Below are 144179 nucleotides of genomic sequence, written 5' to 3'. Positions count from 1 at the left end.
ATATCACATGGAGCAGAGACATGGTTTCCCCACCAAGGTCTGTCCAAATTGCAGATTCACAGCTACATTAATGATTGTTATTTTAATCCACTAGGTTTTGATGTACTTTGCTATATAACTAAGGGTGCTTTCCTTCTGAAATTTTATGAGTCTATACTTAAAAAAATGGCTAGTATCCTAGACTTAAGATGAGAACCAATCTTTGTTAGTTGTTCATAGATTACGGCCTGATTATTCCAACAGTTTCCTCATTGTAATAAATGCCTTCTGCAGAGCTTCCCAGATTGAACAAATAACTCAGTATTGGATAAGACAACATTTCTTTCCTCTTAATTTGGATTCAGTCTGGAGTGCTATATGCACTTTTCGGAATTTAGTTAAATAAACACAACCTATCTTGGCTTCATCATGTTTTTATTAAGTATGCTGACTCTTCTCTGAACTAAGTTACATTCATGCTTTATACTTTGTCTAATGCTTAGAAATATCTAGACAAAATTCTTTGTCAGTAGCTCCTAAGGCATAGAGAAGACACTAATACTCACTTCAACTGGAGAGAAATGCTTGAGTGGAGAGGCAATGGGCATGTGTTTTTTTTTGTTTTTTGTTTTTGAGATGGAGTACCGCTCTGTCACCCAGGCTGGAGTGCAGTGGTGCGATCTCGGCTCACTGCAAGCTCCGCCTCCCAGGTTCATGCCATTCTCCTGCCTCAGCCTCCCGAGTAGCTGGGACTACAGGCACCTGCCACCACGCCCGGCTACTTTTTTGTATTTTTAGTAGAGACAGCGTTTCACCGTGTTAGCCAGGATAGTCTTGATCTCCTGACCTCGTGATCCACCCGCCTCAGCCTCCCAAAGTGCTGGGATTACAGGCATGAGCCACCGCGCCCGGCCATGGGCATGTTTAAAACAAAAGAATGGTTATTCTTCTTCTCTTTTACTACCTCTTTTCCGGAAACAAATTCTGACAGTCCTTTTGCTCTACCCCCATTTCTGGATAACAAGAGGAAGAAGAGTAATCAAAAGAAGGTGAGAAGCAGCAGAGGTGAGGGGTGGAATGGGAGGGCATCCCAGAGAGCATATCTACATTTTTATAGCACTGGGAACTTTTTTTTTCAAAAGGGATACTTCCTGTGAAGTAGATAGTATGAAAGTATACTTCCTATGAAGAATCCCTATTTATGGGCCTTCAAGAATTAGTGATTTACAGGACATCATGCACTTTGTGGCAGCAAACAACCTGGAATCTAAATAATCTTAGGGATTAATTTTATTCTAATATCCCTGCAAAGGATGTTGGAGGTCAACTACCACCAGGGCCCTGAAAGAAATCACCAAGGATGTAGAGGCTGATGTTCCTAAGTCAACACCCACACCTGCCCCCCTGGAAGTGGCTCATCTCCTCCTCCAAAGTTTTCTGTTTCTTCTTTCCTCCAGACCAAACTTCAATCTCCTGCTCTAATTCTCCCCAGGTTTAGGAATGGGGTTGAAAGAGGAGCTCATGGGCTCACCTGAGTCTTTCATGGAGGTGGGAACGGGCAAGCAGAGAGTGATAGTCAGGAATTATATTGTTGTCTTCTTTATGTTCTTTTTGTTTGTTTGTTTAGTTATTTAGTGGAAGAGTGAGGATGATCATTTTAGGGTACAGAACTCCCCTTTGCTCTTACACTCCCCACATGACGCCAGAGAACAAAACGAAGCTAACTGGCATATAGCCATGCCCTAGTCTGCACTTCCTTTCATTTTATTCACATCAAAAAAAAAAAAAGAGTGAATTTATATGTCCTTGGGAAAACAAAGAACATTTTTTTTTCTCACAGTGTCAGAGCTGGAAGGCAACTTGGAGATGTGGAGGCCGGCAGTCTCAGTCTCAGGCTCTATTATATAGCACCCTGGGGCTCTGTGGAGGGAAAGCCGAGGGAATGCCAACCAGGAAACTTCTCTGCCCACTTCAACCAGCATGGCATTGCTTCTGCCTCTTTTATATACCATAGCTTTATGTAAGATTTTATTAATGAAAGGCTACCATTAAAAAAAAAGTATAAAGAGCCACCCTTCTGCTCCAATCACCTTATATTGCAGAGGACAAAACAAAGATCCAGTAAAATGAATGGATTTCCCAGGAACTTGAGTGTGCAGCAGAAGCAGAATCTAAGCCTTTTAACCCCCTTTCCAGTGTCCTTTGTTTCTCACCAAGTTTCCCAGTCCTTTACCCACTCAGACTTCTGCAGCTGGGATATGGGAATGGATTGACTTTGAATTTCACCCTCTTGAGTTAGCTGTCTTCAAGGCCTTACCATTGTCACTGCTCCTGCTCTGCACTCAGCTCATCATGAGCTGGAAGCGTGTGTCTCCATACTGATAATGCTCTGTGCATCCCCTCATGAGCCACACTAAGCCACAGTCATTGGCATGGACTCAGCTTGCAGGGCTGCAGGAGGTTGACTCACTCACTGTGCTGAGAACATCCTCCTGCCAGCTCATCAGTGCCCCCAACTCCAGACCATATACCTCTTAAGACATGAACAAGTTTATTACCTTCCAAATGTGAATGGGTAGAATATTCTGCTAAGGCCATGCTTGTGCTTTCATTTCAGAGTGGGATTTCGTTGCCTTCCTGGCCCTAAATTGCTCTGAAATGATAAATGTTCTTGTCTGTATTAATAATCCTGGCACTTTTTATTTGGTCTTCTAGTTTTTGTTTTGTGGTTCTGCCTTTGCAACAGAATGGAAGATTTCTTGAAAGCTGGGATTAGTTTCTGAGAACCATATTTTTCAAACCTCAAAGTGGGACTTATAAATAAGAATATGCATAGAAAGCTTGGACAGAATATTAGAATCAAAGACTGTCCTGAGAGAGACAGCATTTGTAGCAATTGGTAAATACACATAGCAGAATGCTATGTTTTTAATAGGATCCTGGGGAAAAACATTAGACTCAGGCTTTGGAGACCTCATGAAAGCATATAAATGACCTAGAGACATCCTATGATGGTCAAGAATAAAAATGAAATAAATGATGCACTCATTGATGATAAGCAGAATGAAAGATAGCTATGCATTTGGAGATAATGGAATGACGGTATCCTTTTCAATGCAACCCAGAAAACATTGTTGAGCATTGTCTATAAGTAAGGTTAGGGCTAGGCACCCTGTGGGATGCTGGTTCAAAAAGAACATCCAGAATTCCTTGCTAATGCTGCAACATAGTACGGGACAGAAGTGGAGTAGGACCAGATGGAAAGTCAGAGTGAATAAGTTGTTTGTGGTCTGGTAAAGGGCTTTGAAATGAAGTTGAGTTTTTGGATGACCACTTTAAATCACTCCAGGACTTTGTCAAAGTTCTGGGATTAAGAAAACTGCATTAGCTGCAGTGTTAAGGGTGATTTGGAGAAAGTTATTGCTAGAGGTGAGCAGGAATGAAAAGACTTAGGTTTTAACTTGGGCCTTGTGTTAGCCAAATGGCCCCAAACTGCTGGTGAGAAAATTTGTCTAAGTTTTTGTCATTTAACAGCAATAAAAATATTGATCTCAGTTGTTAATGGAAAAGACCATAATGTAAAAAGCTATGATGACTTGAAACTGTTCCATTACTTTTCATTTCATTTAGTTATGCTTTATGAGACATGTCAAAAAAGGAAGCAACATTGCTTTCTAGAGAAATATTTATTTCCTGAACTGATGTCACCAAATGAAGTCATATGGGAGGGCTTTTCCTCCAAAAGGAGGACTAATGGTGACATAATGTGGTCCAAAGCATGAGCAGGCAATTTCTTGAGAGTGAAGAGATGACAGACAGCCTAGAGAGAGAGAGAGAGCCTAGAGAGAGAGAGAGAGAGAGAGAGCCCAGAAAGAAAAGGCAAGGCAGAACTGCTTAGCCCCACAATGTTCTGAATTAATCTGATAATTTTCTTGTTCATAGAAACACTCCAGATTCTCAGAAATGTAAGTTTCCATCAAAAGGTGTTTAACATCCTTGGTCTTTGTGAAGTATGTGGTCTTTTCAGTTTTTCAAATCAAGGCAAATAGGCAACCCAGGAAGGATTACTGTTGACCTCGGTGACTGCAGTGTCTAACTTACTCTCACCTGCTTCCTGTCCTTTGCAGAATAAAGTGTTAAGCCAATGAATCAAACAAGTAAGCAATCAATGTGCAATAGAAGGGATTAATCCTCTCATTTAGAGCTACTTTTTCAATGCATACTCCTGCTCCTGTTAGCTTATCGGTCTTAGCCTCACAAGTGGCCAGAGAGTTGATTGCAAGAACTGCTTAATGAGCCATGAATTAAGGGACATGATAAACTCAGTTCTTGATATCTGAAGTTCATAAATACATTTTTTAAAATAGAAAAGATATTAGATAGTTACAAGAATAAAATCCCTTTAGAATAGCTGTGATTTCCTGGGGAATAGAATGTAGGGACCTAGTGGGGCTAGAGATGGAATAACTGGTGATTTGGCCTTTCTGATATCTTTAAGGCAGGGAAGTCAAAGTTTGGCATAATTTCTACAAGACCCCTAAAACTCTCCCAGTTTCTATTAGATCCCTTACCACATTGTATTGCAGATGTCTACATACAAAGCTTCCACTATCAATTCTGCAGGGTGCAGCTTTCTACTCTCCTAAATCTCGGAAGCAATAACAGCCTTTTATTTTTATTTGTATTCTTACTTTCTTCAAAGCAGATGCCTATAAGATGTTGAGTAGGTGGGTGGGTAGGTAGGTAGATAGATGGAGAGAAATCATCACACTCACTATGGTTAATCAACTCAAGCCTGGAAATGGAAGGAAATTAACACTGCCTCATGGAAATTAACACATTAATTTAAAACTGTTAATTTCCATGAGGCATTTCAGGTAAACTAAGGAATGTATGTTGGTAATTAAATGAGCAATCTACTGAAAAAGCACTCACCAGTTTTCAGAGAAATTTATTTTCAAGAAAGGCAAGTCACAAGTGAAGATATTTGCACCCTTTCTCTTTTAATTATAGCAATACAATAGAATGACGTTCCAGAAAAGGCCAATGAGGATTAACATCCTGATATTTTGCAAGTCTTCCCTTTGACAAGTCAATTATTCCAATCCTTGGGAGTGATTTTTAAATACTGTCTTCTAGAACAGGGGTTTTTAACTTTCTTTTTCTTACGTTACACACATCTCTGTCTCTCTACTCCTCTCCCTCTGTTTTTCCTTCTCCTCCTTGCCACCTCACACCGCTTTCCTGTCTCCTCACATCTGCACTCCCTTTAAGCAATTATTCTGTCTGTGTTTATTGCCTTGGGGGAGGAATGTGAAATGGTAAAAAGTTGGAATACCCTGAGAGCTATTTCTTTGCTTTAGTTCTAAAATCCTCAGTTCTGTGGGGGAAAAGAGGCAGTTCTGTGTTCATCCAAAATATATGAAGAACAAACTTGAAGGATAACATTCCCTCGATGCTAGAAAAAGCTTCTCCAGGATGGGGAAGATGTAGAGAAAGAACAGATATGATGAAAGCAGACAGGTGGGTGGACTCCAGAGACAAAGGCCTGATATCCTGCTGCCTCAAGAGTCCTAGAGAGGTGGCAAGACCTCTGAGAGATTTAACATAGTAGAAAGCTGCACCCTGCAGAAGGAGCAGCAGAACCAGAGACAAGAACTGTGGTCCAAGACAGGAGAAGGCTGTGGATCAGCTAAAAGATTACCATATCCCAGGATGATCTGGCAGCAGAAAAATGGTCCCCATTACACATATGAGGCCCAGAATCTGTGAAGAGATCCACCACCCTTTTCCACAGGCAGTTCAGGAATGACATGAATAGGCTAATGACTGAGGACCAGGCTGAACCAGGGAGTCTCAGTAAAATCCTGTGGGAACAAATGATGTGAGAACCAGAAGTGTTCCTGCAACACAATGCCTGGTTCCCTATAAGCTCTTCAGAACTGATCCACAGCCCTGCAGAAAAGAGGAAGAAATCTTAAATTGAGCTTAGTTTCCCTTTCTAGGATAGAATCATAGACTCAAAATACTAATTAAGTAGAGATATAAAAATTGTAAACAATTTGTATATGCTGCACATCTAAGTGTAGATTGAGATACATTCTTGTTATTTATTGATATCTGTCTTCCACCTATTCATCTATCCATCCTTCACCATTTTTTAGGAAGAACCTAAGCCCGCTTATGAGTATATATGATCAATCAAAGAACCTTGGTGCTACTATAATAGACACATAAATTGGACAAGGCATTGCAGTTCAGGTGCCAAGAGGGACCAGACAGCCAACATAAATAAATGAAGCCTGTCCAAGAAAGCGCGATCCTTTGTTTAAACTGTATCTATTTTTACTGACTATAGTGTGTGTTCTATGGTATTAAACATCCTATTTAAAATTTGTGCATGTGTGTGTGTGTGTGAAATGTTAAATTATTGCATTTTTATTTTTGTAATTGAGTTCTTAGATTAGGAACAAGAATCCTGGCAATGTTAGATCTTGTATTGCACTTTGTGGCATGCCATATATAGAATTCAGCCTTATATTTTTAAACCAGGAAGGATGTTTTGTTTTATTCATTATAGTAACAGCCAGTCACAAATATAGGTTTTTCCAAACAGACTTTTCACAATTTTTTTATATTGAAGGAACTGTTCGTCTGCTCTGGACTAATACCAATAATAGTAATTGTAAATAACAACTTAGACAATTTTTGGTCATTTTCAAAAAGTCTGAAATCAGAAAACCATTTCTGAAATGTAGTCTTCCAATCCCTAAATTGGGGATGTTAGTTTAGGCCACCACTTTCATGGTGGGGAGAGTCAATTTTAGTATATGAAAGTGGCTCATATTCTTTCTTGACAAATGAGCTTCCCAAAATCATAATTTTGTCAGGAGGAAGCAAATTAAATAATATATTTGTGTACCTTTTTACCTATTAATGAATGCCTCTGTAGAAAAAAAAATTAAAATATTTAGTTTGATCCAACTTCTCCCATAAGTTATTTCTATAATTTCCCTTTGAATAACATGAACATATCAGCTTTTTTTCCCAACAAATCAAAAAGCTTTTGGCACCATATAATAATGAACATATGAACATATGTTCTATAGCAGATTAGGTATCAACCATATCGTTCATTAAGAAAGTATTGCACTATCTGTGGTTCAGACACAGAAGCATGGAGTTAATTACAATATTCATGATGAGGGAAAAATCTAACTTTCTAGCAAAAAGTGGTTTCTACAAAAGATGTAGCGAGCAGATTTAAGTTCCAAGTCCTTTTAAAACAATGCCACACTGGATTTAAGTTTCACTATGAAGACATGTTAACATCAAGTTCCAACAGTATTCACAAGAGTACCATTTGAAGTCATACTTAGTACTTTTGATTAGTCTAAATTAAATTTTTCAAGACTATTCTCAATACATAATTTCCTGAAGTTGTGTCTCTCCTAGGCCTCTTATGTCTCTTCCAAATGTTATTTAGTAATGGTAAAATATTCATTAACACTGTATTAGTCCATTCTCATGCTGCTATGAAGAAATGCCCAAGACTGGGTAATTTATAAAGAAAAGAGGTTTAATTGACTCACACTTCTGCATGGCTGAGGAAGCCTCAGGAAACTTACAATCATGGTAGACAGCACCTCTTCACAGGGCAGCAGGAGAGAGAGTGAGTGCCTAGTGAAGTGGGGAAAAGCCACTTACGAAATCATATCTCATAAGAACTTACTGTCATGAGAACAGCATGGGGGAACTGCCCCCATGATGTAATCACCTCCCACAAGGTTCCTCCTCAAACACGTGGGGATTACAATTTGGATTACAATTCAAGATGAGATTTGGGTGGGGACACAGAGCCAGACCATATCAAAGACCATAAAAATAGGATGGCATTATTTAAATCTGCTCCCACCCACTGCAATATAAGACACCACAAATGATTTCACTTTTTTACAAAATTCATTCTATAGGCTTTCACCTATGTCTTCAAAATAATGAGCAACATTATACCTGATTAGACTTCCATTCATAAATGGCCATTCCTGATTAGTACCCATCATCTCTGCTGCAACACTGACACACTGTTATGGTCTGAAAGTTTGTATCCCCCTGAATTCTTATGCTGACATTCTAGCCCTCAATATGATGCTTTTAGGAGGTGAAATCTTTGGGAGGTAATAAGGGTTAGATGAGGTCATGAATGTGGGGCCTTCATGATAAAACTAATGACCTTATAAAGAGAAGGAGACACAAGACCTCTCTCTGCTCTCTCTTGAGGGCACCTTGAGAAGATGGCAGTCTGTAACCTGGAAGAGGCCCCTCCCCAGAACCTGACCATGCTGGCACTCCACTCTCATCTCAGACTTCTAGCCTCCAGAATTGTAAGAAATAAATTTCTGGTTTTTTAAGCCACCTGGTCCATCGGTATTTTGTTATATATAGCAGCCTGAACTGAATAATACAAACACTTTTACAACATTGTCATCTGTAAACACTTTTGATTCTAGGAAAATTTTTCTTAATATATGCAAGCATTTTACAATAGCCTGTCATTTAGTCGTAAATTAGCCTTGTTTACACATTATGCCTTTTGTAGTTGACCAAGTTTTTATCCTACATAATCCCCATATTCATATTGCTGTCTTTAGGTTGCATTCTGTTGTCTCAAGCACACATTTTTTGCACATTAATTATATAAACATTTTTTACTTTTTAAAAATAGTGTGAAGTTTTCTTTTGTTTGGTCTTTAACCTAAACAAGGCTTATATTACCAAAAAACAATTAATACAAGGATTTATAGGGAAGTTGAATTTGGGAGGGGCCAATATTCTCATCTCATCTCCTCTCATCTCACCTCATCTCATCTCAATGGCATTTTAGGCTAGTGAGCAACTCTGCAAGAAGGTTAAGACTTCAGTCTTCTTACGGTTTACTGTCTACTTCTATTTATTTCAGGGTGTGCATACAACAAATGAATCATGCTATTGATGCTGCTGTATCTTTTTCTCCAAAGATGCTCTCTTGCTACTAACAGAACACTAAGCTTTATACCGGAAGTGATGTTTGAAGCATGTCAGTTAATGAATTAAAACACCAAAACAGGCCAAGTATTGTCAGCTAGTTTGGGGTTTTAAGATAAACCAGATGTGAAGGTGCTAATATTAACTTGCCAGTCTTTTAATAGCAACTAATTCAAACAAATTGCTTTTCACACATTGTGGGCAACTAAATCTGTGCCACCAGCTTGCAGCTTGCAAGTGACTAGAGATCTTTGCTTTATGAGAGGAGCACTTTTCTTGTAGCTTTATTTTCCAGCTATTTAATTCACTACCATACTCTTCTAGCCATTCCCAGCCATATTGGGCTGCCAGAAATGTTGCTTCTGGCAAACTTCACAGCAGTCCTTTTTTCCTCCCTGCATGCAATAAGCACAAGCTCAGCTCACTGAGTGAGATGCTGTGCCAAGCTCCAGGGACTCAGGATGTGAGGAATACTCACACTTCACTGATGACACCCTGGTTACATTCAGGGGCCACATGATGGGCCCTGGCCCACCGAAGTGCTTGGTGGTGCAAAGATGGATGTGCCATCTTCATGGCCTCAGTCACACAGGAGGTAAGAGGGCATTGCAGCTTATCAGGCCCTACCTGAGCATGAGGCTGAGGCCACATTGCCACTGCTCATGCTCCTTCCTCAAAATGTGCTCACCCTGTTCCTTGTTTGATTTTTTCGTGTCTTCCCATCACTCTTACGCTACAAGCCAAGCTTCTAGCAGGGCATGTGAGCCCCACTCCTCAACCAGCCTGGCTGTTGATTCTCCTCTAATGTCTCTTCTCTTCTCATTTGTCACCCTGGGAGCCAGTTGAGTGTACCCTTCCCTGACTTTTATTTTTTCTTTCTTTTTTTTTTTGAGACAGGGTCTCGCTCTGTCACCTAGGCTGGAGTGCAGTGCCTCACTGCAGACTGCAGCCTTGAATTCCTGGACTCAAAGAATCCTCCCACCTCATCCTCCTGAGTAGCTGGGGCCACAGGCATGCACCACCACACCCAGCTAATTTTTTTGTAGAAACAGGGTTTCACCATGTTGCCCAGTCTGGTCTAGAGCTCCTGAGCTCAAGCAATCCACCCACCTTGGCCTCCCAAAGAGCTGGGATTACAGGTGTGAGCCACCACCTCAGGGCTTGGTTTTTCATTGTTCTGTCATACGCTGTGAACTCCTGGAGGCTGAGATTGCTAGTTTTTGTCCTTGCATCACTAGCACAGCAATCCCAGATAAATTGGACATCTTAAATATAGGCAAATGACAAATGCTAATAGCTTCCAAAAGTTTTCAACCAGTCTTTTAATAAAGATTTAGTGAGTGTTTATTAAATGCAAAGCTCTCTTTTGTGCATGACACAAAGATAAATGAGATGCATAGTTTACATTCCAGGAACTTCAAGTCTAGTAGCAACATGCAAGCACGCAGACCTCCAAACGAAAACCAGTGACGTGGGGGCTGTCTGGACTCTGCACAGTTGACCTACATAGTAGTACAAATTTAAGTTTGTTGCAAAAATAGGGTTATTTGTATAGAAAAGCCGAGTTTTCATCTTCTCTTGAAAAAGTAAAGAAATTTGGCATCACTGCTTTGCATTGTCACATGGCAATCCTGGGCTAAAGCTGAGAAGTAGCCTCCCCTTATATGGGGCAGTTGGACAGACAGCTGATAGTACTCTGAGCACTCATTACTAGTCAGCGTCTTACTCCAGCCATTTTACCCCTTGGCTATCTTGCTGGCCCTTCCAAACCAAGCCTTTATGAAAATATATGCTGGTCATAAGAGTGAGAAATAAATAATCATAAGTGAAAGGTTCTGATTTAAAGGCTTAAAGTTACATATTATACAGTGAAACTTGTCTTGGCAAGGGTAAAGAGTAATTAAGGAAATAATTTTTTGCATGTAACTAATTTTTGCTGTGGTTTCATGGAAAGCAGCTTAAATTTAAGCTTCAGGAATTCTTACAAGATGTCACCACAAATTACTAGCAAACCAAAAAGACTTCAATTACAATTATAGTCTAAGTCTCTCTCTGGCTGAAATCTTAGAAAAACATTTATTCAAAGTGTCTTATTAAAAATCTTTAAATAAAAGCAAGGAAATTAACCTACTTTTCTTTTTCCTTTCTTCCTTCCTTCCTTCCTTGCTTCTTTTTTTTAATTCTTGAGATGAAAAGAGAAAGAAATTTCTTATTGTAGTAGATGCTGTTGGTACCCTGCTCAGGTTCCCTTCACTGAGTGGGCCCAACCATCCCCCAACAGCCTTGAGTGTCACTGCTAAGGGTCCACAGCTTCCCCTTCTTCAGAGAGCTGCTCTCCCAGAGAAGCCACTTCCCTGAAGGCAGCCAACCACCCATGACTTATTGACAGGGCTTATGTAATACCGGTCCCCTCGTCTCCAAGTAAGACTAACCTTGTGGTATAATTCATGCTCCAGAATTCCTCGCAGGTCACAGGCTGAAGGTAGCCCCAGCTACCTTCCTTATTTTCCACCCCTACCCTACCCCACTTCCCTCCGTTTCTTTTTCCTGAGAGCACTTCCTCAACAAATTGCCTTCACAAAAATCCCTGTCTCAGGCTCTGCCTCGAGGGAAGCTGACCTAAGACATCTATCACCTGAGTAGATCCACCTGGCTCCCACTCTAAGGACTCCGTAAGTTTAAATACTTCGCTGCCAAGTTGAGGGAAGCAGGAAAATTTAACACCTCTGTGCCTGGGCCCTGTTCAAGGACACCTCCTGGCTTGTGCCCCTGCCATCAGAAATTTATTCTGCTGTAGACTTACCAGATACACCCCTCAGATCAAGATAGAACTGCCCTATTCAGATCAAGAAAATACATATTGCTACTGTACTCCCACCAAATATACATTTTCCCATAGGTTTCTAGAAGAAATAATCTAAAAAGTTTGATTCTCACTTTTGAATCAAATAAGGAAAACAGACAGAATAAGACAAAGAGGGAAGGATTCTCATGAAAATAGGCCAAAGTAATCAGAAGCTTTTGTGATCATTAATTAAATAAATTTCCACTTCATCCAGAACATCAGCAATCCCATGCATAGCCTATGATTAAGAGTCTAGTTAAAAATTTTTTGTTGACATGTATTTCTCCTGATGACTAAAAGTCATACTGAGTGGTGAGAAACTTTCTTTGGTTGGGACTCTTAAGCAGTGGCTTGCAATGGTGTTGCAATATACTAGAATGTTTTCAGTTATCAGAAATGGGGGCAGGTTGCCATAAGTTTTCAAAGATTCCATGTTTAGACAATATTCATTTTAGTTGCTTTCATTTGAAAACCTAAATTTTTAAAAATAACCCATGTAAAAATTCAGAGCACTGCAAAATAAAATAACAATAATAAGAAGTAATGACACCTTCCAAGTTGGGAATTTCCATCTTGAGAACTAGATCGTTAAAAGATCACCACCAAAAAGTAAAATAAAAGGTTTTATAGTTGTAAGACAACAATCAACAATAGGTAAGTTAAGCAGGGAAGAATGCAACAATGTTTTAAGAGCACATAGTTTGTCATTTCCTAGAGCATGCTATTTACTGAATGGGTCCTCTCCTAAATTAAGAGTCCTTGGAACTTTAGTGTACTCTCAGAAATATGAGTTTTGATCAGGCACCATGGGAATTCTATACAACCTCCTTGGAGGGTGTCTACTGTCACTTGGCTGAGGGAGTGTAGATTGGGGGACATATAGGACAGTAGGGAAAGAAACTGTAGTAGATTTTACATAAATTCTCTCATTTGCACCTAACAGAGATCTAATTAGTGGTGGCCATTAAGACTAATCTATGGATTCAAAAACTGAAGTTGAGAGGTTAAGTAACTTATTGCTTCCATCATTTCATGGGCAAAGTCTTGACAACAAAGTGGTAGGGTAGACTAACAGTGGAACCTTAGCCTGACCGTATTCTCTACCTCTACCCATTGGAGTAAAGAGAATGCCTATCCAAAGGGATTCATTTGGAAGCATGTCAGTAGAAAAACCAGAGATACTTTTAATTTAGGTCGAGAAACTTTCTTTAGAAATAGGAGGCAATGTACTATAGCAATAAGAACATAGCTATGGGGGTCAGGTAAATTGATTTAAGATTTCAGGTCTCCAAAGATTTAGCTGTGGAGCATTACCAGAGGTGCCTTAATATATCTGAGCCTCAGTCCTTAAGTGATAACAGTAGTACCTACTTCATAGGATGATTGTTGGGATTAAGATAATGCATATAAATCTAGGCCAGGCGTGGTAGCCTATATCCTATGCCTATAATCCCAGCACTTTGGGAGGCCAAGGTAGGTGGATCATCTGAGGTCAGGAGTTCAAGAGCAGCTTGGCCAACATGGCAAAACCCCATCTCTACTAAAAATACCAAGATTAGCCAGGTGTGGTGGCGTGGGCCTGTAGTCCCAGATACTTGGGGGCTGAGGCAGAAGAATCACTGGAATCAGGGAGGTAGAAGTTGCACTGAGTCAAGATTGCACCACTGTACTCCAGCCTGGGTGACAGAGTAAGACTCTGTCTCAAAAAACAAATTAATTAAATAAATAAATAAATCTAGAGCAGTGTATAGAAAATAGTAAACATTCATTGATGGTAGGGAAAACTGTTAATATGACCTATCTGGCATTTTCCTTCCTTCAGGTCTCTTGTGTAATGTTGGTTTATCACTAATATAATCTCTTTGTCTGTCTCCACTTATTTTATTATTTATTCATTTTATCGATAAATAAAATTGTATATATTTATGGTGTACAACATGTTTTGAAATGTGTATACATTGTGGAATTGCTAAATCAAGATAACTAGCATATGTACTGCCTAACATACTTATAAGGCACTTGTGGTGAGAACACTTAAAATATACTCTTTTAACAGTTTTCAAATGTGCAATATATTGTTATTAACTATAGCCACCATGTTGTACAATAGATCTCTTGAACTTACTTCTCCAGTCTAATTGAAATTTTGTATTTTTTGACCAATATCTCTTCAGCCCTTCCCTGTCCACTCTGGTAACCACTATTCTACTTAGATTCCTATTTTCTAGTAAAGTAATAGTTTCTCATTCTTAAATTTGTTTTATTTATTGTTACCAAGTATCAGATAGAGGGTAGCCAGATGTTCCTCAAGTCAAAACAGATATCACAAACAGTAGAGACCTCTTTTACAGTTTGCCTCCACAACAACCACCTCTAAAAACATATATTTGGGACTTTCTATTTCGTAGGGTTAGGTACGCCAAGTTTACCTGGACCTGAGACATCTGGTCACTCAACAATTCTGCCTGGGGTGATAGTCTCTCACTGGGCACAACTCACTAAATTGAAAGGACAATGGCTACTGTTGCCCCTCGGAGGCCTGATGATGGCAGGAACAGGGAAAGGGTCTGGATGATAGAACTCAAATAGTAGGGCTTCCTTTTGCTTGAGAAAGATCATTTTCTCCTCTTATTCTTCCTGCACATACAGCCCCAGATACAGCACAGTAAAATTCTTAAGGAAGTGAATTCTCTGCAATGGTAAACTTTATGTGTCAACTTGATGAGGTCATGGGATGTCCAGATATTTGGTCAAACATTATTTTGGGTGTGTGTGTGAGGGTGTTTTTTTGATGAGATTAATCTTTGAATTGATAGACTGAGTAAAGAGGATTGCCTTCCCTGAAGTGGGTGGGCCTCAGCCACTCAGCTGAAGGCCTACTAGAATAAGAAGGCTGACCTTCCTGTGAGTAGAGGGGAATTCCACTTCCTTGACTGCTATGAACTACTATGAACTTGGTCTTTTCCGGCCTTTGGGCTGGAAACCCGGACTGAAACATTATCTCTCTTGGGTCTCCAGATTGCCACCTGAAGATCTTGAGACTTCACATCCTTCATAATTGCATATTCCTCATCTCTCTTACGACCTCTCTCTCTCTACACATGTACATGTGCACATGTGTGCACATGCATGCACACACACACGCATGCATGTGCATGCATACACACACATTGTTCTGTTTCTCTGGAGAACTTTAACATACTCTCTCAGAACTTAACCTGTTTTTAAATCTGTTCATTTTTAGTAAGAATATCTGAGAAATAAAATCTCCATTCTTAAGAACTAGCATTGTTTTTTTAAAAGAGAATAAAGCATACAAGGAGGAAATACCTTCTTGCCAGTCTGTGATGTGTGTGTATGCACATGCGCGCGTGTGTGTGTGAAGGATTTGGTTTCTAAGGAATAAAGAAAGATAATAATGAGGAGTATCAACAGCAGATCTGTAAGTTATTTTATGGTATTTTATGATATTTCACATATTATTCAGATGCTGCTTTAATTTTTCAAGATCCTAGCTGGAAGAAGTATGAAAATGTGATTCCTGTTGAATGCCATCCAAGAGAAATAGACTCTGGCAGTATAGGGGCAGCAACTTTATGAAGAATTCCTTTGGTTATATGAAGAAAACAATAGAATTGCCATATTGTCAAGCAATTCTACTCTTAGTATATACTCAAGAGAAATGAAATCATATATTCACTAAAAATGTGCACACACTCATAGCAGCATTACCCAGAATAGCCAAAAAGTAGAAACAACTCAAGTGTCCATCAGCTGGTTAATGGATAAATAAAAATGTGGTATATCTATACAATGGAATATAACTTACTCTCAGAAAAGGAATGAAGTACTAACACAGGTTGCAACATGAATGATCCTTGAGAACATTATGCTAAGTGAAAGCAACCAGTCACAAAAGCACACATATTTATACAGCATTTCCATGATACTATTTATACAGCATTTTCGTAATAGGCAAATCATGGAGACAGGAAGTAAATTAGTGGTTGCTAGAGGTTGGAGGGGAGAATAGGAAATGGATTATTCAAGCATAGATTTCTTTTGAGAGTGATGAAAATATTCTGGAATTAGATAGTGATATCTGCAGTTATGTGAATATACTGAAAACTGTTGAACTGTACATTTTAAAATAGTGATTTTTATGGTATGTGAATCTCATTTAAAAAATCAAGAGCAGTGTAAATTATCCATTCTTTCCATGATAGAGCAGGACAAATGATGAATGTATATGTTGGCCAGTGGCATAAGTGCAATTTGAAGCTTCATAGCATGGTAATTTGTGGCTTACAGAATGCTCACATTCTTCAGTACCTTAAAATTGTTGATCCTAATGTGCTCCTCTTCTCTTTTCTTCTCATCCCCACTTTTATCCTCTACCATACATACAAGTCATTTCTAGTGTAAATTTTAGCTGTACATTTCCATGTTGCAGACATTACAATTTTCAACATGTTCAATGACTAGGCCCAGAAGAGGATGTCATCCAAGGCAATGTTTTCCAAAGTGGATCAAAATTACTGAGGAAGGGAGTCTTTTAAAAAATCAGCTTCCAGGACTATGCATAGAAGCAAGGAATTTACCTTGATCACGAGCATCGCAGGAGATGGATGCATAGGCACATCCACGTTTGGGAATCTGCTTCTAGAAATTGAGCAAGACTTAATGCGGGTTCTTTGCCTGTTCACTCAGTGATGACAATTATGGTTAAATAAACTTTCCTAGGCCTCTGAACTTATCATTGACTCTGTCTCCTTTGTAACTCTGCTCTCCTCTTCCCAGATGACTGGCCATCTGGATGCTGTAGTGTCAGGGGAAGTACACAAAGCAGCCTTCCCCATTCCGTGTGAGAAGACTGACATTCTCTGCACTTAAAGGCAAAGATGCTTGCATCAAATTTACCGAATAAGGCACAGACTCACTTCAGGACCCTGTGTCCCATTGTTCCTTCTATATTTGGAAGACTAAACTAAGAGAGTTCTGATAATGGACCAAGGGATACACCATCTATGACGTTATTATTAACACAAATGGGTTAAATAAGAGGAAAAATAATTTATCATCTGTGTCCCTCGCAGGCAAACAGGAAATCCTTCTGATAGTTATCTGGCCAGCATGACTCAGCATGGCTGTGACTCATCTTCCATTCCCTGGTGTATTTCTAATGTGTACCCATAGTGTGAGTCCATGGAGGCTGCCAGGTTTTTGTAATCCCTCTTCTACCCCTACCCTCAACCTCCCAGGCAGCCTGAGATCTGACAAAGAGAAGTTAAAAAACGCAAATATTCCAAATCAGTGACTGGAAAAAGTGATATCACAAGCGAAACAAGAATCCAGTCCATAGGCCAAGACTGCTATCTCTCTCTCTTTTTTTTTTTTTTTTTTGAGATAGAGTCTCGCTCTGTTGCCCAGGCTGGAATGCAGTGGCGCGATATTGGCTGACTGCAAGCTCCGCCTCCCGGGTTCACGCCATTCTCCTGAGTAGAGTAGCTGGGACTACAGGCGACCGCCACCACACCCAGCTAATTTTTTTGTATTTTTTTTAGTAGAGACGGGGTTTCACCGTGTTGGCCTGGATGGTCTCGAGCTCCTGACCTAGCTACCTGCCTGCCTCAGCCTCCCAAAGTGCTGGGATTACAGGGGTGAGCCACCACGCCCGGCCCAAGTCTGCTATCTCTATTCCAACAAGGTAAGAACCAATCTCCAAAACAGGCCTCTAAATGAAACTGATTTTTTCTTCTTAAGCAACCTACATCAAGACCAAAACCTAATTAATGACTTCTTAAATTCTATTTTTTTAATATATAAATCCCCCCAAACATTTAAAAATACCTTACTTTCTAGAGCCACTATCTAGGAGCCACTTCTGCTCTGGCTGTCCAGTTTCACCTGAGTTTCTCTTCCTGGCTGTGTTTTTCTGTTCTTAGGCTGGTGATGAATACCAACAGTAACCCTGAGAAGTTCACCTTTGTCCCTTCCACTCAGCCCACTGTGTGCCATACTGGGAACTGAAGAACTAGCCTCAGGGTAAAGAAAGCTAGTGATTGCAATCAAAATGAAGCAGAACATCACATAAGATTTGATTCCATGGGATTATCCCAGAACCCCACGTTCCTAGACCTGATACCATCTTCAAGCAGAAGGTGGAATTGACTTTCCCTATATTCCAACTTTTCAGCTGTAATTCCTCCTTTTGGCATGTGCCCCATTTAAGATGCCTTTGATGTTCAAGTTAACTTGGTTTTATATTTAGTAAGCATTGTACAAGTATAGCAAGCAGGAGTGTACTTTGATCATGACTGCCCATTTCTCACTGTCACTCCATTTCTGTAGATCAGTGATTTTCAAAGCATAGTTCTCAGACCTGTGACAACATCAGCACCTTGGAATATGTAGAAATGCAGATTCTTAGGCCCCACCTCACAAAACTCTGGGATGGAGTCTAGCAATCTGTGTTTTAATAAGTTTTTCAGGTCATTCTAATACATGCTAAAGCTTGAGAGCCCCTGCTCTGGTATCCATGAGATAGCAGTTTATGCCTTCTATTGTGAAGCTCAAAGCCAACCAGATAGTACAGAACCTCTAGGAGAAAGGCAGAGGATCTGAAGCTGATGTTGGGGCAAAACACAGAAGCCACCTTTAGGCTAAACAACTGTAGCAATATTGGCAGCATAAGCAGCAGAGGGCAGAAGGGGCTATGACCATTGAGTCTCCTTTTGCTGGGTTTCCCACTAACCTCTTTTGTCTCCTCTGTGTCCCTGGATTTTCTTTCAGTTGATCAGCACTTGGGAGTATACACATTCCTATTTGAACATTACTCCTTCCACAGACAGTGAGTGGCTCTCTTTCTCATCTTCCAAAATATGAACGTGTACACAGAGTTCGTAATTTTATTACATGGGAGCCAAATAAACAGAGCACAGTTCACGGAAAGAACAAAGAGTTTAGCTTGAGTCCTAGACACTTTTAAATGATCAAAATATATTTATTTATTCTATGAGTTCAGTATGATGGTAGACCTTGTTAACAATTGGCTAACGTGTTCATGAGGGTATTTTGGTTTATTTTATTTTCATGTGTTGGTGTTCAGCAATAGTCTACTATCACATCTCCTAGGTTTCACTTTCCTCCTTCCTTCCAATCCACTTGCTATACAGAAGCCAAAAGGTTTTTTTTTTTTTTAAAGAAAATTCCTTCCCACCACTTCCTTCCTTAGAAATATCCAATGACTTCAAATTGCACTTGAGATAAAAGTTAAATGAATTTCTAAAACTTACAAGAGTCTTCATAATCTGGTCCTTATGCGGGTTCCTACTTCCTCAGCTACCACGTTCCCCTTTCATATTCACTAGGCTTTGGTCACCATGGCCTTGATGCTCCTCAACAACTCAGTCTTCTTACCGTAGGGCTTTTGCATTTGCTGTTCTCTTTGCCTGGAGGGATCCTTCCACTATTTTCACATGCCTGGCCCCACTTTGGTCATTCATGTCTCAAGTCAAATATTCTCTTCTCTAGGAAACATGAGCACCTACTCTTTATTAGCCAATCCCTGTATGATTGCTATCATGCTCCCTTTTATAGTTAAATAAAGCTCCTTTTTACAGTTATAACCAGCTAAATAAAATTATCTATCTATCTATCTATCTATCTATCTATCTATCTAATAATTCACCTTTCGGTCTGTTGTTTGTTTAGTACTTTTTTTGTCTGTCTCCCCTCACTTGGAATCTAAGCTCCATGAAAGCAGAGACCTTTTCTGTCTTTCTCACACCTGTACTCCCAGGTATAATAGGATAATAAATATTTTCTGAATAAATATGTGAACAAATGCACATGTGTTACAGAATAGTTTGAAGAATAGTCTTATATAAAGTTATTTTTTAAAATAAATCAATTATTTATAAGACTCTAGGAAGATAAACGTGAATTATTATACAGTATCATGTTGTAAAATCTGAATTACTTAGGGGAAAGTAAGCATAAAGTCTAGAAATATTTTCAATATGGAATATTGGAGCTCAGTGGAGTATTCAAAAAGTATTTATTTACTTATTTATTTTTGTACATGAATAAGTTCTTTAGTGGCGATTTCTAAGATTTTGGTGCACCCATCATCCAAGCATTGTACACTGTACCCATGTGTAGTCTTTTATTCCTCACCCCTTCCCACCCTTTCCTCTGAGTCCCCAAAGTTCACTGTATTATTCCTATGCCTTTGCATCCTAATAGCTTAGCTCCCACTTATGAGTGAGAACATACAATGTTTGGTTTTTCATTCCTGAGTTACTTCACTTAGAATAATGGTCTCCAGTTCCATCCACGTTGCCGTGATCGCAATTATTTCATTCCTTTTTATAGCTGATTAGTATCCTTCAGTGTGTGTGTGTGTGTGTGTGTGTGTGTGTGTGTGTGTGTACCACATTTTCTTTATCTATTGTTGATTGATGGACATTTGGGCTAGTTCTGTATTTTTGCAATTGCGAATTGTGCTGATATAAACATGTGTGTGCAAGTACCTTTTTTGTATAATGATTTCTTTTCCTCTGGGTAGATACCCAGGAGTGGGACTTCTGGATCAAGTGGTAGATCTACTTTTGGTTCCTTAAGGAATCTCCACTGTTTCCATAGTGGTTGTACTAGTTTATAGACCCACCAACAGTGTAAAATTATTCCCTTTTCACTTATGTGATCATATCCTTTCCTCAGGGCAAGAATGCTCTCTAACCATGAAACAGATTAATGTCTTTTATTTTAATAAAATTATCAGCCTTTTCCTTTTGCCCACAGGGAAGTCTTTGGGGCCTGGAATATAGCATGACAATTTGCATTCAGACCACTGTCTCCAAAAATGTCATCACAGAAAGCTATCTTGCAAACCACAGTCATATTTTCTAATGAGTAAGTGCAACTCGACAAGCAGGTGGATTTGTCTGCCTCATAAGGTGGATATATCTTTAAAGGAAAGGAGGAAAACAAAGGGAATTTCCAACTGCAATTTTCGTTTGAAAAATCTGTGCCAGAGTTAAGTGGTTCAAAAGAAAAGAAAATAATTAGAGAGGTAGAAGAATTGTGTAAATCACCTAGCCCAAACTTCTGCCCCCTGTGAAAACCCCACCCTCTGTAGCTTCTATAACAGCTTTTTCTTGATCATTTCCAATCTATTACCTCATAAGACAGCCCATTCCACATTTGAAAATTTTGAATTACTAGGTCACTCTTTCCTATAGTGGGTTTAAATTGGCCTCTTTAAAGCTTCCCCTTTACCTCTGCCCTGTTAGAGCAACCCAAAATGAGTTTGCTCCCTTTCCCACACAACATTCCTTCAAACATGGAATCACATCATTTCTTCCTTTTTCTCTTTTGAGACCAAGCTTTCTCAATGCCTTTATTTGTTTCTTCTTTGATTTGTTTCCAAGCTTGTAATCATTCTGATTCCTTTTCTCTGTACATGCTTCAACTTACCAGTATTTCTCTTAAAACCTGAACTCCAGGCTGGGTACGGTGGCTCACGCCTGTAATCCCAGCACTTTGGGAGGCCGAGGCAGGTGGATCACCTGAGGTCAGGAGTTTGAGACAAGCCTGACCAATAGGGTGAAACCCTGTCTCTACTAAACATACAAAAATTAGCCGGGCATGGTGGCATGTGCCTGTAGTCCCACCTACTCGGGAGGCTGAGACAGGGGAATTGCTTGAACCCAGGAGACGGAGGTTGCAGTGAGCCGAGATTGTGCCACTGCACTCCAGCCTGGGCAAGAGAGCGAGACTCCATTTCAAAAACAAAAACCCTAAACCCCAGAGGTAAACACAACAGTAAACAGGTAGCTCAGCTGTTCATGGTATGCAACATCTAACATTCCCTTTATTTTAGTACTGTTCCCAGTCTAAGACTAAGTTAGTGTTTTGACAAGCTTTATCACAGCTGATTCACATTTGGAACGTATGTACTAAGAACATCTCTCACTTTAGGAATGTCTCAAATCCTCTGCCAGATATTATCTGAAGTTATATGATGACAGAGGGACACTTAGTACTGTTCAGTTTAGGATTTCCCAGGTTTTTAAGGTTTTCAGTATAGTTAGCAATAAAGGCAAGAATTCATTCTGTCTAGGTGGACTTTCCAGGTGAATTAAAGGATTTACTTTCATTTGTAAGCCTTATTCTAAGTCTCTGACTTTCTTCGATAGTTCTTTATCAACAACTCTTTTACAAAGGTTCTAGCTCTCAGAGAGAGGTGTCCAGAAACAAATGGCCCCAAACGGAGAGCAGCTTCTCAAGCTTCTTATTTCTTTTCAGATACAGTCTCAGATGCTAACTAATGAGTCTCCATGGTTTGGATGCTAATTATTTGGCTTTTCTTTTTTTTTTAAATTTCCTTCTAACAACATCCATGTTTTAAAGCACAATAAAACATCACACTACAAACCTCAGAACTGTAGTTCCAGATGGCTAAATGTTTTTTCTGCCAAGACCTTGGGAATTCCCTCCTTCTCTTGTTGCGACAAGCACTGACTTTCTGACCTCTGAGGCATCAACTAAGGTTTATGTTTATTAATATTCATCCAAAAAGCATTAGATGATCTAATCAATCTAGGTCCTTCCTGCCTTACTTTGAATTTGCCATTGGCAAGAAGAGTTGGAAATAATGTGAAACTAAAGCTGAAACATTCCTGACTTAGGTATGTGCTGTGAATATCACACTGTATGATCTAAGGCATTTATAGCCCTGATCGCTTCTGCATGTCTTTAGCAAGGTACTGTTCATCTACAGAGACAGCAATCAATACATGTGTCTAGTGAATGAAGTGACTTGTATTACAGGCCTCCCCCTTGACCTTCCATACATGCCTAGATGCATAGGATGCCCAACATCTATCACTGACTACATGGACCAGTTCTCTACTTTTCCCACCAAATTCCTGAAGGGGCCTGGCATAGAGTCATCAAGATAAGGTCAGATCCCCTGTTCTCTCGGAAGTTGGCCATCCCTGCCTCTGAGCCTCAATTGCCCCTTCTTGGCATTATAATCCCTTTGGTCATTGCGCTTTCCATTGTCTATAGACATTGCTGCAGGATCCCACTCAAACTTATGTTCTATAGCATTATCTACCAGTCCCTCCAAAACATCCCCATCTATGTTATGCTCCTTACTCTCAGAACTTCAAAATATGTGTAGAAAACTAAGGTAAGAAATATAATTATGTTCAGATAGGAATAATGTGGTAGTTTGTTAACATAGAGGTTGAAAGTGCCAGGTTTTAGAGCCAAGCTGCCTAGGTTTGAAGCCCAGCTCTACCACCTACTAGCTAATCCACAGGCAAGCTATTTAACTTTTCTGTGCTTCAGTTTTCTCATCTGTAAAATAAAGCTAATAATATCTACTTTATAGTGTTATTATTAGTATTAAATTTATGTAAAATTCCTTAAAAAGTATGCGGCATATAATACCTACTCAGTAAGCACTAGGTATTATTTCCTCCAGTCAGTACTACCAATTAAACATTTTAAAGGCTTCATTTAGATGAGTAATGGTAAGGACTTCAGGAATCGCTGCTTTGGAAGTAATTTAGAATCCAGAAAAAATATTCTGATGCTTTTTCAAGCCACATTACTTAGGTATTTAGCTATCACTTAGGAATAAAGGCAACTAAGAAAGCCAAAAATACCATAATTTCCATGCATAGAAGCAAGGACACTGAAGCAGTGGTGTTGAAAGTGCTGTACATATCCTGATGGTGTGAGAAGACTTTCTGAGGGATATACACACATAGATGTCTGTAAGGGACTGAATTTTCAGATATTCAGCTTCCACAAAGTGTCTGAGATGTGTGAGATGAAGCATAGGTTTTTCTCCCCCACTCGTACACAATAACTTTTCTTCCATAGAAAAGCATAGGTTTTTCTCCCCACTCCTACACAATAACTTTTCTTCCACTTTACAAAAGAAAGTAGCCTTCCTCACCTATCCTAAAGTTACTTTGGATCATTGCTCCAGAGTGTAAAAACCCAATGGGTGACAAACAAAGGGACATTTTAAAATATTGATGTTAATGTTGAGAAAGTAAATAATGCTAATAAGTGGATATTTGTTGCAAATCAGGTGGTTTCCAGCTCTTTGATTAAGAAAAAATTCAAGGAGGATCTAATCAATTTTTCAGTTGACAGATCATTCAATAAGATTTCCATTACTCAATTCCCAGTGTGCTTGCTGACATTTAACAAAGAAGCGGGGAGATTAAGTGACATTTTTATAATATTCCATTTCCACTCCAATCTACTTAGTCATGTGAATAAAATTCTCAGTGCTTTATATGTATGAAAATAAAAAGTAAGAATAATATTGATGCTGAAACTTGCTTCATTCTAGTAATGAGATATTCATTGATAGATACCTGAAATAATTTGAAGAAAAACAGTCCTATTAATTTTTTTAAGTTTGAAATTTTATCCAATTACAGGCATACCTCATTTTATTGCACTTCACTCTGCTGCCCTTCCCAGGTAATGTGCTTTTTTTACCAATTGAAGGTTTGTGGCAACTCTGTGTCAAACATGTCCGTCAGCACCATTTTCCCAACAGCGTGTACTCACTGTATGTGTCTGTGTCACATTTTGGTAATTCTCATAATATCAAGGTTTCTCATTATTATTATATCTGTTATGGTGATCTGTCATCAGTGATCTTTAATATTACTATTGTAATTGTTTGGGGGCACCACAAACGTTGTGTGTGTTCTGACTGCTCCACTGACCTGTTATTCCCCTGTCTTTCGTTCTTCTTGGGCCTCCCTATTCCCTGAAACACAAAATATTGAAATTAGGCCAATTAATAACCCTACAATGGCCTTTACATGTTCAAGTGAAAGGAAGTCTCATGTGTCTCACATTAACTCAAAAGCTAGTTATGATTAAGCTTAGTGAGAAAGGCATGTTGACAGCCAAGATAAGCTGAAGGCTAGGCCAAACAGCCAAGTTGCAAATGCAAAGAAATAGTTCTTAAAGGAAATTAGAGTGCTACTTCAGTGAACACATGATTGATAAGAAAGCGAAAGAGCCTTATTGCAGATATGGATAAAGTTTTAGTGGTCTGGATAGATCAAACCAGCCACAACATTCCCTTAAGCCAAAGCCTAATCCAGAGCAAGGTCCTAAGTGTCTTCAATTCTGTGAAGTCTGAGAGAGGTGAGGAAGCAGCAGAAGAAAACTCTGAAGCTAGCAGAGGTTGGTTCATGAGGTTTAAGGAAACAAGCCGTCACTGTCACATAAAATGCAAAGTAAAGCAGTAAACACTGATGTAGAAGCTGCAGCAAGTTATATCAAAGATCTAGCTAAGATCATTGATAAAGGTGGCTTCATCAACAAATAGATTTTCACTGGAGATGGAACAGCCTTCTATTGCAAAATGGTGCCATCTAGTACTTTCATAGCTAGAAAGTAGTCAATGCCTGGCTTCAAAGCTTCAAAGGACATGCTGATTCTCTTGTTAGGGGCTAATGCAGCTGATGACTTTAAGTTGAAGCCAGTGTTCATTTTCCATTCTGAATATTCTAAGGCCCTTAAGAATTCTGTGAAATTCACTCTGCCTATGCTCTAGAAATAAAACAAAGCCTCAATGATAGCACATTTGTTTATAACATGGTTTAACAAATATTTTAAGCCCACTCTTGAGGTGTACTGCTCAGAAATAAAAATTATTTCAAAATATTACTGCTCATTAACAAAGCACCTGACCACTCAAGAGCTCTAATGGACATGTACAAGGAGATTAATGTTGTTTTCATGACTGCTAACACAAACCCATTCTTCAGCCCATAGATCAAGTATTTCAACTTTCAAATGTTATTATTCAAGAAATTCATTTTGTAAGGCTATGGCTGCCATAAATACATTCATCTGATGGATTTGGGCAAAGTAAATTGAAAACTATCCAAAAAGATTCACCATTTTAGCTGTCATTGAGAACATTCATAATTTACGGGTGGAGTTCAAAATATCAACATCAACAGGAATTTGGAAGAAGTTGATTTCAACATTCACAGATGACTTTGAGGGTTTCAAGAATTCACTGGAGGACCTAACTGAAGATGTGGTAGAAATAACAAGAGAAGATAATTAGAAGTAGTTTGTGAAGATGTGACTGAATTGCTGCCATCTCATGATAAAACTAGAGCAGATTAAGAGTTGCTTCTTATAGATGAGCAAAAAACGTGATTTCTTGAGATGGAATCTACTCCTGGTGAAGATGCTATGAATGTTGTTGAAATGACAACAAAGTGTTTAGAATATTTTATAAACTTAGTTGATAAAGCATTAGAACAATTTGAGAGGATTGACTCCAATTCTGAAAGAAGTTATACTGTCAGTAAAATGCTATCAGACAGCATAACATGCTACAGAGAAATATTTCATGAAATGAAGACTCAATTGATTTGGCAAACTTCATGTTACCTTATTTTCAGAAATTGCCACAGCTGCTCTGACCTCCAGCGACCACCACCCTGATCAATCAGCAGCCTTTAGCACTGAGGCCACACTATCCACCAGCAAAGATATTAGATTAAGACTCACTGAGGCTCAGATGATCAGTAGCATTTGTAAGTAATAAAATATTTGTAAATTAAGGTATGTACATTGTTTTTTAGATAGAATGCTATTGCATACTTAATGGACTACAGTATGGTTTAAATATAACTTTGTTTTTAAGATGGGGTCTTGCTATTTTGCTCAAGCTGGTCTCAAACTCCTAAGCTGGGACTACAAGCATGCACCACCACGCCCAGCTCTAAACATAACTTTTATATACACTGGGAAGCTGAAAAATTTGTGTGACTATCTTTACTGCAATATTTGTTTTATTGTTTTCTGGAACCAAATGCACAACATCTCCAAGGTATTCCTGTATATTACCTCCCACATATTATATATTCGTGTTTGATCCATTTTGTACTAATAACTTGGACAGTAGTGCAACCTGGGAAAATTTTTAACTAATGAAATTTCAATTTATCTAGTACATATGTTTGCTACAAAGAAAAATTATAAGGTAATCAATGAAAAAATTTCAGGGCTAAAATAGATTACACTAAGGGAACTTAATAATGTGACAGGCATGATATAGTTTTAGATCATTTTACAAAAGTTTTGGGGATGATGTGAGCAAAATGTCTGGAAATCGCTATATTTAAGTATACTGTCTTTTTGTATATTAGTACCCAATGTAGGACTAGCGTATGCTATGCAGAGGTACAAAAAATGGGCAGGATTTCTGGTTGCCAAACTTCCTAGAAGAAACTCCATAATATTATTGTTATGTGTGCGTACTCCTCAAAGCATGCTAAGTGGCAAACCTCTTCTCTATATCTTTTGTCTCTGCTGTGCTTTCTAGGGCTGACTTCATTTCCTTAATATTAGCTTCAGGTATAATTCACCACTGGAAAACTAGAAGAAAGACCTAGTTTTTCAAAGACCTAGGGTCAAGTCTCCATCTCTTAAACCCTTGGGTTTTCCACGACTCTTCAGTCAAATCTCAGTTCTGCCATTCACTGGCTCTATGTCCTTAGATGGATTACTTAACTTCTCTAAACCTAGCAGTTTCATGGGTAAAGATGATGTTATAATGCTTAGCTCATAGGATCATTTTGAGTATCAAATGAAATAATATATTCATTGTGTTTAACACTGCATGGAATATAATAAACATTATTCTTAACATTTGTGTCCTAATTTTACCATTTCTAAATCCCAAAGAATTTCATAACTGCTTCATTTTCTCATTTTTATTCATGGCTCTAATTAATTAATAGGGAGTTTATTATTTACATGCTACCTTCTACCTTCCTAATGAAGAGAAATGGCATGGATGGATAGAATGAAAACATACATATACTTGTTTATCAGATTCGAGTTATTTGATTCAAGACCAGAAGTCATAGGACTCATTGTATGGGCTGAATCTATACACTCATGGTAAAGACAACTAAAATTTTTTGGATGGTTTGATTTTCCCCATTAGAAATAATCATCCTGATGGTGTGCTGCACCCATTAACTTGTCATTTAGCATTAGCTATATCTCCTAATGCTATCCCTCCCCCATCCCCCCACCCCACAACAGTCCCCGGTGTGTGATGTTCCCCTTCCTGTGTCCATGTGTTCTCATTGTTCAATTCCCACCTATGAGTGAGAACATGCAGTGTTTGGTTTTTTGTCCTTGTGATAGTTTGCTCAGAATGATGGTTTCCAGCTTCATCCATGTCCCTACAAAGGACATGAACTCATCATTTTTTATGGCTGCATAGTATTCCATGGTGTATATGTGCCACATTTTCTTAATCCAGTCTATAGTGGTTGGACATTTGGGTTGGTTCCAAGTCTTTGCTATTGTGAATAGTGCTGCAATAAGCATAGGTGTGCATGTGTCTTTATAGCAGCATGATTTATAATCCTTTGGATATATACCCAGTAATGGGATGGCTGGGTCAAATGGTATTTCTAGTTCTAGATCCCTGAGGAATCACCACAACGACTTCCACAATGGTTGAACTAGTTTACAGTCCCACCAACAGTGTAAAAGTGTTCCTATTTCTCCACATCCTCTCCAGCACCTGTTGTTTCCTAACTTTTTAATGATCGCCATTCTAACTGGTGTGAGATGGTATCTCATTGTGGTTTTGATTTGTATTTCTCTGATGGCCAGTGATGATGAGCATTTTTTCATGTGTCTTTTGGCTGCATAAAAGTCTTCTTTTGAGAAGTGTCTGTTCATATCCTTCGCCTACTTTTTGATGGGGTTGTTTGTTTTTTTCTTGTAAATTTGTTTGAGTTCATTGTAGATTCTGGATATTAGCCCTTTGTCAGATGAGTAGGTTGGAAAAATTTTCTCCCATTCTGTAGGTTGCCTGTTCACTCTGATGGTGGTTTCTTTTGCTGTGCAGAAGCTCTTTAGTTTAATTAGATTCCATTTGTTAATTTTGGCTTTTGTTGCCATTGTTTTTGGTGTTTTAGACATGAAGTCCTTGCCCATGCCTATGTCCTGAATGGTATTGCCTAGGGTTTCTTCTAGGGTTTTTATGGTTTTAGGTCTAACATGTAAGTCTTTAATCCATCTTGAATTAATGTTTGTATAGGTGTAAGGAAGGGATCCAGTTTCAGCTTTCTACGTGTATACATATGTAACAAACCTGCACATTGTGTACACGTATCCTAAAACTTAAAGTATAATAATAATAAAAAAAAGAAATATCCTGAGAACATAGAAGTGTCTAATTGATAATTCAGAAAGACTGGCTCTTTATGGTGTGTCTTATTTAACCATACTTGCATAAACCTGGCTATGGTGTCTTTGCTGAAGTAGTGTGTTAAACAGTTGATATTATTAGGCTAACATTGGTAGGAAAGAATTTGAATATAATTTTTCAGAGCATATTTGTGTGGGTGTAAGCTCTGGAGATACTCTTAGGGAAATCTTCACTAAGCACTGGGGTGTGGTAGGAATAGATTTATTATCCTGAAAATGGTTTTGTTTGGTTTTTAGAAACCATAATATAACTCATATTAACAGTGAATCCTAGGTCATACCAATCATCAATCCAGTTTAGAGAAAAGGTCGAAAGGAATATCTTGCAGGCAAAAATTAATCTCTAATGTTAATCTCAAAAAGGATATAGTCAAATCACTTCTCACTGGAAATTACACATTTATTATTCTTCCCCCATTCAGCTAGTCGGTCCAACTGGAAACATATAAGCCATGCTTAGCTCCATCCAACTGGTCATTAAGACTTACTAATTCATCCTCCTTAAAGTATCTACTTAAAGTACCTACTTAAAGAGACCCCCATTTCCTCTCCCAATTGCACTGCTTAAATTTAGGACCTCACTTTCTCTTTTTTGGACTTTCCTGCCAGAGAAAACCATCTAAAATGCAAATTTACTCTTCAAAAATCTCCTTACTGCATGCAAGATAAAGTCTAAGTTCTTTAGCATGACATATAACGTCTTCCAAGATTGGGCCCTTGTCTGTCTTCCTTTTCTCTTCCTTGTCTGTCTCCTCTTTCATGTGTATACTCTAGCCAGATTGAACTGCTTACATTTTCCCCAGACTCAAATATGCTCTCTTCTACAGCCCTTCCCAACCTCCCCAAGTAGAGAAAGCCACTCCCATGTCTGTCTCATCATTGCACCTAGTTCGTATACTGTTACATTACATGCAGTTATTGGTTTCTTTTTTATTGTCTGCTCACTTAGATTCTGTGCGGAGAACATAGACTATGTTATATAATCTCTGACTTTACCCCCAGTGTTGAACATAATATACACAGAAGACACTCAACAGATAGCTGAAGATGTAATGAATAAACAAATGCATCTTTTCTATACACATGTTGGACCCCAACATATGAAAGTGTTTTTCCTTAGTTTCTAATAAAATTCCTTTGGGAAATCCCAGTATGATTCAGTTGTGCCATGGAAAAGGCCAAAATTGATTTTGGTTGTGACAGCACTCGGATCACAATCTTATGAGAGAAGTGTACCTTTCAGTACAGGATAAGGCAGTAGATGTAAGAATCAACATAACAAAATCTCAAAGGGAAGAGGAAACTTGAACTGTAGAGTCAGCTTTGCCTAACTGGTTCCCCCAAACTCTATGGAGGTTTTCCTCCTGGAATTCTTCTCTGCTAAAATCTGTAAGATTTGGTGTTTTGGTTTCATAGTGAAGGGTGTTTTCTCTAAAGATAACAAAATATCAATCTCTCTGATGCAGTATAAATGAAAGAAACAGATCCACGGCAAAGTAAAGGGGCTGACCTCACATAGGGGCACAGAAAATTCATCAATTTTCATAGGAAGGGAGGGAGAACCTGTGGGCACAGGGGCAGGTAAGTTGAAGGTTTGAAGAAGAAGAATGAGGAGGTTATTTTCTGATTGTTCTTATCTCCTCAGTGAAGAACCAAGCAAAGTAATCAGCTGAAAGGAAGGAACAGTAGGTTTATTGGAGGATTGAAGAGAGAGGAAACAGTGTGAACCAAAGCTATCATTATGTAGGGAAGGGATGTGCTAGTAAGTCCAGTGTGATTAATGTCATTTGAGGTTAGTGCTGCAGCTCTATTCAGCTACTCAGTGCAAACAAAAATAGGTGAAGTATTGGATTTAACCACGTGAATGTAATGAAGATCTAAAGGGATGAGGCAGTTGAAGGTGTATGTGACAGAGCAATGATGAGGATAATGAACCAATCGATTAAACTGAGAAAGGTGAGAAGAGCAGCTGTGGAAGGGATAATGAGCAATGAAAAGAGGAAACAGTGAATGGAAAAGATTCCATGGGCAGTGGAGGAGGGTTACAAGAAGAACTGAATTGGAAACATGCAAGTAGGGATCAGAGAGTTTTGAGGGAGATTTGGTTCTTGCAAAGTATATGGTCTAGGGTATAACTCTGGGAGTAGATGACTGAGGTGAGCTGGGGTAGCATTTAAGAGCATTGGGAAAGAGATCAAGGGACTGAGAGAACAAGTATAGAATGGATTGTCCCTGTGGATATTGAAGTAATCAAAAATTCTGATAAGAGTAGTGGGTGAGGAAAAACATGGTGAACTGGAGGCTAAAATTTTTTATTGAAAAGAGAGGTGAGACTTAGGGCTTAGGAGGTAGGTAGGTGATGAGTATGGAATCTACTGGCAGGCATTTTCAGATAATGTTTTTAAAGGATTAACAATATTTGGGAGAAGCACTGAGAATCAAAGACACATATCTCATCTCTAGTATATAGTACAAGGTTTATGAGAGGAAAAAAAACATCTTCACTTGAAAGGGATGTGGGAGAAGCAGTATGTTTAAAGGAGACCCGGATTTCACTTAGGACAAGCTAATGAAGAGAGTTGCGAGAGAAGAGGCTGTGTATACTGGAGATATTGTTGAGGCTTGACCATAAGAAGAGAAACCAGAGAAAGGGTTTGGGGGACCTGCCTGGGAAGAGATGGGAGATGGAGTCAAAGTAGGAAATATAACGAGCAGTGTGAGGAGAAGAGAGGCAGGATAACCTGAGGGCATGCCCTAAAGACTCCAAGGTGAAGGCAGATGATCGATTCTGACTACAGCGCCTTCTTGCATTTAGTCCTTAGGCAGTTTGTGGTGGTAAGTTTTGGAGGAGTATTAAACATGAGTTTGGGAGCCTGGGAAGGGTCTCACTAGAGGCATGTAGAGCTCTGTGGGCCTCCTTTCAATCCTGGAATGGAACAATTGCAGATATTCAAAAGACGCTCTATGGGCTTGCTTTCTGTTAAGTAGATGCTAACTGATCATTTGTTTTATTCGTTTATCAATTATTTATGGGGAGCCCACAATGTGGAGGGCACTGTTTTAGACTTTGGATAAACAAACACACCTTTGGGTCTCCTGGACTTTACGGTTTAGTGGGAGAGAGATATTTAAAGTAAATAAACCAAGAAACACAATATCCAACTGTGCCATTGCTATAAAGACAAAGAACAGGGTGTAATGAGATCATGCAACCGGGTACCTTATGGTATTTAATTCTTCTACATTCTTTGAGTGTACCATGTTGCCTAGCTCCAAAAACACAGCTAAGAAGTAAAAGTGAAAACATATGTTAAGGTTTGATTATTTTCTGAATTAACTAATGAGACTGATTAAGGTGAGACTAAGAAGTAGTGAGACTGATCCCAAAAAGCCACCAAGAAATTACTAATTGCCTCATAATTATAATATCCAGATAAAACTTATTTTTCTACTAGTATATAGCCCTTCTCTTGAATTAACTTTAAACTGTAATTAAGTGACCAGTGTTGTTTAAATATGAGAAAACATTGTGTGGATGTCACTTTGGCACAGAGATACCAGATATGAATAAATGGGAAAACCTCAACTCCATTCATTGTTCTGGGTGGAGGTGGTAGGAAGTTGCCCACAATAAAATGCAAAAGTGCCTTCTGCTGAAATGTGCCCTGAGCCCACTTAGTCACAATATTAAAATGCAGATCCAAGTATTTGGAACAATATGCTCAACTTCTGGTCTATAGCTCCTGAAATGCACTGGGTCCCTATGACTCACTGGCAGAACACGGTTGAAAGAATGTCGAACTCATAAGAGAAAAATGTAACTCCCTGAGATGAATACAACCAACAAGAGAGTGCTTGCCAATGAGAAAATATTGAATTGTTAAAATGCAGTTCTGGAGAAGGCAATACAGGTGTGGAAGGAATATTCTATACTTGTCTCTATCACAGGAGTGTGTTGCTACTTCCAGCAAACTCACTTTCCAAAGAGAAGTCTTCGTAACATTTCTTCAAGGCCAATAATGCCAAGAGTGAAGTTTGCATAAGCTTTAAAAATTTCCCAACTTACCTACCAACTGAAAAATAGGTCAACTTTCAGTCTCAAGAGTAAGAAACTAAATGCATCAATGGGAAGAAACTAACTGCATCAATGGGGTCCTTTTTCCAGTTCAAATTAGGGACTTTAAGTCAGTTTTCCTTGGGAGTCTCCCAGCCTGAAGGAAATAAAAAAAAAAAATAAAAGCAATTAACACCACTTCAGAACTAGACTAGAGATCCACAAGGTAAACATTTTGAGAAAAAGCTAAGAAAAAATCCAAAAGATGAAGGAACAAGGCATCCAGTTCATCCAGAATCCTTCAAGCTTCTCTTTAGACTCATCCACTCACCCACCCATCCATCCATCCATCCATCTTTCCATCCAACTTTCTATTTGATTTTTGTTCGGCTGTCGTTGACCAAGCAGCTACTAAGTGTCTAGCTGAGGTTCACATATCGACAAGACACAGTTCCAGTCTTTGAGGAGCTAATTTGTAATGTTGCAACAAGCCACCAGGTAACCACACAGACAATTTCCATACTATCTAAGAACTGTCATGATAGAGTTAGCACAGGTGCTTTGGGGACACATAATAGGGTGGGGAACTTCATTCAGTAAAGGGCAGGGTAGAGGGGGAGCAGGTCAATGTCTTTAAGGAAGTCATATCCATGCCAAGATGTGAAAGGGGTAGGAGTCAGGCAAAGGAGAGAGGAGAAGGAAAAGTATGGATAAAAAACAAGTGTGTGCTGCTCATTCCTGGGTAGAATCTACAGTGGCCAGGCTTGTAACTCAGCTTGGGCCCCAGTAGGCTCTGTAGGAATGAAGGGTCTCCTGAGGCTCTAACATCCACTCAGACCCAAAGCAGTGAGGCTAGAGGGCTAATAAAATGTGTGGTGATATAAATGTTTTCAGTAAATATTTACATGAGGTAAATATTCAGTGATGGGTGATGGAAGATGGAAGATGGAGCCAGAAGGTAAAACCCTTCTGGAAAGTAATATTTTAGGCCAGAATCTAAAAGTGAGTAAATTCAGGTGAGTAAGAGAATGGAAACAAGTATCCTAAGCCTAGCAAATGCCACCTGCCATGGCCAAGAGAGTGCTATGGCCAGAGTACAGGGAAGACCTCAGAAAGACAGGCAAGGAGTTGGGTGGAGAAGACAAAGTGAACCTAGGCAGTGCCTACAAATTTGTGAAATGTTATTTTGAATATCCCCAAAGATGGCAAATCTTTGTTTTATAAAGGTGATTATTGAAAGTAGCTGAATGTCATGGAGCCCAAACTGATGAACCATATGAAAAATAATCTGAAAGAGTGTCTTTTAGCCCAAAACAAGATTTAAGTTATGAAATAACAACATAAACATTTTCTTATAAACTGGCTCTGAAGTAACCCAAAAAAGAAAGACAAAGCAAAGAACAGGGCTATAATATGCTCTCAGAAAAAATAGTTTCTTAAATTAAGTGGATGGCCTCCAAAGGTGACTTCCTTAAAGTGACAGCACTCGGTTAGATGCTTGTAAATTTAGACAAGATATTTTTAAGTTCTGACTCAGTGATGTCTAATCTCTTGAGAATATCCCCTGAGAGTAGATTAAATATTTGTGAAGATATAAATTGCATTGAAAAGCACACTCCAGATTTTGGAGCTATGGAATAATTCTCTTTGAAAGGGATGTAATAGGCGCCTCACCTTCTCCAACTCTCACCCTAAGCAGTGTCTTTATCCTTTCTTAGATTTCCTCCTGGGTTTCTTTCACTGGCTGAATATGGATAATGTTGATTTTGTATCATTAACAGATGCAAAACCTCTCAGGGGAAGTTTCCTCTTGATTATACACAAGAGCTTTGACAAGTCTCAAACTATAACATAGAAGAGGGTGGGACGCACCATCTGAGACTTCCCAGCAAATCTTTATCTCATAGTAAGGGTGGGATGGGGAACACATTTTCAAGGTCATTGTGAGCAAGGAAGTGTTAATTCAAAATAAACTATGAGTTGCTATTTAATTGGGGCAGGGATCAATGTGTGGGGCTTAAAAGTCTGGGTTTAGTGCTTTCAGGCCCTTTACCTAAATTTCAGCGACCATGTTTTGGTTTGGTTTGGTTTTTTAGAGAGGGACACATCTAATGGTGACATATTTGAAGAGTTAACCTGTTAGAGATGTAACACCTGTGTTGTCTGTTGTTGTACAACATAGAACTGAACCAATGACTAAGTTAAAGGAGAGGTAGATTTCAACTTATTGCATGGAAGAATTTGGTGATAATTGCTTGAAAAAGAGTGAGTTCTTCCTTAAGTAATGAAAATTCCCCCACCCCTGTTGTCACCATCAGAACAGGCTGGACAGATATGCAAGAAGTCTTTATACATTGGCTGGGGTGGGGATGTTGGTTTGGCACAGATTTTGTAATCAGGGCAGCACTTTAGCCACACAGACCTACTGAATCAGTATCAAAGGAAGAAAAGGGGAAGCCTGGCAATCTGAACTTTTAACAAGTTGCTCAGATAATCAATGTAGTGTGCAGCTTTCCAGGCACCAGGACTCCATCCAGCACATGTAAACCAGTGGTCTAAAGATCTATTTTCTGACCTCTGGGTAATTTCTGTTGTTATATCGACTCTCTCTCGCAAAACCTTTCTTCTTCCCCTATATGCTCAGGCTCAATGTTAGAAATCCATTATCTTACCAGTCTGGAATATAATTCTGGTTGGAATAACTGGCTTAGATGATATTTGAAGGCATGATTTACACTCATAATTTATGACTAAATATTAATTTAACAACTCTCACATTGTGCCACTGAGGTAGAAAAACCACAGAATTGGACTGAATGCACTTGAGTTGGCATTGATGCAGTTTTTTGCATCACTTGGACAGTGTTGGATTCTAAAATAGATTGTCAGAATCTTGGCAAACAGGATACACGTAAGGAAGAGTTTAGGAAAGGCCACCTGTGAAGTAGGGGAATGTCTGAAAAAAAAAAAACTCTAAAAGTCCTTTCAATTCCTGTGATTCTATTTTTAAAACTGGCTAATATAAGAACAGCAGTATTTAGAGTAAAACCAGATTCTTACTTGCTCAATCAATCCTCCTCATCTGGGGAATAAACAAAGTGTCTGGGAGAATAGCCAAGTTTGTCCTCAGTAATCCCCCGCTCCACCTCTGAACACCTCCATTTTAGTTTTGCAGTAATAAACTATTTATTGGTCATTGCTTTGACTGGTAACTCTGCATGACAAAATTGAAATCCTTTCCTGTAATAAAATCATTCTCACTGGGGAAGTGCGGGGTGAGCTACTTGTTTAGGAAGCTTTGTTCCTTAGAAACCAAACTTCAGAGAAAAAGGGAACAGCTTCTCTAAGATGGGCAGGTAAGTGTTGAGCTCAATATCCAAACAAATTCATCTCCTCCAGCCCAAATCTTCACTAATTCTTATTTTTTTTCCAGCTTAGTTATCCTTTCTGCTCTGCAGATGAAAACCCTCATCTGAAGAAGTTTTGGGAGAAAATATTCTTTTTTTTTCTTGTTCCTAGTGGCATATAACATAATCCAAATATTCAAAATTGGCTCCCTTCTGTAATATTTTATCTTTAGTTATGAATTCCTGATAGGAGAATAAATCAGTTAATTAAGTGCCCAAAAGTTCAAATAGTTTTATAAACTACATTTTTCATTCAGAATTCAGAGACCTCTACTAGGAATTTCAAAATAGGCTTTGCATATGTTTGTTAAGACAAACATATATTCATTTGCATAAAAGTAGCATTGATTTCCAAGAGATTCACCAATGTGTTAAAAAAAAAAAACAATAAGTAGAATGCTATGTTCTAAAGCTGTATCTTTGCCTCAATGAGAAGCTTTAGAAGCAGTGCTTTTATGTGATCAGGGTAATTTCTATACAAATAACCCATGATAATACCACTTTGAAAAACTTTCTGGTGCTACCAGGAAGGAAGGAGCATGAGTAGGTATTTGAATGAAATTCCTCCTTCCTCTGATAGCTGACAGCATTTCTGTCTCTGATAACTCCTTCCTATGAGGTAGAAATTCATTTGTTTCATCATTAAGCCCTGAGAAGTGTGGCTGCAATAGAAGCAGAATAATTTGAAGTGATGAAAGGATTTATTTGCTACAATTTTGGTGGGAGCTGCTCTTCTTGAGAAATTCCATTTTTTCCAAGAGTGGTGGGAAGTTTCACATCTTCTGGGACAGGCTGTTAGAAAAGGGCAATGAAGGGGCTGATGGGTCAGGCTGGCAAGGAGGAGCCAAGCAGAGAACAGCATGGTTCTGAAGACACTGGAGAGAAGGTTGGAAAGAATGGCTGATTTTTAGTAACTATTGTGAGTGAAATTTGGGGGATAGACAGAGATGACCAAAGATTTTTAGAGAGTTTATTGTGATAGCTGCAGAAGGCAGTCAAATGAGCCAGTCAAATGCCTAGGTAGATAGGGGTGGGTCCCCAGTGAAACATGACCTTCAAATCAAAGACAGTTTAGAGCCTGAAAGCCAAGCTGTAAGTCCTGCATAAATCAAGGACTGAATTAAAAATCTCTCTTCCTGTTTGGCACACTTTCCTCTGATTGATCCTCAACCTTCACCTACTTTATGTAAATCTACCCTTCCCTAATTGGTTTTTTACACTGTCATGCTCACTTTTGAGTGGTGCCTTTGTTTTAGCCTTTTTGGAATACTCACAAACCAGTCAGCATGCACTCCCCGATTCTGAGCCCACAAAATCCCCAGACCCAGCCACACTGGTGGAGAGACCACCTGACTTCAGGTAGGGGACCATCCTTGCATCCCCTCTCCACCGAGAGCTATTCCATTGTTCAATAAAATTATTCTCCATCCTCCTCACCCTTCAATTATCAGTGTACCCTCATTCTTCTTGGACATGGGACAAAAACTCGGGAACCACCAAACAGGAGTACTAGCTGTAACACAGGTAGGCTGGGGCACACCTGGCCCAGCTGCAGGCTGAGCATGGATCCCATAGCATGGGGTCCTGCCTGGCACACAAGCCAGGCATGGCTCAGGTGGCATGTGGGAGGCCCAGGGCTGAGTGAGGCCCGGGTGAGGACGTTGCCAGCAGTGGAGGTCCCCAGCTGGCACAAAATGACCAAGAAAAATCCTGCATCAGTTGTACGATGTCCTGAATAGATGCTCTCTGCTGCTGCCTTCTACACATCAGTAAGGTTTTATGAGATTATCAAGGTTTCAATAATTGGATAATGGTTCTTTCTAAGCATAATGTGGTGACTTGGTTCAAGGACAGAATCAGATGGTCTGTCTTTATATTCATTAAATAATTATTCAAACCAAGTTTATTTTCAATAAAGTTCAAGGACAGTAAGCACATTTGGAACACCTGTGTTTAACTCTTGACTCTCAGTTGTTGGGGAGCAAAATCTGAGTCAGACAGCCTGTAGAATTCTCTCTAATGGGATATTTAAACTGGCCAGCTCACAAAATGGCACATCTTTTACTTTGATTTTTAATTTTATTTTATTACAACTTAGATAGATAGATAGATATAGTCTTTTCCCTCTTTTAAACCTGTTCTCTTATTGTTCTGCCATCCTTCTCTTTCCTCAAGCCTGGGCATTGAGAAAGCTGAAGGACGTGACAATATATTACACTCTCCGGCCAACATCCTAGACTTATTTTTTTTATTAATAAGTTTTTGAGATAGAGTATCACTCTGTCACTCAGGCTGGAATGCAGTGGCATGATCTTGGCTCACTACAGCCTTGACCTCATGGGCTCAAGCAATCCTCCCACCTGAGCCTCCTGAGTAGCTGAGACAACAAATGCACACTGTCATGCCTGGCTAATTTTTGTATTTTTGGTAGAGACAGTGTTTTGTCATGTTGCCCAGGCTGGTCTCAAACTCCTGGGCTCAAGCAATCCTCCTTCCTCAGACTCCCAAAGTGTTGAGATTACTAGGCATGGGCCACCATGCCTGGCCCCAGACTGAGTTTTTTGAAAAACTAGAAATAATATTAGTAGCAACTACTTATCTAATTCACCCACAATGATTTAACCTAAAAATCATTGTGATTGAAAGGTGGCAAATAGGATTTTTAAATTAGACTTACATTGCAGTTGTGTAAGAACATAGAGATCATCTAATATTTGTGCTGCCTATAAAGATATGGAGGCCCAGAGAGTTTGAGTGACTTGCCGAAGTCGCAGAACAGGGTAGTTGATATAAGAATATAAGACTTGTCTATGTTTCTGTCTCATTACCCCACAGAAGATAATGCTTAAATTCCTTTACATTTAAAGGAATAAAAGATATAAAAATCATAAATGAGAAAGTAAAATTATAATTATCTGCAGATAATAGGTAGATATATATATATATATCTGATAAAACTTGCAATTGATTTAAAATTACTACCAATGACAAGAAAAAATAGCATAGTTACTGATTAAATAACTGATTAATACAGTTTGGTAGTTTTCAATACAAAAATAAATGACAATTATAATGGGGAAAAGATACCATTTATGAAAAAATAAAACAGGTAAGTTAATGGGTGCAGCACACCAACATGGCACATGTATACATATGTAACAAACCTGCATGTTGTGCACACGTACCCTAAAACTTAAAGTATAATAATAATAAAATTTAAAAAAAAAAGAAACAGGCTTAGCAAAAAAATATGCAGGACCTATCTAAAGAAAGCTTTAAATTCTACCCAGGAAGATACAAGGAATCTGGAAACAATGGAAAATAACCGTTTTCTTTTTGGATAGGAATATGCAATATTTAAATGATATCAATTCTCTCTATATTAAGGCAGAATGTTAAAGCAATCCTGATAAACATACCAGGAAGATTTTCTATGATATGACAAACTGATAATAATAATAATTATATAAAAATACACAAAAAAAGTGATCAACAGGAAGAATCCACACAATGAGGGATGGATGAGTGGTACTCCTAGCTACTACAATATATCATGTCTCTCTCGTATTACCAGCACACAGAGGAACGCCAGTTATACAGTAGGCACTCAATAAATACACTGAACAAAGACATAAAAGAATGAATTTAGCCAGAATAATGAAAACTATTTGGTGCTGGTAGAGGCAGACAGATCTACCGAATAGCCTTGAGAATTTGGAGACATATCCAAATATACATGGGAAATTAGCATAAAATAAAAAGTGGTATTAGAATCAGTAAATGATGTTGGTATAATTAGGTAGCCATTTGTAGAAATCAAAAACAAAAAAGCTAGATGGCTACCTCACCCCTTATATCAAAATAAATTCCTGGTGCAGAAGGAAATAAAGGTTAATTTTATTTTACAGATGACCTTTCTAAACAAAATTAAAAGTCCAGAAACCTAAAGACAAAGATTAAAATGTTTGACTACCTTAAAAATTAATACATGTTTAAAAATTCAGCAGAAACAGGCAAACAAATAAACAAAACCCCATCATAAACTAGGAGTCATATAAGTTTGGAAGATAAATGGGATTTAGATTAATTTGTAACAGAAACTGAGGGAAGTTGGCAGTCTGGGAAGTAAGCAAAACCAGCATAAACAGTGCTAAGAAGATGAATAAAATGAGTGAGTATCCGATATGAGGGTCCGAATGGGGAGAAACAAAGGAAGCAAGTGGACAGTATTAGTCATTAGCTGGTTTACTTTTGTTTCAGCTGAGAGGCCGGAACCACATCTGCTCCTCCAGAGCGTAACAGGTAACAGTCCCTTCTTTGGATGCAGTTAACTATGATGCAACAGAAGAGATATGTGCCTAGATACGAATTCACAACATGTAGCCTCCGCTCGGTTGATGATTAGACTTTATACTAAAGGAATAAAAGCAGCAGAGGTGTTGGGTGTTTTTAGCATTCTCACTCTCACAGCATTGCTCAGAGTCCAGGCTGATGATAATCTGGGCTGAGAAGCAGAAAGACTCAGTCCCCAGCTGTCCACGGCCCCTCTCAGTACTGTATGGAATAGGTATGCCTCTCAGTGTTTTCCAATGATAGCTGTAGCCCTGTCCTGGCCAACTGGTCAGCTGAGCTACCCTTTGCACAGATGTATGTGGGATAGTCTTGGAGCCTATCCTGTGTACGTGGGATAGTCTCGGAGCCTATCCTATACCACAAGCAGCTTTGGAATAAACATCCTCTTTGGTGTGGAATGAGAGCTTAGTCATCCAAGGAAAAAATGCGAAAAGAGGGAGGAAATGATTACCTCTGCTTCTTAAAATCTTTTTGAATGTAAGTATATAAGTAAAACAAGGACCAAGAATGATAAGAGGGAGTTTCCATGAAAGTCCAGGAAGGGAGGTACTGTATTTGAGGTTTTGGTATAAACCATAGTAATCCTGCTTGCAGCTCTGGCAAATGCACTCCTCACTAGACCCCTGGGTTGGTTATTTTCTTTAATCCTAAAGGTCCAGAGTGCCACATGCTCTTTTACCTCACACTTGTCCCCTCCCCACCAACCTTTTTTTTAGTATGTGGGGTTTGGACCTATTCTGCCCAAAAAGTCTGGATTCTTGAGTCTTGGCCTTTCCAACATGCAGCAAGTAAAAGCTACTTAAATTTTTATGAGTAACGACTCTTGGCTTGAATTAACAGTTTTGCTAATCTTCAGTGAGTAGCTTTAACAATATTGCTATCTTTATGACAGAACGATTTATATTCCTTTGGGTATATACCCAGTAATGGGATTGCTGGGTCAAATAGTAGTTCTGTTTTTAGCTCTTTGAGGAATTGCCACACTGCTTTCCACGATGGTTGAACTAATTTACATTCCCACCATCACCAACAGTGTATACATGTTCCTTTTTCCCACAACCTCACCAGCACCTGTAATTTTTTGACTTTTTAATAATAGCCATTTTGACTGATGTAAGATGGTATCTCATTGTGGTTTTGATTTGCATTTATCTAATGATCGGTGATATTGAGCTTTTTTCGTAGGCTTTCTAGCTGCATGTATGTCTTCTTTTGAAATGTGTCTGTTCATGTTCTTTGCCCACTTTTTATGGGGTTGTTTGTTTTCTTCCTGTAAGTTTAAGTTCCTTGTAGATGTTGGTTATTAGGCCTTTGTCCAATGCATAGTTTCCTAAAATTTTCTCCCATTCTGTAGGTTGTCTGTTCGCTCAGCAGTTTCTTTTGCTGTGCAGAAGCTCTTTAGTTTAATTAGATCCCATTTGTCAATTTTTGCTTTTGTTACAATTGCTTTTGGCATCTTCGTCATGAAATCTTTGCCCATTCCTATGTTCAGAATGGTATTGTTCAGGGTTTTTATAGTTCTGGGTTTTCTATTTAAGTATTTAATTCATCTTGAGTTGATTTTTGTATATGGTATAAGGAAGGGGTTCAGTTTCAATCTTCCGCATATGGCTAGTCAGTTATCCCAGCACTATTTATTGAATAGGGAGTCTTTTCTCCATTGCTTGTTTTTGTCACTTTGTTGAAGATCAGATGGTTGCAACTATGTAGGCTTATTTGTGGGCCCTCTATTCTGTTCCATTTTTCTATGTGTCTGTTTTTGTACTAGTACCATGTTGTTTTGTTTACTGTAGCCCTGTAGTATAGTTTGAAGTTAGGTAGCATGATGCCCCCTGCTTTGTTGTTTTTGCTTAGGATTGCCTTGGCTAGGGCATATACCCAAAGAAATATAAATCATTCTATTATAAAAACATATGCACATATGAATATGTCCATTGCAGCACTGTTCACAATAGCAAAGACATGGGATCAACCTAAATGCCCATCAAAGGTAGATTGGATAAAGAAAATGTGGTACATATACACCATGGAATACTATACAGCCACAAAAAATAATGATATCATGTTCTTTGCAGGAACATGGGTGGAACTGGAAGCGATTATCCTCAGCAAACTCATGCAGGAACAGAAAACCAAATACCACACGTTCTCACTTATAAGTGGAGGCTAAATGAGGAGAACACACTGGGGGCAACACCAGACACTGGGGCCTAACAGATGATGGAAGGTGGGAGGAGGGATAGGATCAGGAAAAATAATTAATAGCTACTAGGCTGAGTACCTGGGTGATGAAATAATCTGTACAACAAACCCCCTATCACACGAGTTTACCTATACAACAAACCTGCACATGCACCCCTGAACTTAAAATAAAAGTTAAGAAAAAAACACAGAATATTGCTATCAGTGAAAATCCTTTTTTGACACCACTAGTAATTAAACTCATTGAATTTACATTCCAACTGGGGTAATGAATCACTTCCTCATCCCCACCCCAGCCTGATGGCACCACCTTTTTCAGCTCTAAATACATTTTGTTATTTGGGTTTGATTTAAAAGCCTCGGTCCTGTAGCAGTCAGTTCCCACCAGATGAAAGCCAAAACAGAAACTACACAGGAAAATCCTGGAGATCTGCTGAGTCACAGTGGAGCCATCTGCTGAGTCACAGTGGAGCCATTTTCATACATATCTAAAGGAAAGAGACTACAGGAAATATAAAAAAACTTTAGTGATGGCAAGGAGCTTTGTTAAATTAATGATAGCATTTTTGTCTCTCAAGGATGAAAGAAGAGTTCAAAATCTGAAGGCTTATTAAGGGCAAGCAATTTACCTAGTTCCTCATGCTTCCATTAAATGGTGCGGCCAACTTCCTTCAGAGTTTTCCACAGTGAAAGTTAAGGGAGCAACATTGGAGGCAGTTTCTCAGCAAGGTTTTAGATTCCACATCTGAAAGCAGGATGTATGGTGAATATGCAAAGGAAGCAATAGTTTAAAAAGTTATTATTAGGCTTTGCAGGTAGAAAAGGAAATGGCAGTTTCTGAATGTTGATAACGAATGAACCTTAGCCACAACATGTTCTAAGTCATTCAAAGGTGGAAGACAGAGTAAACATTTGCAGTTTCCACAGGGAAGCACCTGCGGTGTGTGGTTCTAAGAAGATCAGCAGTGGCTTAAGATCTAAGGCAGAAGGAATTTAGCACATTTAAAGAGCAGTGTTCAAATATCTCATTTGAGTCTCATAGCTACTGGAGAGAAGCCAGCCTGTTCATCAGAGCATTGAGGCTCCAAGAGTGAATGTGTAAATGATTTTCTACTGCCATGGTATCTAGTTCCTGTAAATGGAGATGCCATCCCCATAGAATGTCCTGATGGTTTAGTCACTACTAAATTTGCACCCTCCATCATTATCTGCCTATCTATAGTTCCCTACCTGTTTTGACATTTATAAAAAAAAAATCTCTTGTAAAAATTTCATGAAAATAGAATTCTCTACATGGTTTTAAAATTTCCTTTGCTTCTAATTAATGTGTCATAATTGATGTAGATTTATATAATGCAATTTTATTCAATAGTAATTAAGATATCTGAGCCAAGATAAATATTACCAAGATTTTAGATTCTTCTTTTCGCATCTGCCTCATCCATTCTCAACACTTTTTCTAGTTAGCTACCTTTCCAGAAAGCTTCAGCCAACCTGCACCCTAACATTTGATGTTTTCTTGCAAGATTCTCCTAAGTTCTCTATTTCCTGGACTTTGGGGTTGTTTTGCATTGCTGGTTAAATTCTATAATTGTGTCCAGTGCTTTTCTCCCTGCCAAATATAAAATTCAAATGGGCTTATCCATTTAATCAGGCATATGCCCATTATTTACTCTTGAATTTCTCAGCCTCTCTCTCTTTCCTTTGAGATGCAGTCAAACACACTCAAAATCAGCCTTTCCTCAGAGGCCAGAAAATCACTGACAGCTCTACAGATGTCTTAAGAGTTAGACTAGGTGAGGCAAGAAGTCCATTGACACAGTTGAGCCATTTAATTTAGTCCATTGTTTTTGATGCTGGATCTTTATGGGTAATTACCTGCTAGACATCTCCAGCTTATATTTGAAGAGCTGTTTTGGAATCAGTAATATTTAGGGCTGGACATGTAGATTTGTATTCTTTTCTGAAGAGATGGTAATTGGATCCAGAAAGTAGAAGAATACATGTTAAGCACAACAATTATCTTGAACGTTGATAGAAATGTTTCATGTTGAGCCTCTAGCAGACACCGTTGGCTTTCTCTCCCCAGATCTCCAGTCTTTCCTCATGTTTCAATTCATCCTCCTCAGCTTCTTTGTACTTTTGCTTCTAATGCCAACATCTGACACTCCCCTCAGATACTCCTCTGACTAGTAGGGCTGTTTTTCCTACCAGAGTAGAAAGCCAGAAAAGTACTGGAAAAATTACCCTACCACATCCACCCACCATTAGTCAATGACTAACCAGTGAAGAAGTATGAAAATCCAGCTGCCTTACATAACAAACGGCCCAGTTTTCTTTGGGATCAGATTGGAGCTCTTCTCTAGAGGGCTTTGTCTGAAATTATATCCTTGCTTGACCCTCTCCCCTTCTCTATCCTACTTTTCCTAATCCCTTACTGAGATCTGAAAAATATAACCTAAGATAACTTCTTGCATGTGTAAATGTAGGGGTCACCATCAATGGAGAGTCAAGTGCAGACAGTCAAGCAACAGAGGTCAGTGTTACAAAGGATGATGGTAGTTCACTGATGCAAAGCTATACTGGAGTTAAAAAGGATAAAATGGTGTACAAACTAGCCTGAACCTGGCAGTGAATAGGTCACCAGAAACATTTGGACTGTGGTTTTCATGGATTAAAACAAATCTTTACTGGAATACAGAGAGATCTGGAGAAAAGTAGCTATTAGAAAGTCATAGTTACAACTAAGTGTAGATTATTTTCTGGGAGAATGTATCCTATCCCTATACTTGCTCATTTATTTTAATCACAAATATGCATTGAATATCTGCTATATACACAAAGCACTCTGCTTGGCACTTGGAACTGTTTGCAGTTAACAAATTAGAGCTCACAGTTTATTGGAGAAAACACATTAAAAATGAATTGCATGTAAAAAAAATAGGCAAGTAGTGCTTGTGGTAAGTGCCTTGATTAATGTTTGCAAGGATGTAAGACAGCATATAACAAGAAGCCAGACACAGGTTGAGGGATCATCGGCTGATATCCCTGAGGAAGGAAGGTATAAACTGAACCTAAAGTGTCAGAAGGATTAACTGGGCAATGGAGGTGAAAGATAGCATTTTACAAGGGAACAGCATAAACAAGGCCCTCAAGGCAGGAAGAAAACATTTTCTAAGACAGATAACTAATTTTTTCCAACTATCAGGAAAATCTCTCCAAAGGAATATATTTTGGGGCTCCTTAAGAATTTCAAATTATTTGGTTCAAAACTTCACTGAAACACACAGTAAATAATTCGTTTTACATCTTGGGTAATTCAGGTATTAGGCATATGCAGATTGGCCATTCAGATAAATAACTATGTACACATATCATTTAATTTCAACTTGAACTATTTTGGCATTATCTAGAAACACTGCCATTAATGATTCCATTTGAGGGAACAGAAATTCACCCCACCTGCACTTGCTTTCCTGAAGAAAATGGCTCAGGACTGTCCTGAATTCATAGGCTAGCCTTTAAGCTCTGAAACTCTAAGGATAGGATAAACTTCACTTTTAATGTGGGTCACATTGAGGATCTGAAAAAGGAGAAACCTACTCCAGGTCAGGAAGTTTGAATGACACTTCATTGTCTCACTTGTCATCTGGCCAACATTTCAGAAAGAAAAGGAATAAATATGCTTTAAGGTAACACAAAGGATATGACCCCCGGCTCATTTAGGAAAAAAAAATTGGAGTGACATTTAAGAAGAAGAAAACCAAGACTACCAACTCTGAATGCAGACATGTGCTTAGGCTGGGTAAAAACTTCTAAAGAGCAGTAATGGAATTCCCATGGGTTACTAGAGTTATGACTTGACTAGCCTAAAAATTAATGGTGAATTTCCCTGCAGATTTTTCTCTACTACAGACAGACTTGTTGTGACTAGATTTCTTGCTCCCTATTTCAGTTTTAATAAATAAATTTTCCCTGATTGGAGATGAAGGTATTCAAACTTAAAGGATTGGGAAAGGAAGATAATAATCCTCCAGGGTTTTTATGAAAACCACAACAGTGAAATTGAAGAACTCCATGTAGGGAAACAATGTTTATTTATCAATGGCCATGGAAGAAGCATTCCTCTCTAATAAGGGGTATGTATACTTTGACCTGCCCTTAACACTCACTTCCTAGGAATGTATGATGAGATCTTCAGAAGTTTAATTAGAAACACTAATGCTTTCATGGGCTGATATAATTATTCTAGTTAGTCTTTAAGACTTTTATACATTCTCTTCATACATTACTTATAGTATATTCTCTTGCTGAAACTACTTGCTAGTGTCAGCTGAATGTCACAGTTGGACGAGAAGGTAGTGGCCCTTAAGGAAGGATATATTATAAACATATGTATTACATATATTTGTACAACATATTACATATTACAAAACTGCAAATCAAGTTTCAATTCCATTTCAAATATTACTCCACCAACCAACATTTTTGAGTCTGGGTTGGATTTATTTAGGTTCTGAGCCAGTGAACTTGTGTTAACTTCCAAAGCTCAGACATTGCTACATGACCTTGGAAGACTTAAGTGGGAAGGATCTTTAGATAGTTTTGTCTAGAATGAATCACATAAAAATTTCTTGTATAATATAGTCATTTTCTAGAGTGGCTGGCTGCCATCTTGCTTGTAATGAAATATAATCTATGTTATTCTGCTCCATTATCTAATAAAAACCAAGCTACACAGTCAGAAAATGACCTGGCATTTGCAGTAGCCGAGTCTGCTGAATAATTAGGAGAAGCACATACAAAATGTTAAACCATGAAAAAGCTTTGTATTACCACAATTGGCTTCATAAAAATTCTTCAGCTGCTGTATGTATTTCTTCATTACACATCCAAAGACTCAGTGACTAACAATGTCACTGGTAGACATATATTCATAACAGTGTTAGTCATGGGATCTTAAAACTAGCTAAGATACATTCTGAAACTTATCTGAAACAACAGAGGTTTGTTTAAGTTTACCACAGGGACAGTATTTTCAAGTCTTCTATAAGGTCAGTACTGCATCATGACATTTACTTTTAATAGAAGAGAAACTGAATAACGTAATTTTTGAGCTCAGCATACTGCTAGTAATTTATAAACTGTCCACAATTATTTTCCTTCTAAGTTGAAGAATAGTGAACATAAAATATAGAAAAGATGCTAACTATCTACGTTAACATTCTACAGGACCAGTTCAAAAACTCAGAGCATTACGGAAACACTGATTTGTATTTTAAAAATCATTTTATATCACTTTCGCATTCACTAATTTGAGATATACTTATCTCAAATTAGTGATCCATACATCAACATACATGCATTAATGAACATAACCAAGTTGATATAGTCAGTTCCAAGTCTAGATGTTAAATATCCTCATTCAAAATAAAACTCACCTTTCACTATGTTCTTTGCCTCAATTTTATTGTGATCTAAGATGATGCAATAGTATAGAGTGCTGACTGTTAACCTGATTCCATAGAAAATTCAAAGTCAAAAACATTGAATTTTATTGATTCCATAATTAATTAATTTGTTGTTAAACATTCAGGGTTTTTTGACATCTAAAATATACTTTTAGAAAAATTTGCCGCCACTACAATAACTCTAGTGCTTTGATTTATTATTCAGACTACCTATCAAAGTCAAAACTTAGAAGCACCACTGTTAACTCTTAATCATTGACACTAATAGTGAATGATTCTTATATAATTAGCATCTACTTAAACCACCAAGTCCTTTGACTTACTTATTTAGCCACTTGCTCAACACTTTGTCTCAATTAGAATTTAATCAGTAGCAAAATTGACTAGAATTCATTTTTAAATTAATTTACACTTTACTCTCCAAGGTTTTTATAACCAAGGACACAATTCCAAGTCTCTACAATAAGAAGGGAAGAACAAGTAAGAATGTTGCGATATCTTCAAGCTTTTCAAGACAGATAATTCAGAAGAGTTAGCTCTTCATCCTTGATCTAGTTTGCGGTTGGTACGTTTCTCTTGCTTTTCCTTCCTTTCTTAAAAGTGACTGGGAAAATTCTGATGGAAGAAAGGACTGATAAATGATCATGATCAATCAGAATTGAAGATGATTTTAGAATTTAATTTAGAATTTAATTTACTCATATTAAAGTACCTTTATTTTACACTTGTGGACATTAAAGTAATGAATGCTCCATTAATTCTAGAAGTCTAAAAATATTTGAAAAGTTATAATTTCAATAAAACCATGTGCCACCTGCACATCAGTAACTTATTTATTAATGGAAGAAAGTAAGTCTTCCTATTCAGTTAAAATTTTCCTCCAGCACACAGTAACTGAGCATTGTTTGGGTCGTGCTGTGGAGAAGTATAACTTGAGGGTAGGAGTGAGGGAGCTCTAGAGTGAAGACAGCCAGGACTCACAGATGCCACCTACAAGCCTGTGAGAGAGCTGGGGGATGACTTGATGAGGAGGATCAGAGGGGAAGTAGAGAGCCATGTCAAATGAAAAAATGTTTTGGCGGTAGAATTGAGCAGACCTGCCCAACTGAAGGAGGAGAAGTCATCAAGGTAATTCCAAGATTTCCAACTTGGATGATGGAGGAAATGGGGGAATAGTAATAGAGAAAGAGAATGCAATAAGAGAACCAGGACTTTTCTGGTTTCACTGGGGAGTTGAGTTGTAGGGAGAAGCAGAGAAGAATAGATAAGTTCTGCATTAGAACTGGGGTATGTCTATCTGCAGGAGCAGGACAACAGGGAGAGAGGTCTAGGAGTGGTTAGAAATATGGATGCATAGCTCAAAAGAACTCCAGGATAAAGGTAAAAGGCAGATTTTTAGGGCATAGAGATGAGAAATGAAGAGATAATTAGCACAAACACTCAGAAAAAGAGTGAAGAGCAAGAAGACAACAGAAGTTGGAGTGCTGATAAACAACAATTAAGAGAAAAGTAGAAGCAATTGAAAGAATGGGTAAAGGATATAGGAGGAGAATAAGAAGAGAATAGATTCTGTCTTGAAGTAGAAGGGGGAGCAAGTTTCAAGAAAGAAGAAGTGGTCAATATTGTTAAATACCATGCAAGTTTCAAAGAAATGGTAAGAAAAATAAGAACAGCAAAGAAGTCATTAGATTTGGGAGACAGGATTTTTTTCACTGGTGACCTTTGTGGAGGCCAGAACATAAAGGGCAGAAGTCAAATTTAGTGGACAATAATGCGTAAAAGGTAGAGGAGTGGAGGTGGTAAGACATTATTTTATTAAACGGGGTGGTAAAGAGAAGGAAGTTGGGCAGTGCAGAGTTTTTCAGAAAGGGGAAATCATAAACATGCCTGTGGCTAAGTGTTTGAAACCCAGGCAGAAAAAGACAAAAAAAAAAAAAATGGAGAAACAAAGAATGAAACTGATTAATAAGGCAAAATCCCTGAGGATTCAAGAGGAGATGTGTCCAAAAACATAAGCAGAAGCATTAACCTAGCAATTCAGAAAAAAATATTTTTTCCACTTTGGGAGGAGAAAAAAAATGGGTGAAGATACAGTATATGTATGATATGAGAGCAGTTTTACTTGATAGTATTTCCTTTCTCTATAAAATAAGAACTGGGTCATCTGCTGAAGGCCGAGGTGGGTGGATCACCTGAGGTTGGGAGTTTGAGACCAGCCTGACCAACATGGAGAAATGCCATCTCTACTTAAAAAAAAAAAAAAAAAAAAAAAAAAAAAAATATATATATATATATATATATATATATATATATGTACAAAATTAGCCATGTGGTGGCACATACCTGTAATCCCAGTTACTTGAGAGGCTGAGGCAGGAGAATCGCTTGAACCTAGGAGGTGGAGGTTGTGGTGAGCTGAGATTGCACCATTCATTGCACTCCAGCCTGGGCAACAAGAGCAAAACTCCGTCTCAAAAACAAAACAAAACAAAAAACAAACAAACAAACAAAAAATCAGAAAAGTTTGGTGGGGAATAAAAACAGACACTGATGGAAAGAATAAAGGAATGGTTGAGAAAGGTTGACTGAAATTAGAGATAATACATTTGTAATTAAATTTATCATCAGCATCATGAACTTTTTTACAGAAGGTTATAGGAAACCCAAATCAAAAATAGAATAATCAGAATATTAAGTTATAATCTGGATGCTTTCATTTGGCAGAGTAATAAGGAGATGAGAAAAATTGCAGGATATGGAGATAGTGTATTTGAAAGTTAAGGCAAGGGGAGTCAGTGAGGGACCTGGGAAAATAAACCTAATAAACTAGATCAAAGAAGCTAGAATTCAAAATGATTTCAGGCACAGGGTTTAGTGGGTGCCAGGGAGAGAGAAATATAGAAGAATAAAAAGTTGTGGCCAAAAGGAACATTTCAGAGTTAAAGACTCCAAAGGGCACACTTTTCCAGGTACTGACCAAGTCCAGGACAGGTATAAAAATAAGGGTGTTGCTGAAATGGACAGGAAGGGATAATTGTAGAAGAAAGATGAAGTAACTGTGATGGCACTAGATAAACCATCAGGATAAAGAATAAGATAGAATGTTGAGGACCCAGTGTGGACCAGTAATTAGATTCTACATCTGTTCTGGGGAGTAAATTTTGATTGGGAAAATGACAAAAAAGAGGGTGAGGAAATGGAGAACATTCTATTGCTAATAATCATATATTACATCTCATAGGGTACGAAACCGCTGCTATGTGAAGCTGATGAGAAAAGGCTGGTAGGTTAGAAGGCATGACTGTCAGTAAGATAAAGGCTGTCAAGCTAAGAGCGTAGTCAGAAAGAATGTGTGGGTGGGCAAAGAGTGCAGGCCCAACCTCCCAGACTCAAAAGAAGGAGCTGTGATGGAATGAGTGCTTCTACTTGAGGGGGTTTCAAAGGAAGTGGTGTCACTGATAAAAGAGGTGAATAAAGAATCCACAGAAAATGTGGAAAATGTAGACATTTAAGTGTAGGTGTTACCAAAGAGATAAAAATATAGACTTACTGAAACTTTGGTGCTTGGACATAATATTAAAACATATTACAAAAACAGACTTCTTACACCAGAGGAATAGAAGATAAAACACATTATCTTCCCTCTTTATCATGATATCTTTAAAGCGTAAATCATTTTAGGCACTCCAAAAGTATTTTATAAATAGTTGAAATATTCTGTCCACCTACAAAGAACATGAGGTTTTTCATAATTGGATTACTATTGGTTTATGTTGAGCTGGCTGCCTCCTGTAGTTCTATTACTTTGGTTCCAATTTTATTCATAAAAACCTGGGTTTAATGATGTAGCCTATGACTATAAAATAAATAAAGCTAATGAGATATAAGGGGTTTGTATGCATGGCTTAGGCCTCTTTTGGACCCAACCTAGCTTTACAAGAATAGATTCAAACATTCATTTACAAAATTCCATAATTTTTAAAAGATGTTTTAGAAGACCTGAGCTCCTTGGAGGTACTTCAAGAACCATGATAGGAACCAAGATAAGGCTAAGGAAGTGTAATTTTTGATGATACAAGTTTCCTGAAGAGGCAGGAATAGAACAGAATGGAGAACACAGGTGAAAACACAAAGAGGAATATGTCTTTCACTGGATTCCAAAGGACGAAGGCAAAAATATATACAGTAAGATTGCAGGTGGGGTTTCATGAAGATAAGAAGTTCCTACCTGAAGACTACTTTTTTGGTAAAGTAAAAGGTGAGAGAGGTTCTTTGTTGAGATTGTGGGAGAATTCTTTCAGATAAGAGGCTTATGGAGAGTGCATGAGCTCTGAAATAGCTGCTATTGGAAATGGGAGCTAGAACTGATGAAATATTTGACTGTTGAGCAGCAATGAGGGCCAAGTTAAGGTTGAAGACCCTATAATGGCCCCAAAGTATAGAGAGAAAAGAGTTGGACCGAAACAATACATATTTTAAATAGTTTGAATCTTTTCAGGCTGGCGTGGTGGAAGGTCAATAGGCAAGTAATGAATCATGTAGTTTAGGCTGAATAGAGAAAGACAGGAAGGACAGGAAGAGGCTAAATACTTGGTGACCAGGAGGGATCAAAAGACTAGCAGTCTTGGGCAGGCATGGTGGCTGACACCTGTAATCCCAGCACTTTGGGAGGCCAAGGTGGGCAGATCATGAGGTCAGGAGATCGAGACCATCCTGGCCAACATGGTGAAACCCTGTTTCTACTAAAAAAAAAAAAAAAAAAAAGACTAGCAGTTTTGATAAGATATGAGAATAGCAGAAGTAACAGAGTGACAGGATTGAAGGACTACAGTCTATGATCAGAGAGCAGAATGCTTGAATTTAAGATTTCATGGGTGGGGGAAGTAGGGATGGTTAATGGGTACAAAAAGATAATTAGATAGAATAAGCAAGATCTAGTATTTAATAGGAAAGCAGGATGACTACATTCAACAATAATTCATTGTACATTTTTAAAAAACTAAGAGTATAATTCGATTGTTTGTAACACAAAGAAAGGAGAAATGCTTCAGCTGATGGATACCCCATTTACCCTAATGTGATTAATATGCATTCTACACCTATATCAAAATATCTCATATACTGCATAAATATATACACCTACTATATACCCACAAAAATTAAAAAAAGAAAAATAAAGATTTCAGGAGAGATTTCAGGTGGGTGATATCAAGGTCCAATGTATGGTCATTGGACTATATGGCTTAAGTGGAATATACATAAAGCTCACTGTAGTCTCTGTCCTATTTATCTCTCTATGTATCGGTCAATCAATTAATCAATCATCTTATCTAGCTATAACACTACTGGTCCCTAAGCATCTATACATGTATAATAGCTGACCATGCTTAAGGTGAGTTGCAGTGAAGTAACCGTCTTGTGAATGTTGTTACTAATAAGCTGATGCTATTGTAATTTTTGCATACATCTTGAAAAATGATCTGATTGGTTCTAGTGCTTCAATATACTAAACTATTTGTATATAGTATTTGTGTTGAGGCACATGTTGGTTTTTCCCTCTCCTGACAGTTATGAAAAAATTATTTTGACTACATTAGTGGTCAATATTCCTAGTTCTGATTATAAATATGTTACTACAATTTCTTCTACTCTTGTATCACCTCTGTTAATAAAATAAAAAAAATTGTATCTCAAATTACATATAATTTAATCCTGGAGTAAGGAATAATACTGTTTTATCTAAGAAGGTATTAAGGGCAGGCTGACAGGTGGAAGAAATTGGGTGTAAACTTTCAACATTCAGATATTTATGGCCTAAAATTCCATCATTATCACTTCATGCCTTTCAATTAAGCTCTAGTTAGTCTCTCTCCAGGTTTCTTTTAAAAGGCAATTATACACATCAAAAGAATAACCAATAAAATCCTGTCATGTTAGTGTAAATTAATTTATCACATCACTCTCCTATATGGTCCCTACAAGATGAGAAGACGAAGCAAGCATGGGAAACTTGGAAATTTGTGGGAATGGAGCACTGGCTGAAATGGAGAATAGAGTATAAAAACATGAAAAGCGAGTGTTGTAATACCTTCATCTTTTCAGCTATATTCAAAAGCCTTTAAAGGAAAGGGATCATATATTCTTACATGACTCATATAACAATTCTTGTCCTCTTAAAAATAAAGCATATATTTACAGGTGAATAGCTAAAGATTTCAGAGATTTTATTGCATATATATCCCAAGATCCCACAACACTTGTTACAAGATCTATTCCTTCAAACCAATGACTTCAGAAATCTTTTTAAACACATTACTGTGTTTCATGATTTAGAGGGCTGTATGCATAACTATGGATACAATAGAATTCCCATGGTGATTATGACAAGCCCCAAGGCAAGTGGTTTTCATCATATTTGTTGTCCCAATGTCACATTTGTCATCATTTTTGTTTGTCATGTCCCAGTGATATAAAGGAATTCATCCCTGCCAAGCCCAAGTTCAAAAGGTGAAGAAATAGACTCCACTCCTTGGTGGGAGGAGCAGTAAAGCTGCACTACAAAAAGGAGATGCTACAGGGATGAGAAGAATGCTTCGCCATTTTTGCAAATTAATCCACATACATTTTATAGACATAAATATAAGTGTGGAAGGATACATAGCAAACTGATAATATTGTCCACTTCAGGGAAAGGATCAGCAAGGGAGACAATATTTTATTCACTTGTATTTGTTTGACTTACACCAAACATACATTACCTTCATAAATTTTATTAAGCAGAGAGTTTTAGTAAATATAAAAGTTATAATAATTATATTTCTATCACCAAAAGTTTAATTTCATGGACACCTTAATTCATTAACACTCAAAAGAATAGAAAATAGAAAGAAAACACCCAAATAGAGCAAGTTTGTCAATATCATAGTACTATTGTTAAAGGAAACCAAAGGAAGAAATGACTTTACTGAATGATCCACAGAATTGTTTTGCAGTTTCACAGCTCACAGATTGTTTTTCACCGGACGCATCTAAGCTTCTAGTGTCGAGTTTCACTTTCAAATGTCAAAGCAACACCTCAGGAAATACACATGGCTCAGCCTGTTGCCTTTGCTTATAAAAAATCGACTCCCTTTTCAGTTAGTACTGATGGATGAAAGGACATTCTCTGATCTTTTCACCAGTAACCAGTCATATAAATCCTCCGATGAGCTCTAATTTAGTAATCTGAAATGTACAGTACTATTCACAAGTTTTTCATGACTCAGAATTTGCAAAGAATTTGATCAGGTTTCCTTTTCTAGTTTTGGTGGTATTGAGTCTGGGGAATTAATATCATAATGATCTATAAAAATGTTTCAGCTGGCTTTCGCGCTCTCTCGCGCTCTCTCTCTTTTTCTCTCTCTTTCGGTTAATATCTTTGCATCTGTGTTTCCACCAAAGAAATTTGGAACACATATCATATGACAGTGTTGTTGACACACCCCATATCTGCTCTTCAGCTTGTGTGGACACTTCTTTTTTCACTAGAGTGCTTTATTATGACTTACCTTGCTACTGTCCTGCAGGTGAACAACCCACAGACTGTGGTACCAAAATGTTTTGCGCTGAAGCTTGTAAGACAGTCACCCCTTGCATTGTTCATTCAGGCTTGATAGGATTCTCTGCAGGAAATCATCTTGAAGAGCTTGTCTTTGAAGAATACCTCTCACCACACAATTGCCCATATCTCAGGCCCTTTTTGTTCAACAGCCAAGTCATCATGTATTAATACTGTTTATACTGCCCTAAAACACAGGGACATCCAAAGGCATGCTACACCAGATAAGAGAATGAAAACCCCCTTCTACCAGTCAATCATCAGCTCTAAGGTCTTATTTCTATATTTCACTGAGTCATTTTGGAAATCATGCATGTGAAAGTCTTTTGATCTTGTATCAGCATTGGGGAAAATGAACAACTTTCTCGTATTGATTTTACAGCTAAAATTTCTCCATCCAACTGAATTGCTCAAATTGGTTAAAATCATAAATTGGCTGAAAACCAATACAAGCGAATAAAACATTGTGTCCCTTGCTGATCCTTTCCCTGAAGTGGACAGTATTATCCGTTTGCTATGTATTCTTCCACCCCTTTCTTTACAAACCAAAACAAATTGGTTAAAATCACAAATTGGCAGAAAATAACAACTTTCCAGTTACTGATTTTTTAAACATAAAGGTAATTTATGTATATCATAAGATCATAAGACTGTTTTATAATTTTTATGTTTTGATTCATTTTACATCTTTTCTTCAGAAAGTATTTGTTTAATGGTCATTTGGTTGCAGTTCTTTGTAAATGTTAATTTATATTTTAGTATTTTTATTTATTTTTGGAAACTATTTCTCACATTATTTGTGTAGCCTAGGTAGTTAGTTTACTGCAGGAAAAGAGTTTTATTGTTATCTGGCCACAAAGGTGATCTCGACGTATCAAATCTTATCAGAAAGTCTCGTCTTAATCTTTACTGAAATCTGGATGTTTCTGTTTACTTGGAATGCTAGGAGGTCCTTTTGAATGTTAGTCAGCTTTACTCTCCTTGTTCTCTAGACTTTTAAAGATATTTTCACAGGAGTCTACTAAAGACACCTTCCCCCCACTCAGCCCCAACCCCACCTCATGCACAGCCTCCTCTCTGGGATTCTGCCTTGTAGCATAAAGAAGGTCTAATTAGGATAAGGATACATCAACAGGCAAGGAGCCAAACACCAGCAGGCAAAGAGCCAAAGACCAGCCTTACTCTCCTTGGTGCAAGAATAAGGCTAAGCTACCAGAGTTCTGTGTTTTTGTTGGCAAAGCTCATGTCGTTTCAGGAAAAAGACTATTCCTGCCCAGGCCCATCTCCATGGTTCCAGAAACCTCATTGTCCTTTAAATATGCAGGCAACTATTCTGGGTTACCTTCACCACCAGCACCATCACAGTAATTCTGAAAATGACAGTTATTGGTGTCTCTGTGCTTTGGGAATACCCTTCTTCCCAGAATCACAGTGCATGTTAGCACTGGTGGCTTCCTCCTCCTCAGTCAGCTATCAAGAAAGCCAGAGATATCATCAGCCTTGGAAAGGAAAGGACAGCCCAACAGCCTTGCCATACAGGATTTTCCAGTAGACCTGATAATGAGAATTCTGAGATTATGTTGGTTAGGCCTGGAATGAAAAAAGAAAAACTCAGAGAGGGCAGGATGACATAGGCAAGGCAGCTAGCTTGGCCATCAATAGACTGCTCTTTCCAACTCTGTGAAACATCCTTCCTCTTCCCCTGGAGTAGTCCCTCAATATATGCTTCTATTTTCATTCCTCCCTGATTTTCTAGAGCCTGGTTCCATCATTTATGAACCCATTCCTTCTTAGCATGGGATCCCCTAAAAGAAGACACTGAGACAAAGATTCACATACTGATAGTTTATTTGGAAAGTCATCAGGGGAGTGGAGAAGTGAGACAGGAAAGGGGAGCAACCAAGGGTTACTACAATGGAGCAGACCAAAGAGTAATCCTGTGGAAAGCCCCAGGAACCAGCCTGGGAGCTGCCACAGAGGAATCTTACTGTGTGTCCAGGGAGGAATGTATACACCAAATTTCTTCCGTCATTGTTTGAGGGCTCTTCTAGGGGGTGAATAGACATTCTGGGACTTCTGTCCTGACACAAACCTAGGTAAAGCATCCTCCCAAAGGCTTAGAAACCTTCAGGCCAAGAAATGCAGATCCTGGACAGGAGGAGCACACTGCAGGTGGGGGTGGAATGGGCCAATGTCTGCCTTTCCTCACCTTTCCATTTGATAGAGGAAGAAAAAGAGAAAGAGGAGGAATGGAAAGAATGGAAAGCTTACCCCGCCCCCCAAAAAAAATAAAGACAGGAAAAGAGAAGGAGAAGAAAAAAAATTGATTTTACTATTTATTTAGCATCTACTATGTGCAAAGCATCTTACTGACTTGTCGTGGCAATCTTACAAGTTAGGCATTTTATCATACCTATTTTACAGATGAAGATACTGAGTTTAAAGAAGTTAGGTAAAATCCCCATCCCCCCCGCCACCCCAAATTAAACAACTAGCAGGTTAAGAAGTTAGAATTCAAATCCAGTTTCTCCTTCCTATCTCAAAATCCTTTAGTACTTTATCATTGTTTAGATATATATGGCTCTCCATGATCTGATCCAGTGTAATATGAAAACCCTTAGCCTGGGAGTTGGAAGAGCAGAGTTTCAGTCCTGAAGATGCCACCCAAAGCCCCACTGGAATCATGCCCAGTCATTCCATCTCTGGGCCTCATTTTCTTTGTCAGTAAAACAAGGAGCAACACTACATGATGTTTAGGGCATCTGCCAGTTCTAACAGTTTAGGATTCTACTTTCCAGCCTTATCTTGAGTTAATCTCCTACACACAACTATATTCCAACTAAACTGGAAAAAATCTTCATTTCCTTAATATACTCAATGCTTTTCCAACTCTCCTACTCTCTCCCAAAGGCTGTCCCTGCCTGATTACTTCATGCCTAAATCCTCCATAATTTCCAAATACTATCTTGTCCAGAAAGGCATTATTTTACCACTCAAGCAAGAAATAATATCTCATTTATCTGAAGTCTCATAATATTTTTTATTTTTTTATAATGCCAAATTCTATGTTTTATTCTCTCCTATATAAAACCTGTGAAGTTACCTTACACATAACCATGCATCACCATGTATAGCATAGACTCTGGAGTCACATTTCCTGGGTTAGAATCCCAGCTCTACCACTTTCTAGCTACACAACCTTGGGCAAAGTTTTCTGTGTCTCAGTTTCCTCCTCTGTAACATGGTATAATAATATTACTTACTTTAGTGGAAGCTTGGAAAGTTTACATGAATTAATATTTGTAAAGTGCTTAGAGCAGTTTCTGAGACAATAACCACTATGTATGTGTTTGTTATCATTATTAGAAATTGTTAGTTCTCTTTCTTTTTAGTTTGTAATACTTTGAGAGTGCCTATTATCTCTCTTAGCATCTTATAAATTTTCTGAGCATAGGAATGTGTCTCTTTACTTTTATATCTTTTTTCTTTTCTTTTTTTTTTTTTTTTTTTGAGATGGCATCTGGCTCTGTCGCCCAGGCTGGAGTGCAGTGGCGTGATCTTGGCTCACTGCAAGCTCCACTTCCCAGGTTCACGCCATTCTCCTGCCTCAGCCTTCTGAGTAGCTGGGACTACAGGTGCCTGCCACCACGCCCGGCTAACGTTTTTGTATTTTTTTAGTAGAGATGGGGCTTCTCCATGTTAGCCAGGATGGTCTCGATCTCCTGACCTCATGATCCGCCCACCTCGGCCTCTGAAAGTGCTGGGATTACAGGCGTGAGCCACCGCGCCCGGCCTACTTTTGTATCTTTTCAGCATAATTTCTTATGTGTAGCAAGGACCCAATATATATTTGATGAATATGTGTCTATGTGTGTGTGCTAATGTAATGTTATGTGTGTACCTGTCATTATCTTCTTTTGTTGTGTACCTTGATTTTTTTGTCTTTTTGTTTTCCTTCTGCAGAAGTCCTAGAGTAGGAATTGTTTTATCATTTTGTTTTTTTGTATTATAATGATATGTTTGTATTAAGGTCCTTGAAGAGCTTTTCCTTTGTGGGGTTTATAATTGTCTACTAAAACATACAGCATGTTAGATTATTAGATGTGTATTTGTTAAATGAATAAGCATAGGACATATGAACAAATAATATATACTTAATAAATACAGACTTTGGTACTTCTCCCTCTACCCTACTACCAAGTATGAAATCCTAAGATTAAAACCACTTTAAATTGTATGTTTTACCCTCAACTCTAGTCAAGAATAGATTTTCTGAGGTGTTTCTTCAAAACAAAACCAAATCTACGTTATTATTTTCTGCAAAACTTTCAGATGCCCCCCGATAGAGTGTGTCACAGAGTGGACAGAAACTTGGAAGGTCTGAGTCACTAGATAGAACTTGAGTGCATCTTCAAAACAGTTAAGAATATCAATAAATGATGCTTCAAATCAACATGAATTTTATTTTTTACAGATAAGATAAACATAACTTTTCTAGGTATTGGTAACAACTTCCCAGCATTAGGGGACAGTTTACAAATTTCTCTTTGTTGTTTTTAGCTAGTTTGGTTGGTTAGATCAGAAGTTCTGGCTAAACAGAATGTCTTGGTCAAATTAGGGAAATGAGATGAGTTTTTATGAAAGTCAACAAGCTTGGCTAATGTCTCATTTTCTTTTAAACCCATGGCTTTTAAGACATTGATAGGGCAATGCACTAGCTATCATGGATGATATAGTTTGGATGTTTGTTATCTCCAAATCGCATGTTTAAATGTAATTCCTAATCTTGGAGATACAGCCTGGTGGGAGGTGTTTGGATCATGGGGGGCTTCATGAATGGCTTGATGACCTTCCTGCAGTAATGAGTTCATGTGGGAGCTGGTTGTTTGAAAGAGCCTGGCACCTATCTCTCTCTCTCTCTCTTTCTCCCTCTCTTGCCATGTGACATACTGGCTCCCCTTGTGCCTTCTGCCATGATTGTAAGCTTTCTGAGGCCATCACTAGGAGCAGACACTGGTGCCATGCTTCCTGTACAGCCTGCAGAACCATCAGCCAAAATCAACCTACATTATTTATAAATTACCCAGTCTCAGGTATTCCTTTATAGAAATGCAAATGGGCTAACACAAAAAATTGGTACTTATGAGTGGGGCATTGCTATGAAGAGACTTGAAAATGTAGAAGCAGCTTTAGAACTGGGTAACAGGCAGAGATTGGAAGAATTTGAAGAACTCAGAAGAAGAAAGGAAGATGAGGGAAAGTTTGAAACTTCCTAGAGAATTGTTAGGTGGTTGTAAGAAAATGCTGATACAAATATGGACAATGAAGGCCAGACTGATGAGATCTCAGATAGAAATAAGGAGGTTATCAGCCATGGAGCAAAGGTCACCCATGTTACACCCCAGCAAAGAACTTGACTGCATTTTGTCCATGCCCTTCAGTTTTGGGGGATGGCTGAACTTAAGAGTGATGACCTAGGATATTTTGCGGAATAAATTTCTAAGCAGCAAAGCATTCTAGAAGTGGTGTGGTTACTTCTAACAGCCTACAGTCAGATACAAGAGCAAAAGAAAGACTTAAAGTTGGAACTTATATTTCAAAGGGAAGCAGAGCATAAAAAATTGGAAAATGTGTGGTCTGACCATGTAGTAAAGAAGGAAATAGTGTTTTCAAGGAAATAATTCAAGAGGCCTGCAAAGCAACCACTTGTTAGAGAGATTTGCATGATTAAAAGGGAGTCAAGTGCTAATAGCCAAGACAATGGGAAAAAGATCTTCAATGTAGCCCCTCTCATTGCAAGCCCAGAAGACAGAATGGTTTCAGTGGCCAGATTCAGGGCACTGCTGCCCTGTGCCACCTTGGAAGGCCATTCCCCACCTCCTGGCTGCTTATGCTACAGCCAAGGCTCAAACGGCCCCAGGTAGAGCTCGGGCTAACCCTATGGAAGGCTCAGCCATAAGCCTTGGTGGTTTCCAGGAAATGTTAAGCCTGCAAGTGCCAGAATACAAGAGTGAAGAAAGGTTGCCAGTTTCCACCTAGATTTCAGAGGATATATTGGAAAGCTTTGTGTCCAAGCAGAAGCCTACCTCAGGGGCAGGGTGCCCCCAGAGTGCCTCTATTAGGGCAGTACTTAGGGGAAATGTGGGGTTGCAGCCCCACACAGAGTGCCAATTGAGGCACTGCCTAGTGGAGCTGTGGGAAGGGGGCCACTGCCTTCCAGACCCCAGAATGGTAGATCCACCTGTAGCTTGCATCCTGAGTATGGAAAAGCCACAGGCATTGGACTCCAACCCATGAAAGCAGCCATAGAGGCTGCACCTGGCAAACTCAAAGAGCAGAGCTGCCCAAGGCCATGTCCTACTCCCTGCACCAGTGTGCCCAGGATGTGGGACATGGAGGCAAAGATGATATTAGAGCTTTAAGATTTAATGTCTGCCCTGCTGGGTTTTGGACTTGTGTGGGGCCTGTTGTCCTTCTCTTTTGTCCAATTTCTCCCTTTTGAAATGGGATTATTTTACCAATGCACATACAATTGTTTTGTCTTGGAAATATATAACTTGTTTTTTTTTAATTTTAGAGGCTCATAGCTGGAGGAACTTACTTTGAGTCTCAAATGAGACTTTGGACTACTGAGTTAATGATGGGATGAGTTAAGACTTTGGGGGAACTTTTGGGAAGGGAAGACTTTGGCACCTCTCTCTCTCTCGCTCACTATTGCCATGTGATACTCCAGCTCCCCGCTTCATCTTCTGCCATGATTATAACTTTCCTGAGGCCTCACCAGAAGCAGATGCTGATGCCATGCTGTTGTACAGCCTGCAGAACTGTGAGCCATATAAACCTCTTTTCTTTATAAATTACTCAGCCTCAGGTATTCCTTCATAGCAACACAAATGGACTAATGGAATGGATAATTGTAGTAATAATATTATTAATAAACTAGAATTTCCTTGAAGATAAGGCATTTTACTCATCTCTGAGTCCTCTAATCTCTAGCCCAGATGTAGTAAATTCTGTACCTTGTCTACCCAAATCTCTTCTTCCCTTTTGTGCTCTTAGAAACCCAATTGTGTTCAGATATTAGAACACTAGCTGCTTTATGGAGGCTGAGCATCTATCTATCCCTGAAGGAGAAAGGTGAATCTTTATTAATTTCATTAAGCCAACATGGTTCATCCAAATTCCCTTGTCAATTATGGATTAAGAAGGGGCATATGACACAATTTTGCCTTATGAAAATGGACAAAAAGGCTCCTAGGGACTTTTTGGAAGAGTTATCTTTGTTCTTAAGGAAGAACCAAAGACGAAGACATTTCCTTCTCAGCCCATGGACATTGCAACCTATTGTGATACCTGGAACTGTAGCTGCCATCTTGGGCTTGAAAAGAATTTATCCTATACAACAAGGAAAACTCTGAGGATAACATAACTGAAAGACTGAGTAAACATGGGTGCTTGATAACAATTCTGAGTCATTAGTGTAACCAACCCTGAAACTCCTTCACCTTTGGACTTCTTATAAGAAAGAAACTTTGAGTTGATTTTCTGCTACTTGCAGCCAAAGCATCTTAATTGATAGAGCTGGGGTACTTGTATGATTTTCTGCCTAAATGATTTATTATTCTTAATATTAGTCTTAATAACATATTATAATAATACACATAGTAATACTTTACAACATTTACCCTACCCTGGAAAGCAACATACTAAGCATTTGTATAAATTATTTCATTTAATAGCAATATTTGATTGAGATAGATGCCATTATTCTCTTCTTATATATAGGGAAACTGAGGCCTGAAAAGGTAAAGTAACTTGACAAAATGCTCACAGTCGGTGACAAATCCCAGGTTTTGAACCTAAGTCACTCTGAATGGACTCTATCATCTTTCAATGACCCTATTTTAATTGACTTCACAATTAGTTTTTCTCACTAACATTTTGATAAGCTCAAGATTATCATGTTCATTTCAAAAAATGAAGTACAGTACAGTCCAAGAGGCTGGGCTATTTGACAAAATTCATAGTTCTAAAAAATTTAGCATTTCTTTGTTGCTACTCCCTCACTATTAAATCAGTACACATTTGATCAGTTTTTCCTAGGTTAGACAGACAGCTTTACAAGGCAAACAAAATTGCCACTCCAAAGAGGCACAGAGAAGTTACTTACTCATGAATATTATTATTAATAACAGAGAATTAATAACACATTTATTTAATTTAAAAATATGACAAGGACCAAGTATAGAATGATAGGGAAATCTGTTCCCAACAGGAAGGCATCTATCTAGTGAAGAAGCATTTTTAAAAACCCACAGTCACTTAAAATCTCTGGAAATTGTCCTAAGGCTATCCAGCAAATTGAAAAACATTCATTTAAGAAAAAAAATTATTGATAAGAACTGTGAGAGTCTGAAGCATTTGAGCCAATCTCCACTCTATTACTGACTCCTATCCTCACCCCAGCTCTGTGTTACAGAATCTCTATTATCCTGGGCGATGTGCAAACAAGAAAGCATAAGCTCCTTCTTCCCACAGCTCCCAATCTAGAGAGGTTACTTTGAAACCTGAAACCTGCAAACACAAGGTGAGTATTATCTCAAGCAATAGTGATATGTGCTTGTTCACCATAGAAAGTTGAAAACTTGGCTCCTCCTAATGGGCCCATTCCTGGAGACAGAATTACTTTTGATGCTTTCCCTGGAGAGCCCAACAAGGAGCTGAATCATAAGGAGAGGATTTGGGAGCAGATCCAACCTGATCTTAACACTATTAATGAGTGTGTGGCTCCATACCAAGGAGCTCCCTTTGAGGTGAAAGGGAAAGGAGTGTGCAGGGCTCAAACCAAAACCAACAGTGGAATCAAGTCAAATAACAGCCTTCCATTACTGAAATACATTAGAGAAAACTTTAATAATCACGAAGGAATACGTTTGTCACTTGTACCTTAAAAAATAAAAACAAAATAGAAAAGCATTTTCTTGCAGGTTTGAACATTCTTTTTCCTGCCTGTAGGAAGTACTGGTAAATTTTAAAGACTTTTCATGCTGGCTTTATTTGGAGTTTCATCAGTGACCACTTGAATTTTAATACTTTTCATAGACTCCTTCAAAAGGTATTGGCACTTGGGTCAGTTGGCACTTGTCCTGGCTGAAAGATCTACTTACACTTTCAGAAATGATTAATGCCACATAACAGTTTTGGTAGGCACAGGATCTTAGCTTAGCCTGGCACATTCATATCTGATGACACCCTTGGGAAAGTAGTTATTCTCTAGGTCAGTAGGAAGATAGCCAATGCCACTGACCATGTTACATTTCTATTTCCTGAACTACAGTAAAAAAAATGTGAAAGACTTCAGCATGGGGAATACTTTTTGTCAATAGAAACATAAGACAAAGAAGACTGAGGGACCCCCCTGTTAACTTAAGAGGACTGAGAATACAGGACTTAAAAGGTCAGGCTAGGACAGCCAGCTAGGGAGAAGGTAAGATACTGGGGGAATCTAATCAGGCCACTAAATCAAGGCACCATGCTAACAGCAGATATTCTGAAAGAAATGAACCTGACGTATTGTCTAAAGAAGTTTTAACATCTCAACTTTACTTAGCCATATTCTCATTAATTGATTTTATAATTCAGAAAGGTTGAGTATCTCTTATTCTTTTCACCAATAACATGATATGTATAAATATTACCCAAACAAATTAATGTGGTACAAAATGAAAACAATCAAAATATCACTCTGGAAAGGCAAGATACTACAAGTAAGACAGGCATAGTATTGCTCCTAACAAGTACTTAGCTCAAAACTCTGAATCAGTTTTTGATAGTCTCAACACCTATACTCAGACCTTTTCCTTGTATTCATTAGCAAACAAGCATTTATTAGGTATCTTGAAGTGTGAGCAGGAAGCTCAGTATCACTGACCCAACGATCTTGGGCTGAGTTATATAGATAAAACTGTTTCTAAGGAGTTTAGAATGAAATACTGGTTTTCATTCTCGAGGCAGAGGTTTGACCACACAAAAACATAAGGGAGGGAAACTAAGTAGGATCTTTCTGCCTAGCAAGAAGGGGTAGAACAGAATTCTGTTCTGTTTACAAACAGGTAGAATTCTTCTGTTTACAAACAGGTAGAATTCTGAAGTGGAAAGACTGTATATTCTGGATCTTCAGCTTCTCGTCACCTCCTGCTTATTAGGGCCTATTTCACCACTTGGGTCCTTCTGTCCTCTCTTCCTCCTCCTCTCTCAAAGCCTCTTCCTCATCAAAAACATTACATAGTTAACTGATATGTTTGAAGTTAGTGTTCCTACTCCACATTAAACCTTAAGTCTCATTATAAATAAAAGTTTCTCTCTTTCACCCCACCCCTCACCTCCCAAAAATTCCAAGCTGCAACCAAGAGGTGATCTGAGTTGGCTGGAATAAAGAGACAGGGAAGGGAGGGTTACAGTCCAGTATTTTCCACACTTTTAGTGTCCTGTGTGTAATTCTGCAGCTGGATGGTCAGGGATGTTATACTCTAACAGAGCCACACTGCTACTTATAAAATTGGCTTGGGCTATGCACAACTGTTTTGTTAAGACACTAAAGATGACCATTTGAAAGCCTGTGGGAAAAGGAGGTAATTTGACCCTCTGTGTGTTAGAAAGGCATAAAACATTTGAATGTCAGTCAAAATTTGTTTAAGACCTGGGAGGGACTCCCTTCCCTTTTGAAAACTGCGTTGAGGTTTTTAAGAACCACAGACAGTCTGTGTCTCCACAGCCAGCTCATTCAGGGCATACCCAGGAATGGCAGGAGGCCTTTCAGGAAGATGTGTTCCCCTGAGAAGCTGCTCAGCACCTCTTCCCTCAGCACCTGCCAACTTTCTGCAAAATTGAAAGTAAGATAATGGTTTGGTGTGTTCAAGCCCACACTCCTGCCACCCTGGATTTATTTATCTCCCCTATGCTGTAAGTCTCCTTTTTCTATATTTTAAATTCTGATTTGCTTAGATTTACGGTAGAAGTACTCAGTAAAGCCAATCCACTTTTTATTGGCATAAAATTGGCCAGTGGTGAGACGACATAACAGAACTGAAACTTGAAACTGTGGACAGACTCACTTTTCTGGAGTTGAGTCTGCCTTTTCGGAGTGACAGAGTGTTGTCAATACTCTGTAACTGGCAGAATCTGTTTCCTTCCTGGTATTTTGTGCCTCCATCCCTGGGGGGAGAAAAGGGCAATTTGAAAATGTACTGCCATAGACATTCTGGTGAAAAAGGGTCAAGTGACTAAAGCAGAGAGCTGATAATCAGAGATGACTTGACGCTTACTAAGGCACAGCAATTCATAGGCACTGGCTCTGGTGGTGAGAAATTGCTGCTGGGAATGTGAGGAAGGAAGGTCAAAGCACATTTTTTGGCTAGTAGGACAATGAAGACATCTTCCCCAGAAGTTGGCCCATTCTTGCCACCCATTCATTTTCTCTCATGACCCTATCCTGCCTCAGCAATTTAATCACACATCCAGACACTTGGCCATGGTGTGCTCACTGTCCCGTAAAGCTTAGCCTAGCTTGGCTCCTCCAGGTCCCTGTGGCCTCAGCACCAATGACACACTGCAGAAGAGCTTTCCTCAACTGCCCACTGAAGTTGCATCTCCCGCCCCTGCAGTTTTCACTCTCTCCCCTGTTTCCCTGCTTCATCATCTTCATAGCACTCATCTCGCTATGAAATGACCTTGCTTCTTTGTTTCTGTGGGTACGTGTCACGTCTCACTTTTCTCAGCAAAGTGTAAGGTCCAGAAAAGGCAGGAGCTGCATCTTTCTGATTCATTGCTACATTCTGCGTACCTGGGAAAGTGCCTGGAACACTAGGGGCTTAAGATATTTGTGGAATGAATGAAGTAATGAGTAGCAGTAGTTGTAGGTAGAAAGATGCAAACTAGACTCAGAACCAGGGATTCTGATCTCTTGGTTAGCTCTTTTATGTATCCTGCTACCCCAAGTTTGCATAAACAGAGTAGGTGAAGGCACATGTATAAAATCATACTTCTCAGATCAGGGTATAAGGTCAGAGTGACCAGATAAAGTCATTGATTTCACCATATCTCACATCCAAATATATGTCTCTGAATCTAGCTTACCTGAGTAGGTAAGCTCATAGACCCTGAAGTGCACTGCTGAGTTCATGGCTTACCTATGCAACTGGCTTAGTGGTGTGACCTTGGGCAAATTAGCCTTTCTGTGAGTCAGTTTAAATCTACCCTGTGCTACCACTATCATGGCAGTGACTACATGATACTATCTCCTTAACTAGGTCAGAAGCTTCTCAATGGCAGAAGCTATGTCTTATTAAATTGAGTATCACCAGCAACTAGTGGGTGCTCAATAAATGTCTGTGGAATAAATAAATGGATAAGCCCTAATTAAATTTACTTTATGACACAAACTCCCATCCATTCTATCACTCAGTCCCCAAACTGGTAATCAGCTCATGTCACTCACTTCCTCACAAGTCTCTGTGCTGTGATTAGAATAAAGTATAAACTCCTTATTCAAGAGCCCAAGACTTCATGATCTAATCCCAAACTGCCTTTCCAGAGTTATTTCTTACCATATACCCCATGGATCTTGCGCTCTCAGCCCACCCTTCTCTGAATTCTTACACTTCGATAGTTTTAGATCTTGGGATATTGAAGGAGAACTCATGAATCAGTCTTATTTGGGAAACTTCGTTCTCTCTGGAGGAATTAATTTCTCGTTCTGATTTATTCCCAATTCAACATGCCTCTGTTTTATGTTAATTATATTTTTCTGGTTTCTTATTTAATTTCTCCCTCCTCCATTGAATTGTAAGGTCCTTAAGGACAGACAGTTTGTCTCATTACTCTCTGCTCACTGTTTTCTATTCCCAATCGCAAGGTAGTGACTTTATACAGTAGATAATCAATAATTATTTTTTAATTAAATATACTCAACTGATAATTTTTACCTTATTTTGTATATAAGTTTAAAATCTGAAGCTCCTAAAGCAAAAATGTGCCCAAATAACACGTTAGATTCTACTCAAGATTTATTCTAAGCACTGCAATTTCAAAAAATAGAAAAAAAAGGAAAACATTTTAAAACTATATGCCTGATAAAGGGTTAAGAGACAAAATATTTAAAGTACTGCTACCACTCAGCAGCAATAAACAAACAAAAACACACTTCCACTTAAAAAGCAGGAAAGGATACAAAAAATACAATGGAACCACGATTTTGTTTTTTACAAGAATAAACAAGATAGATAGATGCTGGCTGGTTTAAAAAAGAAAAACAAGAGAAGATCCAAATAAATACAATCAGAAATGACAAAGATGACATTAAAATTAATCCCACATAATACAAAAGATCCTCAGAGACTGCTATGAACAGCTGTATGCACACAAATTAGAAAATCTAGAGGAAATGAATAAATTCCTGGAAACATATAATCTCCCAGAATTGAATCAGAAAGAGACTGAAATCCTGAATAGACTAATATTTAGTTCTGAAATTGAATCAGTAATAAAATACATAGCAGCCCCCACAAAAAGCCCTGCATCAGATGGATTTGCAGCCAGATTCTACCATATGTACAAAGAACTAGTACCAATCTTACTGAAACTAGTCCAGAAAGTTAAAAAGGAGAGGCTCTTCCCCAACTCATTCTATGAAACTGGCATCAGTTTAATACCAAAATCTTGCAGAAACACAATGAGAAAAGAAAAGTTCAAGCCAATATCCCTGATAAACATAGATGCAAAAATCTTCAACAAAATACTAGCAAATTCTATCCAGCAGCACATCAAAAAGTTAATTCATGACAATCAAGTAGGCTTTATTCCTGGGAAGCAGGGTTGTTTCAACATATGCAAATCAATAAATGTGATTCACGACATAAACAAAATTAGAAACAAAAACTATATGATCATCTCAATGATACAGGAAAAACTTTTAGTAAAAATTCAACATCCATTCATGATAAAAACCCTCAACAGACTACATATAGAAGGAACATACCTCAAAATAATAAGAGCCATCTATGACAAACCCACAGCCAACATCATATTAAATGGGCAAAAGCTGGAACCATTATCTTTGAGAACTGGAACAAGCCAAGGATGACCACTCTCACCACTCTTATTCAACACAGTACTGAAGTCTTAGCCAGAGTAATCAGAAAAGAAAAAGAAAGAAAAGCCATCCAAACAGGAAAAGAAGATGCCAAACTATCTCTCTTCACTGACAATATGCTATTATTCCTAGAAAACCCTTAATAACTCTGCCAAAAAAGCCCTAGAACTGATAAGTGACTTTATTAAAGTTCCAGGATACAAATTCAATATACAAAAATTAGTAGCATTTCTACACACCAATAATGTCTGGGCTGAATGTCAAATCAAGAACACAATCTTACTTACAATAGCCACAAAGAATATGAAACACCTAGGATTACAGTTCACCAAGGAGGTGAAAGATCTCTACAAGGAGAACTACAAAAGTTTGAGGAAAGAATCAGAAATGACACAAATAAATGGAAAAAACACTTCATGCTTATAGATTAGAAGAATCAATATAGTTAAAATGGTCATACTACCCAAAGAAATGTACAAATTCAGTGCTATTCCTATAAAACAACCAGTATCATTTTGCACAGAAATAGAAAAAAACTCTCCTAAAATTCATATGGAACCAAAAAATAAAACAAATAGTTAAAACAATACTACACAAAAGAACAAAGCCAGAGGCATCACACTACCCGACTTTAAATTATACTATAAGGCTACAGTAACCAAAACAGCATGGTGCTGGTACAAAAACAGACACATAAACCATGGAACAGAAAAGAAAACTCATAAATAAAGCTGCACACCTATAACCATCTGATCTTTGACAAGGCTAACAAAAACATGCAATAGGGAAAGATGCCTTATTCAATAAGTGGTACTACAATAACTGGCTACCCATATGCAGAAAAATAAAACTGGACCCACACCTTTCACCATATGCAAAAATTAACTCACGATGGAATAAAGATTTAAATGTAAGACATCAAACTATAAAAATCCTAGAAGAAAACCTAGGAAATACCCCATCTCAACATCAGCCTTGGCAAAGAATTTTTGGCCAAGTTCCCAAAAGCAACTGCAATAAAAACAAAAGTTGACAAGTGAGAACAAATGAAAGAGCTTGTGCATAGCAAAATAAACTATCAACAGAGTAAACAGACAACCTACAGAATGGGAGAAAATATTTTCAAACTATGCATTCAACAAATTTCTAATATTTAGAATCTACAAGGAACTTAAATCAACAACTGAAAAACAAACCACAAGCATTCTTATACACCAATAACAGACAAACAGAGAGCCAAATCATGAGTGAACTCCCATTCACAATTGCTTCAAAGAGAATAAAATACCTAGGAATCCAACTTACAAGGGATGTGAAAGACCTCTTCAAGGAGAACTACAAACCACCGCTCAATGAAATAAAAGAGGATACAAACAAATGGGAGAACATTCCATGCTCATGGGTAGGAAGAATCAATATCGTGAAAATGGCCATACTGCCCAAGGTAATTTATAAATTCAATGCCATCCCCATCAAGCTACCAATGACTTTCTTCACAGAACTGGAAAAAACTACTTTAAAGTTCATATGGAACCAAAAAAGAGCCTGCATCACCAAGTCAATCCTAAGCCAAAAGAACAAAGCTGGAGGCATCATGCTACCTGACTTCAAACTATACTACAAGGCTACAGTAACAAAAACAGCATGGTACTGGTACCAAAACAGAGATATAGATCAATGGAACAGAACAGAGCCCTCAGAAATAATGCCACATATCTACAACCATCTGATCTTTGACAAACCTGACAAAAACAAGAAATGGGGAAAGGATTCCCTATTTAATAAATGGTGCTGGGAAAACTGGCTAGCCATATGTAGAAAGCTGAAACTGGATCCCTTCCTTACACCATATACAAAAATTAATTCAAGATGGATTAAAGACTTACATGTTAGACCTAAAACCATAAAAACCCTAGAAGAAAACCTAGGCAATACCATTCAGGACATAGGCATGGGCAAGGACTTCATGTCTAAAACACCAAAAGCAATGGCAACAAAAGCCAAAATTGACAAATGGGATCTAATTAAACTAAAGAGCTTCTGCACAGCAAAACAAACTACCATCAGAGTGAACAGGCAACCTACAGAATGGGAGAAAATTTTCGCAACCTACTCATCTGACAAAGGGCTAATATCCAGAATCTACAATGAACTCAAACAAATTTACAAGAAAAAAAACGAACAACCCCATCAAAAAGTGGACAAAGGATATGAACAGACACTTCTCAAAAGAAGACATTTATGCAGCCAAAAAACACATGAAAAAATGCTCATCATCACTGGCCATCAGAGAAATGCAAATCAAAACCACAATGAGATACCATCTCACACCAGTTAGAATGGCGATCATTAAAAAGTCAGGAAACAACAGGTGCTGGAGAGGATGTGGAGAAATAGGAACACTTTTACACTGTTGGTGGGACTGTAAACTAGTTCAACCATTGTGGAAGTCAGTGTGGCGATTCCTCAGGGATCTAGAACTAGAAATACCATTTGACCCAGCCATCCCATTACTAGGTATATACCCAAAGGATTATAAATCATGCTGCTATAAAGACACATGCACATGCATCTTTATTGCGGCACTATTCACAATAGCAAAGACTTGGAACCAACCCAAATGTCCAACCACTATAGACTGGATTAAGAAAATGTGGCATATATACACCATGGAATACTATGCAGCCATAAAAAATGAAGAGTTCATGTCCTTTGTAGGGACATGGATGAAACTGGAAACCATCATTCTCAGCAAACTATCGCAACAATAAAAAACCAAACACTGCACGTTCTCACTCATAGGTGGGAATTGAACAATGGGAACACATGGACACAGGAAGGGGAACATCACACTCCCGGGACTGTTGAGGGATGGGGGGAGGGTGGAGGGATAGCATTAGGAGATATACCTAATGTTAAATGACGAGTTAATGGGTGCAGCACACCAACATGGCACATGTATACATGTGTAACAAACCTGCACATTGTGCACATGTACCCTAAAACTTAAAGTATAATAATAATAATAAATAAATAAATAAATAAGTAAATAAATAAAAATGGGCAAAGGACATGAACAGATACTTCTCAAAAAAAAAAAAAATGCAAGCAGCCAAAAGGACATATGACAAAATGTTCATCATCACTAATCATCAGAGAAATGCAAATCAAAACCACAGTTAGCTGCCATTTCACACCAATCAGAATGGCTATTATTAAAAAGTCAAAAAAAAATAACAGGTGCTGGCAAGGCTGCAGAGAAAAAGGAACATTTATGCACTGTTGGTGGAAATATAAATTAGTTCAGCCACTATGGGAAGCAGTTCGACGATTTCTCAAATAACTTAACAGGAAACTACCATTAAAGCCAGCAATCCCATTACTGGGTGTATAACCAAAAGAAAATAAATCATTCTAACAAAAAGATCCATGCATTTGCATGTTCATTGCCATGCTATTCACAATACTGAAGACATAGAAGCAACCTAGGTGCCCATCAATGGTAGATTAAAGAAAGAAAATGTGGTACATATATACTATAGAATATTATGCAGCCATAAAAGAATGAAATAATGTCCTTTGTAGCAACATGGATGCAACTGGAGACCATAATCCTAAACAAATTAATGCAGGAACAGAAAATCAAATACTGCCATGTCTTCACTTATAACTGACAGATAAAATTGAGCATACATAGACATAAACATGGGAAGAATAGGCACTGTGGACTACTAGAGGGAGGAAGAAGGGAGGTGGGTAGGGGTTGAAAGACTATCTATTGGGTACTATGCTCATTCCCTGGGTGGTGGAATCAAAACCCCAAACCTCCGCATCACACAATATACCTATGTAACAAACCTGCACAGGTACTCTGTGTATGTAAAATAAAAGTTGATTTTAAAAAAAAAAGTGGGAAAAAGGAACAGAATAGAATTTGTTCCCAAAGAAAACTAACAGCCAAAAGATATATGAGAAGGTGTTCAATAAAACAAATTATCAAGAAAATGCAAATCAAAACCACAATGAGGTATCACTTCACAACTGTTAGAATGGATTTTTAAAAAAGAATACATTATACATTGCTCATGGAAATATAAATGGGTGTAGCCACTATGGAAGACAGTATGAAGGTGCCTCCAAAAATTAAAAGTAGAACTATCATATTACCCAGCAATCCCACTTCTGCGTATATGTTCAAAAGAATTAAAATCAGGACCTTGAAGAGGTAGTTGCACTCCCACATTGATTGCAGCTTTATTCACAATATCCAAAATATGGGAGAAACCTAAATGTTCATTGGGGAGTGAATGGGTTAAGAAAATATGATGTATGCATACAATGAAATATTACTTAGCTTTAAATAAAAGGAAATCATTTTATCTGTAACTACATGGATGAACCTGGAGGACATTGTACTAAGTGAAATAAGCAAGATACAGAAGGAAAAATACTATACAATCCTATTTATATGAGAAATCAAAAATAGTCAAACTCATAGAAGCAGAGAGTAGAAGTGTAGTTGCCAGGAGCTGGGAGGAGGGAGACACAAGGAGATGTCTGTCAAAGGGTACAGAGTTTCAGTTTGCAAGATGAGTAAGTCATAGAAATCTACTGACTTGCCTATAGTTAACAATGCTGTATGACATATTTAAAAATTTGCTAAGAGGGTAGATCTTTTGTTAAGTGTTTTTATCACAATATAATAAATAAGCAGGGCAGAAGGAAACTTTTGGAGATGATGGATATGTTTATAGCATGAATTGAGGTGATGGTTTAATCATGTATATGTATCTCTAAACTCACCAAATTCTATACAACAAATATGTACAACTTTTTGTATATCGATCATACCTCAATAAAGGGTTTTTTAAAAAAAAATCATAGAAAATGCAAATGTCATTACTTAATCACAAAATTCTTTAAATATCTTAATAACATTGTTGCCAACCAAAAACCAAGTACAATTTAATATATGAGAATAATAATATTATTACTATTATTATTCTATTAAGAAAGCCATGATTTCTTTGAAGGCAGCATCTGTTTCAGCAGAATAAATGGGCATTTCCTTTATTGATTTTAGATGATATGAGATATAAGTCATACCACAAGGACTATTTTAAGATATGTCTATCGAAGCTTCAAGACATTGTCAATGATGCCAAGGTAAATAGTGATATAGGAAAAGCCAAATCTCCTTTCAATGCATTCATAGCCAAAGAAATAATATAGTGTTTAAAAGGAAAAATGCAACTGACATCACTGGCCCTCTTAAAACAGCCTTAAGTTTGCACCCCTAAAAATTCATTTCTCTCCTCTCATCCTGTCTGCAACTTCTACCATTCCTCTCAGATGCCCAGGGAAATTCCAGTGCTCTCCTGTCATTGACCAAAGAAGAGTACATCAACTGTGGTAGAATTTGCTGGTCCCCTAGTGAATGTGTCAGTAACTCATGTGTCTCTCCAAATATTGCTCAGCATGTAATATTAATACATGGGTTTTTGCCTCATTTATATCTCAGACAATAACAATGCAAATGAGTGTGGATGAACACAGAGGCTGGGGATAGGGATGAAGTCAGAGTGGTAAAGGAGGTAGAGAGAAAGGGTGATATGAAGGGAAATCCCCTTCCTGCCTCCGGGCTCAGCACTTTTTTTTTTCTCTCTGAAGTATCAGTTTCCATCAAGCCTGGCTTAGTGAGCACTGTTTGTGAACTTAACCTTCTGTAGACCCTGTAGGGGGTTACAGAGAAAATTTTACAAATTTGTGGAGCAATCTATTATTATACATGGAAAACAATTAGAAAATAATATAGGGCATTTCATTACCAAAGGTCATTTATAATCAAATGATTCAGAATTCTTGCTTTGGAGAGTCATGGTGAAGAGATACAGAGGCCAGAATTTATAATGATGGTTTTTCTGAAGATCCTGGAGTTTAAACTTACTTTGGAAAGGAAACAATTATGACAGATAGAGTACAGGCATCAACATATTAGAAGGAGTTTGGAGAAATAAATCTGAACTTTTCCTTTTTACAAAAGGAAACTTAAAGTCTCTTAAGAAGGTCATTTTCAAAGGTCCTTTTCAATGGTCATTTTATTTTAGGCTTACTCAATTCTACTTTCCTTCCCAGTTATTTAAAAACCTTAATTACCTAACATAAATGACGAGTTAATGAGTGCAGCACACCAACATGGCACATGTATACATATGTAACAAACCTGCATGTTGTGCACATATACCCTAGAACTTAAAGTATAATTAAAAAAACCTTAAGGGTAAATTTACTTTGACTTTACGCTCAGTTGTCTCTCTATGTGGAGTCCAGGTTACTTCTCTTGCAATGGAATCTTGAAATAAGAAAGAGTAAAAATAAAATCTCAAAAATAAAATTATCCTCTTCCCCTTTTCCTTCCCTTCCTAAGAAATGTGTAGCCAATGAGTAGGCTGAATAAGATAGGCACCTAAATGTCGTGGTGAAAGGAGAATATCTTGATGCAAGAAGTTGGAGTTAATGATTGGTGAGTCAGGCATCCACACAGGAGCCATAGCCAAAGAAAGGTGAGGAGGGTGTCCATGAAGAAGGCCAGCCTGGTGTGGGCACTTGGGCATGAATAGTGTTAGTTAGTAAGGCCTTTACAACAATGGTGGCCCAAAGTGGCCCAGCAGAGAAGGGTCCCATCAAGAGTGTGTGAACTGGACATCCTTAGAGAGAGCTGGAAGGAAGGTCATGATGTGTGAGAGCCCAAAAAAGATGCAGAGCACAACACTGAGGGTAGTGTACTATGGGATGTGGGAGCCCAGGTGATAGACGAAGAAGGGGTCCGCATGGGAGGGCAGCCTGGTGTGGGTGTGGGTGTCAGAGTCTAAATAGGTTGATGAGGGCATCCACATAGGTGCACGGGGTGTCTGCTCCCAAGTGGAATGAAGGAGGGAACCCAAGTATTGAATGTTGTAACCTGAACAAGGAAGTATTGGAGTCTATGAGGCCACAGAGGGTTCCAGCTTGAGGATGCAATCAAGCACAGAATATTTGAGCTCAGGTGGTGGTAGTCAGGAATCTGTTTAGGGATTGAGGTGGTGGAAACAGGAGATTGGTTATAAACAGAGAAGTTGATAAAATAAGAAAAACATTCAGGATAATAGAAGCCTGAACCATATGATGTTGAACTGCAACTGGAGGTATTGGCATGAAAATATAGATTTATATATATATATATATATATATATATATATATATATATATATATGTAGATAAAGAAATAAATATGATGAAAGTGTGTATGTGTACAGACACAAATATGTAGATAGATACATACATAGATTTATCTGTGTCTATATCTACATTTCTCATTAGTTCTGTCCACTGAGAGGGTCTGGGAGCAGGGACACCTCAAGAACAATGAGCACATCTAGCTTCTTCCAGAATGTGATTTCTAAATATCATTCTCAGGCCAGGCTTGGTGGCTCACCCCTATAATCCCAGCACTTTGGGAGTCTGAGGCAGGTGGATTGCTTGATCCCATGAGTTTGAGACCAGCCTGGGCAACGTGGCAAAACCCTGTCTCTACCAAAAGATAAAAATAAAAATTAGCCAGGCATGGTGATGCACATTTGTAGTCCCAGCTACTTAGGAAGCTGAGGTGGGAGGATCGCTTGAGCCCAGGAGGCAGAGGTTGCAGTGAGCCAAGATTTCATTACTACTCTGCAGCCTGGGCAACAGAGTGAGACCTGTCTCAAAAGGAAGGGAGGTGAGGGGAGGGAAGGGGAGGGGAGTGGGGGAGGGAAGGAGGGAAGAAGGGAGGGAGGAAAAGAAAGAAAGAGGAAGAAAGATCATTATCTACTAAAATGGACCAGGATTCTTGGAGCAATGGCTGATTCCACAGCTGGAGTAGAAAATGTACAAAAGAAGCTACAAATATCTTGCTATGCCAGAAAGAAAGTGCTCAAAGAATAATAGAATTGCATCAAAAGGACACAGAAGCCAGATTAAAGGGCTCTCACTGGCCAAACTGTAGACAATTTGAACATCTAAAATAAACATTGGTAGTAAATGCATTTAATCTATGGAATAAAATAGAAATCTATGAGCTTATGTTAAGATGAAGAAATAAAGTTTTATGAAGAATAGAATATTTACATGGCCTGAAAGCATTGTCCCACAACATACGTATGAATTACAAAGGAAAAAAGAGTGACTTTATCCTGGCAAGCCTGGATAATATCACCTTAATCAAAGGACCAAATTAACATAATCAGTAATATGACAAATCAAAATTGTATGTCATCTTATAGGAAGAAATAAGAACACAGCATCACTTCAGTGCTATATTTGCCAAAGAATACCCTGAATTTCACCATGTTTCAACAATCAGATTCATGAATCTAATCTAATCAAACATCATACAAAATCAAATTGAAAGACACTCTACAAAATAACAAACCCGCAATCATCAGAAGTGTCAAGGTCATGAAAGTTAAGAAGAGAAGACTAAGATGAAGGCAATCTAAAGAGACACAACTAAATGCAACATGTAATCCTGAACTGGATCCTTCTCCTCTAAAAGACATCAGTGGGACAATTGCTGAAACTTCAGTGAGGGTTAGAATAGAATGACAGAAATATCTCAGTGTTGGGCCAGGCGCAGTGGCTCACACCTGTAATGCTAGCACTTTGGGAGGCCAAGGAGGGTGGATCACCTGAAGTCAGGAGTTCGAGACCAGCCTGGCCAATATGGTGAAACTCTGTCTCTACTAAAAATACAAAAATTAGCCAGGTGTGGTGGCAGGTGCCTATAATCACAGCTACTCAGGAGGTGAGGCAGGAGAATCACTTGAACCTGGGGGGCAGAGGTTGCAGTGAGCCAAGATCATGCCACTTCACTCTAGCCTGGGCAACAGAGTGAAACCCTGTCTCAAAAAAAAAAAAAAAAAAAAATCCCAGTGTTAATTTCTTGATTTTGATGGTCGTTTTGTGGCTATATAGGAGAATTTCCTTATTTGTTATGAATACATACTAAAGTTTTCAGATGTAACAGGGCATCCTGTCAACAACTTTCCTGTAAGTTTGAGGTAGTTTGACAAAGGTCTTAAGTGGAGTTGACAAAGGTCTTAAGTGACAAAGGTCTTAAGTTGACAAAGGTCTTAAGTCACTCCTGGGTGACTCAGTAGGGAAGGACATAGGGCTTTTGTGCAGAATAGGTGTGGACCTTTGTCCTCACTCTTTATTCTCCCAGCATACTCTACAACACCCAGAGGCTGAGAGAATGATGTGTCTATGTGATTTCATAGCAGAGATGTCCTGGTGTGTGTGCAGGACAGCACTTTCTAGTTCTGAGTCATCATGTAAAGTGAGCTTCCTCTGATCTTTTCAATATAAATGATTTTTTTAAAGCCCTTCCTTCTCAAACCCATTCCCATGCAGGTTACTCTCTAGTTGTAAGATGGGAGCAGGAATTGGGGAATAACCCTGGGTTTGGAAAGTTAAGACCTAGTTTGACCTTGGTCTCTTTGAGAAGCCTTACCTCTCTGGTTGCCATGAACATCAGTTGAGATATGTGTGAAAACTCTTTGATGTATGTTATGTAAATGCTAGTATAATAATGGCTACTTCCCATCATCAGGGCTCACAGGAGGCAAAATTAAGTCATAGGTGAAGTTGTTCTCAGTTTTCTTTCTCTGTTGTCCTTTTCACCACTGTAGCAACTATTACTTTGGTGTTCTGATGGTAACTTTGTATTCCCCTCATTGCTTCTACATTTATTATTTGAAAATAATTTGTAAGGAAGATTTGTTCATTTTCCCTCATTTATTTATTCAGTCATATATATCAGGATCTAAAAATTCAGAATATATAAAATCAGTGTACATATAGTATATATTATTGATTCGTATGTATTTATTAATTTGAACTTTTCATCTAAGAATAATTTTAGATTTACAGGAAAGTTGCAGAGCTCTCATATATCTCTCATCTAGTTTCAGTTTCCTCCACGCCATCATCTTACATTACAATAGTGCATTTGCCAAAACTAAGAAACTGACATTGGTACATCACTATTCACTAAACTCCAGATTCTATGTGGATTCCCTCAGTTTCTCTATCCATGTATTTTGCTGTTCCAGGAGCCAACCCAACACACCCTACTGTATTTTGTTTTTATACTTCCTCAGTCTCCTCTGGTCTGAGATAGCATGTTTTTCCTTTATCGCCTTGAGGAAAGACATCTCATTCATAGTACAATCAGATTCATTTGATACAGTCTGCATTCCATCCTGGGATCCCATCAATATCTTGGGTGATTTTTATATTTGCATACAATGAAGTTTATTCTCTGTAATGTATACATCTACAGGTTTTAGCAAAAGCATAGTGATGTATTCACCACCATGGTACCATACAGATTAGTTTTGTCACTCCAAAAATTCCCTTGTGCAGCCCATTTGCAGTCAACTCTTCCTACTTCCTCAAATCCCTGGTATCAAATGATCTGGATTTTTGTGTGTCTATAATTTTGTCTTTTCAAGAATGTCACACATAGAATCATACATATAACCTTTGGGATCTGGCTTCTTTCACTCAGAAAAATACATTTAAGATTTGTTTGTGCTATTTCATGAATCTATAGTTTATTTTTATTACTGAATAACTGTCCATTCCATGGATATACCAGTTTATCCATTCACTTGATGAAGAGCATCTTGGTTATTTCCAATTTTGGGTGATTATGAATAAAGCACAAAATATAAACATTTTATATATGGGATTTTGTGAATATATTTTTTCAATTCTCTTAAGCAAATAACTAAGATTGAGATTCCTAGATCAAATGGCAAGTGTGTGTTTAACTTTAAAAGAAACTGTCCAATTCTACCAAAGGACTATACCATTTTGCATTCCCACCAGTCAGTGAATGAGAGTTCCTGTTACTCTACATCTTTGTCAGCCTTTGGTGTTGTCTGTTTTTTTCCAAGACATTTTAATAGTTATTTGGTAGTATATCATTATGGTTTTAATTCACAATTCTCTACTAACTAGTGATATCATGCATTTTTATGTTTATTTGCCATCCACATATTTTCTTTGGTGAAGTATATGTTAAGATCTTTTGACCATTTTAAAAATTAGGATATTTGTTCCCTTTTGTTGAATTTTAAAAGTTGTTTCGTATATTCTAGAAATAAATTATCAGATATTTAATTGGAAAATATTTTCTCCCAGTCTGTGAGTTTTCTTTTCATTTGCTTACCAGTATTTTTCACAAAGCAAAACTTTTAATTTAAATAAAGTTTGATTTACTTTTTCTTTTATTGATTATGCTTTTGGTTTTGTATATAAAAGTTACTGCCAAATAAAAATTCATGTAGATTTTCTCTTATATATTTTCTTTGAGAATTTTATAGTTTTAACTTCTCCCTTTAGATCTGTGATCCATTTAGAGTTAATTACTGTGTATGGTGTAAGGTAAAAGTCAAAGTTCACTTATTACATAAGGATAACCAATGGTTCTGGGACTACTTGTTTAAAAAGTGTATTATTTTCTTATTAAGTTGCCTTGGCATCTTTTGCTGAAAATCAATTGATTATATATAAAAGCAGGTGTATTTCTGAATTATCTTGTTTATTCCATTATCTATAGGTCTCTCCTTAGATCAATACTCTATTGTCTTTATTACTGTAGCTTTATGATCATAGCTTTATAGCTATATCATTTTTAAAATCAGGTAATATGAGTCTTCCAACTTTGTTCTTCTTTTTAAAAATTGTTGGCTATTCTCAATCTTTTGCATTTATATGTAAATTTTAGAATCAGCTTGTCAGTTTCTACGAAAAATTTCACTAAGATTTTGATTGAGATAACACAGAATCAATATATCAATTTTTGTATAATTGATATCTTTTAAATATTGAATCTTCTGATCCATAAACATAGTATATCTGCTTATTTAGGTCTCTTTAATTTCTCTGAGAATAAGGTGTTTGTTGAAGATGCAATAGTACTATCTGACAATTAAGGTCCACACAGAAAGGCACGGTATTTAGAGCGATCTAAAGCAGTGTAGTGTGATGACAAATACCTTTATAAACTTAAAAATCCACTCAGGTAAGTGCAATTTAGTAATTAATATCATGATGACTCAAAGTTATTAAGAGAGTATTAAATGCTATCCACTGTATTGTTTTTGTTTTTTTAATGTAACTTTTGAGCACAGTGTACTGTGCCATATACTTTATTTATAAATTTCTGAATTCCACAAAACATTCCTATGAGATAAAAATGGTTACTATCTCCATTTAACACATGATAAACTGAAGACTAGGGCATTTTGAGTTGTTCATTTAGTCTTCATTGGCCCACTAGCAAATGGTGCCTCAAAGCCAACATGTTCAAATGACTCTCCCCTCTCCCCATCAGGACCTCTATATTTGCCCCCATATCACTCCAGCCATGAGTAGGACAGTGCATGGAGCAGCCTCACCTCCTCCTGCTCATCACCCAGCAGCTTGTAAAGCCTGTATCCAGGGCTACACAGTTTCTATATTCTGTCCAAATTTCAAATATCACCATCAAAAATAACTACCGTATCTTTATTATTATACCCCTGGCTATACCACATTTTTAAATGTATTTAATTGACAAAAAATGTATATACTTATTGTGTACAACATGATGTTTTAAAATATATATACATTGTGGAATCCAGTATATTGTTTAATGAGGCAAAACAATATATACTTTTAAAGAAATCTTTTCATTAATATTTAGAAAAATAAAAGAAACATACTATGGAGCTTAAAAGAGAAATCTTCAGTTAAACGGAAAATTCACTAAAAGAAATAGTTTATTTCCAATGATGATGAAAGATTGAAGTACCTCTACAGAAGACATTCTTTTTAGTTTTAAAAGTAAAATAAGCATGCCAGATTTCTCATTCTGCCTGGGGAACTCCCTGAGACAGATAGTAGGAGTTTTTCTTTCATTATACTCAAGATGTTTTTTGATCTTGTTTGTGATTTCAGAAAGTGGCTCACAATGTGTCAGGGCCTCTAAGAACTCCCCACAAGAAATGCAACCTGTTTTCTCTCACTGAAAAAAAAAAAAAAAAAAAAAAGGGAAACCCTGGTTTTCTTGTAGATGTACTTTGGTTTCACAGAGAAGAGATGAAAGTTGTCAGCTTTATTTTTCTTTTCCTCATAACACTAGGTAAATCTCCTTTGACTTTGAAGCTTTGGTACTTGGAGACTGAATCAACATAGACAATAGAACAGTAAAGGAAGTTTGGTCATTTTGGGCAATCGTTTTATGCATCACACTTTTCTATGATTCTACACGAAATGCCCCAAAGTTAGAATATTAGAGTCTAGTTATACATGTGAGCTATTCTACTCAGTCAAGGCTGAACCAATTATAAAGGGCCTCAAAAGTTCATTCATATTATGTGCTATAGACTCAGCCTTAGTAGATTATATGGTAAGAAACAGTGAAAACTATTTTCTGATTAAACATTTATATTATTATAAAAATTATTTAATTCTGTTCTGGAAGGCTGTGTTGGTATATACTATTATCACTGAGAAGGTTAAATGTGGGAGGAAGGAACAAAATAAAAGTTATGCCTATGGAGGATATAAACTACCATTTAGTTTTCATACATCTTCCATTATTATTATTATAAAACATTCTCTGGAATCCCGGAAGACACTGATTTTTTTTAACCAGTATTCTACTCCCTAGCAGTAGAAAAATAATATTTCACTATAAGACTTCTCTTTTTCCTTTTTTTTTGCCATGATGATTTTGGCCTATGCCTATTTCTCATTTTATTTTGCTCAGAAAAAATATGAAAAATGTAATTTAACATTTCATGTTCACATCAACAAAATGTCACATTTTTCAAAGTAAATTACAACTCAATTCAATCTTTATATCATTCATATGTGGTATTTAATATTGTATGGGAGAAACTCTTGGTCCTATTTGGCCTTTTAAAGACTTTTAGTTGGCCCATATTACTTATCATAGAAACCATATAAACAGGGCACATGTACTACACACATTGCAACTCAGCCATCCACACCTACCTCACACTCTAAAATCCCCTGAGATCTACGGGGTTCTTTGCCTCATTTGAATTCTCCTCCATGTTCTGAGACTCACCACTCATCTCTGCTCTTACATTGCTGATGTTATTTTAGACCTTTTATCCTTTTAGACACAATATCAAAATCTACCAGTTAGAATGATGTATTGTAACTTTGGATAAGATGCTCTTACTTACATCACCCCACCCAGCTCCATCTGGGCTTCGTGAATGTAAATCCTCACTAAGATTTGCCTAACTGGAATAGAAGCTGAATGTTAGTACTAGGAAGGTTAAGATTGAAAGCAATTTAGGAAGAAGACAAGGAGGGCAGTTATGGTACTGTTGCAACTACTATGTGAGAGATAAATGAAAATAAGGAATATATGAAAGTGAGTAAAGAGAGTAGAATAAGCAGGATTTTGAGGGGCTTAGGAGAAAAGGAATGACATCTGTGTTCCTTTTTGGCATTATTTAAGTTGTCCCATTCACTGAGATAGAGGAAACAGAGCAAGCAGATTTAGGGGGAGAAGACACTGAGACCAGGTGTGGATCTGTGGAGTCTGCAATGCCTGTCAGACATTTTGATGAGGATATCTACTGGCACCAAGACATCTAGGTCTGGAATTCAGGAGAATCTGCACTGGAGATATTAATTTGGAAGGAGCGAAAGAGATGGGAAGGAATGATATCACCTAGAGAGAGTATGCAGAGTGAGGGGGTGCTGAAAAATGAAGTCTTATGGAGCAACAATAAAAAACAAATAAGTAAAAAAGTATGAAACCCAGTGAAAGAGATCAAGTCAGAGTGGCCAGAGAGATAGCAGCAAGATCCAGAGAGAGTCCCACAGCTCTCCTCTTGTCAATTAGGTTTAGCATTTTGAAGAATTTTGGTGACCTTAGAGTCATTGTTACCTTTGAGGTAGTAGACATGATCAGCTGTGAAGAGTGAGAGTAAAAGTTTTAAATGTGGTGAAGGATTGGCATAGCCACTGAGGAAATTGCAGGCAGAGCCCAGGTGAGGATGGAGACTATTAGCTGTGTCAACCTATCACTCCTGTTGTTTTCTCCAAGAAGATGAAATGTAAGAGTAGAAAAAGTGGATGCCATGAAAAGAAATTAAGATTTTATCATGTAGGACTCACCCAAGTTGAAATTTAATAAAGAAGGCATAGGGAAAGAATGGGAATTAAGTGGTTTGAAAGTAAAAAATTGAAGTAATGTACCATAAGATCTAGTCCAGAAAGCAAAGGGAGTGAGGCTAGGAGAGGATAATGCAGTAGTCAAAAAAGGAAGAGCTGAAATATCTGATGTCTTTTTGGATGAAAGAATAAATAACATTGAGGTAAAGAATTGGGAGGATAGTCTGGGTGTTAATTGAGATAGTCAGGGTGTTAATCAGGGCTGGGGTTACAGATTTTAAGATTTCATAGGTTTAATAACTTCAAATGATGATAAAGTTTAGTGTGTGACCTTGGGTGTCATTTGCTAAAGCCTATTGTGGATTAAGATTGATGAGTAGATAATGTCCAGGAACTCTGAGGATAGGGCATTGAGCGCACCATCCCCTAAACGTTGAAGTCACCCAAGATAATTATGACTTGGAAGTTGAGATAAAACTTTTGAATGTGGGTAAATGATGGCAAAAATATTAGATGACGCAGCCCAGGAGAGGTAAAGGATGGTGTAGCAAAATGGTATGAATTTAGAATGAGGAAAGTAAGCAGGGGTAGAAGAGTAAAGCTCTCCAATAACTCTCAAACTTTGGTATGTGTAAGAATCACCTAAAAGGCTTGTTAAAAACACATATTGCTGGGCCCTATCCCCAGAGTTTTTGATTCAATAGGTCTGGTGTTGGGCCAAGAAATTTGCATTTCTAACAAGTTTCCAGGTTTGGAGACCACACTTTCAGAACCACTATTCTGGAAGCAACTACAATGAGAATTTAGCAGAGATGACCTTGCCAGATATGAAAGAATAAACAGCCTCCATAAGATAGGGCCCAGGTCAGAGAGCAAATGTTTCAGAGGAGAGTTGCAATTCTAGTTCCTATTAAAGAAACAAGTGGAGAAATCATTCATCAATGTGAATAAGGATGGAAGAACTCTATTCACATGGTCTGGAGGTTCCTAAGGATGTCGTAAAATAGGTTAGAGAAAGGTCAGCAATGGTTGGGTATATGATGCTCTAGGGAGGAAGCACAGACTGTGGAGAATAAAGAAGAACCCACAGGGCTCCAATTTAAGGGAGCAGCTGAGGAAGACTAGGTTATAAAGTCCTGTGTTAACAAAGGCTAAGATGCCAAGGTTGCCAGGTGAACCTAGAGCTGGCTCAGCCACCAGTAGACATTGCTGCTCTTGAAACAGCAAATAGGACTTAAGTCTTTATCCCATAGTGAAACCAAGGGTGCTCTAAGATATGGGGAGTGTACCTAAGTTCTCTGCCTATTCAGCTGGTCAGCTCACAATTCCTTTATGTGAACAACAGGAAAGTGAAAGATGGGAACTCCTGGGGTATTTTCTCTTGATTCAACAATGTTCCAAGGTGTGGCCTTTGGGGACATAGTCCTATGTGTAATATCAAGATTTGGATTGATGTCTAGAGATGACCAGCTTGTTTGGAGAGTACCCAGAATTTAGATATTAACTAACCTATGCAAAAATGTAAATCCTTTTAAAATGTGCCGAATTGTTAAATGCTAACCACTTTTCAGTGATATATGTGAATTACATTAACAGAAAATTTCAAACTTTGCCACTTACAACATTAAAATTATATTTTAATTATAAAAATTCTTTTTAATAGCCACTTCAAATTTTAGTGAGCTCTACAGAGGCTGACATATTTAAAATATCTTTTACACTGGGTTATTTTTCTTCAGACTGCTTGAAAGTTATTTTTGAATAAAAGATTATTTTTCTCATAAATCTACATGAATTTATGTTGTAGTAGTGAGGTTACCTGGCTTGGATATTTAGTAGTTGATATTAGAACTGGAGAAAATTGTATTGACAGCTGACTTAATAGAGATTTTTCTCTGCTCTCTCTGTTCTTCTATTTTGTTGTATCTCTTTATAGATAAACGTTCTATAATATGAAAAAAGAAAATATTTTTTCTATGTATTTTTCAGGTAGCTTTATAGTTTCCTTTTAGTGCCGTCATTTCATTTGAAAAGTATCATAATTTTTCTATTTTTCCCATTACTATTTGTGGTGGAGCTGGGTTTTGTTTATCCAGATAATAAAACAACATTAGTTTTCCAGGCCTTGGAATAAACCTCTGTGGTTCATGGTTTCAATCTCTGTGTTTAAGTCTCTGGCCTTGAGGTACTGCTGTTGGAGTCATCCTTCATTTTTCATCAAATAGCATATGCTTTCAGCTGAGTCATTTTCCTTAGCCTGTTTCCTGCTTGTAGAATTTTGGGAGCCCAACAGTCTTTTCCAACAGTCCCATAGTCCTCTATCTGTTCATTTAAGTCAAAGCCGGCAGTGTTTCTGCAGGTATACAACTCTTGGGAAACTTGTGGGTCTCCTGTGTATTTACTCCATTAGAAAAGAGACACATATACTCCCACTCCACTGGGCATCTTTAGGTAATCTCAGTTCTATTTTTGGCATCTGCTAAGATGGCTGAGGGGAATCTAGCAGTTACATATCTAATCTCTTCAAAGAGTCCCCTATATAACTTCTGACATTTTGTTCCTTTCAAGGTAGTAGCAAAAGATTGTTTAGCCACAATCCTTAGCTTTCTCACCAGAGCATGCTTTCTTGACAGTGAATTCTATTTTAGAATTTTTTTTTTTTTTTTTGCAATTTGGATAGTGTATTAGTCAGAGTTCTCCAGAAAGACAGAACCAATAGGATGGATGGATAAATAGATGGGTAGACAGATGGATGGATGGATGATAGATATATTAGATTGATAGATAGATGATAGATAGACAGACAGACAGATAGACAGACAGATTTATTAGGGGAATTTGCTCATGTGGTTACAGAAACTGAGAAGTCCCAAAACAGGGACTTTCCAAGGGCAGGAAAATAAGAGTGTCTCAGCTCCAGGGAAGTTGGGAGAGAGAGGGAGGGAAGATACCTATGTACCTGTGTTTAGGGTAGTTCTTCCCCACTCAGTCTACTGATTTACATGTCAATCTCCTCTTAAAACACCCTCACAGACACACCCAGGAATAATTATTTAAAAGTTCTCTAGATATTCCTTAATCCAGTCAAGTTGAGACATAAAATTAATTATCACGGATAGACTAAGAATTTGCCAAATCATCTTGTCCTGTTTCCTTTTCATGTAACAGTTCTTCCCTTAATTTATCTCTGCCTTCTCACATTTTAATATAAGAAGCAAGAAGAAATTGGGCCACACCTTCAACGCTTTGCTTGGAAATCAAATTTCCAAACAAATTTCCAAATTCATTACATACAAATCCTGCTTTCCACATAACTGCAAGAAGCTTTTAAACTAAGCTTCCTGTCATTATATAACAAAGATCCTCTTTTCTCCAGCTCTCAATAACATGTTCCTATCTGAGCCCTCACTGTCAATACCTATAACATCTATAATTCTATAAAAAGTCTATTTATGATTATTTTTATATTCTCCAAGACAATATATTTTTTCTACCATGGTCTTCACTTCTTTCTGAGTCCTAATTAGCAGTGTCACTAGCATGCATATTTTTACTAGCAATCGGCTCAAGGCAATCTAGGGTTTTTCTGTCGTGTTCCATGAAATTATTCCAGTCTCTATCATTGCCCAATACATAAGCCACTTACATATTTTTAGGCATTTGTTACACACTGCTTCCTAACCAAAATCTGTGTTAGTTTTCTATTGCTGCTGTAACAAATTACCACAAACTTAGTGCTTAACACAAATTTATTCCTTACTATTCTGTGTCAGAATTGCACTTGTCTGTAATCAAGGTGTCAATAGGGCTGCCTTCTTTCTGGAGGCACCAGGGAAGAATCTGTTTCCTTGCTTTTTCCAGCTTCTAGAGGCTGCTTGCATTCCTTGGCTCATGACTCTTTCCTCCCTCTTCAAAGCCAGGGCAGAGTATATTCAAATTTCCTCTCAGGCATTCTTGATGCCTTCTTATAAGGATTCTTGTGATTATATTGCATCTCAGATAATCCATGATAATCCCCCCATCTCAAGTTCCTTAACTTAATCACACTTGCAAATTCCCTTTTGCCACATAGGGAAACATATTCACAGGTTTGGGAGGTCATTATTCTTTCTACCACAAGGTGAGCACTTAGATTATTGATTTGAGATCTTTTCTCTTTTATAATATATTCACTTGGTGCTCTAAAGTTTCCTCAGCACTGCTTTAGTTGTGCCCCACAAATTTTGATCAGTTGTATTTTAATTTTCATTAAGTCCAATGTTTTTTCCTCTTGAAACTTCCTCTTTGACCCATGGATTATTTATAAATATGCTATTTACTTTTCAAGTGTTTGAAGACTTTTTATTATCTTTTTAAACTTTTATTTATTTATTTTTTGGGATGGAGTCTCGCTCTGTCGCCCAGGCTGGAGTGCAGTGGCGTGATCTCTGCTCACTGCAAGCTCCGCCTCCCGAGTTCACGCCACTCTCCTGCCTCAGCCTCCGAGTAGCTGAGTAATTTGTTACTACAGGTGCCCGCCACCACACTCGGCTAATTTTTTGTATTTTTAGTAGAGACGGGGTTTCACTGTGTTAACCAGGATGGTCTCGATTTCCTGACCTCGTGATCCACCGCCTTGGCTTCCCAAAGTGCTGGGATTACAGGCGTGAGCCACCACACCCGGCCTTGTCTTTTTTTATTTCTAATTTGATTTCATTGTGATCAGAGGACACACTGTATAATTTCAATTCTTTTAAATTTGTTGAGTTTTTCTGTTTTTTAATTTTAGGATCAAGATATAGTCGATCTTGGTGTGTGTTTCTTTGGAATTTGCAAAGAGTTCTGCTGCTGTTGGATGAATTGTTCTATAAATGTCAATTATATTTTGTTAGATGCTGTTGTTTAATTCTATAGTCTTGCTTTTTTTGTCTAGTTTTCAGTTTTGACAGACTTGTGTTGAAGTTTACAACTATAATTGTGGATTTGTCTAGTTATTTTCAGTTTTTGCTTCAAATATTTTACTTCTCTGTTGCTTGGTGCATTTACATTTAATATTGCTCTGTCTTCTTCATGGAGTCATCCCCTAATTATATAATCTCTCTGTTTTGCAATTTTCTTTGCTCTTGAATCTAAATTATTTGATAGTAATATAGCCACTTGTTTCTTTTGATTAATGTTTGTAAGATACCTTTTCTACCATTTTAATTTTCAACCTGCCTATATCATTATATTTTAAGTGAGTTTCTTGTAGACAACATATAGTTTTCATAATTTTTAGTGTACTGTGCAATCTCTGACTTGCAATTGGTATAGTTAGACTACATTTAAGGTAATTATTGATATATTAAGACTTAAATCTACCACTTAATTTTTGTTTTCTGCTTTGCATTTCTGTTATTTCTTTGTTTTCTTTCTCTTGTCTTCGTCTGGTATGCTAGAGAAGTTTTTACATTTCCTCTTTGATTAGCTTTAGAGTTTTTAATTATATCTTTTATATAGTTTTTTTTAGTGGTTTCTTTAGGTATTATGTTTACATACATAACTTATCACAGTCCACTGTCATAGTCATTTTACCAGTTGAAATAAAGTGCCCCTTTATCCTCCCCTGTTAATAATGTAATTTCCTTAAATATTTCTTCTACATATGAAGCCAGTTATAAAATATAATTTTTCCTTCAACTATCAAACATAATAGAAAAAACTCTAGGAGAATTAAAACCTAATATATTTACCCATATTTTTGTTTACTGTGTTCTTTCTTCCTTCTTGATGTTCTGAGATTCCTTCTTGTACTGTTTCTTTGTCTATAAAGGGGCAGGTAATAAACATTTTAGTCTCAGTGGGCTGTGGGTGAGTATCTTTTGTAACTACTCAATCCAACAGTTGTAGTGTGAAAACAGCCTGAAGCAATATTAAACAAATAGGTTTTGCTGTGTTCCAATAAAAATTTACAAAACAGGCAGCAGACCAGACTGACCCCTGTCTAAACAAGAGCATTTTCCATAATCACTTCACCTTTTTTTTTAAATGCTGATGCAACCTTAGATTCAAACAATGTGGAATTTAGCTTAAACATACAAACTGGAAACCTAATCTATGACTGTATTTCCTAATGTAATGTGCAATTACTGATTCCTTTGGCATGAGTTCTATAACCACATAATCATCTTTTATAAGCAGTTTCTTTGTTGTAGTACTGGGAGCCTTATCTCTGACAGCAAACTTGTGTTTTCTTTTTTTATTTTTTGAGACAGAGTCTTGCTCTGTCACCCATGCTGGAATGCAGTGGCGCGATCTCAGCTCACTGCAAGCTCTGCCTCCCAGGTTCACGCCATTCTCCTGCCTCAGCCTCCCAAGTAGCTGGGACTACAGGCACCCGCCACCACACCCGGCTAATTTTTTTGTATTTTTTAGTAGAGACGGGGTTTCACTGTGTTAGCCAGGATGGTCTCGATCTTCTGACCTTATGATCCGCCCACCTCGGCCTCCCAAAGTGCTGGGATTACAGGTGTGAGCCACCACGCCTGGCCCAAACTTGTGTTTTCTTAATTTAATCTTGTCATGATATGAGATTTCCTGCCTTAAATATACTTATTAACTATTATGTTAGATTTTTTAAGTTTTAAGTGGGCTGGCATTTTTAAAAATACATTTTTCAATATTTGGTTAAAATTATACTTTTTTATATATACTCATTTTGATATTAAATTGTATAATTAGTAATTTCAAAATTAAAATGACCAAATATCATAGAAATCGTATTGTCATCACCAATTGTTGTACTCTATCAAATTGTTGCAACTGATAGAACTCTTTTTTAAAAAAAATTATTCTTGGGGTACAATGCTTGAAAAAGCATGACATGGTACATAGAAATAGACATATAAAGCCAGGAGTGGGGAAACTTGTGTTTTTGAAAGCTGTAAATATTTAGGCTGATTTCCCAAAGAGGAATTCAGAATTATTTAGGGGGAGAGAACTTATTTTGTCTTTAGAAATACTTTAATAAGCCTTTACTTAATGTAAAATTAGACCTGGTGTTTAGTCTGAAAGAGAAAGATAGCTCAAAGGCAGAGCTATATTTCTTTGTTTAATAAACAGAATTTTGGCATTCTCTCCTGGCTAGACACTGGGGGAAAGGAGACTAAAATGAGGCCCGAGCAAAGAGCGTGTGGTGGGCAGTCCTGAGAGAAACAGTGGTTTGGAGCCACCTAAGGCCTAAACAAGAAAAGCAACCAGTGACAAATTTGCTATGTTGTGGATTGCGAAGGAATGTTAAGAAAATAATATGTCTAATATTGCATTTGTCTGTTGTCTCTGCATTGTGTTGTAATCCCACCATGATATTCCCAAACATACAGCATAGGTCAATTAAACACAATAGCCTTTTGGCAGTGAGGGGGATATGTTCATGCCTATCTATGGGATGAAGGGGTGAAGGGAGAGAGGAGCAGCCAGGAAAGGTAAGGTGAGAGAGGACCAGAGCCAGGGACTGGGAGCAGGAATACAGACCTTGTGGCATCCAGGTGGGACTGGTTCCCCTCCTACTTCCCTGACCTTTCTTTCTCAATCTCACCTGTGCTGGCTCCTCCTCATTTCCTAAACTATAAACATGAACTCTAAACCTCTTTTCTTCAGACCTGGTTATATTCATCTCCAAGGCCAGAACTTTTCAAAATGTGGCCTTGCAACCCATTAGTGCATTGTAAAGTCAATTTAGAAGAATGTGACCTGTATTTTTGATGAAATAAATTAAATATAACTGAAAATGTCAGAGTATAATATATGTGGTAAAGGTTGGCTTTTCTCATGAAACTTTTGAATCAGAGTGTATGTGTATCTGTGTGTTGGGGGTGGCAGGATGGAAGAATGTGTTTACCATGTTGTAATGTGACATGCGTAAATTTATTCTGTGGCTTGTGGTCCATAAAGTTTAAAAAAGCACAGCATTAGGTGATCTCATCCAGTGTGATGGTTTTACATACCACCTCTATGCCATGATTCGTAAATACAAATCTACATCTTCAGTGGAACTTAATTGCTAAATTCAACTCACCTACCCAGCTATTTAGTTGATACTGCAATTTGGATGTCCATCAGGTATTTCAAACCAGCATGACCAAATCTGAATACCTGGGTCCCCACATGCATGCCCTACCTGCTCTTCCTGCAGTCTTTCTCATCTCAGAATATGGGAACTTTACCTTTCTGGTTCCTCAGGCCAAAAACTTTGCAGTCATCTTTAACTTTCTCTCTTTCTCTCTCTCTCTCCCTGTCTCCCTCCCTCCCTCCCTCTCCCTCCTTCTCCCTATCACCTTCTCTCCTTCTCTCTCTCTCTCTCTCCCCCTCTTTCTCATAGCCTACATTCAGTGCTCCATCATATTCTGTAAGCTCAAACTGTTGCATGTGTTACCATTTGTAACATTTACCATTTGTCGTTACCTCCACAGTCACCACTCTAGTTTAGTTGCGCTCGTATTATTCTAATAGCTTCCTTCTTCTTCACTTGCCTATCTTCAGCCTATTTTCAATATAACAGCCAAAATCATCCTGTACAAATATAAATCAGAGCATATCTCTTCTCTAACTTAGAACCTCTTAATAGCTTCTCAAACTCATGCAAGTAAAATCCAAAGTCCTTACAATGGCTTCAAGGCCCTACATGAACTTTATTACCACACGGCTCCTCTCTGACCTCATCCTCTACCACTCTCCTCATAACTTTTTTTTTTCCAGCATTTGCCTCCTTGCAGTTCTTTGAACTTACCAGTCATGTGTCTACCTCAGAGCCTTGACATATACTATTCAATATTCCTGAAAATTCTTACACCAAATACATGGTGATTCCATCATTGCATCAGGCCTTTACTTAAATGTCACTTTATACAGAGGCCCTCTCTCTACTTATTATCCGTTTTCCGACTTTAGTTTTCTCTATAGCACATATAGCTATGCATATAAGAAGGCTTAGATTTTTTAAGACCTGTAATTAATCATAAAAAGAGTGAACAATATGAAATGTCAGTAAAGAACAATTTCCAGGGAATCAAAGATGCTGTACACATATAGAAATTATTAAAGAAGAGAAAAATGAATACATAGATGAGGATAAAATTGAGAGAAATAAAATGCCAAAGTTTTTTTCACACCCCCGTGGTACCTGGAACCCCAGTGAGACAGGCCCGTTCCCTCCCCTGGAAATGGGGCTGAAGCCAGGGAGCCAAGTGGTCTCGCTCAGCAGGTCCCACTCCCACGGAGCCCAGCAAGCTAAGAACCACTGGCTTGAAATTCTCACCGCCAGCACAGCGTACTGAAGTTGACCTGGGACTATCTAGCATGGTGGGGGGAGGGGCGTCTGCCATTACTGAGGCTCGAGTAGGTGGTTTTCCCCTGACAGTGCTAAGGAGGCTGGGAGGTGTGGACTGGGCAAATTTACCACAGTGCGGTAAAGCAACTGTGACCAGACTGCTTCTCTAGTTTCCTCCTCACTGGGAAGGGGCATCTCTGAAGGAAAGGGAATAGCCCCAGTCAGATGCTTACAGATAAACTCCCATCTCCCTGGGACAGAGCACCTGGAGGATGGGGCAGCTGTGGGAGCAGCTTCAGCGCATTTAATCGTTCCTGCCTGCTGGCTCTGAAGAGAACAGCTGATCCTGACAAAAGGGATTCTCCTAGCACAGTACACCAGCTCTGCTAAAGGACAGACTGCCTCAAGTGGGTCCCTGACCCTGGAGCCTCCTGACTGGGAGAGACCTCTCAACAGGGGTCGACAGACACCTTATAGAGGGGAGCTCCGGCTGGCCTCAGGCTGGTGCCCTCTGGGATGAAGCTTCCAGAGAAAGGAGCAAGCAGCAATATTTGCTGTTCTGCAGCCTCCACTGGTGATACCCAGGGTCTGAAGCGGACCTCCAGCAAACTGCATCAGACCTGCAGAAGATGGGCCTGACTGTTAGAATAAAAACTAACAAATAGAAAGCAACAACATCAACATCAACATAAAGGACCCCCACGCAAAAACCCCATCCAAAGGTCATCAGCCACAAAGATCAAAGGTAGACAAATCCACAAAGATGAGGAAAAACCACTGCAAAAAGGCTGAACATTCCAAAAACCAGAATGCCTCTTCTCCTCCAAGTGATCATAACTCCTCTCCAGTAAGGGCACAAAATTGGATGGAGAATGAGATTGACAAATTGACAGAAGTAGGCTTCAGAAAGTGGGTAATAACAAACCCCTCTGAGCTAAAGGAGTATGTTCCAGCACAACGCAAGGAAGATAAGAACTTTAATAAAACGTTACAGGAATGGCTAACTAGAATAACCAGTTTAAAGAAGAACATAAATGACCCAATGGAGCTGGAAAACACAGTACAAGAACTTTGTAAAACATACACAAGTATCAATAGCTGATTTGATCAAGCAGAAGAAAGGATATCAGAGATTGAAGATCAACTTACTGAAATAAGGCGTGAAGACAAGATTAGAGAAAAAAGAATGAAGAGGAACAAACAAAGCCTCCAAGAAATATGGGACTATGTGAAAAGACCAAACCGATGTTTGATTGGCATACCTGAAAGTGATGGGGAGAATGGAACCAAGCTGGAAAACATTCTTCAGGATATTATCCAGGAGAACTTCCCCAACCTAACAAGACAAGCCAATATTCAAATTCAGGAAATACAGAGAAAACCACAAAGATACTCCTCGAGAAGAGCAACCCCAAGACACATAATCGTCAGATTCTCCAAGGTTGAAACAAAGGAAAAAATGTTAAGGGCAGCCAGAGAGAAAGGTCAGGTTACCTACAAAGGGAAGCCCATCAGATTAACAGTAGGTCTGTCTGCAGAAACCCTACAAGCCAGAAGAGAGTGGGGAACAATATTCAACATTCTTAAAAGAAAAGAATTTTCAACCCAGAATTTCATATCCAGCCAAACTAAGCTTCATAAGTGAAGGAGAAATAAATCCTTTCCTGACAAGCAAATGCTGAGGGATTTTGTCACCACCAGGCCTGCCTTACAAGAGCTCCTGAAAGAAGCACTGAATATGGAAAGGAGAAACTTGTAATGGCCACTGCAAAAACACACCAAAATATAAAGACCAAACAACAAAGTCAAATTTTCTCTGTTTGCAGATGACCATGATTGTAGATTTAGAAAACCGCATCGTTTCAGCCCAAAAACTCTTTAAGCTAATAAGCAACTTCAGTGAAGTCTCAGGATACACAATCAGTGTGCAAAAATCACAAGCATTCCTATACACCAACAATAGAGAAACAGAGAGCCAAATCATGAGTGAACTCCCATTCACAATTGCTACAAAGAGAGTAAAATACCTAGGAATACAACTTACAAGGGACATGAAGGACCTCTTCAAGGAGAACTACAAACCACTGATTAAGGAAATAAGAGAGAACACAAACAAATGGAAAAAAAAAAATGTCATGCTCATGGATAGGAAAAATCAATATCGTGAAAATGGCCATACTGCCCAAAGTAATTTATAGATTCAATGCTATTCCCACTAATCTACCATTGACTTTCTTCACAGAATTAGAAAAAACTACTTTAAATTTCATATGGAACCAAAAAAGAGCCTATATAGCCAAGACAATCCTAAGCAAAAAGAGCAAAGCTGGAGGCATCATGCTACCTGACTTCAAATTATACTACAAGCCTACAGTAACCAAAACAGCAGGGTACTGGTACCAAAACAGATATATAGACCAATGGAACAGAACAGAGGCCTCAGAAATAACACCACACATCTACAACCATCTGATTTTCAACAAACCTGACAAAAACAAGCAATGGGAAAAGGATTCCTTATTTAATAAATGGTACTGGGAAAACTGGCTAGCCATAGGCAGAAAACAGAAACTGGACCCCTTCCTTACATCTTATACAAAAATTAACTCAAGACAGATTAAAGACTTAAATATAAAACCCCAAACCATAAAAACCCTAGAAGAAAACCTAGGCAATACCATTCAGGACATAGGCATGGGCAAAGACTTCATGACTAAAACACCAAAAGCAATGGCAACAAAAGCCAAAATTGACAAATGGGATCTAATCAAACTAAAGAGCTTCTGCACAGCAAAATAAACTATCATCAGAGTGAACAGACAACCTACAGAATGGGAGAAAATTTTTGTAATCTACCCATCTGATAAAGGTCTACTATCCAGAATCTACAAAGAACTTAAACAATACAAGAAAGAAACAACCCCATCAAAAAGTGGGCAAAGGATACGAACAGACACTTATCAAAAGAAGACATTTATGTGGCCAACAGACGTATGAAAAAAACCTCATCATCACTCGTCATTAGAGAAATGCAAATCAAACCCACAATTAGATACCATCTCACGCCAGTTAGAATGGTGATCATTAAAAAGTCTTGAAACAACAGATGCTGGTGAGGCTATGGAGAAATAGGAACGCTTTTACACTGTTGGTGGGAGTGCAAATTAGTTCAATCATTGTGGAAGACAGTGTGGTTATTCCTCAAGGATCTAGAACCAGAAATACCACTTGACCCAGCAATCCCATTACTGGGTACATGCCCAAAGGATTATAAATCATTCTACTTTAAAGACACATGCACATGTATGTTTATTGCAGCACTATTTACAATAGTAAAGACTTGGAACCAACCCAAATGCTTATCAATGATAGACTGGATAAAGAAAATGTAGCATATATACACCGTGGAATACCATGCAGCCATAAAAAAGAATGAGTTCATGTCCTTCGCAGGGACATGGATGAAGCTGGAAGCCATCATTCTCAGCAAACTAACACAGGAACAAAAAACTAAACACCACATGTTCTCACTCATAAGTGGGAGTTGAACAATGAGAACACATGGACACAGAGAGAAGAACATCACACACTGGGGCCTGTCGGTGGGGTGGGAGGTTGGGGGGCAAGGGGAGGGAGAGCATTAGGACAAATACCTAATGCATGTGGGGCTTAAAACCCAGATGACAGGCTAATAAGTGCAGCAAACCACCATGACACATGTATACCTATGTAACAAACCTGCACATTCTGAACATGTATCCCAGAACTTAAAGTAAAATAAAAAATAAAAAAATTAATGTATCGGATATAAAAGGTTAAGATTTTAAAAAATTCTATCAATGAGGTAAAAGGTTCAAAAGGTGAAAAATGTGGGTATATAAATTAACCCAAGTTAAAGATTAAAAAAGGAATTATATAAGAAAAACATAGAAGAAAAAATGAGGGGAAAAAGAGCACAAAATTTGAAAATAAGAAATATGCATGAAGGATGAAACTGTCAGGAGGGAGGACCAAGGAAAATCCTTTGGTCTGTATTCTGCCCTGAGGGCAGGGAATTGGGTTATCTCTGATTTATCTCTTTCCTCCAATTCGTAATTCATGCAGTGGCAGGCCAGGTCTACTAACAACTATTTCAGTACTGACTGAGTGGGTTAAGTTAAATATTAAAAGCCAGTGCCCTTATACAAAGGCTGGGATGTAAAAAAAACCCCACCAAGATTTTGGCTTAGGCCTTTCCTGGGCCTTAAAGCATGACAAAATAACGAAGGAATTCTTAACAGGACCCATTTAGGATTAAACAAGTTTTATTGTGGGTCTGAAGAAACTCCCCAGACCTCCACAAACAAGTTTACTGGGGGTCTGAAGGAACTCCTCAAACCTACATGATTTAGCAGGAGACAAAATAAGGGCAATCACCCCAGCACCTGGACCCATTTAGATTAAGTAAATGTACTGAGGCTCCAGAGGAAGGTCTTCAGGACTCAGACCTTAGTTATAGATTAAAAGAAGCTAATCACTTATGTCTTTAGATGAATGCATACTTACATGTAGATGAATAGCTTAGAAGGTATATAAGCTTTGGAAAACTGTAATTTTGAGTTGGTCTGGTGATAATTTCCAGGTCTTCTCCCTATAACCGGTTACAGAAATAAAAACTCTCTTCCTCCCCAGTTCATCTGCATCTTGTTATTGTGCCGCGAGAAATAGCAGCCTGACCCTCAGTTTGATCCGGGATAAAAATTTGGCACACAAGCCAGGAATTAAGGACAGTGCTGCATTCAGCGGCTGGCAACTTGCTATGAGACAGTCTTCAGGAGGATCCCAGAAGCTGCTGGGTGAGGTTTCCCCCGGGACCCTCCAGAGGGCTGTTGTGCGCAAATCTGCATGTCCTTTTCACTACTGAGGAGAAACAGAGATCAGGAGCAGATGCGCTCAAAGGGTGAGTTAACCAGATTCTATGCTAGGAGCCTACTGTTTCCTATCTGGGCTTGGTAAGCCATTTGTCTGATACCGCCAAGGGAAGCAATAAGGCTCTCTCATATATCTGCTTTGCATTTTGATTGAGATCAGGTTTTGAGTTGGTTCTGAGTCTGTTTTGCCTGAGTGCACTCCCCCTTGTGTTGTTCAAAATTTGTCTCCACTTGTTTGTGTAAGGAATAATTTAGACCAATATCAAAAGGAATAATCTTTTGATACCATGTAAACTTGAAAATGGGAGTTATAGGGTACATTCCTGCTGAGAGGCCTCTAGGAAGGAATTTTATTTTTTTAGGAGTTCATTGGTTAAAAGTCAGCTTAATTAAAGCTAACATCCAAGATATGTGTATGTACGTGTACATGCGTGCATGTTTGTATTTAAAAGGCCTTCATGTTTTTGTTTTTATTTCTTTCCTAGGACCTTGTCTTTTTGAGCAAACTTTTTTTTTTTCTTCTCAGTTGACTGAATTCTGTTTTCTTCATTAATAGCTATTACAACAAAAGCTACTCTAGGGTTTTTAAGAAAATTAAGTGTAATTTAGACACTTAGAAATGTCTTTGTTTATGAAAAAAATTTGAGCGCACTGTAAAAGCATCACATGGTCTAGCCTCGTAATAATTCTCCCTTTTTGAAAACCCAGGATTCAGTGTGGGACCTGCCCAGATCTCAAAGATCCAGTTAGGAAAAAGGAGGTCTTATGAATCAATAAAATGTATTTCTATTGGCATGCCTAATATGTCTATGTATATGTCTTGTGCACACCATGTTTCACTACTGAAAATATATAAAAGAGTTCTAATTAATTGGCTCAAAGAAAAATAAAAGCACTTAAATACTTTAACAGAAAAAAGGAAAGACTAGTCAAATGCTTTTTCAAGTTTACGTGACTTAAGTAAAATCTTTAATAAATAAGCTAGCTTTAAAAATTATTGGTAAAGTAATATTAAAAATATCTTAAGAGTTGCTAGCATACATTTTTGTTTGCAGTTATCAATCAAGGAATTTCATACTTATCTCTGCCAAATACTATAAGGTATTTGATATAGGGGCTACAAAACTGTAACTCAGCCCAAAACAGAATGATCTTTGCTTGTGTAATTTTTTAATAAATGAAACAGTAATATTGGTTTAATGAAGATAGCTACATTTTGAACTATTTAGTAAAATACCCTAACTTCTAATCTTGTGGCCTTAGGCAGCCTAGTCCACAAACATGAAGGAAGTTTGTTCTGGGGAACAAAAAAGATGACTGTTATCATCTTTGTTTCGGTGCTAAAGTATAAACTAAGTTAATGAACAAGAATAGCTTGGAGGTTAGAAGCAAGATGGAGTCAGTTAGGTCAGATCATTTTCGCTGTCTGAGTTATAATTTTGCAATGGTGGTTTTATAACTTTACATGATGACTTTTGCAATTTTCATAAATAATCTAGGTAAACAATTAAAACAAATAATTAGATAAATGTAATGGGATAAATACTCATAAACAAACTTGTCACTATTTGGGTGTTTCCCAATAAAAATATATTGTAGGAAAATATTCTTTCTAAAAATTGTGCCCTTTTTAAAGGGCAAGTAATTTTTGTCTAATTCAAAGCTTATTTAAAGGTTATATATAAAACAAGGTAAAAGAAATCAGAAAATATATAAGAGAGATATAAAGAAAGTGATAAAAATAAAGAGTTTTAAAAACTATTGGTAAAATTAAAATATCTTCAAAAGTATAAACATTTGGTCTAAATTATGCAGGTAAAATATTAGGTTTGCTAAATGCTTTAGGTCATAAACTGCTTCTTTGACTTAAAAATTGTGAATTTATTTTGGAGTATTAAATTCTAGATAAGGCCTGGGACACATGGAGTTAGACACTGGAATAAGTAAGACCTTATCTACTTTCGTCTGGGTCCTAGGCTCCACACCTAGCACATAATTAAATCACAGACTTACCAAGGTTTTCACCATAAGTAAAGGTTGCTAAGAGTTAACAGTGTAACATGTATTTAAGACTATTGAAGAAACAGTTTACATGCAAGGTGTGTAAGGAAAGTAAAACACTCTTTTGGTTAAAAGATTATAAGGAGGCATGAGAATGTGGATTTTTGCCTTTTAAAGGTTAAAGGATTGTTTTAAGTGGATAAAATACAGATGAAGATTTAAGCAAGTTGTGGAAGGTAGATTGTAAAGGAAATTCTGTGTGTAAACATATTGGTTAGAGTTAAAGCAGTATCATCCAGTTTTTCTGTAAATTGAGCATTAAAATAAAAGCACAATGGAGTTCTCTCAGAGCACTAACCTGCTCTTTAACAAAAATTGTAAAGGATTATAAAAGATCTACAAAAACCTTACTTTATGGTCAAACATTAAAATTGAGTAAATATATCTATAAGGATTTATTAAGAATTGGGTTTAACATTAATAGCATACTAATGTAAAGGTGAAATTTGGCTTATTTGGTATAAAAATCGTACAGAAAGCATTGTCAAATATGAGATGGTGTTTGGTTTTCTTTAGGCTATATTTGTATAAATATGTTATTGGTATGTGTCCCAAAATCATGTGAAACTCCTATCATTCTGATATGTCTTAGTGTATGTTATCAGTAATAACTATAATTGTTATGTTAAATTATTGTGTGCTACAGAGGTAACAGATTTCCCTGTCAATTGTTGTCTTGTTTTGGTCCTCTTTAGAAGGTGCTCTTGAATGCAGGTTTCTAATAGCTTTGGAGATTGTGACATCAGAATAGAGGAAAAACATTCAGTACTCTTGAAGAACTAAAATATTCATTAATATCAAGCAGGATGGGAATTAACTGCATGAACTGAACTGATAGGAGATTGAAGTGATCTTTTTGACTTTTTGCTTAAAATGTTCCTGATCCTTTGTTTTTCTTTTCAGAGTCAAGGAAGCTTTTCTTTTGTGCTATTAACAGATTTTAACAATTAAGTAAAGTATACTCCTATGAACAAAATTTGGAGCATATTTGTTTCTCTCTGCCTTGTCCCTCTAGAATTTGGAAACTATCTGTGAGTATTCTTAATTTATGGCAATATAGTTATTTGCATAAGTGCAATAAAAATCTGTTTTCTTTTGTAACATGTCACAATTGGAACACCTGGTTATTTTAACAAGGCTTTCACTGGAATGGTATGCTCTTGTTTAAGGAATCAAACAACTTATGGAGCCAATAAAGCCCTTGGAAACCTGGCCTCATATTTTGTGTACACAGTCCCTGTATAGGGTTTCTGATCTGTGGTAAATATAGAATGTCACTTTCTGACAGGCCAGGAACCCCAAGTTATCTTGGAACCTCAAGAGGAGAGGAATTCACCCAACTCATAGGTATTTGATGGTAGAAATCCATGGCTGGGTTCATCTTTAAAAAGATCTTATCTTGGATTCCTTCTATAGAACAAAGTTCTATCAAAGACAATATAAAAGGCCTATGTGAAAAATAATTATTCTTGCAGCACTGTATACAAATAATTAGGCCAAGTGTAATAACGCAAACCAGTCCTACCATGATTTGTCTTTTAATAAAAATGGGAAACTGGAGAAAGAAAAATTATTTTTCAAAAACTACAGTACACCTGTTGCTAAATTCTAGTCTTGTGTGATGTTTTTCCTATGATTTCAGCATCTGCATCACCTGGGAACTCATTAGAGATGCAGATTCTCAGGCAGCACTCAGACCTGCTGAATCAGAATCTGTGGATGGGAATCAGAAATCTGTGCTTTAACAAGCCCAGGGGGGTACCGATGATGCTAATGTTTAAGATGTCTGGTTTACATGATCTTTACTATTGTATTTTCACTTAATCAAGTATTGCTAGAATACAGACTCTAGAGTCAGATGACAGAGATCTGAATCCCAGCTCTGCCCCTTAAAGATGCTTTATGACCTTGTACATGTTACTCGGCCTCTTTACACTGCAGTTTCCTCATTTGTTAAAGGGAGATGGCATCCTAGTTGCTAGGCCCCCTGCCTGCTGTGTCTTCCCTCTCCTTTCCTTCTTCACAGAGTTAGAGGAGTTAGATTCCTCACATTTCTGTATGTACTTCAATGGTTCTCCTGCACTTTCAGAAAGCAATCAAACTCCCAGCGATGGCATCCAAGGCCTCTCAGGACTATCCAGCACCTTCCTTACCATTCATTTCTCCACTTGCTGCTTTCACACCAGCAGGACTAAATGCCTTGGAGCTAACTTCCCAGGGGAGTCACATCATTTCAAATTGTCACTTTCCAGGTCTGTGGCTCATTCCTCTATCACCCAGAACAACACCAGCCGTCCCTTCAGATCCCGCCTCTTCAGTGAGGCTCCCGCAACACCCTCTCTTCTCTTCTCCGTCTTCTGCAGAAATGATCAGTTCTTCCACTGGATTATCACCCTATCTGACACATAAATCAGTTATGAGGCTGAAGCTCCTTGAGGGTGAGAGGCATTTTCTTGGGCCTTTGACAGGAAGCGCAGTAGCTGACACACAGAAGCATGCCCTCACTGAGCTTTTCCTCACAGAAGAAGGGGTGAGAAAAATGGGGAGCGAAATGCTAGTGGACTTATCTGAATCTTCCACTAGACTATAAGCTTTGTAAGAGTGGCAACACTGTCTCACACAGTGATCCCCAACCTTTTTGTTAGATTCTCATAAGGAAAGCGCAACCCAGATCTCTCGCATACAGTTCATGGTAGGGTTCATGCTCCTATGAGAATCTAATGCGGGAATACTCACCACTGCTCACCTCCTATTGAGTGGCCCAGTTCCTAACAGGCTACAGACTGGTGCCCCGGCCATGGCCGGGCCTTGGGGATCCCTGGTCTAGCACATTTTATCACTGTGTTTCCAATGCTACCTCAGTGCCTGTCACACAATAAATGGGCAGATATTGATTGAATAAATGAATGAGTGGAAATCTAACAATCAGCACCAAAATGGAGTCACTTCTTCATGAGAAGGCAGGAAATAGATTGGATGAGGAATATTATTTACTGTGACATCAAACACTGCCTATAAATGATCTCATGTATCCTCCCAATTTGTGCAAGTCAGAATTTATGGTGCCTCTGTAAGAGAGGATAAAGCTGAGACTCAAAACAGTGGAAGTAATTCACCAAAGGTTAAACTAGGGTCAGAGGTCAGATTTGAAGTCAGGGTCAGTCTGAAATCAAAAATTCTGCTAAATTGCTTGAAACTGTTTTCCCTAAAAACTTATTACTTCAATAGTAGAAATAAGGGACAATGCCAGTCACGATGCCAGAGAGAAAAACGTGATAGTGACCAAAAAAAAAAAAAAAAAAAAAGGGAAGAAAGGCAGGGGAGATTTGGGTGATTGCAATGAATCAATGACCTAAGAGAAACAAAGAAATGGAATGGGGAAAGTCAAAATGGGGAATAAAAAATAAGGAAAAGGAGCCCAGGGAGGACAGACAATGGCAAAAGCTGAGCTCAAGGAGCCTGTTAAGAGCAGGAAATGCTAAACAGTTTTGGAAACAATTTGAACACTATCAAAAGCAAACCCACAGGGCCTTTCTGCAACTTCAGCACCTCTGACTGCTAAGCAAGTTACAGTAAAATCCAGAAGTAGGGCAGAAGAGCAGCTCTGCGTGGGAGTTCAAAGCCACGTCAGCTCCAGGCCAGGGGGATTGCCCTGGGTGAGGACAGCCAGGGACCTATGCAGGGTGTGAGTATTTGATCAGAAGCTAGCAGGGACACAGTCCCCAGGGCACAGTCAGCTGGAGCACACTGTCTTCATTTCAGGGGACTGGAGGAGTTCCCTGGAATGAGGAAAAATATAAAGCAAAGATAATAGTACAGGCAACAGCTTTATGATTCTAGGGCTTCAAATACGACTTAAGATTTGAAGGGCGGGAAGGATGTAGATGAGTGCAGAGGGAGAAGAGGGTCTTTTAGGTGGAAAAACACCAGGAGCAAAGGCTCTAGAGTGGGAATTATTGCTTAGGGTGTGTGAGCATGCACGCATCTGTGCAAGGGGTGAGGAAAATTGACAGGGACACCTATAATACATTTGTTTTGGGAAATGAAAGGAAACAGGACTAAATATATACTTTAAAAAAATCTCTAGCCTAATTTGGACTGAAGTGTTACATGGAGTATATCTTTCAGATCACAGCATTAGTTTAAAACTAGATGTAATTTTAGAGAACCTCCCGCATAAACCCCTCATAAAATGGGACCAGTCAGTTTATGTGGCTGGATAAGAAAGTTTGAAAATAAGAACAATACATTTTCTGTTGTTAAATGCTAAATGAGTTAAAGAATAATATGCACTATTAGGGCATTTCTGGGAAATACAAGGCCTCCCTCCCTCCCTCTCTCTCCCCCCCCTTCCTTCCTTCCCTTCCTTTCTTCTTCTCTTCCTTCCTCTCTTCTCTCTTACCCTTCCTTCCTTCCTCCCTCCCTCTTCTCTCTCATCCTTCTTTCCTTCCTTCTTTCTTTCCTCCATTACTATGTACTAAATACCAACTGTATGCCAGGCACATAATAAGGGAACGTGACTGACATGATCATTGGCTAAATGCAGCTTCTCCAGTAAGAGGTGAGAGGGTGGGAGTTGTGGGGCTTGGGGTTGGTGCAAGGCTGCCTCTGTCCAATTCAATAAGCTTGATTTGGCTCTTTTTCGTCCAAGTAAGAAGAAGCTCAGTAGTTTGTACTCAGCTTTCATTTCTATTTCCTGAGTTTATTAAATAACTTTCCATAAAAATAGCTAAGCTTAACAAGAATTAAAATGATGCAAGCAGTTTGTAGATTAGTAAACGTAGTGACAAAACATGTGGGAAAGGTTCAGCCTCTGTAATAATTACGAGAAAAACAGTTTAAAACAAGTATTGCATATTGATTGAATTAGTTAAACAAATTTACTTAACATAATTATATATAAAATAATGAATTAGTTCAACCACTCTGGAGAGCTATCTGGCAGTATAAGAGCTATAGGATTCATTATACCTATTATTTAGTCCTCTCATTTTGACCATATATTTTAAGAAAAAAAAAATAAAAGGTGAAACATCAGAAATAATACTGCTTGTGATAGTTTCAAAACTTGAACAAGCTCCAGAGAACTAGCAATTTCCATGGCTTCCCTGGTATTCCCTAGAGCTTCTGTCCAATATCCAGTCTTCACTGTCATCCTCCCTAGTCCATCTTCCAGAGGACACATTTTCTCATGAAAATATCCAATAAAACTCAATATACTCCTTATATTATTATTTTAAAAGTCAATAAAAATAGAAAGTGGCTATCTACATGTCAAAACTGTTCTCTCTTTATAAGTGAATTCATTACAGGTTGGCTCATTTAAATGACAAATCTCCTCTAGCATTTACCAGTGTGATTTTTAGAGTAAATATTTGACAGAGAGGCTGGGAACAGAAAAAGGTCTACAGAACTACCTGATAAAATGTCATCAGATATCAAAACCAAACTCCACTTAAATGATTAAAAAGATAAAGAGGAAGTCGAATTTTAGTATCACATGCAACACAGGGATTCCTCAATCCATGATAACATGAATAGCCTGTGAGAGTCACCAAGGGGTAGGCACAGGAGGATGTGAGGAATGCCCTGTGCCCACATTTTCCTGAGGTCGTTCTGCAGACAATACTTCTGGAAATGGTAGCAGTGTCCTTTGTTTCCCAAAGGGTTTGGGGGGGCCAAACTAATCTGAGAACAACTTGGAAAAACAAAGCAAAAAAGTTGGCTTCTCACAGGATTTGGGGTTCTGTGTATTTCCAAGAGGGGAATCTGCACTGAAGCAGTTCCCACATTTGTTAAAGGAATCCTGTTTGGCAGAAGCATCTGGAGAGTTGATGTCAGGAAGAAGCCACTTAAGGGAACACTGGGATTTGTATTTAATTAACTTTGTAAGAAAAACATTCTGTAAAACTTGAAACAAACGCTAATTACACTTGTAATCCTAGCACTTTGGGAAGCCAAGGCAGGCAGATCGCCTGAGCTCAGGAGTTCTAGACCAGCCTGGCCAACAAGGTAAAACCCCGTCTCTACTAAAGTACAAAAAAAAAGAAATTATCTGGGCAAGGTGGCCAGCGCCTGTAGTCCCAGCTCCTTGGGAGGCTGAGGCACAAGAATTGCTTGAACCCAAGAGGCAGAGGTTCCAGTGAGCCGAAAATGCACCACTGCCCTCCAGCCTGAGTGACAGAGCAAGGCTCAGTCTTAAAAAAAAAAAAAAAAAGCTAACTACATTTATTATGTTTTGTCCTCTGATCTTTAATATTTTACATAATTGTAGTCATTGTATACATATTATTTCATACTTAATTTTTTACTTGACACAGTATTCCATTATTCTTTATTATTTCCAAGTGTTGACACAGTTAACATTGCTATCATTTAAAATACTATATATCTACAATTTTGAAACAGCATAGAGTACACAACTATTCTCAATTCATTTCAACAGACATGTATTATTAACTGTCTAGAATCTGAGGTTCTCAACACCTTTCCTGCCCCAAAACATCTCAGGGGTAAAATGCATTCTCGTAACCAATATTGGCTCACTCTGGCAATTGTTTCAGAATCTTCTGGGTTAGAGGAGGGCTGGGGTGGGGGTTGTAATTGCTAAGGAACTGATAACCACACATGATTTTCATTGCCCCTCTCCACTACTGTCTTAGTTGAGAATCTCTGTCTTAGACACTATGAATGAGACACAGTCCCAATTCTTAAGAAGTTCACAAAAAGTCAGATGTAGATACATAGACACACATATGCAGGTGCAAACACAATGCTATAACGTAAGGCTGGGTGTGAGGTAAGGTGAGGTCATATTAAAATACATAAATAAATAAATAAATAAAAGTTCTAAGATGCTCCACAGAGAAGACAAATGACTTCTACTGGGAACTTTTGGAATGAATTTTAAGGAAGACATAATCTTTTCCTCCATTTTTTCCCTCATCCCACAAATTCAGTTCATCAGCAAGTCCTTCGAAATCTAACAATAGAGAATGCTTACTGAGTGCTTACTCTGCCATGGACTTTTAAAAGTGCTTTATAAGTATTAACTTTAGTATTCATCATATCCCTATAAGTAGATATCCTCTATCTGATCTTACAGACAGACATATTGAGGATAATGAAGTTCAGTAAGTTGCTAAAGATCCCACAACTAGCGTTAGAGCTTGGTGAGCCCAGGGAGTCTAAGTCCAGAACCTGCATGTCCATCCCTATGCCATTGGTTCCCATCAGTCACATTCCATCAGTCACATCCCACATACTTCTCTTCAAACCCACTCCCTCCACTCTGATGAAGCCAGCATCATCTTCTGCTTGGATTTGTGCAATGGCTTCCTAAATGCCCTCCTTGCTTCCCCACCTTCCCCCTTTGTTAATCCAGTCTCCCTGTGTCATCCTGGGTGATCTTTCTAAAATATATGCCACTTGTTGTTTAAACCCCTTCAGTATCTCCTATCTCACCTACAGTAAAACCCAAGTTTCCTACGAAGATCCAGTGAACAAAAAACCCTGCATCACCTGACTTCTACCCAGCTCTACCACCTCACCTCACACTAGGCTCCACACACTTTGGCTTCTTTTTTTCTTCCAGATCTTTCCCTCCTCTGGGACTTCTCACTTGCTCCCCTCTGCCTGGCATAACATTCCCCAGACTCCTCCCATGGCAGGCTCCTCAGCTTCACAGACCTCCCTATCTGAAACGCATCCCTCTGTTGTTCACTCTCACATCATACTCATTTCTTCTGTAGCACTTTTCTCAGAAGTATTGTTAATTGTTCACTTATTAATAAATTGTCCCCACTAAACTATAAACTCCATGAAGACAAGGTCTGCCTTATTCACTCCTGTTTTCTCAGCAGCTAGCACAGTTCCTAGCATATAGTTGGTGCTCAATAAATATTTCTTGAATAATGAATGAATTAAGAGTAGAAATGTATAAATAAAATGCCAAATTGAATTCTCATGTGCCAAAGTGGCTCATGGCTGCCTCAGGTTGAACATGCCTTAAAAGAAAGTAGAAAGCCAGGAAACACAGCAGTCTCACTTATGCTTTCTAGACTGTGCAGCACAGTGTCATGGAACAAAAACGTAAAATGAATGTTGGAGACCTAGAGCTTCAGAATTTTCTTGACTTATTTTACAAGCTATTAAAAAAGAATATATAGGCTGGGCGCGGTGGCTCACGCCTGTAATCCCAGCACTTTGGGAGGCCGAGGCGGGTGGATCACGAGGTCAGGAGATCGAGACCATCCTGGCTAACACGGTGAAACCCTGTCTCTACTAAAAATACAAAAAAAAAAATTAGCTGGGCGTGGTGGCAGGGGCCTGTAGTCCCAGCTGCTAAAGAGGCTGAGGCAGGAGAATGGTGTGAACCCGGGAGGCGGAGCTTGCAGTGAGCCGAGATCATGCCACTGCACTCCAGCCTGGGCGACAGAGTGAGACTCCATCAAAAAACAAAAACAAAAACAAAAAAAAACAAAACAAACAACAACAACAACAACAAAATATATATATATATATGAAGAGGAGGAGGAGGAGACTATATATATATAAGACGGAGGAGGAGGGGAAGAGGAGGGAGAGGAGGAGAAGGGGGATAGAGAGAAGGGGAGGAAATGCTAATATTTATTCATTAGGTCCTGTTCTAAATGCTTTTATGTATAAACGCATTTACTTCTTATAACAACTGCTAGGGTTATCTGTCCCAGCATAATTAACTATCCCTAATATTAGTGGCTGAAACAAAAGGCATTTTCATTATAGCTCACAGTTATGTCATGTAGGAGTCTGAGCAGAGCTGGGATGGACCATTTGTCTGTTTTGCACAGCATTTACTTGGTGATCTTCAGCCAGACTGATAGGCAGGTCTAAGATGCCCTCATTCCCATGTCAGGCACCTTGGTGGTGACGGCTGAAGGCTAGGCTCTACTGAGTCTTTCCTCCTCTCCCTCTCCATGTGGTGTCTCCAGAGTAGCTGGTCTTCTTACATGGAAGCTCAGGGCTCTAAGAGACCAAGGAAAAGCTGCCAGTCGTCATAAAGGCTAGGTCCACAGCGAACACACCATCCCTTCCATATTACTTCATCTGTAAAAGCAGTCACAGCCCAGCCCAGATTTGGAGAGAGGAGAAATAAACACCAAATAAACACCAGCTCTTTTTTGGTTATTTTTTTGAGACAGCGTCTTGCTTTGTGGCGTGGACGTGCACATGGTGCAATCTTGGCTCACTGCAACCTCCGCCTCCCAGGTCCAAGCAATCCTCCTACCTCTGCCTCGTGAATAGCTGGGACTACAGGGGTGTGCCACCACATCCAACTAATTATTTATTTATTTATTTATTTATTTATTTATTTATTTATTTATTAGTAGAGATGGGGTTTCACCATGTTGGCCAGGCTGGTCTTGAACTCCTGGTCTCAAGTGATCTGCCTTCCTCGGCCTCCCAAAGTGTTGGGATTACAGGCGTGAGACATTGGGCCTGACCTAAACACCCCCGTTGATGAGAAAAGAGGGGAAGAATTTGTGGCCACCTTTAATCTGTCATAATAATCTGAGATTTGTTGTCATTTTTCTTTGCTGCACCTGAGCAGCCATAATAATCCTATTATTTCTAGTCTTCAGAGAAACTACTGAAGCACAGAGAATTGGTAGGCCCAGACAAGCCTCTGCCTTAATTTCTACATTGGTCAAGTGGGGGTAGTTAATTCTTTTCCTAACTGTTTTACAGAGTAAACCAGGAGATAAATATTGAGTAACAATCATGTACAATATGCTTATGTACAATAGTGCTCACCATTGTAGAAGGAAAAATTAAGAATAACAACCCAGTTTCTTACTCTACATGTGAAAATTATTTGAAAATTAAAAACATCCACCATATATATATATATATATATATATATATATGGAACTATTATCTGATCTATTCTAAATAACCCCCTGTAAGAAACATGAAATTTAGCTTCAAGAGATCAAGGTGCTGTTCTCTATGAATGGCTGTGGGACCCTGAAGAAGTCACGTCACCTTCCTGTGTCTCTTTGCCTGTAAAACTAAGGATTGTACTAGATGAGTTCTAGGCTTCCTCCCAAATTTGGGTATCTATGATTCAAAGTTTTAAAAATGCTTTTGTGTTACTACTCACATTTGCTGTGGGACGGGTTCCCCCACCTAAAATAGCTACCTCATCCTAGTTCCAGCAGAGAAGGCTTGTCTGTTCTTGGTTGGAAAGCAGCCACCCTTATAGTAGGAAAGGCTGCCTGATTTCCCCTTTGCAGCAGGTACATTCAAAGACACACAAAGGTAACTTTGTCCAGTGGCATCGGAAGTCCATGTTCCCAAGAGCATGCGGAATATGTAGACTTTTTATTATCTCTGGGAATATGTCCTATAAAAATGCCCCTGCTCCCTGCTTTTCCTCCTCTTTTAAGAGTATAGCTGGAGAATCAAAATAGTTATCACAAGAAAACAACATCAAACTTTCATTTTCCAAGGTAGTTACCACAACAAATGCACATTCTTGCTTTGGGCTTTGAAGAGTTCCCTTCATTTCCTCTGTTACTGGCTATCAGTGGGTTTGGGTATGACACACCTTCTCTCTCACTCACAGCCATAAAGGTAAAGGGTACTGAGAGAGAGTAAGCCATGACTCATTTTTACATCTTTTGGTTTTTGATCAAATGCCAACAGATGGCAAGAGATAAATAAATGAGTCTTCAATAATGGCGTATGTGGAAACCGGTAACATTATGGGTGATTATTCAAGTTTCATTATTAATTTTCTTCTTCCTAAAATTATAAATAAATGTAGCACAATAGGCAAAGGACACTATCCTAATACCTTCTGGGAGTAGAAAGAAGTTGCCTTCCCAGCAGCACTATTCAACTCTACATGCAATTTACTCACACATATTCAAGTAAGAGGTAAGGTAATAACTGCTTACCATAAAACCTTGGGGTTTCAGATCATCATGGCAAATGCACATTATTTGTGTAACAAATTATAGAAAGAGTTTCTCTTTTTAAATGCATTCATTTTCTTTCCTTAAAAGCAACAGAAAAGGGAAAACGCTTTCTCAAATGACCAATATCAACCTCTTATGCAACCTAAGTAGTATACAGAGTTGAAAAGAACATGAGAGAAACCAGCCCCCTCATTTTACAAAGAAAGCAAACTATGATTCAGAAATAAATGACTTGTCCAAGAAAACAGAGGCAATGGGTAGTCAGGCCCAGACTAGTCAGGCCTCCTGAGCCTCATCACAGAGCTCTTTCCAGCATCCGTGATGCTTCTAGAAGAGATAGCCTCGGCATTTATTCCATTATTCCGCTGGACTATGACATTTTGAGGAGAGACAGAAGATGAAACAGCAGTCCTCCTTTATAAGCATGGTATCTGAAGTGCAGCAGGTGCTTATAGATATCTATGGAATGAATATATCAAAAATGCATCATTTTGGACAAAAATAATAATAATCTGACCTAAAAACCACAGCCAAAAAAAGTCATAAGGATGATTGCAAGTGGGAGTGTGTTCTCTAAGTGTTCCTTGATGTAATTCTCACCTCTTCAACAATATTTTAAACTCTGTATGAGCTGAAGCTATGTAATTTATATATTTTCCTTCCTTCACACCAGAATATCAGGAATGCTATTGAAAATCCCACATTTTTGGTCCCCAAATCAGGACATATAATGTGAAAAGAAGTTTTTCACTGCTTCTTGAGGTGGTGAGCTAGCTGTCTAGCAGATGGAACTGTTGTTGTTTTAACAGCTTTATTGACATATAATTCACATACCATACATTTAGTTATTCAAAGTGTACAATTCAGTGGCTCACCAACTTGTGCAACCGTCATTCCAATAAATTTTAGAGCATTTTCGTCACCTCAGAAAGAAATCCCGTATCTCATAGCCTTAATTTCAACCTCCACCCACCCTATCTCCCAGTCCCTGACAACCACTCACCTACTTTCTGTCTCTATAGATTTGCCTGTTCTGGACTTTTCATATAAATAGAACCACACAATATTTAGTCCTTTGTGACTGGTTTCCTTCAGCTGGCATGATGTTTCTAAGGCCCATTTGTGTTGAACATGCATCAGTACTTCATTTCTTCTATGGCCAAATAATAATCCATTATATGGATATAGTACATTTTATTTATTCATTTATCATTGATGGACATTTGGGTTGCTTACACTGTTTGGCTGTTATGAGTAATGCTAACAGATTTTTTGAAGAACACAACTTTCATTTCTCTTATGTGTATATCTAGGGGTGGAATTGCTGAATTATTAGCAGATGGTTTTACTGTAGAAATATTTGAGTTAGTGAAACATTTTTTATGACTTATGAAGGAAATTAGACCCAATAATTGAAACAAGATCCATCTCATATATATTGATGCAAAGGCTAAGGGAGGAATTTATTCATCTTTTTTGAGCTGGCTTTAAGTCCAGAGTCAATCCTTGCCATTTCCCTATTGTAGAAAATCCTTGTTGTAGACAGATGACCCTATTGTGGACAGGTGCACATTTTCCAAGTATACCTCTCTCTCTACTCAATAAATCCATAGAATGATTCTGAAAATGCATACTTAATATTAGGAACTTCACAGAGCTATGAATATATATATATTTCACCTCAGACCTCCTCAGGCAGAAGAAGACAAGAGAAAGACTATATTTCTTATTTTCTTAAAGAGACATGATCCATCTGGATAATATCAACAAAACTTTACATTCTAAAGTTGCAAATAAAATTATTAATAGCAGTCATGTTTAAAGAACAGTAGAGATGTATGCACTATAGACATATTCTATTGAAATTCTATTCAGATTCAATGTGAACTCTATGTTTGTGTCCATTTAATAAAATCTAGAGGCTGGCATTACTGTTTTAAAGTTATAATAGAATTGTATAGTTTATATACTCTTGTTTTCAAAAATCATCTGCTTATATGTTTGACTTAATTGAGAATTAGTTCTTGATCAGTAGCACATCCCTCACCCAATGTATGGCATTATTTGTTTGGCAAAATATGATCCACTTCATAATGGTCTGCTTTGTGACATAGCTTCCAGGAACTCACTGTGGTAAAAACTGGGGACTTTCTGCACCGCTTGTGTTGGACTGTACCTTCCCTGATCTTACCATCAGCTCAGCTGAAGGTGACTCCCCATTGTGTTATCAAGGTAGTACTGGCAAGAATGTGAGGTGGTGACCCTGAGGATGGTGGTTCAGACTCTCACCACCAAAAAGTACCCGCTAGGGATAAGACTGTGCTCTTTATACCTCTCTTCAGAGAAAAATTTAAAAATTTTGTTAACTGTTATTTACCCAGCTGTTTTAAACCCCCTGGCTATTGATCTTCAACTTTTGATAATGTAACTGAAAAGTCAGACACTTTACTTTGTATTCAGTGCTCTGAATGTCAGACCTTAATCTGAACACACTGGATCCTAAGGTCTTAGCTCAACTGTCTAATGGCCTTCACATTAATAATAATCCGGAGTTCCTTCTCAATTATGAACCCATAAAATATGATGTCAGCCTATTTTATCTATATGGTCAGGATTATTGTATTCAATTCAAAGGTCCTGTGACACAGGGAAAGAAGAACACTTTGGAATGCCTGGATTCAAGCCCTGGCTCTGCCATTTGAAAAATGAGTACTTTGGATAAGTCACAATCAATCAGAACCACAATTTACTCTTTTATAAGTTGGAGGTAATTATAGTGTGGCAGAGACAACATAGCATGTGTTCACCAAATCTCATCTCATTTTCCTTTTCCTGGACAAGAAAAACACTACATTTCTCAGCCTTCCTTGCAGTGAGCTTGGAGCCAGGAGAACTGGGCTATGAAGAGGGAGATTTAATTCCTAAAAACATCCCATTGGGAGCTCCAACTCTCTCTCCTTCTGCTATGGTAAGCTCAGAGGCCATGTGTTTAGATGTTTTCTGTATTTTCTTAGATTCTGTATTTTTCTGTGTGACATCCATCAATCACAGGCCAACTCATGGCCAAAGCTGTTTACATCTCCCCTGCAATCCAGCTTTTACCACCGCATAAAAATCAAATCACAAACAAAACAATTCTGAGTCCATACCTCCTACTGCTCTCTTTATCTAACTCTCACATACCGAGCCACTATTTCCCCTGCCCTAAATCACCCAGGGCTGGGTGCCAGAAAACTAGGGCCCAGAACCCACCTCTAGTAGCCCAGAGCACCCCAACATTATTCCAATCATCCAATCCTAAGCTGCTTCGCCTGCCCTGCTTTGCCTTTCCATGAGAAAACATGAGGAAGCCTCTGGGCCAGGCCTTCCCCTCGTGCCTGCTTCTGCCTCCTGACTGACTGTGCTTCCCCACGTGGTCCTATGTGGTGCCCTGTACTTCGAGGACCTGGGGAACTATAAGCTTTTCTTCCAATGGCATTGACCATTCCATGTTATCACTCAGTCGCCTTTATAAATTAAGACCCAGACCCAAATTAAGATAATGGTTTTGTAAGATGAAGAATCTTTGCTGACCAGCATTGGACTTGTATGACAGGGTGATCAACATTTGTTTTGCTAAAACACTGAAATTTTGGCAGTTCTTTGTTTCTGCAACTTAGTTGAACATGTCCTGACCAACACAAAATCCTAAGTTTTCAAGGTTATTTTAATGATTAGGAAAAAAACCCAAATGTATGTAAAGTACAAAGCAGTTCATAGTACAATGTAGGAACTCAAAAAATGGTAATCATTATTATGATTATTATTCAACAACAATCCCTAAAAATACTATATGCAAATAAAGCAAACCTGTCTCTCTATTACCCCATCAGGTAGAAAAAGAAAAACAATTTTTCACCAAATATGGAAGATATGTTTGAGACATTCTGACTTAAAACAGAAATTTTGGTGTTAAAAAAATACACTTTGGCAGTTTTTTCAGAGACAGGGAGTCACCCTTCAGAGAAGCTAAAAACAAGGACAAAAACTTACTCACTGGGAGTGGCACTCTGTCTTAGACATTACAGACAGAAAACTGTAGTGACTTCAAAGGAAACCCATATTAAGAGACAAGCACAGATGCTCTAAATTATAGTCATCGTTTTGCTTCCAGTTTCTTCTCACATGGACAATCTATGTAGCCAGGAATCAGCAAGATTTATTAAGAGGTGCATAGCCAGTCACTTTGTGCATCTCTTCACAGTTTATAAAGCACCGGCAAACATCCTAATAGCCATATGAGGTGATCAGGTAAGCCATTTGCTATTAGTACACAGAGAAGTGAGTTCCCTGTGTGGAATGGCAAATTACGCCCCCCACCCTTTCCACTTCCCTTTCCAATTGCACTTTCTATATGCACTCCCAGAACTTAGAGATTATATTTTTCCCCAAATGTAAAATCAGGAAAAGTTTATAGGCAATGGATGGCATTAGGATCCACACAGATAATTTACAAACTTGCTGCTCACAGTGAATCCATGGGCCAGCAGCATCGACATCACTTGGAGCTTAGAAATACGGAATCTCAGGCCCCGCCCCAGACCTACTAAGTCAGATTCTGAATTTGAACAAGATATCCAGGTACTTTCTGTACACATTAAAATTTGAGAAGCATTGCTCTAGAAGAGTATCTGTAATTGTGTGACTGAGATTTGGGGACCTCGAAATTGAATCAGGAAAATAGCATGTAGACTCAGGGAAGAGTAGAGTACAGTTGCAACTAATAAGCCTGAATAAACGTAAAGTTGATTCTATCTGAAAGTAGAAGCTGTTAATGGAAGGGAAACAAGCTGCTTAGAATCTAGAAAAGCAAAACCCAAAAAGCAACATTTTCCTTAAGTCTTCTTCACTATTTAGTAAAGATGACCCCCTGATCTACCAATCTGTGTATTTATTTTAAGAGATGATGAGTGCATTTGACCACCAAAGCTGAGTGTCCCAGGTAATCTACTTATAATCAAATTTTATGTGTTCCATGTAACTTTCTGATTATAATTTAACTGCCCATATCATGTAGTTTTTCTAAATGGAGAGACTGACCAATCAGACCAAAACATTCTCGAATGGCTGTCCACGCTCAAAATCTGATTGAGTGTGGTTAGGACAAACAAGTCTACTTGAATAAACTGTGTATATACTCATACAATTTTTTGACATATGTAGCCACTTCCTAGAAACACTACTACCTGAGGTTCTGATGGAATGGTCACATGGTATCTCTGGATAATAACAACAAACATTTATTTAGTACTTCATATATTCCAAAAGTACTTTGCCTGTATTACATAATTTAATTCTCATAAGTCATATATTATAATTCCCATTTCACAGATGAGGAAACAGAGGCATAAAGTCATTAAGTAACTTGACTAAGTTATGAATTGACAGAAACAGGATTTTAGCCCAGGCAGTTCAGTACCACACCAGAGCCTGCTATCTTGATCACCATGTTATGTGGCCTTCATCTTGTCCCTCAACAATTGTTACACATTGGCCTCTTCCTATTTCCCCCACCCATCATTTTTAGATTAAGTTCAAAAACACAAGCAAATCTAAGGTGCCAGGAACTAGAACTTTTGATATGACCAAGACATTAAAGCCTCAAGCCTAAGTAGGTGACATTTTCTATGTGGCTGAGGATGCTCCCCTGGGGTTTACAGGTTAAACCGCAGATGTGCTGGATCCTAAGAAGTCATTCTCTAACTGGCACCTCCTCAGACTTGCTTCCTCTGGTCTTGAGAATGAAATTATTCAGATGCCAATGTCAAAGGGGGCTAGAAAAAAGACAGGGGACAAAGTTCACTTTGCTTGAGGCTTAGGTAAAGAGGAGTCTAATTAACTCAACAAATAACTCTATTGGTGTTTATACCAAAAGCTTTGTAGAAATATACAACATGCTTTGCATTACTTGGATCTCTATAAGTATATTTCTCTTGGAATCATCACAGGAAGTGGCAGCAGCTGCACAGAACTCAAGGATTTTCAACCCTGGATCAGTGCTTTGCAATCCTTTCTCTGCCCCAGCACATCTGTGAAATACAACATGTTTCCATAAGTTACAGTGGCTCACTTCAAATAAGATTTATGAAAGACTATATGTTTCCACTCCTTTCCAGTACAAAATAATAAAGCTGTGTTTTTCAGTGCTTTTTATGCTAAATATTAATACATGCCATTGCCCTAGGGAGAAAAATCAATTTCCGTAAAAACGAGAAGCATATCAACTTAAACTGAACCTGAACACTTGGTATGCTTCTCCTATGTCCCTTCTGGTCCTTGTCAATATCAAAGAAACAAAAGTGTTATCAAAAAGGCAAAAACTAATAAATGCAGTGACCTACTTCATTCTATGTTTGTTAGAAAACTAACATGATTTATTTTATTATGCATTTAAAATATATTTAATCAATTCCCCCATTATTTTCAAATAGTTTCTAGCTAGCTAACTAGCTAGCTGTCATTATCTAGAAAACTCTTAGGACTACTTTCCAAGGGTCAGAAGGAAGTTATTTGCATATGATCACCCAACAAATGAAAATGCTAGCATCTGGTGTTAACTAATTTATTTATAAATGTTGACCATGGCAGTTGATGAGTTTATTTACTGTTTATAGAAATCATATAAGCCTCTATTAACTTAATATTTTTTAAAAGTAGATTTAGAATTTCCAAAACATGTAAAATTAAACAAGTCACCTATTTTTAACTTAATTTGGAGTACTAAAAGTTTACAAAACTTAAGTGCACTTCTGACAGTTTATTTACTTATTTTATTAATTTTTTTGAACTGTGTTTACTTTTTTCAAGGGTTTAAGAGTTTAAAGAAGCATAAAAATGATCTATTCATGCACAATCAATTAAGGTGCAAGACACTATAAGGAACTGTAAAAGATATTCATGAAACACTGAGGGGAGACCAGACAGTCTACCACATCAAAATGAAATTCAACAACAGTGACGCTGGCCAGGAAATTTGAAGGAAGGCAAGCACAATTGTAAAACAGGAGAGCTAAATGGCATAGATTAATCAATAAAAGTATTGATTAATGAAAAGAATCAATGTATAGCAGCATAATATAAGAAATATGTTACAGTTATGACAACTGTAATGCATGATATTTAGGATAAAAGTTAAACACAATTCAATGAATATAGTAATTTTATTAATAACTACTAATATCAGCTAGAGAGAGTTTATGTTATGACATATAACTAAAATGTAAAGCAGAAATAGGAATCTTTATATCTAAATGTTGGTGCCAAGCAATTATTGCTTTCAGATAATTTTCAAGAACTTGCTGAACCAAATCACTGAATCACCAAATTGTTATCCAGAATTTAACAAATTGTTGCATGAGTTTACTTTTCCACCAAGTACCTGTTTCCCATATGTTAATGATGAGTATTTTTTTATTAAAAATTTTCCAATTTGCTAAGCAACAGAACTATATTATTTTAAATTCTCTTTTTTCCAGTGAAATTGAATACCTTTCTGCATATTTCTCAGACTTTAATATTCGTTTTAGAAATTTCCTGCCTGTGCCCCCACCCATTTTTCTATTGGAATAATCATTTTTATCTTATTGGCCTAAAGAAACATTCATATATTCTGGCTATTTATACACCATCTATGTTAAAATATTTTTCATGATTAGAAATTTGCTTTTTAATTGTTTTAAATAGCTCTATTCCAAGCACTGTCCTTTGAATGTCTCCTCCAAAATGCATGTTGAAATTCAGTTGCTCTTGTGATGATATTAAAAGGTGGGACCCTTAAAAGGTGATTAGGCCATAAGGATTCCACCTTCATGAATGGATTAATGTCATTATCTCATGAGTGAATGAGAATAGGTTATTATAAAAGCAAATTTGGCCCCCTCTTGCTCTTTCTTGCTTTACCCTCACTTGTCCTTCTGCCTTCCACCATTAAATGACATGACATGAAGGCCCTTGGAAGATGCAGGTACCATGTTTTTCTACTTCCCAGCCTCCAGAACCATATGGCAAAAACATTTCTTTTCCAACAGGCATCCTACAGAATGGGAGAACATTTTTGTAATCTACCCATCTGACAAAGGGCTAATATCCAGAATCTACAAGGAACTTAAACAAATTTACAAGAAAAAAACAAAGAACCCCATCAAAAAGTGGGAGAAGGATATGAACAAACACTTCTCAAAAGAAGACATTTATGCAGCCAACAAAGATATGAAAAAAAGCTCATTATTACTAGTCATTAGAGAAATGAAAATCAAAACCACAATGAGATACCATATCACGCCAGTTAGAATGGTAATCATTAAAAAGTCAGGAAACAACAGATGCTGGAGAGGATGTGGAGAAGTAGGAATGCTTTTACTCTGTTGGTGGGAGTGTAAATTAGTTCAACCACTGTGGAAGACAGTGTGGAAATTCCTCAAGGATCTAGAACCAGAAATACCATTTGACCCAGCAATCCCATTACTGGGTACATACTCAAAAGATTATAAATCATTCTACTATAAAGACACATGTACACATATGTTTATTGCAGCACTATTCACAATAGCAAAGACTTGGAACCAACCCAAATGCCCATCAATTATAGGCTGGATAAAGAAAATGTGGCACATATACACCATGTAATACTATGCAGCCATAAAAAACGGTGAGTTCATGTCCTTCACAGGGACATGGATGAAGCTGGAAGCCATCATTCTCAGCAAACTAACACAGGAACAGGAAACTAAACACCGCATGTTCTCAGTCATAAGTGGGAGTTAATGAGAACACATGGACACAGGGAGGGGAACATCACACACTGGGGCCTGTTGGGGGGTTGGGGGCTAGGGGAGGGAGAGCATTAGGAGAAATACCTAATGTAGATGACGGGTTGATGGGTGCAGCAAACTACCAAGGTGTGTGTATACCTATATAACAAATCTGCACGTTCTGCACATGTATCCCAGAACTTAAAGTATAATAACAAAAAAGAATCTATTTTGCCATATTTTCTGAATTTTTTGCAATAGGCATTTTAACAATAAAAATAACAATAAATGATATGAAAAAAAAGAAATTTATTTTCAAGTTACCCAGTCTGTGATAGTCTGTAATAGCAACACAAAATGGGCTAAGACAGCAAGCAACTGAGTTATAGTTTATTTAGGTTTATAGCAACAAATCTGTACCTAGCTGACCTTATGCCCTCATTGGCTTTCTGTGCCTCTTCTGTTTGCCTGAAAGATAGAAGCACCTCTGTGTTTTACCTCACTTCTATCTCTCCCTTCAGAGGTGAATGCACTTCGGCAGTTTTCAGAACTCTGAGCTGATACTTCCTAAATCGATATCACTATCCTTAACTCAGACCACTCTATAAGCTGGTACTATGGTTTCATTTTACTGACAGATACTTCTAAGATTTCATTCATTCATCTACCACTCCAATGTGTATAGCACCCCTTATGCATACCTACTAAATATTAAATATTGTGAAGTTTTATCATCTCAAATACAAAGATTTCCAACCAAATTCAGCTGCTGTCCCACATTCCATCCTGCCCTTTATAATTTCTCTCTCTACTAATTGTATCCCCAACTTTCTGCTGCTTTATCTAAAATGTCATGACTCTTCTCTCTCTATTATTATCACGTGCAATCAGTCTCTGTTAATTCTTCCTCCAGTGGCTCAAAAATCAACTCCTTTTTTTCACGCAGCTGCCATGCTGGTCTAAGGCCTCATCAAGTGGCACCTGTTTAATTAACCGCCATCAACTTTTATTGGCCTCACTGATTCCCATCTGTTTCTCACTTCAATTCATTTTGTACCCTGTGCTGAATTACTCTTCCTGCAGCATGGCTCTGAAAATGTCATTCCTCTGTTCAAGAATTTTGAGTGCTTCCTTCTGCTTATGGAAATAAGCCCCCAATTTGCCAGTCCCTCAGTAGAGATTTCTCATGAGCTGGATTCTCCCTATCCCAACTCATATTTCACTATTCCACTTCAGAAACACATTTAACATTGTTTCTGCACTATCCTCTGTACAAGCCTCCGTGCCTTTGCTCATCCAACTTTGATTATACCCCTCACTTCTCTCTATTAGTCCAAACTCTGTTAAACTAACTCTTCAGGGCACAGCTCAAGTCTTTTCCAGGAAGCTGGCCCCAGCTAAAACCACAGTTTAGTTTTCTTAGAACTGGAGTAGACTTCATAGAGCACCCTCAGGGACTCTAAGCCGCAAAAATATTAAATTCTATTCAACAAAAATTTATTGAATATTCATTATGCACTAAGCCCCAGACTAGGAACTGGGAACAAGAAAAACAAATAGATGTGATCTCTCTTTTTAAGGGACTCTTGCTTATTGGAGGGTACAAAATATATAAACATACAATTGCATTAAAAGCTGTCAAGTTCTAAGATGGAGATAAACACATGCTGTGAGAATGAGAAGGATGGGCATTTAGTCTAGCTGAGGATTCAAGGAAAGAGTCCTAGTTGAGACATCTTGTGATAAGAATGTTAAAGATGAGCAAGAGCTACCAAGACAAAAGTGGGAAAGAAATTTGAGACAAAGGGAACAAAATAAATGAATGCAGAGACATAAACAGTGGGAAGGAGGTGAGGAACTAGAAGCCTGGTAGCACTAGACTATAATGTTGTGAAACAAGAACTGGTGAGAGATGAGATGGGAAGTGACTGGAGAGACTAAGCCAGGCATTTGGGGTTTTGTAAACTATATTAAGAACTTTGTACTCTAATCTGTAAATGATGAAGAACCATTAAAAATGTTTACACAAGGAGGTTAAATGATTGGGTTTTGCTTTTAGAAAAAGTATGCTCCTTACGTTGTAGAGACCAGATTTAAGGGAAGCAAGTCAGGAGAAAGGAAACTACAGATTGCGATGTTCCAAGGAGAGGACAAGGACCTAAGTAAGGAAATCGTTATTGGGGATGAGCCTGAAAACAGATTTAAAAAATAGTTATGAGCTAAAACCATTAGACCTTGCTGATTGCCTAGATGTAGAAGGCCCAGGACAATGAGAAGTCTTACATAATTATTTAATCTCTGGTTTGGGCAACAAGATGGTTATGCCAGTAATTAAGCTAGAAATAAAGGAACCATTGGTGAACAGAGAACAACAATGAAGACAGTTCCAGGTATGTTGAGTTTGAGATTCTTCTGGGACATATCAAGCTAAAGATTACATATGAGTTCTAGGGTAAAGATTAAGTTTGACATTAGTTGTCATTCCAGTTATAAATGAAACAATGACAAGGATGAAATTCCTCAAGCAAAGTATGTAAAGAAATGGAGACTTTGGGGTAATGTTAGAAACCTGGGTTATTGTAGTTACTGGACACACAGAAGAGGAAGAGCCCCAAAAGACAAGAAAGAAATCACTCAAAGAAGCAAGAGGAATGCCAGGACAGATTGGAGTCAAGAAACTAAACCAGAGGGTTTTAAGATAGGGCGTAAGATACGGACTGAGAAAGCATCCTTGGGTTTCGCAATACAAAGTTCATTGGTGACCTTTAGAAGTGAGTCTAGGCTCCGAACCGTGATGTGTTGAAGTGTAAATGAATTACAGTCATGAATACAGTTTACTTAGCTGAAAACGAAAGGAGAAGAATTAGGGCACAGCTAGAGGCGATGCAAGGCCAAGAAATAGCTGACTGAGGCTAAAGGAATACAGATTGCAGAGGCACACAGTAAATGAGGGTCTTTATTTCATTACAAATATACAGTTTAATACTCAAAAATATCTTTCAAACACGAGGTCAGAAGGGAAATAAAGTTGCATGAATTGCCTTTGGTAGAGTTCTAACTACTTTGTGTACAGGAACATTATGTTTCTATTTTCACTGGGACCCAGAAGCACGCAGAGCTGCCTCCTCTCTTTCGTCACATGTCTCCTGAGATCCTTGAATAACTCAATTTTGGGATGTAATCATTTTGCTTTCAGGGAAGCTGAATACCATTTTTGTGAGGAATCATTCCACCACCATGTGGCTACTCTTGAGAATAGCATTTTTCTCAACTTCCTCCTAGAGCTAGCTACTGGGTTGAGTTCCCAGAGAAGGAGAATTCCACAGCTCAAAGAACTTTAGAAACCCTCTCTTTATTTTGCAGATAAGGAGAGCAAAGATAACTTGCCTAATTTTTCAAAATTTCCGTATATTTTAACTGGTTATGAATATTTTATACATTATGAGTGATTATATATATATAAAGCAGACAACAAAAAACACATACAAAATCTTTCCATGTTCATTCAAACCCAAGGACAACATCCCTGTCAGACTGTCTTAAGTAAAAAATATTGATGAAATGCAGCAATACACAGAGATCAGTGTTTCTAAACTAATCTTTAACAACAACATCCTGCCTTGAGGCTAACATGATGTTTTGTTTAAATTTAAGCCATTTCCAAAAAAAGTTTTAATTTCCGCAAGTTCAGATTGGTAAAATAGAAAGCATACCTACAGAGGATCAGTCCTTAGGTGATAATTAGAATGTGTTTATTATCTTAAGATATAAAACCCAGTTGTATAATATCTTTTGTCATTTTGCTTTTCTCTATCTTTTTTTGTGATAATAAAAATAACAGATGTCATTAAAGAAAATGTGAAGGTTTCAAGGGAAAAAGACATAAAAGTCACTAAAAGAGTTCATAACCCAATAGTATTTTAAAAAATTTTTTGGCACTTTTAATCCCTTATAACTGCTTTAAGTTAAAGAAATCAAGCTCACTATTTTATTTATCCCATTGAATTAGCTAAGAGTTAAAAAATGATTTCTTATATTTACAGAAGTTATTTCACTCTTCATATTAATCACACTTAATCAAAAAGTGTCACAAACTCTTAAGACTTTAAATAAATGTAAAACTGTTAAAACAGAGCAAAGTTGACAAGGTTTGGGCCACCTTTATGCAAGGTGGCATCTTCAGCCAGACTGTCCATATGTTCATTAATGCTGTCTTTAATTATTTCTAAAAATCTTTAAGGCATTGGCTGCTCCCTGCATCTTTAATCTGCTGGTCCAAAGATGCTTCTGGTGAATGGAAGTGCTCTAAATTAGCAAAACTAGAATAACCTAAGCTTTGAAATGTTTCAAATCAAGGCAATGGACTTCTTCTGAATAGTACAGTTGATCCTTGAACCATACAGGTTTGAACTGTGTGGGTCCACTTACAGAGAGATATTCTTCCACCTCTGCCACCCCTGAGCAAGATCAACTCCTCGGTCTCAGCCTACTTAACATGAAGACAATGAAGATGAAGATCTTTATGATGATCTAGTTCCACTTAATAAACAGTAAATATATTCTGTCTTCCTTATGATTTTCTTAATAACATTTTCTGTTCCCTAGCTTTATTGTAAGAATATAGCACGTAATACATATATTAATAACATATAAAATTCAAAACAGTACAAAATGGCTGTTTATGTTATAGTTAAGGCTTCCAGTCAACAGTAGGCTATTAATAGTTAAGTTTTTGGGGAGTCAAAAGTTAAATGCAGATTTGCAACTGCACAGGGTCAGGGGAGTTGGCACCTCTAACCCTTGTGTGTTGTTCAGGGCTCAACTGTAATGATGTCAATAACGATGACGATAACACCTTCTAAACCTTTTAAAGCATAAATGTTTTATGAACCTCTCATTTAGTCATCTTAACAACCCAACTTTACAAACGAAGGATTGTTAAGTAATGGCCCTACTTCACACAGCTAATATTCAGATAGTTCCTCTCTGCCCTAAAACCTGGAAGTGTGTCAGCTTCAGTAACCACAGTCCCATAGTCCAAAACAGTTTCTAAATACTGAATGCTTAGCCAGCCCCAGGGTTTCTGATTCTTTTCAAACTACATCAATGTGATTACATCACACCTGCAGTGGGTAAGATCTTGTAAAATTATACCTGCCCCACTTTTTTGCTTTTTTTTTTTTTTATTAAGTCAGCCTAAGGAGTTCATTTCTGGGGAAATACCAGGATATTTTACAAAAGAAATGCAAAGAGAAAAAAATGTGCTAATATTCAGTTTCTGATATACAAAACAGAATTATTCAGAAGCCAATATTCTGACAGAGGGTTTTTCCAAACTCTTTTATTACCCCACATCAAGAACCCAACTCACAGACATGGCTCATCGTGTGGAGATGATAGATCCCTGGGTCTCTGATGGCAAACCCCCTGAGAGTCTTGCTGCTCAAAGACATGACTCTGGAAATAAAAGGAAAGGCCACTCCCCCATGAATTTTTAATAAAACACAGAAAATTAGAAGGCAGGAGAGCAAGACTCTTAACCATGTGTATTCCAATTGCCCCCATTCCAGGCCTTGGCCCATGGATGAGGGAATGCATTAGAGTAAAACTGAGGGCAAGAGGGCTGCTTATTCCCTGCTCCCTGTTGAGGCATCTGGGGAATAATTACACCAACCTGATATATGACTACATCAGTTAGGAAGCTCAGTGTGGAGGGAGTCTCTTAAGTTCAGCTTTCCAAAGTAACCTTTGATTCCCATGGGGTATCAGGGATGAGTCAAGATCCAGCCACCAGCTGCTGAATCCACAGTGGCAGTGGCCTTATTGAAGGGGCTGAGGTGGATCTTGGAGCCAGTGAATTAGCAGGAGGACACAGTGGAGCCCCCAGGGCCTGAAGCCAATGGGAGACAGGGCTAAGCTAGGCCAGCAAAAGGGCACTACTAGGTTCTGAGGAAGCCAGGAGGGAAATGGGGCAACAAGAGACCAGCCACTGACTTCACAACAAAATACCAGGAAGGCAAACAGCAAATAGGTGAACACAAACATCACCCAGAGTCCAGAGAACATGGGCCCCAAAGGGCCAAAATCCTCCGCTCAGACCTCCTTATCCAGATGTCTGGATACCATCTTTGAGAGAAACGTAGAATAGTGAGCAGTCAAAAAAAAAAAAAAAAAAAGAATAGTGGAGCAGTCATAGAGAACACAGTTGTTGTTGTCATTGTTGTTGCTTCCTGGAGTCTGAGCATTACTTAAAGGAATGGATTAAATTATCTGATTTAACTAATTTAAATCCAAATGAACACTGTGAATATTTTCCTCCAGTAGCCAACAGATGGCTCCTCCTGAAGAGGATGAAGTGAGCTCTGAAGAAAAGAAAGACATTATTTTTTTCAGAGGTTCCTAGTTAAGGTGGCAAATTTAATATATGCATCTAATTTTACTTCTCCTTATAAACTACAATAAAGGAATCTTTCAAAAGACATAAATCCACAGGAACGGTTGGAATAGGAGAAAAGGCCAAAGCAACACAACTTGGTCTCTGAGCTAGAAGCAGATGGGCAAGTGAAAACTAACTTAGCAGGTCTGAGAAAGCTGAATCTCATCCTGACAGCGGACAAAACTGAGAAGAACCAACCCAATTAACACCAGAAAATCGAGGCTTAGGAACTGAGGGCTTAGGTCTCTGGAATTGCGGTGAAAGGGCTGTCTAGAATAAGGAGGAGCAAGCGAGGACTTTTTTCAGTAGCAGTTAGAATGCCTAGATTCCCTTATCTTCTCCATATTTTCCCTTTCACACATTGGTAGAATTTGAAGATTTGTTTTCTTTCTTTCTTTCTTTTTTGAGACAGAGTCTTGCTCTGTCACCCAGGCTGGAGTGCAGTGGTGTGCTCTCAGCTCACTGCAAGCTCCATTTCCCAGGTTCACGCCATTCTCCTGCCTCAGCACCCCCAGCAGCTGGGACTACAGGCGCCCGCCACCACGCCCAGCTAATTTTTTGTATTTCTAGTAGAGATGGGGTTTCACCGTGTTAGTCAGGATGATCTCGATCTCCTGACCTCGTGATCTGCCCGCCTCGGCCTCTCAAAGTGCTGGGATTACAGGCGTGAGCCACCGCGCTCGGCCTGAAGATTTGTTTTCTAAACAGGGTCCCTGGATCTAGGGGACAGCATGTACAGTTGTGGGCGTAGGTAACTGACCCAACACAAAGAGGGAGAGACCATGCATTGTGAATGGGAAATGCATCACACTCTTGCTGTCTTCCCCAACTCTGCTTTCAGAACACTGGTAGAAAGACCCTTGCCTTCCAGGCAGGAAGTTGGAATCTAGCCAACCAGTCTAAATTGACATAATGTGATGCAAGAAATAACTATGGTGAGGGCCACCTTCACTAAGACCCTTGTGTCAACTGAGCCATCTTTTTAACTTGAGTACAGAATATGCCAGGGGTCCAGGTACAGATTCTTACCTGTCCTTGGCTTTTCTTGACCATTTGCTGATTGAAGTTCCTGCCCTTCAGCTTAGGTCAGCTGAAGACATTTCTTTCATATCAAAGAATCATTCTGCTTTGCCCTGCCCCTGAAGCCTGCAGAGAGGTGGTGGTGAGATAAGAAGCAGTAAATAAAAAGCAGCCACTCCATTTGGCCACATTTCTATCACATGCCCAGAGCCTGGTCCATCCATCAGCCTCACCAGATGTCCCAAGTGTGCTGACTCATGTTTTTTGCTTGTAATCATGCCCACTGACTTCCCCAAGAGGCTCTTATAAACTCTCAGGAAAACTAAAGCCAGTCCATGGCCCAGAGACTGGTTAGATTATCATCTCCCAGGAGCTGTCATTCGATAGGGACAATGTTACACTTTCTATACACAGCAAGATCTATGCTTAGCACTCAAATTCCCAAAAGCTAAACAATACACTGTTTAGAGATTCATACAAGAGTGGTGATCTATAAACCTTAGTTGTTACAGGAAAGTAAAGATTTTTTTTAAAAGTAAAGGCGTTCAGATCACACCTGGTCTAGCCTATGTGCTCATGGCTCAAAGTAACACTAAAGACTCAGGTAACACTCTGGAAAACGTAATAGCACAAACACCACCTCTCTGGGGCCCTTCTAAAAGTGAGTAACATGAAGAAGTCAGAGGCCTTCTCCCCCTTATTGCACGGACCACACAGCTCTGCCATCTAGTTGTGACAGGAATTAGATTTTTGTGAGCAAGTAGGAATCATTTCTTGAAAACTCCCAAGTGTAGTTAAGTGGCAAGGATAGTGGAGAAAAATTATCAAGGATTGGGCTCTCAAATCAGATTAAGTCAAACCCAGACTCTAAAACCTACTATCACCTTAGACAATTTTCATAACTTAAGAGAAATTGTTTTCTTTATATGTAAAATAAGTGTTTTTATGGTCACAATTTTTTTGTTATTGCTCAATAAATGACATTCACCAGTTTGCTGAACAAATACTTACTGAGCATGCATTATGTGTTAGGCACTGAATTGGAATTTAGAATGCATCAGTTTAAAAAAATGTATATTTCTGTCTTTATGGACCTCGTATTCTAAAGGGGTTATAAATAAAAAATAAAAAAAATAAACAGAGTAAGTAAATATGCAATATGTTAGAAAGTAAGCCCTATGGAGTGGAGGAGAGCATGGCGAGAGAGATGAGGAGTTTCAGGGAGGTGCAGTTTGCAATTTTAAATAACTTGATTAAAATAGACTTTGTTGAGAAGAAAACAATTCAGCAGAGGCTTAAAGGATGAGGGATTACAAGCCATAATGCAAATAAATGCTTTTACTACACATGACTCATGACAAAGTAGGTGCTCAATTACAAAGTATTGATGAGGGGGAGGAAGAGGAGAATGAAGAGAATTTGCGAGTGTTCAAAGTCCCAAAATAGCAGATGAGTGGGGTAATGGGCTATAAAATTTCGGCTCATCTGAGGAGCATGATACTTTCTCATAATAGTAACTATCATTTATTAAGCATTTCCTATATGCTAAGCATACTGATAATTTCTAAAATATTCTGTCACATCTAATTCTTGCAAATAACCCTGTGAGGTCAAACTGAGGCAGAGAGAGATAAGTAATTTGCTCAAGGGACACGCACCTGCCAGTAAATTAAAGACAGCAAGAATTTTGAACACATGTGTCTGAGGCTGAAGCTCTTAGCCACTAATGTTGCTCTGCCTCTCAGATTTGTTCTCAGACCCAATGAGACTAGTGGAAGTGTGGGTCACATGGAGGGGACAGAGGAATGGAGTAACAGGGCCAGGACTATATAGTTCCTTTGTCTGTATTCAATCATGTTGCCTTGCTAAGCTAGCCTAACCTAAATATTATACGAATTAGACAGAAGGTCTTCTAGACAGTAAGCCTCCATGAATAGAAGATAAAAAGCCATTATACAATCACCTCCTAGGGTTTCTACAAATAATAGATTAGATCTTCTTCAAGCTAGACAGGCTTTCCCAAAGCATGTTCCTTAGCACCCCAGACTCAAGAGATGCTACACAATAAAATAAAAGTCGGTGATCCTAGAGGCGTGAGAGGCCTTACGTCTGCAGCACCCACGCAGTGCCTGGCATATAAGAGGACTGAATAATGCATATGTGTTGACTGACTCCCAAGGAAAACTGTGCAACTTTGTCTAACCCAGTGTCCCGCATACACAGCTCAATGCAAAAGCCTTCTGTCCCCTGACCTAGCCTACCATAGGGAAAGTGGCTCTGTGGTACTGAGGCATGCCACTGCACATGGGGAGGAAAGGGATAGTTCATCCAAGATCCACCTCAATCTAGAGAAAACGTTTAGTTTAAACTTAAGCGCAAATCAAAGTTCAGATAGAAAGCTCTCTTATGCATTAAAATGTTGGGGGTAAAATGTGAAGGCCTTGAAATACGAGAAAACAAAACTGAGAAATTTTACCCTGTGCCTTGGTTTCACAGGGTAATAGGCAGAAACTGAAACCAACAGACATTTCTGTTGACAAGTTCATCTTCTCAAGCCCTACAGCCCAGGAAGATTGTCATATTATTTAAAATAAGCAAGAGACTCCTCACCACAAAGCTAAAGGGCAAAGCAAATCTGTCACACTCCTCAAGGGACACACAGCTAGAAGGGCTCACCTAAATGCAGAAATGCTGAAAAGAAAGGGGGAGGGAAAGCAAGATGCCTCCTCCTCCACTTTCTCTGACTGAGGCTCTGAAGTCTGCTCCTTGCTGCATGAGTGACAAGGACTCGGTCGGCTCTAAAACACCAAAAAATGGGGGAAGTGACACTGGGTGACATTCTCCATGAGAGAGATGAGTAATAGTCTCAAAAAGTGCATGGTCTACTACCCCTACAGACTTTAGCATGACACCTCCCCCACCGAAACAGTGAGCCAGCAACAAATAGCAAATGTCACAGAAAACAAATCTCTTACAGTTGGGTCCCTCCCCAGCTGAGGTTTCAGAGGAGGGAGGCCAGCCAAGAATACAGAAGTGGTGAAAAGTCTGGCCATGTAAACCCCTTGGGTGCTTTTATACACAGGCGCTATAACTGAGCATCCCTAAGTGCCAAGGCCTACGTTAAGTTTCTTTTTAAAATACTCTATCTTATTTAAATAAATGTAGAGGGCAGTCACAATCAGCTTAGTTAATGATGCAAACACTGGAAACCAAAGGGGGTCAAAGAAGAGATGTACATTATACACACATATGAACACACACACACACACACACACACACACACACACACACACACACCCCTTCCGCCATTCCTGGTCTATTATTTTATAAATGAAGAACTTCAGAGCAAGTAGTGCATTCAAGCAAGCCTGCCTTGTCTGAGTACCAGTAGAAAAGGGATGTTTATGTGCTGATGACAGATGAATGATTAGGGCTCTTCTAGCTTGATTTTCAGGTCCCGAGATGGTGCCACTTCCTTATTTCCCCTTCTGCTGCTGCTCCGAGTCACTGCAGAGCTCTGGTCACGTGCACACTAAGTGAGGACACCTCAGCCAAACATTGGGCCCTAGGGACAGCAAAGTTGTAGCTACTGACTATTATAAAAGGCTATATTTCTTAATGATTAAGTAGAAGAATAAAAGAGATTAATAAGGGGGAGAAAAAGACTATTACTTCTATCTAATAGTTACTCAGTAAATGGTATTGAAAATTCATAGCACATTGATACAATACTGACTCTGGAGGGAAAATACAAAGCAGGCTTCCAAAGTATCCAAAATAAGGTAATTTTCATTTTCATTTCATATCTAGCAGAATCTGATATTTGCCAGGTCAGGGGTCTTTTCACTCAGGCCTTATTATGATATGGGATTAATAATGCTATCCCTGGGATAATCCTTCCACTTTCACCACCATCAAAAACACCACAATCCTCTGCTTGTCCCCAAACTGTCTGACTACACCAGCAAATAGACATGGCTAGAGGAAAACAAAACATTCTATTTTCATGTTGTTCAGGTGCCTGGAGTACATATCTGGCACATAGTAAATTAAATATCTGTTAACAAGTATTTGTTGTTAAGTTGTTCATTTGTTTTATAAAGACAGGTTCTTGTGAGCAAGAACTGTCACCCATACTGGAATGCAGTGATGCGATCACAGCTCATTGTAACCTTGAACTCCTTTGCTCAAATGATCCTTTTGCCTCAGCATCCTGGATAGCTAGGACTATAGGTGAGCACCACCATGCCCAGCTAATGCTTTTTATCTTTTGCAGAATCAAAGGTCCTTGTATGTTAGGCTGGTCTCAAACTCCTGGCCTCAAGCGATCCTCCTACCTTGGCGTTCTAAAGGGATTACTGGTATAAGCTACTGCACCTGGCCTATTTGTTGTTAAATGAAAACATAGTCTTCCTTAGGAGGTAAGATGAGTGACAAATTACTTGAAAACTTGGTCAGGTGTTTCATATTTATGTAAATTGGTGAGATTAAAGGATGGGACCCATGAATGAGCTTCGGGAGGGGGGTGTCCAAAGTTTTTTGTCTTGTTATTTTCTGTGTGTTTTTAATGAACTCCTCATGTGCTATGAATCAGAAATCTATAGGTTGTATATGTTTTTCTTACAGGATATTCTCTCCCACAAGTACCTTGATGTGCATGAGTGTTAGAATACTACTACATTGTAGAATGAGGTGGGAAGAAAGTGAGATCCTTTGATAAAACAGAAATCTTAAAGAACTGTAATAAGAATTGACATCAGGTACTCAGTCTCTCTCCCTCGATAGTTCTTTACCTCACTTTATAACCTAACAAGTGTGTGCTTTTAGCTTCATTAAACACAGTCCAAGAGTCAAAGGCAAAGCCTCATCACTTTGCCTTTCTTGTCATCCTAACCCAGTAACTCTTTTTTTCTCTCAAGCTGCACCCATTTCCATCATTTGACCTTCTATAATTCCCTCAACCATTCCTTCAAAGCTCAGTACTAATACCCTTTTCTCCCTTATTCCCACTTTTTTCAAAGTTCCCATCTTTTTCTCCTACCCTGAAAATTCCCCACCCCGTTTGTTCATCCCTCTTTATTTCATGCACTTATTCTTACTCACCCGATTTGACCTTTGTATTTGCTTTTCTTGTGGGGTTACCCATATTTTTTACTTTCTCTTTTCCATTTTTGTCACACCTCCTGCCAAAAAACAAACAAACAAACAAACAAACAAACAAAAAACCTTTTCTCCTAGAATCCCACTTCCTTGCTCTTCTCTCTAGGTTATTCTTACCTTTCTGCTCCTCTTGAATTATATAAAGCTTGACTTCTACATTCTTACTTAGAAAGAAAATGTAATGATTCTTAAATGTCTATTACTTGTGTCCTTGGATTTTACCCCAGAACTTTTTCAGCTTCATCTAGAGTTTTTATAGATCAATATTGGCATATAACAGGACCTCCTTGTTTCAAGCTTCTTCCCCTCACATATTCACTATAGTAAAGGAAACCACATAAGCTTTAGCAAATTGGAAGGGACAAAGCTGACAAAACCATAGAACACTCAACTTGCTCTTCTTCTTCTTATTTCCTCCTTCTGTATAACTTCTCTCTGGCAAATTGTGTCGTATTATATCAACTTGCATATGATTGATTCTCATATTATTTTTGATTATAAATAGTCACATATTAGTGACTATTATAAAAGGCGATATTTCTTAATGATTAAGTAGAAGAAAAAAGAGATTAATAAGGGGGAGAAAAAACTATTACTTCTATCTAATAGTTAGTAAATGGTATTGAAAATTCTTAGGACATATATATTCTTTATGTCCTTTTGTTTCTCTCTCCTCTCCTTCTAGGACTCCCATGGTACATATATTGGTATGTGAAAAAATAATGGCAGAAAATGTCCCAAACTGATGAAAATCTTAATCTACACATCAAAAAAGCTCAACAACTCCAAGTAGAATAAGCTGAAAGAGGTACACACCTACACATGTATTAGTCAAACTGTCAAAGATAAAAATGAATCCCAAAAGCAGCCAGCAAAAATGATTCATCACATACAAGGGATCTGCAATGAAATGAACAGCTGACATATGATCTGAAACTAAGAAGGCCAAAAAAGTTGGATGACATATTTAAAGTGCTAAAAGAAAAAGAATCTCACACAAAAATTCTATATTGAGCAAAATTTTCTTTCAGAAGTGAAGGGGAGTTTAAGACATTCTCAGATAAACAAAAACTGAGAAAATTTACTGCTAGCAGATCTCCCTCACAAGAAATAGTATAGGGAATTCTTCAGGCAAAATTAAACAACACTAGAGAGTAACTTGAATCCACACAAAGAAATAAAGAGCATAAGTAAAGTTAAGTACATGGTGAAATTGAGTTTGATATTGTCCAGTCTGAGGAACAAAAAGAAAAAAAAGCGTGAAGAAAAATAAACAGTTTAAGAGTCCTAGGGATCTGGTGAGAGGTAATTGAATCATGGGGTAGTTCTTCCATGCTATTGTCATGACAGTGATTAAGTTCTCATGAGATCTGATGGTTTTATAAGGGCTTCTCCCTTCACTCAGCTTTCATACTTCTCCATGCTGCCGCCATGTGAAGAAGGATGTGTTTGCTTTCCCTTCCACCATGATTGTAAGTTCCCTGAGGCCTCCCCAGCCATGTTGAACTGTGAGTCAATTAAACCTCTTTCCTTTACAAATTTCCCAGTCTCAGGTATGTCTTAACTAGCAGTGTTAGAACAGACTAATACAGTAAATTGGTACCACAGAGAGTGGGGTGCTGCTGTAAAGAAACCCAAAAATGTGGAAGTGACTTTGGATCTGGGCAGAGGTTGAAACAGTTTGGAGGCTCAGAAGCAGAAAGAAAAATGTGAAAATGTTTGGAGCTCCCTAGACTTGTTGAATGGCTTTGACCAAAATACTGATAGTGATATGGACAATAAAATGCAGGCTGAAGTGCTCTCAGATGGAGATGAGGAACTTTTTAGGAATGGGAATAAAGGTCACTCTTGCTAGGCAAAGAGACCGGCAGCATCTTTTGGTTCTGCCCTAGAGATCTGTGAAACGTTGAACTTGAGAGAGATGACTTAGAGTATCTGGTGAAAGAAATTCCTAAGTGGCAAAGCATTTAAGAGGATGCAGAGCATAAAAATTTGGAAAATTTGCAGCCTGATGATGTGATAGAAAAGAAAACCTCATTTTCTGGGGAGAAATTCAAGCCAGTAGTGGAAATTTGCATAATCACCAAGACAATGGGGAAAATGTCTCCAGAGCATATAAGAGACACAGCAGCCCCTCCCATCACAGGCCCGGAGGCCTAGGAGGGAAAAATGGTTTCATGGGCTGGGCCCCGGGCCCCCTTGCTCAATGCAGCCTCAGGACATGGTGCCCTGCACCCCAGCTGCTTCAGCTCTAGCTGTGGCTAAAAGGGGACAATGTACAGCTCAGGCCATTGTTTCAGAGGGCTCAAGCCCCAAGCCTTGGCACCTTATACATAGTGTTGGGCCTGTGGGTGCATAGAAGTCAAGAATTGAGGTTTGGGAACCTCTGCCTAGATTTCAGAGGATGTATGGAAATACTTGAATGTTTAGGCAGAAGTTTGCTGCAGAAGCAGAGCCCTCATGGAGAACTTTTGCTAGGGTAATGCAGAAGGGAAATGTAGGGTTAGAGCCCCCACAGAGACCCCACGGTGACACTGCCTGATGGAGCTGTGAGAAGAAGGCCACCATCCTCCAGACCACAGAATGGTAGATCCACTAACAGCTCACACCATGCACCTGGAAAAGCCACAGAAACTCAATGCCAGCCCAGGAAAGCAGCCTGGAAATGGGCTGTACCCTGAAAAGCCACAGGGGCAAAGCTGCCCAAGGCTGTGGGAGCCCACCTTGCATAAGTGTCCCCTGGATGTGAGACATAGAGTCAAAGGAGATCATTTTGGAACTTTAAGGTTTAATGACTGCCCTTTTGGATTTTGGATTTGCACAGGGGCTGTAGCCCCTTTGTTTTGGCCAATTTTTTTGAATGTGTGTATTTATGCAATGCCCTGTACCCCAATGTGTGTATTTACCCAATGCCTGTACCAAAACCAAGTAACTAACTTGCATTTGATTTTACAGGCTCCTAGATGGAAGGGATTTGCCTTGTCTCAGATGAGACTTTGGACTTGACCTTTTGAGTTAATGCTGGAATGAGTTAAGGCTTTGAGGGACTGTTGGAAAGATATGACGGTGTTTTGAAATGTGAGGACATGAGATCTGGGAGGGACCAGGAATGGAATAATATGGTTTGGATGTGTACTCACCCAAATCTCATCTTGAATTATAGTTCCCATAATCTCTGTATGTCATGGGAGGGCCCCAGTGGGAGGTAATCAAATCATGGGGTCAATTTCCCCCATACTATTCTCGTGATAGTGAGTAAGTTCTCATGAGATCTGATGGCTTTATAAGGGGCTCCCCCTTCACTCGGTTCTCATACTTCCCTTTGCTGCTGCCAGGTGAAGAAGGACATGTTTACTTTCCCTTCTGCCATAATTGTAAGTTTCCTGAGGCCTCCCCAGACATGCTGAACTGTGAGTCATTTAAACCTCTTTCCTTCTTTCCTTTATAAATTATCTAGTCTCAGGTATGTCTTTATCAGCAGCATTAGATTTAACTAATACAGACATCTTTAGAACACTGCTGCCTTCCACTTCTCCACCATATCAAGAGCAGAATACATGTTTTTCTCAAGAGCACATGCAGCATTCTCCAGTATTGACCATAAGATAGGCTATAAAACAAATCAATACGATTAAAAGGTTGAAATTATATGAAATACATTTTGTGACTACAGAAAAAAAGCTGTTTTTCTGTACTCACAGAACTTTTGACAACAAATGTGTGGATTTTCCACAGCAAATAATTATCCAATGCTCAGTGGGTACCAACTGGGTATCATATAATTCAATTCAATTCTGACTCTGTCTACTTGGAGTTAGCACCAGATCTCACAAGTTAAGGGGCTCAACCACACACATACTTCAGTCAACAATTACATGTCCAGGCCTCCTGTACCTCTGGCTTACCAGCTATAAATCAGTTTCCCACAACCCCCTCCTCAGGGTTGATCATTTGCTTTGTGAAAGTTATCAGAATCAAAATGGAATCACTTGTGTTTAAAAAAAAAACTGAAAAATAGAGCTGGGAAAGGGCATGAAGAGGGAGTTCTCATACTTGTATGCCTGATAACAAAACTATCACAAAAGAGAGCAAAAACCACAACCTTACACAGAGGCCATTGCAGCCTTACACAAAAATACTTATACGAGGATATCTGCCCAGAAACCACTTGGCATCACCCTTTTTATTGATCCTTGTAGCCAAGGATAATCATTTCAAAAAAAATTATATAATCCTCTTCAGTCTTCTTGTTAAAACGTTTGTCTTCCTTTGCCTCCCTGAGTATGCACAGTTTACTATGGCACACATATTCCCATTGCAATGCCCTATTCCTGAATAAATATCTTTTTCTTTTAGAGAGGCTCTGTATATTATTTAGGTTGACTTAAGTGATGTCAGAAATGGGACCTGAAGAAAGATCACTATCACAAGAAATGGTTGATTCTTGGAACCAATATGCAGTACTCAAAAGAGCTCTTTGAGCTCACCACTTCCATATCTTGCCTTTTCTGCCCTGGTGAGTCTTCTCTTAGGCCAAGCCTTCCTATTTTTGGTAGAGGCTTTGGATATTATTTGAAATGTAGTTTGATTGTAAGGACCTCTTAATAAAGAACCTTACATGCCTTCTGCAATGATTAAAAAAAAAAACTTTTTGCCTTCTCTAGTAAATCCTTCCTGGTATAAAGACAGAGTACTCTGGTTTCTGCTTTTTATCTGTGAGGCATATCTTTTCTGGTGAATTCACTTTTGGCCTGTATGCCTAATTCAATATTTTGTTTTATCTGCATGCCTGAGTTAAAATTTTTGTGAACACCTTTATCTTGGTTTGATTTAATTTGGTCTGTAAATGATTTGGCTCTTTTCCCTTGCTTATTTGCAAAAATCTCCCAAGAGCAAAATAAGCATTCTAAGTGATGCATGCAAGATGGCTAATTAAAAGCAACTATGGCAGTCATTATCATCTAAACTCCTGACATTCCCTGACAGAATTTATAGGATTTTCTTTGCTCTTAAGAAATTAATAAGACATAGAATGGGTTTCTCAAACATTGAGGCATGCCAGGTTTTCTGGGAATGCAGCTAGCTACATATTATAGTCTCTTCCCATGAATATTTTTAAACTGATGGGCAAATTATGTCAAGGAAAGTGTAGAATGCAGGTGGTCATTATTCAAAATCTCTTTAAAAATATCTGTAACTGTAGAGTTAACATGCAGAGCCTACTGAGTTCTCTATCTCCCTTTTTTTCTGCCAACTTTGAATCTGCTGACTTTTCTACTGGTGTTGAGATAAAACTTACCGTCTATTGCATTCTAGTCAAGATTTTTTTTTAGGGTCCTTAAAGGGCTTTCAAATTAATGACTTCACAAATTGCAACAGCTTCATGGTAACCAACAACCTAGGTGCCATTTGGAAAGGTAAATTTAGGTTTTCTTGATCGACAATCACTTAGGGGATGAAATAGCTAATTCATCTAAAAGGAAAGAACTAGATAAATATGTTTATAAAGGTGAGGCTTTCAGATCAAACAGGTCACAATCCTGAACTCAGAGCAATAATATAAGGCATCTTTGTCCCGCACAAAATGTTTATTGTGTCTGCCATACAGGGGCCAAAAAGAAAATTTAAAAACTGCTAAAATGCTCCCCTACCCACAATTGACTGACTAGTCAAACAAACCAGTCCAGGAAACAAAACAGATCCAAGGCCACTTGGAGATTTTTTTTCTTATACAATTCAGCCAGTCCTAGCTAAAATGTAGACATTGAAAATTTAACTCTAAACTCATTTGAAAATGTAAAAAGAGGAACATGTGGTAAAAGAGGTTTTGTAAAAATCAAACTGCTTCAGAATTGCTTTACCCAAAATTTTTGTCCACAGCCTTCACCAGATTAACTATTGGGGCAAATAAAGTCTAGCCATGTGAACAGGTTCCAATTTTGTCAGAAATACAATTTGATCCCAATAGTTTTTTTTAGTAGACAAGGAAATTTGTATTACTATCTCATGACTAACATTCTGAGATGAAATCTATAAGATCTTTGTGTGTGTGTGTATATATGTGATTTGATGTGTTTAATGCATATGTACATATATTGTGTTGTATGTTGTGGCTACATGATAAAATCTGGCAGTCAGCCAGAAATCCCTTAAAGAATTCTATTAAGATTGGCTTACAAACCAGGATCAGATTGATTCACAGCCAAATTCTACCAGATATACTAAAAAGCTGGTACCATTCCTACTGAAACTATTTCAAAATATTGATAGGAGGGACTCCTCTCTAACTCATTCTCTGAGGCCAGTATCATTCTGATATCAAAACCTAGCAGAGACATAACAAAAAAAGAAAACTTCAGGCCAATATCCTTGATGAACATTGATGCAAAAATCTTCAACCAAACACTAGCAAACTGAATTCAACAGCACATAAAACAGGTAATCCATCATGATCAAGTAGGCTTTATCCCTGGGATACAAGGTTGATTCAGCATACACAAATTAATAAATATAATTCATCACATAAACAAAACTAAACACACTAATCACATAATTATCTCAATGGATGCAGAAAAGGCTTTCAATAAAATACAGTATACTTGCAGATTAAAAACCATGAATAAACTAGATAGTGAAGGAATATACCTCAAAATAATAAGAGACATATATGACAAACCCATAGCCAACATTATACAGAATCTGCAAAAGCTGGAAGCATTCCCCCTGAAAACCAGCACAAACAAGGGTGCCCTCTATCACCGCTCTTATTCAACATAGTATTGGAAGTCCTTGCCAGAACAATCAGACAAGAGAAAGAAATAAAGGCTATTCAAATAAGAAAAGGGGAAGTCAGACTATCCCTGTTTTCAGATGACATATTGCTATATCTAGAAAACCTCAGAGTCTCTGCCCAAAAGCCACTTGAGCTGATAAACAATGTCAGCAAGGTTACAGGATACAAAATCAATAGCAAATCAGTAGCATTTCTGTATATCAACAACATCCAAGCTGAGAGCCAAATCAGAAATATGATCCCATTCACAATTGTCACAAAGAGAATAAAATACTTAAGAAAACAGCTAGCCAGGGAGGTGAAAGATCTCTACAGCGAAAATTACAAACACTTCAAAGAAATCAGAGATGACACAAACAAATGGAAAAACATCCCATGCTCATGGATAGGAAGAATTAATATTGTTAAATGTCCATACTGCCCAAAGCAATTTACAGATTCAGTGCTATTCCCGTCAAACTACCAATGACATTCTTCATAGAACTAGAAAAATTATTGTAAAATTTGAATGGAACAAAAAAAGACCTTGAATAGCCAAATCAATCCTAAACAAAAAGAACAAAGCTAGAGACATCATGTTACCCAACTTCAAACTATACTACACACAGTAACCAAAACAACATAATTTAGGTACAAAAACAGACACATAGAAAAATGGACTAGAATAGAGAACCAAGAAATAAGGCTACAAACTTATAACCATCTGATCTTTGACAAAACTGACAAAAACAAACAATGAGGAAAGGACTTCCTTTTCAATAAATGGTGCTGGGATTAACTTGCTAGCCATATGCAAAAAATTGAAACTGGACCACTTCTTTACACCATATACATAAATCAACTCAAGATGGATTAAAGACTTAAATGGCAAACTCAAAACTATAAAAACTCTGGAAGATAACCTTGGAAATACCATTCTGGACATAAGAATGGGCAAAGATTTCATGACAAAGATGCCAAAAGTGATTGTAACAAAAGCAAAAATTGACAAACAGGACCTAATTAAACCAAAGAGCTTCTGCACAGCAAAAGGAACTATCAACAGAGTAAATGGACACCTCCAGAATGGAAGAAAATATTTGGAAACTATGCATCTGACAAAGGTCTGATATACAGCATCTATAAGGAACTTAAACTTACAAGCAAAAAAAAAAACAAAAAATCTTATTAAAAAGTTGGCAAAGGACATGAACAGACATTTTCTAAAGAAGACACATGCAATGCAACCAACAAGCATATGAAAAAAATGTTCAATATCGTTAGAGAAATGCAAATCAAAACCACAGTGGGATATCATCTCATACCAGTCAAAATGGCTACTATTAAAAAGTCAAAGAATAGCAGATGTTGGTGAGGTTGCAGCAAAATGGGAATGCTCATACACTACTGGTGGGTGTGTAAATTAGTTCAATCATTGTGAAAAGTGGTGTGGTGATTCCTCAAAGAGGAAATACCAAACAGAAATACAATTTGACCCAGCAATCCCATTACTGGGTATATACAAAAAGGAATATAAACTGTTCTACGATAAAAACACATGTGTGCGTATGTTCACTGCAGCGCTATGAACAATAGCAGACATGGAATCAACTTAAATGCCCATCAACATCAGGCTGGATAAAGAAAATATGGTACATATACACCATGGAATACTGTGCAGCCATTAAAAAGAATGAGATCATATCCTTTGCAGAAACACGGATGAAGCTGGAGGCCATTATCCTTAGCAAACTAACACAGGAACAGAAAAGCAAATACCCCATGTTCTCACTTATAAGTGGAGCTAAATAATGAGAATCAAAAAGCACAAAGAGAAGAACAGCCACTGGGGCCTACTTGAGGAAGGAGGTTAGAAGGAGGGAGAGAATCAAAAAATGTAACTATCAGGTGCTATGCTTAGTATCTCAGTGAGGAAATAATCTGCACAACATGCTCCCATGACAGAAGTTTACCTATATAACAAACCTGCATATGTACCCTTGAACCTAAAAAAAAAGTTAAAAAAAAGACAACGGAAGAAAAAACTACTTTAAAGTTCATATGGAACCAAAAAAGAGCCCGCATTGCCAAGTCAATCCTAAGCCAAAAGAACAAAGCTGGAGGCATCACACTACCTGACTTCAAACTATACTACAAGGCTACAGTAACCAAAACAGCATGGTGCTGGTACCAAAACAGAGATATAGATCAATGGAACAGAACAGAGCCCTCAGAAATAATGCCGCATATCTACAACTATCTGATCTTTGACAAACCTGAGAAAAGCAAGCAATGGGGAAAGGATTCCCTATTTAATAAATGGTTCTGGGAAAACTGGCTAGCCATACGTAGAAAGCTGAAACTGGATCCCTTCCTTACACCTTATACAAAAATCAATTCAAGATGGATTAAAGACTTACATGTTAGACCTAAAACCATAAAAACCCTAGAAGAAAACCTAGGCATTACCATTCAGGACATAGGCCTGGGCAAGGACTTCATGTCTAAAACATCAAAAGCAATGGCAACAAAAGCCAAAATTGACAAATGGGATCTAATTAAACTAAAGAGCTCCTGCACAGCAAAAGAAACTACCATCAGAGTGAACAGGCAACCTACAGAATGGGAGAAAATTTTCGCAACCTACTCATCTGACAAAGGGCTAATATCCAGACTCTACAATGAACTCAAATAAATTTACAAGAAAAAAACAAACAACCCCATCATAAAGTGGGCAAAGGACATGAACAGACACTTCTCAAAAGAAGACATTTATGCAGCCAAAAAACACATGAAAAAATGCTCATCATCACTGGCCATCAGAGAAATGCAAATCAAAACCACAATGAGATACCATCTCACACCAGTTAGAATGGCAATCATTAAAAAGTCAGGAAACAACAGGTGCTGGAGAGGATGTGGAGAAATAGGAACACTTTTACACTGTTGGTGGGACTGTAAACTAGTTCAACCATTGTGGAAGTCAGTGTGGCGATTCCTCAGGGATCTAGAACTAGAAATACCATTTGACCCAGCCATCCCATTACTGGGTATATACCCAAAGGACTATAAATCATGCTGCTATAAAGACACCTGGACACGTATGTTTATTGAGGCATTATTCACAATAGCAAAGACTTGGAACCAACCCAAATGTCCAACCAC

General features: G+C 38.2%; 2 long non-coding RNA genes and 1 pseudogene across 4 annotated transcripts, besides 4 other annotated features; all 3 read left to right on the top strand.

The window, feature by feature from the left end:
* Positions 43034-44233: an enhancer, noted in NCBI's record as "MED14-independent group 3 enhancer chr1:172875963-172877162 (GRCh37/hg19 assembly coordinates)". NCBI's record gives its function as "activates an origin of replication core promoter dependent on BRD2, BRD4, P300/CBP and CDK7 cofactors, and independent of MED14, by STARR-seq in HCT116 cells {active_cell/tissue: HCT116}" and the evidence as "EXISTENCE:reporter gene assay evidence [ECO:0000049][PMID:35650434]".
* Positions 64798-65190, top strand: AIMP1P2 (aminoacyl tRNA synthetase complex interacting multifunctional protein 1 pseudogene 2; annotated as a pseudogene).
* Positions 105415-105594: an enhancer, noted in NCBI's record as "active region_2097". NCBI's record gives its function as "activates an Ori minimal core promoter by ATAC-STARR-seq in GM12878 lymphoblastoid cells {active_cell/tissue: GM12878}" and the evidence as "EXISTENCE:reporter gene assay evidence [ECO:0000049][PMID:35858748]".
* Positions 107230-107947: an enhancer, noted in NCBI's record as "OCT4-NANOG hESC enhancer chr1:172812249-172812966 (GRCh37/hg19 assembly coordinates)". NCBI's record gives its function as "activates a minimal SCP1, AML or CMV promoter by ChIP-STARR-seq in primed H9 embryonic stem cells {active_cell/tissue: H9 hESC(primed)}" and the evidence as "EXISTENCE:reporter gene assay evidence [ECO:0000049][PMID:30033119]".
* LOC105371618 (uncharacterized) lies at positions 115002-125931 on the top strand. 3 transcript variants are annotated; one of them, XR_007066734.1, is made up of 3 exons: positions 115002-115069; positions 115679-115805; positions 125867-125931. It is a non-coding gene; the product is annotated as an uncharacterized LOC105371618 (long non-coding RNA). The 3 variants fall into 3 exon arrangements; XR_007066732.1 differs by lacking the exon at positions 125867-125931 and adding an exon at positions 119684-119929; XR_007066733.1 differs by lacking the exon at positions 125867-125931 and adding an exon at positions 118825-118986.
* Positions 131529-131978: an enhancer, noted in NCBI's record as "active region_2096". NCBI's record gives its function as "activates an Ori minimal core promoter by ATAC-STARR-seq in GM12878 lymphoblastoid cells {active_cell/tissue: GM12878}" and the evidence as "EXISTENCE:reporter gene assay evidence [ECO:0000049][PMID:35858748]".
* Positions 133359-135498, top strand: LOC107985225 (uncharacterized). Its single transcript, XR_001738297.2, has 3 exons — positions 133359-133503; positions 133709-133842; positions 134928-135498. It is a non-coding gene; the product is annotated as an uncharacterized LOC107985225 (long non-coding RNA).
* Positions 135499-144179: the final 8681 nt, after the last annotated feature.

The sequence above is a fragment of the Homo sapiens genome, chromosome 1, assembly GCF_000001405.40.
Source record: "Homo sapiens chromosome 1, GRCh38.p14 Primary Assembly".
Lineage (NCBI taxonomy): Eukaryota > Metazoa > Chordata > Mammalia > Primates > Hominidae > Homo > Homo sapiens.
The sequence above is the reverse complement of the archived record's forward strand: the minus strand, read 5'-3'. Positions and strand labels throughout refer to the sequence as shown.